The sequence below is a fragment of the Balaenoptera musculus genome, chromosome 15, assembly GCF_009873245.2.
Source record: "Balaenoptera musculus isolate JJ_BM4_2016_0621 chromosome 15, mBalMus1.pri.v3, whole genome shotgun sequence".
In the NCBI taxonomy this organism is placed as follows: Eukaryota; Metazoa; Chordata; class Mammalia; order Artiodactyla; family Balaenopteridae; genus Balaenoptera; species Balaenoptera musculus.
Window position 1 is genome coordinate 34,818,828 of NC_045799.1, and position 132,907 is coordinate 34,951,734.

At 38.0% G+C, this 132,907-nt stretch overlaps 1 protein-coding gene across 1 annotated transcript; it reads right to left on the minus strand.

Annotated features, from left to right (window-relative positions):
- Positions 1–60,710: 60,710 nt before the first annotated feature.
- On the minus strand, positions 60,711–120,867 carry HAO1 (hydroxyacid oxidase 1). Its single transcript, XM_036824559.1, has 8 exons — positions 120,699–120,867; positions 113,607–113,758; positions 95,171–95,426; positions 86,753–86,928; positions 70,227–70,318; positions 63,568–63,726; positions 63,383–63,452; positions 60,711–61,466 (listed from the first exon to the last, which is right to left on the minus strand). Exons 1-8 carry the CDS (start codon positions 120,833–120,835, stop codon positions 61,396–61,398), a joined length of 1,113 nt encoding a protein of 370 aa, XP_036680454.1. The 5' UTR covers positions 120,836–120,867; the 3' UTR covers positions 60,711–61,395.
- Between the last annotated feature and the right edge of the window lie 12,040 nt (positions 120,868–132,907).

The window sequence follows — 132,907 nt, forward strand, 5'->3', positions numbered from 1 at the left end:
GGCATGAGATGCTAAGCCTGCTGCTGCAGCCACCAAGAAGCCTGTGTGCAAGCACAGGTCACTATCCGCACCTCCCCTCCCAGTAGCCTGTGCAGCCCGCCACGGCCAGGGTCCCATGAACCAGGGACAACTTCCCCGGGAGAACACACGGTGTGCCTCAGGCTGTTGCAACATCACGCTGGCCTCTGCCACCACAGACTAGCCCCGCATTCTGTACCCCTCCCTCCCCCTCTGGCCTGAGTGACCCAGAGCCCCGTAATCAGCTGCTACTTTATCTCCATCCTGTCTGGGCAGGGAACAGATGCCCTCAGGTGACCTACATGCAGAGGTGGAGCCAAATCCAAAGCTGAACCCCAGGAGCTGTGCGAACAAAGAAGAGAAAGGGAAATCTCTCCATGCAGCCTCAGGAGCAGTGGATTAAATCTCCACAATGAAATTGATGTACCCTGCATCTGTGGAATACCTGAATAGACAATGAACCATCCCAAAATTGAGGCGGTGGACTTTGGGGTCAACTGTAGACTTGGGATTTGCTTTCTGCATCTAATTTGTTTCTTGTTTTATGTTTATCATAGTTTAGTATTTAGAGCTTATTATCATTGGTAGATTTGTTTATTGATTTGCTTGCTCTCTTCCCTTTTTTAAAAAATATTTTTTTTCCTTTTTCTCCTTTTATGGGTGGGTATGTATATGCTTCTTTGTGTAATTTTGTCTGTATACCTTTGCTTTTACCATTTGTCCTACTCTTCTGTCTGTCCGTTTTTCTTTTTTAGTATAGTTTTTACTGCTTGTTATCATTGGTGGACTTGTTTTTTGGTTTGACTGCTCTCTCTTTCTTTCCCTTTCTTTTATTACTATTTTATTTTTCTATTTTTAATAATTTAAAAAAATTTATTTTAATAACTTTATTTTATTTTATTTATTTATTTTTCTTTTTTTCTCCCTTTTCTTCTGAGCCAGGTGGCTGACAGAGTCTTGGTGCTCCAGCCAGGTGTCAGGCCTGAGCCTCTGAAGTAGGAGAGGCGAGTTCAGGACATTGGCCCACCAGAGACCTCCCAACCCCATGTGATATCAAACAGCGAAAGCTCTTTCAGAGATCTCCATCTCAACGCTAAGACCCAGCTCCACTTAAAGACCAGCAAGCTACAGTGCTGGACACCCTATGCCAAAAAACTAGCCAGACAGGAACACAACCTGACCCATTAGCAGAGAGGATGTCTAAAATCATAAGTTCACAGACACCCCAAAACACACGACCAGACATGGTCCTGCCCACCAGAAAGACAAGATCCAGCCTCATCCACCAGAACACAAGCACCAGTCCCATCCACCAGGAAGGCTACACAACCCACTGAACAAACCTTACCCACTGGAGGCAGAAACCAAAAACAACAGGAACTACGAATGTGCAACCTGCAGAAAGGAGACCCAAACACACAGTCAGTTAAGCTAAATAAGAAGAGAGAGACATACACAGCAGATGAAGGAACAAAGTAAAAACCCACCAGATCAAACAAATGAAGAGGAAATAGGCAGTCTACCTGAAAAATAATTCAGAGTAGTGATAGTAAAGATGATCCAAAATCTTGGAAATAGAATGGAGAAAATACAAAAAATGTTTAACAAGGACCTAGAAGAACTAAGGAGCAAACAAACAATGATGAAAAGCAAAATAAATGAATTTAAAATGCTCAAGAAGGAATCAATTGCAGAATAACTTAGGCAGAAGAGCAGACAAGTGACCTGGAAGATAAAATAGTGGAAATAACTACTGCAGAGCAGAATAAAGGAAAAAGAATGAAAAGAATTGAGGACAGTCTCAGAGACCTCTGGGACAACATTAAATGCACCAACATTCAAACTATAGGGGTCCCAGAAGAAGAGAAAAAGAAAGGGTATGAGAAAATATTTGAAGAGCTTATAATTGAAAACTTCACTAATATGGGAAAGGAAATATTCAATCAAGTCCAGGAAGCACAGAGAGTCCCACACAGGGGAAATCCAAGGAGAAACATGCCAAGACACATATTAATGAAAATATCAAAAATTAAACACAAAGAAAAAATATTAAAAACAGCAAGGGAAGAGCAACAAATAACATACAAGGGAATCCCCATAAGGTTAACAGCTGATCTTTCAGCAGAAACTTTGCAAGCCGGAAGTGAGTGGCAGGACATATTTAAAGGGGTGAAAGGGAAAAACCACAACCAAGATTACTCTACCCAGCAAGGATCTCATTCAGATTTGATGGAGAAATTAAAACCTTTACACACAAGCAAAAGCTAACAGAATTCAGCACCACCAAACCAACTTTACAACAAATCCTAAAGGAACTTCCCTAGGCAGGAAACACAAGAGAAAGAAAAGACCTACAAAACAAACCCAATTCAAATAGGAAAATGGTAATAGGAACACACACATCGATAACTACCTAAAAGATAAATGGATTAAATGCTCCAAGCAAAAGACATAGACTGGCTGAATGGATACAAAAACAAGACCTGTATATATGCTGTCTACAAGAGACCCACCCACTTCAGACATAGGGACACGTACAGACTGAAAGTGAGGGGATGGAAAAAGATATTCCATGCAAATGGAAATCAAAAGAAAGCTGGAGTAGCAATTCTCATATCAGACAAAATAGACTTTAAAATAAAGACTATTACAAGAGACAAAGAAGGACACTACATAATGACCAAAGGATCAATCCAAGAAGAATATATAACAATTATAAATATGTATGCACCCAACATAGGAGTACCTCAATACTTAAGGCAAATGCTAACAGCCATAAAAGGGGAAATCAACAGTAACACAATCATAGGAGGGGACTTTAACAGTCCACTTTCACCAATGGGCAGATCATCCAAAATGAAAATAAATAAAGAAACACAAGCTTTAAATGATACATTAAATGAGATAGAATTAATTGATATTTATAAGACATTCCACCCAAAAACAACAGAATACACTTTCTTCTCAAGTGCTCATGGAACATTCTCCAGGATAGATCATATCTTGGGTCACAAATCAAGCCTTGGTAAATTTAAGAAAATTGAAATCATATCAAGTATCTTTTCTGACCACAATGCTACGAGACTAGATATCAATTACAGGAAATATCTGTAAAAAATACAAACACATGGAGGCTAAACAATACACTATTAAATAACCAAGAGATCACTGAAGAAATCAAAGAGGAAATTAAAAAATACTTAGAAACAAATGACAATGTAAACACGACCTAATACCTATGGGATGCAGCAAAAGCAGTTCTAAGAGGGAATTTTACAGCAATACAATCCTATCTCAAGAAACAAGAAACATCTCAAATAAACAACCTAACATTACACCTAAAGCAATTAGAGAAATAAGAACAAAAAAGCCCCAAAGTTAGCAGAAGGAAAGAAATCATAAAGATCAGGTCAGAAATAAATGAAAAAGAAATGAAGGAAACAATAGCTAAGATCAATAAAACTAAAAGCTGGTTCTTTGAGAAGATAAACAAAATTGATAAACCACTAGCCAGACTCATCAAGAAAAAAAGGGAGAAGATTCAAATCAATAGAATTAGAAATGAAAAGGAAGTAACAACTGACACTACAGAAATAAAAAGGATCATGAGAGATTACTAGAAGCAACTATATGCCAATAAAATGGACAACCTGGAAGAAATGGACAAATTCTTAGAAAAGCACAACCTCTGAGACTGAAAAAGGAAGAAATAGAAATTATAAACAGACCAATCACAAGCACTGAAATTGAAGCTGTGATTTAAAAATCTTCCAAAAAACAGAAGCCCAGGACCAGATGGATCACAGGTGAATTCCATCAAACACTTAGAGAAGAGCTAACACTTATCCATCTCAAACTCTTCCAAAATATAGCAGAGGGAGGAACACTTCCAAACTCATTCTACAAGGCCATCATCACCCTGATACCAAAACCAGACAAAGATGTCACAAAAAAAGAAAACTACAGACCAATATCACTGATGAGCATAGATGCAAAAATCCTCAACAAAATACTAGCAAATGGAATCCAACAGCACATTAAAAGGATCATACACCATGATCAAGTGGCTTTTGTCCCAGGAATGCAAGAATTCTTCAATATATGCAAATGAATCAATGTGATAAACCATATCAACAAATTGAAAGATAATAACCATATGATCATCTCAATAGATGCAGAAAAAGCTTTTGACAAAATTCAACACTGAATTATGATAAAAACCCTCCAGAAAGTGGGCATAGAGGGAACCTACCTCAACATATTAAAGACCACATATGACAAACCCAAAGCCAACATCGTTCTCAATAGTGAAAAACTGAAAGCATTTCCACAAAAATCAGGAAACAGACAAGGTTACCCACTCTCAACACTATTATTCAACATACTTTTGGAAGTTTTAGTCACAGCAATCAGAGAAGAAAAAGAAATAAAAGGAATCCAAATTGGAAAAGAAGAAGTAAAACTGTCACTGTTTGCAGATGACATGATATTATACATAGAGAATCCCAAAGATGCTACCAGAAAACTACCAGAGCTAATCAATGAATTTGGTATAGTAGCAGGATATGAAATTAATACACAGAAATCTCTTGCATTCCTATACACTAATGATGAAAAATCTGAAAGAGAAATTAAGGAAACACTCCCATTTACCATTGCAACAAAATGAATAAAATACCTAGGAAGAAACCTACCTAAGGAGACAAAAGATCTGTATGCAGAAAACTGTAAGACACTGATGAAAGAAATTAAAGATGATACAAACAGATGGAGAGATATACCATGTTCTTGGATTGGAAGAATGAACATTATGAAAATGAGTATACTACCCAAAGCAATCTACAGATTCAATGCAATCCCTATCAAACAACCACTGGCATTTTTCACAGAAGTAGAACAAAAAATTTCACAATTTGTATGGAAACACAAAAGACCCTGACTAGACAAAGCAATCTTGAGAAAGAAAAATGGAGTTGGAGAAATCAGCTCCCTGACTTCAGACTATACTACAAAGCTACACTAATCAAGGCATTATGGTACTGGCACAAAAACAGAAATCTATATCAATGGAAGAGGATAGAAAGCCCAGAGATAAACCCACACACATATGGTCACCTTATCTTTGATAAAGGAGACAAGAATATACAATGGAGAAAAAACAGCCTCTTCAATAAGTGGGGCTGGGAAGCTGGACAGCTACATGTAAAAGAATGAAATTAGAACACTCCCTAACACCATACACAACAATAAACTCAAAATGGATTAAAGACCTAAATATTAGGCCAGACACTATAAAACTCTTAGAGGAAAACATAGGCAAAACACTCTATGACATACATCACAGCAAGATCCTTTTTGACCCACCTCCTAGAGAAATAGAAATAAAAATAAAAATAAACAAATGGGACCTAGTGAAACTTAAAATCTTTTGCACAGCAAAGGAAACCATAAACAAGACCAAAAGACAACCCACAGAATGGGAGAAAATAGTTGCAAATGAAGCAACTGACAAAGGATTAATCTCCAAAATATACAGGCAGCTCATGCACTCAATATCAAAAAAACAAACCAATCCAAAAATGGGTAGAAGATCCAAATAGACATTTCTCCAAAGAAGATAGACAGGTTGCCAACAAACACATGAAAGGATGCTCAATATCACTAATGGTTAGAGCAATGCAAATCAAAACTACAATGTGGTATCACCTCATACCAGTCAGAATGGCCACCATCAAAAAATCTACAAACAATAAATGCTGGAGAAGGTGTGGAGAAAAGGGAACCTTCTTGCACTGTTGGTGGGAGTGTAAATTGATACAGCCACTATGGAGAACAGTATGGAGGTTCCTTAAAAAGTAAAAATAGAACTACCATACGACCCAGCAATCCCACTACTGGGCATATACCCTGAGAAAACTATAATTCAAAAAGAGTCATGTACCACAATGTTCATTGTAGCTCTATTTCCAATAGCCAGGACATGGAAGCAACCTAAGAGTCCATCAACAGATGAATGCATAAAGAAAATGTGGCACAAATATACAATGGAATATTACTCAGCCATAAAAATAAATGAAATTGAGTTATTGGTAGTGAGGTGGATGGACCTAGAGTGTGTCATACAGTTTGAAGTAAGTCAGAAAGAGAAAAACAAATACTGTATGTTAACACATATATATGGACTCTAAAAATAAAAAATAAAAATAAGGTTCTGAAGAACCTAGTGGCAGGACAGGAATAAAGATGCAGACTTGAGGACATGGGGAGGGGGAATGGTAAGCTGGGACAAAGTGAGAGAGTGGCATGGACATATATTCACTACCAAATGTAAAATAGATAGCTAGTGGGAAGCAGCCACATAGAACAGGGAGATCAGCTCTGTTCTTTGTGTCCACCTAGAGGGGTGGGATAGGGAGGGTGGGAGGGAGACACAAGAGGGAGGAGATATGGGGATATATGTTTATGTATAGCTGATTCACTTTGTTATACAACAGAAATGAACACACCACTGTAAAGCAATTATACTCCAATAAAGATTTTTAAAAATATAATAAAGTAAAATAAAATAGGGCCCAAGGCACAATACACCCACTACATATAGACGTGGTGAATGAAGGAATAAGATTGTATCAATTGTGGCCTTAGTTCTCAAATTCAGTCATGTACATACTCACTATTACAATATTCAGTCTACTCCTCTCAGTTAGAAAAACCTTTTCCTCAAAGAAGAAGACGATATACAATCGAAGGTCATTTTTTCACTGTCACTTGTAAGTGTATTTTTAAGAAACACCAAATTTATTCTTATTCTTCTGCCAATATTCTTTCAAACCTGTTTTACAAAAGAATAAAATAAGAATTTGAAGGAAGAAATAAAACTGTTATGTATGGATGACATGACTGAGTCAGTAGAAAAAACAAAGTAATAGAGTTAAAAATTCTTAGAAATTAATAAACGAATTAAAATTTTTAGACTTAAGGTTGAATATTGAAAATAAATTTTTATAAGAAAAAAAGTGATTTAATTTAGGTTCTTCACGAAGCAACATTCCAATGCAAGCAGTTTATTTTGAAGGTGACACCATGAAACCCTGGGAGGGAAGCTGGGGAAGTAAGAGAGGCAAAGGAACGATTGGAGCAGTCATTCAGCTAGACCTCAAAAGTTCAGTGGAGTAACAGTGTTTCAGTAACTTCATATTTCAAGCATTTTCCCCACTTTTCAAATAAAATCCTGCCCTGTCCTTTAGCACTCTGGGGAAGACTGACTTTCCCCAGACATGGCAGCAGGTTGACATAGATTTAAATGGAAAGTCTGCATATATCTGATTTTTACATCTATTATTTTTCCCATTTTGCCTCATGATTTGTTGAAGAAGTAGTAGATATGATTCTGGAATTACTGTATTAAAAATAGGATGTTAATATACACACAAATGTATATCAAAGACTCTTTAAAAAACTTGATAATTATTCATATAACTACCCATTTCAGTAACTATAAGACATATAATGTCATGAAACTATGCTATTCCTTATTGTAAAATGAAAAGCAATATCAAAGCAGTACATATAATATGAACTCATTTTTGTAAAAATGTGTGTATATAAATATAATTCAGAGCATGTTTCTATAAAAATGTGGGTGTATATGTATAAACAATTCAGAGTGGTATAAGTGGTAGGATTTGGGGTGTTTTTGTTTCTTTATTTAATTACCTATATGTCTGATTTTCTTTTTCAAAAATAAAATCACTTTTTAATTTTGTAATAATAGCCAAGCAAAAATATTTGGTAACTGATATAAACAAATATCCAAAATCAGAAAGCAGATAAATTAAATATGTAATTCATAGATACCTATATGACAAAAAAAAATCCTTACTTTATCAAAGAGCATGTCATCGACCACTGATTACTTCAAAAATAAGTTTTCATCATTTTTTTCTGTTAGAACATAATTAGATGATCATAAAATAGAACAATTTCATAGGTATTTTAAATAAAATTCAGGTTGCAAAATTTAGTCTACCCATAATTTTCCATGTATAACATGTTTAAAAATCTTGGATAAAGCAGAGAACCAAAAAGGTTCTAGGAATTTCTATTAATTTATCTCTGGTTCTCCGATTGAATACAAAAAAAACAAAACAAAACAAAACCATACAAGATACTAGGTAAACTTAATAAATTAATTTGATCCAAAACTAATCATTAGTAGTTAATAATCATAACAGTCATCATCATCACACTATCATAAATAAACAACAAAATCTCTAGATATTAGAAACTATAAATAGCTTGTGTTGACCTTACACTGCTTGGAAATCTTCTTGAGCTTACCTTGTAGTGTGTAGTCACCCAATAAGATTCAGCAAAGGAAATAAGATGGGAGCTGGCCAGGGCCAGTACCTTTCTAGAAAGCAGTTCAGCAGGCACCATGCAGAAAACTCTTTGACAAAATCTCAAAATTCCCCTCAAATTCCAGTATAAGCTCCTTCATCAATTACAACTTGGATATACACAATGCCTTATGATCTGCTTCTTTGTGGTTTGTCATCATTTACTCCAAGAGACACATACTTAGGGGTTAAAAGGAAAAAAAAAAAAAAGCATATTAATTGAATATACCACAGATAAACTGCTTCCCTTACTGGGTCTTCCACCTATTCTCAATTCACAACTTACAAACTATGGCAGAATATTTTTGTGATCTCTATATTCTGCCCAGAAATTATATAGAATTCTCTGTCAATATGGTAGCCACAAGTTAAAATTAAATAAAATTTAAGATTCAGCCCCTCAGTTGCAGTAGTCTGACATCAAGTGCTCAATAGCCAACTGTAGCATATTGGACAGTGCAGGTATAGAGCATTTACATAATTGTAGAAAGTTTTATTCAACAATGCTGACTGTATATCAAATTCTGTCTCACTATTTGTTAAGACCTAATGAAAAGCTAAGGCTTTGATGATATCACTAGTTTTGCCACAAACTTTAATATTTGGCTTACATATAAAGTAGTCAGTTTAATTTAAAGTAGAATCGAATACAACTTGTTGCTAAAATATTCAACTCTGTTGCTGTGCTCTAGAATGATCTACAAATATATGCCCAAACTGACTCCTTTACTGGGTAACCAAGGTTTGGATGAGCCCTACTGTGTTAACTATTTATTGCTGTATAATAAATTATTCCAAGATTTAGTAGCCTAAAAACCAATAATCACTTTTTATCTTTCATGGTTTCTGTAGACCAGGATTTGGGGAGGAGCCAAATGATGCAGTTCTGGCTCAGGGTCTCGCATGATGTTGCAGTCAAATGTCAGCTGGGGCTGCAGTAATCTGAAGGCTCATTGTGTTCGGTGATCCATTTCTAAGGCAACTCAGTCAAGTAGCTGGCAAGTTGGTTCATCTCCATGGGACCACTTTAGTGTCCTCAGAACATGGCAGCTGGCTTTTAGTAGAGCTAGAGGTCCAAGATACTAAAGCAAAAGCTGTAATACATTTTACGACCCAGCCTTGGATGTCTCACACCACCACTTCTACCGTTTTCTGTTGGTCACACAGGTTAGCCTTGAGTGATTCAATGTGAGAGGGGACCACACAAGACCATGACTATTAGGAGACAAGGATCAGTGGACCATCTTAGAGGCTGGCTACCACACTCAGCCAGCAGTGAGTGTTTCTTGGTAGATTGTAAGGATTGAGAAAAGGAAGCAGAGAACAGATTTTCCCAAGAGGAATTTAGTCACCCTGTTTCCAGAGCCTGAGCATAGATTTACCCAGTGGTCTCCAAAAGAAGCTTCATATCTCATTTGTTCCTTGATCTTTCCGCCAATATTCAAGATGCTGGAACTCTTCCTGCCTACTAGATTTCCCCACACAAAACATATTTAACACATAAGTGAAGGAAACTCTAGAAATTTAGACCTTCAATGGTTCTGAACCTTAATCACAAAATAGGGTGATCTGGAGATCTTAAAAGAAAGAAAGAAAAAGATAGAGAGAAAGAAAGAGAGAAAGAGAGAAAGAGAGAAAGAAAGAAAGAAAGAAAGAAAGAAAGAAAGAAAGAAAGAAAGAAAGAAAGAAAGAAAGAAAGAAAGAAAGAAAGAAAGAAAGAAAGAAAGAAAGAAAGTAAGGAAGGAAGGAAGGAAGGAAGGAAGGAAGGAAGAAAGGAGGGAGGGAGGGAGGAAGGAAACAAAAACTGATACCTAGGTCCCACTAGAGATTCTAATGTTATTGGTCTGGGTGCAGCCCCCAAAGCAGACATTTTTATAGCTTCCCAGTGATTCTAGCATGCAGCAAAAGTTGAAAACCACCAAATAGAGGAAGATCCTTCTGAATGTTCTCTCTCATGATCTCTCTCCTCCCTTAATCTCTCTATCCTGCTCTCACAACCATTATTTTAAAACTCAGGCTCCTTGTTTCTCAACCCAATCCCTGAAAAGAACTCACCTCTTCCCACAAAAGTTGGGAGAATGTCTTAGTCCCTTTCAGGGTCTGCTTCATGCCATTAAGCCCAAGATGATGGCCCTTACACACCCCTAAAGGGTAGGAATGGGCTCTAGTCTCAGGACCAGAGGAGGAAGGAGAATGTGTGAATCCACTTCCAGCTCTTGACTGTGGATGCCTGCCATTGATTTCCTCACTAATTACCTAAGATGAAAGCACTCGTTGTCAAAGGGAAAATTAGTATTTACCAGAAACAACACAGTCTAATCGACCATGAAAAAACTAGTTCCTCCTATGAACGTGACCTTGATTCTGCTGCTTGTGAAAATAAATAATTAATTAACCTCAGCACGATGGTGTTAATGGCACATCTGACCCCTTCAAGATGTAGCTTATGTTACAAAAGCCTCCACGATAGTAGAGAAGGACTCCGGTGCTACCAGTGCTACCGTGATGATTTTAGTCTCTCTGTCTCTCCTCCTATAGGAAGGAGAGGCATGTCTCACTTTACCACATCATCAAGCAAACTCCATATGTTTACCTCCATAGATAGTTACAGAAAAAAAAAAGCAGCTCTATATCCCAGCAAGTCTGAAATTTTAGCATGCATATGAATTACCTGGGGATCTTGTTAAACTGCAATTCTGAATCTATGGTGGGGACTGAGATTCTGCACTTACTTCTAACAAGTTCCTAGGAGATGTGGATGTTGACAGTTTACGGCCACATAATGAGTATCAGGGATGTAGATATTACAGAAAAATAAGAGTAATGACTGCAAAGCATTTTCATCTCTCCCTTTGATCTCATGCTTCTCTGAAGGACTGAAATAGTTTTATCTCACGTTTACTTTTTATGGGCATATTCTATAATATTCGGAGAATTCTATTATTCTTATATTTTCAATTTCATTTGCTTTTTATATGGAAAAAAGTCTTCTAAACATCGTGTATTATACGATTATAGATCATTTTGTGAAAGAAGAACTGATAGGAAACAAATTTGTATCATATAAAACTTACTCTGTTTCTAACAAGCATCACTATACTTATTGCTGCAGTTACCCATACCAACCCCAAGTCCTTTCTCTTTCTTCTTCAAGAAGGAAAAAAAAGTCCCACAAAATATAATTAAATCTACTTTACCACCCAGACTAAATATTTCACAAATATGTGTTCTCTTAGAATTGTTATCATAAAACACACAGGACATAATACTTACAATACCAAAATGACTCATGCCCGGTGGTATTGTGGTTACATGTTAGTCGGAAGTTCATTGAGCTGTAATTTTTTTTTTTTCTATTTTTACTTTATCCTATTAGCCAATCTACTATTCAGGTCTTTAGGGGAAAAAAATATATTTATTGGAAACATAGTACTTCTTAACTTTGGGAGAAAAAAATCTCTATGTAGTCTAATTAGCTATGGTCACTTAGAATAATTATCCTCATTGTTCTACTATTTCTTTGACAAATGAACCCTTGGCCATTCCGATGTGTTATCTTCAATGATAAAGCTGATTAAAAGATCTTCTTCACCTTCTATAAAATAATGCCAGTTCAAGGTTAAAATTACTAACATACTTTGAATAGTCATTTCCCTGGGTTAATAACAAGAGAGTGAATAAGATTATGGCTCCCTTTTGTCTTTAATAATTATAGAGAAAATGTCCACTGTAAAAAGAAAGAATAAAATATTGAAAACAACTCAAAGGACAAAGAATGTGTCTTTGTAATCCTGGCTACTCACTACAATCAAGCTCAGTTTTTAAAAATCTTACTTTTATCACAAAATTCTTTTAACTGTATAAAGGGTACTAAGTATGACTCAGTATCAAATGAATTCTACTGTTATTGAAACTACTATTTTAACCTTACTCCAACCTCTTTCCAATGAATATTTCTTTAATTGATTCACATTTAGGCACAAAGAGAAAATTTACCCCCAAATAGCTATAAAGATAGTTTGGTGTATATTATATCATTCTGGAAGTAAAAAAGAATGTTTACTTGTGTCCATGGTATCAACCAGTCTAATTATACAGTATTTCTGAACTCTGCCTAAATCAGAAAGAATACATGCACGAGATGACATTGCAACTTGGAAGCCCAACATTCACAATAGCTGACTCCTTCAGAGGAGTCATCCTCACCACAATCTTTACCTTGGAAACTACATCTGAAGTGGCTGGATCAATCCCTTCAAACAGCATTTGTTGAAATCTTAGTCTAACTCCATGGTAACCATAGCAATGTTTATTTCGTTACTAGCTTTCATAATGAACATAAAGAACTTTGGGCATACATATTTGACAGCAATAATAAAATTGCCTAACTCTGGTGACTGTTGTTCTGTCGGCTCCTGGGAGACCACAGTGAAATATAAAGACCAAGTAACTATGTCCTCGATTAGACTCCATAACTAAACTACTCTACAATCACATCATTTCCATTTGCTTAGAATTTAGAAGATGTGCATTCCTGTCCTGCTTCATTACTGACCAGTTGTTTGAATAGGACAGTCAATCTAACTGAGCATTACTTTGTTTATCTATAAAACAAGAAGTGGTTTATTAAGATATCTCTGAAGTGCCATTCATCAATAACAGTATAAATTATTAGTCTAATTCTATTTTATAAGTGAAACAAGAAGTTGACCTAAACACTGAAGCTTCTCGGAAAATTTCAGCCACTAAATCTAAATCACTATTTAAGCACCTGGCTACCCATCCCAGACAAAGGAATATACTATAGCCTACAAAAGTAGCAGACTGATAATATGCCAACAAATATTCACTGAAAAGCCACTAGAGACCAAGTGCTAAGTAAAGCTGATTAGTATTGGAGCCCTATTGAGAACCAACTATGGGGCAAGTGGGTGGTGGTCTTCCCTGTACCTGGGAATATAATTAAAGCGAAGCCCTCAAGTAACAATCAAAACAGAGATAGGTAGAGTCCTCTTAAAGAGGTAGAAGAGCCCTCCATCTGGATAGTAACCAGATGGACAGTGTTAGTATACTTGAAAAAGAAATGTGTCTGAACAGCATGGGTCAGCCTTAGAAGTTCAAACGTATAACCTTGAGAACCTGTCTCTAGGACAATTCAGATCTACAAGCACCCTTTAAGAGGTTTTCAAGAGAAACAACAAGGACCTACTGTATAGCATGGGGAACTATACACAATATCTTATAATAACCTATAATCAAAAATAATCTGAAAAAGAAGAGCTATACACATATATAGAGGTACACAACTGAATCACTTTCGTGTACATCTGAAACTAACACAACATTGCAAATCAACTATACTTCAATAAAAAGAGTATACTATAAAATTAGTAGCGTTTGCCTTACTTAAAAAAAAAAAAAAGAGAGGTCCTCAAGAATAGAAGAGATATAACTCTCGGGCTAAGTTGTAACCAGCATTTAGTTCTTCCAACTACTTCCTCTTTCACTATAGCCATGTCCACTAAACTACCTTTTGACTTCTTCCCACATACCTGTCACTGTTAGACATGAAAAATTTGGTTCCAGAATGAAGGTAATATGTTTTTCTGACTGGGATTGAAAACTCCTGCTGTATTGAAAAACCCCATTTTCTGAGCTTCTTAAAACATTGGCGGGAGGAGGGGGGCACCTATAATGCATTCCTTAGGCTAATGACAGACTTTCCCAAGGAACACCACCCACCACAACCAGGTTTCTTTCCCCTCAGACTTTACTGCATGGATTCTTTCTCTCTGTCCTCCTTATTCTTATCCTCTTCCTTCTCCTCCAATAAAGATAATGGACGGACGTGGGTCTGAGTTTTAAGAATGGTTGAGATTAGACAGAGGTTAGGAGAGGGAATTTCAAAGAGAGGAGTGATTAGATTGGGTTGGGGGATTAAGTCCAACATTCTAGCCAGTTTAAAGAGGAACAGTAATGCCAGGTAAGAAGAGACTAGAAACTGAAGCTGGATCCAGATCAGGAAGATTTCCAAAAGGCATTAAGACATCTGGTCCTATGGAGTTGACTATGAGAGTTTTCAGGGTTCCTTGAAAGATAGTAACATAAAAAAAAGTTGAATATTAAGAACGTTGTACATGCCATATATATAATCATACATGAAGTAGTCACACTATAAACTATATTTAACAGGAAAGTATATAGTTGGTACTTTGAACTTCAAAGATCACACACTTATCATCAGTACATGGAGGTAAGACCCTTGGAGGGAAATGACTAACTCACAAAGAGACAACTGGTGGAGAGGGGTGTGGACCTGTCCATGAGTAATGGAAGGAGGAAGGAAAAGAAAGAATGGAGATGTCTCTAATTCATCTGCTACCTTTCCTCAGGGTAGAGTTCACCTTCCAAATGACCAGCAAGTCAACAGTGGCAGCCGCACAGCCACCAGAGAATATTCAGGAAACTACTGGGACTAGAGGACTTTGAAACACATGCATCTAGGTTTCAGTGTTATTCCCAAGAAATGTCTGTAGCCTTCCCCCCACACACACACCTCCCTCTATGAGGAATGGTAAGTAGGGTGACACACTGCAAGAAGGGACAACTGGAAACACCAGCTGAATCATACCATCTGGTGGGGAATTTTCTGCTATCATGGAACATGAGAGATGCTTAATAATCATTCCAGCTTCCAAAAGTAGCTTTTTTTTTTTTTTTACAGGAAGGTACAATAGCCTCAGATTTCCTGTTTAGAGAGAAATGTGTCTGTGAGAGTGTGAAACAAAGGAAACTTGTGTGAGCATATGTGTGTGTGTTCAAAGCAGGGAATGAACACACAATCACCTAGCTTTCTGGTGTGATGAGTTCTCCTGAGTTGAATGTTTCGGTGATGCAGTTTGGCACTGGAGCCTTCCTCTGAGTTGAGACTCCCTCCCTCTCTTTTTGCTTCAGCTCAGTGTTTTGCTTGAATCTGAGTCATAAGCTCCTTAAGCTGGCAGGAAGTGGATAGTCGGGCTGGCAGCTCCCTCTCCCCCAAAGAGAGGGAGTGTCTTGGCTGACACCTAAGCAACCTTTTTCATCCCAGACTCAGTAATAGAACCAATGAACATTAGCAGAACAGAAGGCTGGGCTACACTCACAGAGTAGTAGAAAAGAGAAAGCATCCTGGAGAAATCCATTAGCTCAAGCTATGGTTTAAAAAAAGAATAGTTTATGGAATTACCTCAGTCGCTCACCAAGTCCTTTGAATATTTTGTTTATTCCCCCAAGCTGGTCTGTGGAGACTCTAACCAGGCCCTGACCTGACCCCACAGGTATTTCTTCTCCATCAAGCTCCTCATTGACTCTTCCACCAGCAATCTCCATCCTTCCTTCTATTTCTCCTAAACCACAGCTAAGCTCACACTCTCAGGGTTGGTCCTCACTCATGGACAAAGCAATAAGTTGTAATCTGAAGGAATCAAGGAAAGGCCTATTTCCTGCTTAATTCTACTGGAATTCCCTCTTTACTGAGTGAGGAAGAGTATGAATGGGATCAGAGAGGGAAGAAACATGGAGACAGCATCAGTCATCATTGACACCACTGACTCCAATCCGTTGTCAAAGTAGCTCCAGCAGGGATCAAGGGCATGAGCACAGAGGGAATCAGATTTGGGGGAAGCAGAAAAACTGGGAAGAAAAGTTTGGAATAAGAAGGTTGTCCAATGATTACTATAATGTGGGTGACCCTGTGTGCTGGAGTTCAGAAGAAGGGAGGGTAGTGGTCTGAACACCTGGGTGGAGAGAACCTGCCAAAAGAGCTTCAGGGTGTTGAAAAGTAATGGCAGAATGTTGGAAACAAACTTTACCACCTTTATAGCTTTTCCTTCAATCAGTCTGATTGCTTCAGTTTAAGACTGAGCCTTAGCAGGCTTTCTGCCTGTAGAGCCCAACAGAAAATGTCTGTCTTGACCCACAGAGTTCCAACATTCCATGTGTCCCTTTCCCACCTCCCTCTGTGTCCCTCAAAACCTCCCACCATCATTTGTCTTTCTCTGACTTCCATTCACCTCATCTTCAGCCTCCTCAAACCTTACTTCTGACATGTGGCAAGACTCCCAGACCCAGGCCTCTGGCCTGTTCCTACCTGATGTTCCTCTGTTTCTTCCTGTCTGCACCATTGCCTGATGCCTTCTGATTGCTCAGACCAGAGCTCCGCACTCAGCTGTCAGTCACGTACTTTGACCTCCAGAAGGCAGTCTTCTACCATCCAACTTAAGGAAAGAAAAACAAAACAGAAAAACAACGACAAAAATCTCTAAAATATTTGAAATAGGTTCTGTTTGGAAAGTTAAAACTGGTGAATGCTGAGTGTGTAAAATAATATCTCCCACTGTCCTAGAGAGAACTTTGCAAAGCAGCTATATTTCCTATATTAGAAATATATGCAATTTTGTTATGAATTGGGCTCTTTCTTTTCAGACACTAGCTCTCTGTTTATTTCAGATATGAGTAGCTACACAGCTGCTCGTCAGCTCAATATTTGCAGCATATTAGTTATGAGAGATAACTGAATTATTAACATAAATAATGTGTTCATACTGCCCCACCTGTATGTGTAAAGGGTCTTGGAAAATAACCTCCATACCTAGTAGAAAATGACTTTCAGGACCAAATTTTCCTAGAAGAGGGCACACTCATGACCAATGGGCTCAAGTAAGTTCATTTTTCCCTTTCCAGTTGGTTCCAATGAGATGTGCCCTTCAGTCTTTCCCTCTGTCCATTCTGAACATCTGAATGCCAACCTTCCTGTAGACAGATCTACCCTAGAGTAACACACCAAACAAAAGAACTCATGGTTCAGTATGTGAGCATTATAGACCTTATCTGACAGCTTTGGTTTAGGAATCTAAAGGGGTGGAAGCAATCAATCACGCAGCAAACAACTTATTAAGAAAATCTGGAAATAAGGAAATAGAAGATAGTTCAAGAAAACTTCATTCATTCAAAGAGTTGTGAAGTATGACTTACAGAAGAAAGAGATAGATGAGACCCTCCTGAGAATCTAGATTCTTATAATTCTGCCTCCGAGATGGGTCACGTGAAGCAGAATTAAATATTTTCTAAAGTCCCATAATCATGGGAACTATAACATAGTCCCAATTAAACCATGAGGACTCAATGTTTTCTGAAGTCCTATAATACACTATTCTATGTTATCTCTCTGAATTCAGGCTAAGAAAATAGTCAAATGGACACAGTTCATGCAAAAATAAGAACTCTCAAATAACCTAAATTCTTTATTTGCATTTTTAAAAATTCCTTGAAGAAGACAGTCTCCAGTAATATTTTAAGAAAAGAACTCATTTTCTGCTCTCATCCACTGACTTAAATGGAGGCCACCAAGGCACTTTCTTCAAAAGAGCAAGAGCATATTCCCCTCTGAACCTCCATACATTCAATCCCTCTTCCCCCCTTCACTGCTTCATCATGTTAATATAATAGTTGATTGATTGATTTTTGCTAATCCTTTCCCTCCTCCTCTCAGCATTCAGGTCCTGGTCCTCCTGTCACGTTCTGGTCCTCCATCACAAATGCCAGAAGGACTGTTCAGACCCTCCTAAGATGGCAGAACTGAAGGAGCCAGAGTCCTGTTCAGCACGTATGTGAGAGACTGAACATGACTTAGCGGAATGGTTCTTATCCATTACATGATGGCTATGTGTGCTCTTAAGTAGATATCAGATGAAGCACATATAGTGTATGCCAAAGCCTCTTCCAGATAGAAGTCCTAAACGTTGATGAATTACTGTGACCAGTTGTACATCGAAGCAGACTATAGAACATTTGATGAAAATTAATTCACTAGAGCTATATGTATCAGTGTGTGTGTTTCTCATGCATATATATCCCTTTCCCCTCCAGTACTATGTCCTTTTAATACCTTGACTTTCTTCTCTGTCTCCCCTAGTCAGATTATCTACCAAGCTCTTCCTGGGTTCTCCCTCCATGCCTCTTTCAAGGCAGTAAACTTGGGACAATCACAGTACTCACCACACTTGTTTTCTGTCTCTCAGGTATCACTGTCCTGCATTGCCTGATGACTAATGTCTTAAAAACTCATCTTTTCATATTTTTGGTCTTATTCTTGTTGTTATTATTTCAGTAAACAGGCAAATAAAATTATTCCCTTTTAGCCAGAAGGAGAGGTCCCACCAGCTATAAATTAAACAGAAACTCAGACTGCATTTGGTGAATTAAATTACTAAAGATCCACAGCTTCAGACTCATAATGTCTCTTCTGTCACAAAAACCAGATCTCAAAAAAGATCCAGTATACCTCATTATGCTTTGTACTTTTAAAACACTGTACGATCTCTCTCAGCGTATTTTAGGTTCCCTAGGGCTGCTATAACAAGTTATCATAAACATGATGTCTTAGAAGAACAGAAATTTATTCTCTCACAGTTCTGGAGGCTAGAATTTCAAAATCAAGGTGTCAATTTGCAATTATCTTGAGAGTTAAAATACAGTCACATTTTATTTTAACTCACAGTACCTAGCTTTGTACTTTGCTCCTAAAATAAGCTCTATAGTGTTTATATAAAGTTTAATTTAATTGTAATGGCCAAAAGGCTTTTCTATGATGGTAATTTTAGGCACTGGTTTTAAATGTAGGGATTCCTAAAAATAGTGCCAGCTATGCAATTCCAATATACTTATAAGTGACACCTGGCTCAGGAACAAACAGTATTTTTTCCACTTGCGCAGAAGTTACTAAAATGTCAAAGTGGAAAGATTTCACTATTTTATATTCCACAGAGAAAGGAAAAAATGCCCTGTATAAAACTATCCTCTAATGCTAAGTAGTATCAATTATACAACTCTGACTTCATAGCTAATTAAAATGTGAAAGATATATGTCTTAGAATCAAATATATACAGTGCGAGTGTGTGATTTATATGTGAGTAAATGTAAACAAACTTATGTTCAAGAGATTCTTCATGGTAGCGGTCTTGCAAATTACCATTTAACTTGTCCAGAAAACTTCCCCAACTACCTACACTTTGAGATTTGTCCATTTCCTAACTCCTCTGCCCCCACACACCCAGTCACATTACAGCTTACTTGCTTAATGTAGTTTGACCAATCAGATTTGAAATTTAAAACAGAAGTATCAGAGGCTGAGAATCTTTGTAGCCAACTCACATTAACAGCAATCCTCTGACATATGGTGCTGGGAAGTCTCGTAACCTTCCTTTAGTCTACCCTTTCCAAAGATTTAGGGGTTTAATTCTGCTTCAGTTCCGCAAAATACCCCAGCATCCTTCCAGTAAATTCTTTTTTGTGGCTTAACTCAACTGGAATTTATTTTTGTGGCCTGAAACCAAAAGAACCTTAACTAATGCAATGCCCTAAGTACATTTATGGAAAGATATACAAGAAATTAACACTAATTATCTCTGAAAAATGAATGGGAGTGAGGATACTGAAGGTACAGAGGGGAACTTCCATTATCACCTTATGACACTGTACAATTGAATGTTGTGTCATTCTGGTTTGCTTTAGTTGGATTTAGGACGTTCATTTTCGCACGATGAGCATGTGTTACTTGCAGACTTTTTTTCAGCTAGATTTCTTTTTTAATTGTCATATTTGAAAAGGAATAATAAAAGAGTGTTCTAATTTTTCATGGCTTACTTTTATCCCTATTCTATTGGAGCCCCTCACTTCAGGGATGTACAAACTGAGCCCAGGAGAGGTATGACCCAGTCAACCATTTCACAGCAATTAGAACCAGGAGGTTAGGGAATTCCCTGATGGTCCAGTGGTTAGGACTCTGTGCTTCCACTGCAGGGTGCCCGGGTTCCATCCCTGGTTGGGGAACTGAGATCCAGCAAGCCCTGGCCACAAAACAAACAAACAAACAAACAAAGAAACCCAGGATGTTATTGTTTCAGACTTGCCCAGAGTTATTCTTATCTTGTCATAGGGTGAATAATGATTTTATTTTTGGAAGTGGTCAATATTAATTGATCAAACATCTTCCTGTTAAGCTGCTTTAAGTTCTTTCCTTCTACTTAATACTCCAAATTGACTCAGATTGAGATTCCTTCTGGTTAATAATCTCTTTTAAAATGAACATCAAGCTTAGATGGGTTGGTTATTGATCATTTCACACTTAAATGTGAATTGTCTTAATCAGGTTAAATTTATCAAGACATTTGGATAAAATCACTTTCACTGAATTTGCTGAGAGTTCTGATGGGACTGTGATAAATTTAGAACATTGGAGGTTACATAAGGATCCTCTTCTTGCTCCCTCCTCCATCTTCCCTCACTACTACTGCTTTTTAAAAGAAATTAATATTGTCAGAAAATTCTCACCCCCTAGAGAGGAAATTACCATGAGTCAATGCAAATGGACCAAATTAGCCATCTGTGGAAATAACCCATCCTGGGAGGTGACCTGTAAATGCTTTTTGATGGGAGTGAAGGGATTCCAGTCCTGAGATGGATCAGGAAACCCAGACTGGTGTGTGATAATTATAAAGCAGAAGACAGCAGTTGCATTTTACCTTGCTTAGGATGATGTCATGGTGCTTTTGCAGTTGATTTACAAATAAGAATCAGAGAGTAGGAATGTGTCAGTGTTTGTCCAGAATTGCCTTGAAAATCAGAACACCTCCCAGCATCACTGATTCTTCAGGAGCGATCACAGTACTTAGACATGTGGCAGGTGTTTCCTAGAGTGCTAACCTACGGAGACACAGGCACAAAGAGAGAGAGAGAAAAGAGAGAGGAAAGGAAACGTGGAGCAAGGGGCAGGGAGAGAAAACGAAAGGATCAGAGGTAAAAAAAAAAAAGTGGCAGAAAGAAGTATGTCAGGCAATTGCCTTCTCCAAAAACAAACAAACGAATCCAATTTGTCTACTCAAAGTGTTAGAATGTTTGGGGGTGGGGGCGGGTTGAATTCTGATCCTCCCCCCCCCAGGTCCACCGTCACAGCATTTTAACTGATTTTCCTGATACAACTTTACATTATTTCAGAGTGAGATCTGCAATGCTAAAGTTATTACTTCTTAATATAGTCTTAATACAGTTTTAGTCCTGCTTAAAATTCAGGATTAGTCTTCTGCTTCCTTTAGCATAATGTGGTTTATCAATTCCTTCTGCCTTTTCTGTCTCAGGGGTCTCACCTCCAGCCACACCACTCCCCAGTCCTGGATTTTTTTTATCAATACTTGCACTTCCCATAAATATGCCTTGCTTTTTCACACCCATGAGCCTTTTTGCATTCTGTCCCCTCCAGGTAGAATGGAAAGCCTGCCTCTTGACCCCCAAACATCACACCTCTTTTTCTTGCTGGTGAGCTTTTCAACCAGTGAGATTCTGCTCAAACAATCTTTCTTCCAGTAGTCCCCAGAATGTTCACTGATTCTGCTGGCTTTTATCAAATGAACTATAGTTATCTGAGTCTACCCCTCTCCTCCCTCTAAATACTGAGCTCCTAAAAAACAGACACCTTCTCTTGTTCATCTGTGTATAACAGTCTCTAATATATGCTCATACTAGACTCTCAAAAATACTTGAATTAGTAAGTGAAGGAATAAAAACTCTTGTCAGGGAAAATTATCCAAGACTTGGAAATGTATTTTTTAAAGATTACATTCTGTAGGGGTGACTGCTAATTTGTAGAAAATGATAAGAAATATGAATGATTACTGCTCACAAAATCACAAATGAATTATATAAGTTCCAGTAAGCCAAATTCTCATGTGGACATGTTTTAACATCTTACTGGTTCCCTCATTTATTGAGTTAAACAAAATCTTTTACATGCACTCATTTTATATTTGCATGAGTCATGATTTTACCTTTTTGAAAATTATGCTTTGACACTATAACTGAATATCTTTGTTTACTGTGTCTGCACATAAACTACCAAATAGTTTAGTGTAGGTTGAGTATGTGTTAATAGAATATAGAGAATGTTTTCTATTGAACAGCCTAATACAATAATTGCAAGGTAATATGAAAGTAAAATTACTATACCTGTTAAAATAATAATACTAAATGAAAACATCAACAGAATAATACAACAGAGCCCTTTAAAGCAGATGATAGCCTGGTATATATACATATTAATATACACATATTCATATACATATGTTAAAATGTCACCAATATATTGTAGCCAATATGTTTTCCATACAGTAATTCTCAGTTTGTAGGTTTCTTTATCACAAGTATGTATCACACTCTATTAAAAATGTGGTCATAAGGGCACAATGTTAACTGTGTTGCTTAATCATTATTACTCACCCTTGCCTGTTATTTGCTTTTCCATCATTCTCCCTAACTAAAGCATATGTATCATTCCCCCACAGATATGGTCCCACTAATTCAAGTAGAAATAGGAGTGTTTCTCCATAAAGGCAGCTGAGCAGATCACATTAAGCAAAAGTTCCAAAGCTAATGGCCCATTAGTCATAGTCAACTGAAGATCCACCGAAATGACTGACCAGGTAACTGGGTCAACTAGCTCAAGGGAATAATTTATGAAGCCAAGGAAGCATTTCATTGGGTCATCAAGGAGCCCTTCCTCACCACATCCCCAAACACATAACCAGAAGACGTGTGCATTTGGTAGGGCTGACTACATCATTCCCTAAGATGGGAACAGCTCTCACTTTCCCAAAGGCAAGTACCCCAGCTTCAGCCTCCAACTACAAACACAAGATGTGGTACCAAGAGCCTTGCAGTGCGAACTTTTCATGGAGATATGCACACTTGAAAGGAATAGGAGGAGTACACCCTCTTCCTAAGACTGAAGTTCAGATTCCTTCTAAGAAAAGATCATTATAATGTCTCCAGTCTACTTCTCAGGTTTTAAAAAAAAAAAAAAAAAAGCACCACATCACTTCTTAAGATATATATTACATATGATTAGAACTTTATTCTATTTTTCTCCCTCTCTTAGCTAGCATTCCTCAGGAGTGGAAAAAAGAAATCAAAGGCATTCCCACACAAAAGTCCACATTGAAGTATGTTTAAGCGTCAGATTAAAACTAACAAAAGACAGGAAACAGGGAGTTAAGACCTTTCTCAGTCCTGAACTCACCCTATTGTGCCTAGGTACCAAGGGGTCAGGAAAGAACGCTTAGGTTCAGAATTAGCCGCTTCTGTTTCCTTTCATTGCTGAGATATTAAACTTCAAAAAATATTAAATGAACAAGAAATCCCCAAGCGCCCATAACCCATACAGGGTGGTAATCTGTGCCTATCTCTAGCTTTGAAAGGCATGTTTCAACCTTATACGTTTTCAAAATTAGAAAAACATCTGCTCCCTTTGGTAAATCCCCTTTCCTACATATCTGTTTTCTGGCAGTTCTGAGTTCTTTCACTTTCATGAAAGAAAGAAAGAAAAGAAAGAAAGAAAGAAAGAAAGAAAGAAAGAAAGAAAGAAAGAAAGAAAGAAAGAAAGAAAGAAAGAAAGAAAGAAAGAAAGAAAGAGAGAGAAAGAAAGAAAGAAAGAGAAAGAGAAAGGAAGGAAAAAAGAAAGAAAGAAAGAAAGAAAGAGAAGAAGAGAAAAAAGAGAAGAGAGAAAAAAGAGAGAAAGAAAGAAAGAAAGAAAGAGAGAAAGAAGATAAGAAAAAGACGAAGGAAAGAGGAAGGAAGAAGCAGAAGAGAGAGAAAAGAAGAGAGCAAGCCCGACACGTCACTAACAAGACGAAAAAGAGAGACCTCTCTCCCAGAAGAGAGAACGAAACAGAAGAAAGAAAAGACTACCATCAAAGTCCCAAAACCTATGCCAAGAAAAGCAAGGATTTCTTATCAGATAATGACCACAACTTATTTATTTTTAGTTTTCTTACATTGGATCTCAATTTTCTAATCTAGGATGACCTCCAATGCCAGGTATGATTCTGATTTTTCCTGGTAATACATCCTATAGTAGTAATTTTTAAATGTCTCCAGTTTAACTGTGGGGGATGGGGGTGTACCACCTCCTCTGCAAAAATAGACTTCTCTTGGAGACTGTCACATCTTTGCCTGAAGTTCCCTCACCCCAGTGCTTGAATAGACACTACTCAGTTATTTGGAACTAGGAATGCATTCTGTGTTTTGTATAATGATAAAACATAGTTAGCCTTCCATGATCTCTAATATTGCTGAAGAAATTGGGGGGTTATTAATACATGCACAAGCACACGTGTAACAACAAGCATACTTGGGGAGAGATGGTCAGGGTTCTAACATCTCAGGGTCCTGAGACTCTTCTCCTTGGGTGCTCTTCATGCTCCTTGAGACAGATGTTCAAGCAGATCTGTCTCTCCAGGGATGAGAAACAGGGTTCATGTTAGTGCAAATCTCTCAGGTGAATTTGCAGAGCAAGCCTGCACCTGCCGCCCAAGAGGGCCCAGGACCGGTTTTCCTTTCCCACCACTTCTATAAATTTGTCTCCTTTTTCAACCCCCAGAAGAAGTGAGAAAATTACCAATCTTCCTTTGGCCAAGAATCACAAAGCCTTTCTTTACATCTAACAACAATAGGAGTAATGTGGGGTGAAAATGGCACACATCGGAACATTCACAGAGTTTAAATAAGAAAGAAGGTAGTGTCCTGTCTTTCTCAGTGGGGTCAAAGTTGAAAATTGTCCCCTGCTTTCTGGTGAACACCTCTCCTGCCCCTCTCTCCACATGCAAACACACACCTTTCATTTTCACTTAAATCTTACAAGAGAGACGCACAGGCATTGAGGAAAATGTCATGCATTAGTCGTTCAAAGAAATAGATTGGGACTTTCAGACCGTGAGAAAGTCCACAAAAAGAAAACAGTTAAAGGTGCAAAGGATGATCATGTAGTTTACCATCCAAACTGGTTCAATTTTGAGAGTGAAAAGGGGCAGGACAAATGCTAAACTGAACTGAGCACTAAGACAAGAGACGTAAAGTGGGACAATCCCAGGCAAAGGTGGATGTGGGGTTTCCCTAAAGCAAAAGTGACAAAGGTGTCTGCAGTCATTTTCAGGCTTTTGTACTTAGAGAAGCGGTGAGGAGCCAGAAGGTCTTAAGCTAGACAATGCCTGGCTGAACTGAGCTTTATAAAGTGCCTACCGAATTTAGATGCAGGACGGATTTGAAGAGCCCCAAGGAAACAGGTACACATTTAAGTTATCACTCCAGACCTTTGAGAGGTAATGGAAGCTTAAAACTGGCTGATATCAGTGGGATAAATGTGAGATATTATTGATGTGAAATGAATAGACTTCTGCAACTTATCTGAAGTGGGAAATCTCACATAGGGTGAACTAGAGGTATTTTTCTGGATACCTGAGTGATGCTGTTAGCAGTATTTTGGGGGAAACTAAGGCCAAAAGGTTAAGTAATGTGTGCAAGTTCATCAACTAATAACAATATGGCCTTCAGGTCTACCCTTTAGTAAAGATTTCAATGTGATAAAAGCCAAAAAGAGGATATGCACAGGAAATTCTGAGATCATAGGAATTGCCTCTATTTTTGCAAGCTGTGGTAAGACGCTGGACTACAAATCTGAAGATGTGCCATTGAGTCCTGCTCAATCAAGCTCTAGCTTTATTACCTTGGCAAATACCCTTCTTCTGGGCTGTGCTCTTTTAAGCATCTGGAGGCACTGGCAGGCCGGCTACTCTGGGAAGGGCTCAGCTAGGACAGCTGTTCTCTGCTTCATGTTCTCTTCCACCCTCCACCTGGCTGTCTCAGACTTTTGTAGATGGCAGCAGCAGAGTTTTGAGAGAATGTGGAGCACACAGCTCTCCACCACATTCTGTTGACCAAAACAAGTCATAAGGCCAGCCCTGATGCAAAGGGAGGAGCAGAGAATTGGAGCCATTACTGCACTAAATCTATCATCCAAACATAGAGTATGAGGTTTAAGGCCTGGGATTGTGAGATTGTTTGTAACTCCTATAGAGGAAGCCATCCCTAAATTTATTTTTAGCTAAATGTTTGCTCTGTTTAATTCACAGAGCTGTTGAAAGAACCTGCTGTTTCTGATTCCACAGTAAATTAAAGGAGAGGATTTGGGGGGCACAAAGAAACAAATACTATACCACAAACTGAGCTGCTGCTGGTATAATTAGATCTTTGGGTGCACACTTGCAGGGCAAGATTTTCACCCATCTCTGGGGACTTTGGAAGGAGAGAAGGAAGGAAATCAATTGACAGAAGAGCTTCAGATCCCAGTTGATGTTTGAAAACTGAGTTAACACAGAGCAGTCCTTATCCTTGCCATCCAATAATGACAACTTATCATGTCCGGGGAGCATGTGCTACTTCAGTCATCTGGTTGGGAGAGTACTTATCTTTACCTGGAAGGAAAGCTTCCCACCTGATCAATGTAGGACCTCCCAGAACAAGCTTAAGCAAAGTATCCCCACCTAGAATTTGTGAGGTGATGTTTTACAAAGGAACATTATTGACCTTGATCAAGTCAGGACTAGACAGCAGTGTGTCCACTGTCTCAAAAAACCAATGAGCACTCCACCCCTGATATGTGATCTGTCAGAGACTGTCTAGTTGCTCATCAAAGTGTTTCCTCTTCCTGGGCACACAAACAAAATACATGGGACTGGTTCTTGCCAATGGAATGTGAAGGGAAGACATCCCTTTTGGTGGAATGTAGGGGTCAGCAAACTATAGCTTACAGGCCAAATTTGGCTTGCCACCTGTCTTTGGAACTCAGCCACCGCCATTCATTTACATACTGTCTATGGCTGTTTTCACATTGTAACAGCAGAATTGAGTAGTTGTAATAGGGGATATGTATCTCCCAGAACCTAAAATATGTACTATCTGTCCCTTTACAGAAAAAGGATGCCAACCTTTGGTTTAAGGCATCTTAAAGTTGAGTGCCTATTCCACTCTCTCTTCTCCTTGTTTGCTGTCTAGAAGTTATCAAGATGATTTTGAAGCCATGATTGCACTTTGCAGAGACTCATCATGAAAAAATGTGTGTCCCTGAATGACTGGATGGAACTGAGGCCTATGTCCAGACAACCAGCCCACCCCCACTCCTTTGAGACCCACACTGGATTATGAGATGGGTAAAAAAATTAAAAATTAGTATGTTAAGATACTGTGACCAGGGGCTTATTTGTCACAGCAGCGAACACTACTTACCTTGGTTAATATAAATGGGAAAAAGATAGTACAAACATGATAATACAAATTTGAGTAACTGCAGCACAGAAAAATTAAGGCATTGGTACAAGGCCTATATCAAAGCTTGGAAGAGACAAGAGTGGTTACCATTTCCCCCTGTATTGCGATGAGATGAATTGGCAGAAAACCACTGGAAACCGATTCTAGTACCAATCTTAAGGTCTTCCTCAGGTAACATGACTTGAGGAAAATTGGAGTGTCAAGTCCAAAAGAGTATTTCCATTCTGGCTTGTCACTAATGCCTGCCTGATTTTTTGTTGTTGTCGCTATTATTATTAAAGGCTGCCTCATTTTTGTTTCAGTGCAAACATTCCAGAAAAGAGTACATCAAAAATCATCAGTTAGGGCTTCCTTGGTGGCGCAGTGGTTGAGAATCTGCCTGCCAATGCAGGGGACATGGGTTCGAGCCCTAGTCTGGGAAGATCCCACATGCCGCGGAGCAACCGGGCCCATGAGCCACAGCTACTGAGCCTGCGCGTCTGGAGCCTGTGCTCCGCAACAAGAGAGGCCGTGATAGTGAGAGGCCCGCGCACCGCGATGAAGAGTGGCTCCCCCTTGCCGCAACTAGAGAAAGCCTTCGCACAGAAATGAAGACCCAACACAGCCAAAAATAAATTAAAAAAAAAAAAAATCATCAGATACTCCATATTAAGAAGGACATTATTATACCCTTTAAAAAAGAAAACTATATAAGCAAGCCAGAAGTATATTTTTATGATCTCAGAAACAATTAGAATCCTAGATACCTGGAAGAGAGGACTATAAAAAGAAATGTAGGTACTTCTTGGAAAAAATGGAAAGCCGCATAACTTTGCCCCCTTTGCTGAGTAAGGTGCAGCTCTGGACTCTGATATAATCTAAACAGGTATCAGAAACAGGTATCAGAAACCTCAATTGCCTTGAACTCAGAGGCCAAACTGTATTCTTGTCCACGGCATCCTTGTCCTTCACCTACCTTTTCACCTTCTCTTTACCAGGAGTCATTTCCTCTGGTAATTCTTCCCTGGCCACTCCTCATGTGTCCTTCTTTTGTCTTCTGCAACCCCTGAAAATAATAAATGTCTTAGGAAAGCATTAATTACACTTCAAGTATCATTTTAAACACCTATCTCTCCTACCAGATGTCAGCCTGGGGCCACTCCCTGGTATAATTTCTGGGATATAGAATATGCTCAATTAATATTTGTTGAATTAATGGGAAACTGTTCTCTAGGACAGTGAGTTTCCAAATCTGTTTAAGAATTAAAATCACTTGGGGAACACATAAAAATATGTATTCTCAGACCTATTGAATCAGAGTATCCAGGAGTAAGACCATGAAACTGTATTTTTCACAAGGTGATTGTGGGGCATTGATTTCCATGCTCCAGTCCTTCTAACCAGGAAATCTTCCAATCCCAGGAAACTAGTCGAGCTGTAGTACTTTCTTTTGGTGGTTCTGCCAGGGCCTCAGACCATAGAAGTGAGTTGGAGAACATCATTCATGCATTCATTCCTTTAGTCACAGTTATTGAGGGTCCCCTATGTGTCAACACTAGTCTAGGCTTTGGGGATACTGTAGAGAATAGAACAGATAAGGATCCCTGCCCTCATAGAGTTTATATTCTAGGAAATTAGGGGGTGATGATAAGCATGATATGTAAGTACAGATTGTAATATGTTTCTAATAAGTGTTGAAAAAAATTAAACCAGGAAAGGAATAGGAAGTGGTTATAGAGGAGTTCAATTTTAAATAGCATTACCAGGGAAGACCACAGTGAGAAGGTGACACTGAGTAAAGATCTGAAGGACAAGAGATTAAGAATGGTATCTGGGCAAGGAGTTTTCAAGGAAAAGAGGAAGTGAACAGACCCCAAGGCAGGAGCATTCCTGTCAGGTTTGAGAAACAGGCAGGAGGCAATGGGTGAGTGAGAGGGTAAGTGACACAAAACAGGGTCCCTGAGGTTAGAAAGGGCCACATCACTTTGCAGGTCACTGTAAGGTGTTTGCCCCTCCTCTATGGGTGATGGGAGCCATGCATGGATGATGGGTGATGGAGTCTGGGAAAAGGTCTCCTCCTCCATGGGTGAGGGGGTTCTAGGCAAAGGTCTGACTTGCCTTTTAATAGCCCCACTATGGCTACTGTGCTGAGATTACACTGAAGTAGGGACAAGAGTTGAAACAGCAAAACCTGTTAGAAAACTGATGTCCTAATTCACACAAGAGATGGTGGGTCAGGCCAGGGTGTATGTAGTAAGGGAGGTGGTGAGATGAAGGCAGATTCTGAACATACTTTAAAGGTAGAGTCAACAGGTTTTGCTTGTAGATCAGGTGTAGGGTAAGAAAGAGGGAGTCAAGAGCGACTCCAAAGTTTGAAGCTGAGAACTGAAATTTCACCAAGACAGAGAAGACAGGAAATTAAGCAGATGGGGGATGGATATCAGAAGCTCAGTTTTGGCTCTGTTAAGCTGAAACACCCAAATGGAGATCTAAATGAGGTTAGAGGTCATTATTAACCTATACATTTCTTCCTCACCGATCTCTCTGGCTTGGGCCTCCAATGCCCTAATCCGAACCTCTATTTTCTAAGAAAAGGGATAATTACATATGTGGGTAAAATTGCTTTGTGAAACCATTAACTACTGTAAGGTGTAAGTTATTACAGTTTATATGTGGAAACTCCAGGAACATGCCATCAGCCCCAAAAAGGGCCTTTTATTTGGCCTTTGGAAAAGCAGGCTTTAGGAAACACGCAAGAGTCCATAGCCCCTCAGGGTTGTGGGGCCAGAGAAGTACAAGCTGGGTTATTTGCAAGCAAATACAGTGCCTTTTCTGGAAACCTTCACAGTTAGCTAAACTTTTGGAAAATTAAACACCCACCATTAAATCATAACCTAAGGGGACCTGAAGTAACAACTGACCATCCACACCCACCTCTTCTTATGTACAGCTAGAGGCAATATGAGTTCAATCAAGAATATCTGAAACCCATGGATTTCCTTTCTAAAGAAACATAGTCCATTCTTTCAATCCATCTCCCACTTCCATCCCATCTTGCAACCACCAGCTCTGCCCTTGCCCCCACCCATCAAATCTTGGTAGAAACAGCTGTCACCACAAAAGTCATAGCTGGGCCAAGGCAGCCAGCTGGCTCTGTGATTCACAAACAAATTAACCTTGGGATTTTATTTTGAGCAAAGGGGCTTCCTATCCTATGTTCTTAGTGGCCATCCATATTTTTGCTCTTGGATAAACAAACACCAACTCAAATGTCACACAAGGCTGAGCCATATTGTGGGTTTTCAGGGCCACTACCCACTACTGCTTTTTAAAAAATATTCTTCTTAATCAAAAGCTTTTATCTCCTGACAACTTTTCCAGTGACAAGTTTAAATGATCTGATCCATGCCCGGGGTTTCATTTCTCAAAGGCAGAAGAGTGTGAACATCATTTTTCCATTAACAATTTAGCAATCAGTTCTCAAAGTGAAGGCGTAGAATTAACAGATGACATCATATGATATTTACAAGTTTTAGGAAATCAGCAAAAACATGTGTTGCAGCACAGCACCATCTATTGACCAGATAGGGAAAGAACATAGGAGAGAGAAAAGAAGACAAGAAGAGACAGGGGCACAGAAAGGGGGTGAGAAAGAATGAGAAGGCTAGAGAGGAAGGGAAAAGGGGAAAGAAGAAGAAGAGAAAAAGGAGGAAAAGTAAGGGAAGAGAAGGGAAAGAAGAAAAAGGACTTTGGATTTCTGCTAATCCACTAAGGCAAATCCTCATTCCATATGTACAGAAACTGACCTCAGAAAGTTTAGCTGAATTCACCAAGGGTGTAAAAGACTCTCAGGTTGTCTGTTTATAAGAAAAATCATTTTCACATCTTCAAGTTTTAAAAAATAATTAGCTTGGTGTGGTATTGGCAAATGAATACATATATAACTCAAAGGAATAGAATAAAGAATCCAGAAGTAAACTCACACATTGAGTCTATTGTTTTTCTACAAAGGTGCAAAGACAATTCAATGGAGAAATGAGAGTCTTTTCAACAAATTGTGCTGAAACAATTATACAAAACATGTGCAACCTCAACCCATACATAGCACCTTATATAAAAATTAACTAAATATGGAGTTTAAGTCTAAATAAAACATTTTCAAATGTTAGACTAAACTTTCATACCCAGAATTTATCCCAGGTATGAAAGGCCAGTTAAACATTTGATAATCATCTAGTGTAATACATCACATCAACAGACTAAAAAAGAAAAGCTACACCATCATATCAATAGATATAGGAAAAGCATTTACAAAATCCAACACTCTTTTATGATAAAAAAAAAAACTCTCAGTAAACTAGGAATAGAGAGGAACTTCCTCAACTTGATAAAGAATATCTACAAAAACCTACAGCTAACATCATGCTTGATGGTGATAAAGCAGAAAGCTTTTCCACTATGGCCAGGAACAAGTTAAGGATGTCCTCTCTCACCACTCATTTTCAACATCATACTGGGAGTTCTAACTAATGTAATAATATAAGAAAAGGAAACAAAAAACTATACAGATTGGGAAAAAAGAAATAAAACTTTGTAGATGAAATGATCATCTATGTAGAAAATCTTAAGGAATCAATAAAAAACTTCTGGAACTAATAAGCAAATATGGCAAGACTGAAGGATACAAGGTTAATATACAAAAGTCAACTACTTTTCTACATACCATCAGAGTAGAATTTGAAATTAAAAACACAATACCATTTACATTAGCACCTCAAAAATGAAATACTTAGGTAAAAATATAACAAAATTTGTACAAGTCTACATGAAGAAAATTATAAAACTCTGATGAACAAAATCAAAGTAGAACTGAATAAATGGGGAGGCATTCCATGTTCATGGGTAGGAAGACTCCGTATTGTCACAATGTCCATTCTTCCAAACTTGATCTACAGATTTAATTCAATTGCAATCCAAATGCCAGCAAGTTGACTTTATAGATATTGACAAACTGATTCTAAAGTCTATATGTAGAGGCAAAAGACTCAGAATAGCCAACAATATTGAAGGAGAACAAAGTTGGAGGATTGACACTACGAGACTTCAAAATTACTATAAAGTAACAATAATCAAGACAGCATGGTGTTGGTGAAAGAACAGAGAAATAGATCAATGGAACAAAATAGAAAGCCCAAAAATAGACTCACAAATATAGTTGACTGATCTTTCACAAAGGTGCAAAGCAATACTGAACTTCGATATTAAAATTTTTTTTAAAAATCTAGAAACAACTCTTACGCCCTTTACAAAAATTAACTCATAATGAACCACAGACATAAATATAAAAAGCAGAGCTATGAAATTCTGAAAAGATAATATAAGAGAAAAATCTAAATGACTTTGGGAATGGTGATGACTTTTTAGATAAAATATCAAAAGCACAATCCATGGAAGAAGTGATTACTAAGTTAGGCTTCCTTAAAATTAAAAACATATGACTTCCAAAAGACAATGTCCAGAAAATGAGAAGACAAGATATGGATTGGGAAAATATATTTGCAAAAGACACATCTGATAAAGAATTCTTATCCAAAATATACAAAGAGTCTTCGAATTCAACTATAAGAAAATTAACAACCAAATAAATAAATAAATAAGAAGAACATGAACAACTATATTAAAAAGTGGGCCAAATACCTTAACAGATGCCTCACCAAAGAAGAATACATATGGCAAAAGGCATATGAAAAGATGGTCCACACCATATGTCACCACAGAAAAACAAATTAAAACAACAAGATACCACTACATACCTAATAGAATGCCAAAATCTGAAACCCGGATGACACCATATGCTGACAAAGATGTGAAGCAACAGGAATTCTCATTCACTGATGGTGGGAAAGAAAAATGGTACAGCCATTTTGGAAGATATCTTAACAGATTTTTACAAAAGACAATAAACATATTCTTACCATATGATACAGCCATCATGTTCCTTGGTATTAACACAAAGAAGTTGATAAAACTTATGTCCACTCAAAACCTTGTACATGGAAGTTTATAGCAGCTTTATTCTTAAGTGCCAAAACTTGAAAGCAACCAAAATGTCGTTCAGAAGGTGAATGAATAAATAAACTGGGGTACATCCAGACAATTGGATTTTACTTAGTACTAAAAAGAAATGATCAAGTAAGCCATCAAAAGACATGGAAGAACTTTAATGTACATTACTAGGTGAAAGGAGCCAATCTGAAAAGGCTACACACTGTGTGATTCCAACTAAATGGCATTATGGAAAAGGAAAAACTATGCCGACAGTAAAAGATCAGTGGTTGCCAAGGGATTAGGTGGGGAGGATGAATAGCTGAGCAGAAAGGATTTTTAGGGCAGTAAAAATACTCTGTATGGTACCACAGTGATGGATACATGTCATTATACATTTGTCAAAGCCCACAGACTATACAACACCAAGGGAGAACCAAAATGTAAACTATGGACTTTGGATGATTATGATGTGTCAGTGTAGGTTCATCAGTTATAACAAATGAACCACTCTAGTGGGGATGTTGATAGTTGGGGAGGCTATGCATATGTTGGGCATGGGGTATATGGGATATCTCTGTGCCTTCCTATTAACTTTGGTATGAACCTAAAAGTTCTCTGAAAATTAAGTCTTTTAAAAATACTAGAAGAAAAATCTTACATAATTATTCACAACACGGGATAGCACTGGGGGAGAAAAACAATGAAGGAAGTACTGATTTACCTAATAACATGTATGAATCTCAAATGCATTATGTTAAGTGAAATAAGCTAGTCTCAAAGGACTACCTACTGCATTATTTCATTTAGTGGCATTCTGGAATAGTGGAAACTCTATGGCCAGAAAATATATCTGTGGTTGCTGGGGTAGGAAGAGAGAGTGACTACGAAGGGCATAGAGGAATTTGGGGGTGAAGAAACTATTTTATATATTGATTGAGCTGATGATTACACTACTGTACTTATTTGTCAAAACTCTCAGAATTGTAAAATAGAAAGAGTGGATTCTACTGTATGTAAATGATACCTTAATAAAAATGTAAAAAGTAATTAACCTTAGTCTAATATGTAACTTATATTGAAAAAAAAAAGGAATTAAAAGTATTTTCTACTCTCATACATTATTTGTTTAAACTCATTAATTTATTCTTAAAAGAAAACACTTGCTAAACAAAAACTAATCCTGGCTCCTGTCTAAAATACCTTACATTTAAAAATAATAGAATATGAATTGGTATGTTTTTAGTGTAACATGAACAGTTACATCATCTACTTTTAATGATCTAAATGTATTATAGAGAGTGGATTATACTGGCATTTAATGCAATCTTTGACTACACTTTTAACCTGAATGTTTTTCCTTCAGAAATTCTTTCTGGTAGCTTACATTATACAAAGAAATCACTACATAGTTCTGAAAGCTGTCCCTTTCTTTTCAAGCTCCAGATTATATCTTATCAGCCTTCCTGGAGTTGTATTTTTGTTCTTACAACCCAGGTGACTTCTCAGCCCCAAAGAGAAGAGTTCAAAGGTAGCCATCTATAGGCAGAACATTTATTGTATTGGATTTATGCTGCCAAAAGTAAGGGTCAACCAAAGGAAGAAGGGGAGGAGGGAGAAAAAACACTAAAACTCTCACAACATCTAAGGCCATTTTGTCAAACTAATATTCACTTCATCAGTGGTTTGATCACTGCTCTTTGGATGTTTCGTCCACTTACATGATTTTGGGGCTATACAAAATTTATTTATTTAACAATTATTTCTCGTAGGTGCCAGAAACAAACTTGGGATATGGTAGCCAACAGAAAGACAAAGGACCTGTCCTAAGACAGGTCACCATCTTTGGGAGGATGTAGATGCATTAAGTCAGAAATGATGGCACAGTAGGATCAGAGTTGTCATGGAATCTGAGGAGTACAGGGGAGGAAGGCAAATGCCTCAAAGCAGGGGTCCAAACCAGGGAGGCATAGTTAGTAATGAAAAACATTATGAGATCAGGAACATTAACCTATTTGATGACTATTAACCAGGTGGATTGGGGAATATAAGCAGTAAGAGGAGACAATCACAGCAAAGCTCTAAAGGCTTACAAGTTTATAACTTTATATAATCATGTAATTAAAGTTTTACCACATGAAAAAATACGCTTATAAAATATAAAGACTCAATAAAACTGTAAAAAAAAAGACAAACTTCTCCTTAATTGATTTGTAGATATCTAATTGAAGTAACCCAACTGATGCTAAGTGGAAACAGAGGGAGCAAATCTAATCTAGAGAAAATTCCATCCCCAAATAATATCATTAATTTGTCTTTAAGTGGGGAAAACATTTTGGCATTAGTGTGGCTTATGCTAGACGACCAAATTCTCATAGAACATTCTCAGTTGCATAAAAAAGCAAAGTGTATTAGTCAGCCTAACCCTTTCTAGTTCTGAAACTCTGTGCACTTGGAGGTAGACTGTGACCAGACTGATTTCTGATAGATTTCATTTTAGAAATAGGTAGTAATCTCTTAATTTTTATGCATTTCCTGCAACACAAATGTCTTGCACATTTACTTTTACTATTTCTTTGCATAGAAGCTTATCATTCATAGAGAAGATGTTCATTCAATCCAACAAATCTTTATCTGGTGCCCACAATATGTCGTGACCGAGAATCCTCATTTGTATTATGCACTTGAGTTCACATCGGTCATATATGTCTGAAAATACACATAAAATTACTTAACCAGTAGCGTAAATGCTTAGGTAAGCTCTCCCTCAAACCTTAAAACCAATAGTAAAATGAGGGCTAACATGTCACAAACCTAGCCATATTTTTGATCTGTACCATTTTTTAGTATAGAGTTTCAATAAACATTATTGTTTTAGCATGCCATAAGTTCACTTCTCTATAGCTTAAAAAGCTTGGTCATAGTTTTATCGTTCTCAGTTTTAGTGAATTTGTCCATACTCAACCATCAGTCTTTACCTTCCCAAAATATTCATAATAAATAATTCAGAAATAGCAGTCCCTTAGTTTTCCTGGATTTTTCCCTCTTCTTTATTTTAGGTCTCATTCTGTCCCCATTATCCAAAGAGCATTCTGATGTTTAATTGTGGTGGTAACTTAGCAAAAGGTAATAATTTTGAAGGGGGCCATGATAGTTGAAACTTAAGACCAAACAGCAACATGGCTGACTTTTTTTATATATATATATTGGAGCATAGTTGATTAACAATGTTGTGTTAGTTTCAGGTATACAGCAAAAGTGATTCAGTTATACATATACATGTATCTATTCTTTTTCAAATTCTTTTCCCATTTAGGTTATTACAGAATATTGAGCAGAGTTCCCTGTGCTACACAGTAGGTCCTTGATGGTTACCTATTTTATACAGCAGTGTTTACATATCAACTTAGAAAGAGTTTAAGAATAACCAAGAAGCCAGCACTTCGATGGTTTTCTCAATGAACTGAGCAATGGAAGAAGATTGCTCTTCTTCACATACCCCTATAATAGTCTGCGAGATACTTTTTCAGCTATTTAGCTGGAAAATATTTCTTTGAATCCCCGTTTCTCCTAAGCAGTGATACAAGGTGTACTGTCTAAGACATGCTTTCATGTGGATATGGTATTGCTGCAGGCAGAAGGAAGCACTCCTATAATAAATCCTCTGGGTGGGACTGCTTTATAAGGGTCTTGAAAAGCGGAGAAAAACAAGCAAAGAACCAAGTGTGAAATTTGAGGCCATTGTCACCGACAACACACTGAGTTAAAAGCACACACCTGCCCAAGGTATGCTTGGTAAATCGACCAACTTCTCACTCACCCTTTTTTATTTTTAGAAACCAAGAGAGGAACACAAGAAAAAAATTCTCACTTTTATTTTTTAACCCAAGAAAGGAAAAAAGTGAATTTTTCAGATCATTTGCTATTACTTTTGGGCAGTCATTATTAACTCTTAGAAGTTAAATAAAAAGAAATACAGGATTCCATCAATCTTGGGCAGTGCTGGAGAATATTCAGTTTGTCTTCACCTCGTACATGCGATGCACTTTCAGAATTAGATGTCACAGCATCATTGGAAGCAACATGTTGAAGGAAACTAACTGACAAAGGGTAATTGCTTATTGTTCCCTACCCACATGGTATCTGCAGATATTTTGTTCAAATTCCCTCTGTTAATGTCTAACACATGGGTTGGTACCTGATTTCATTCAAGTGTTAGTACTCTCTTCATAAAATCTGCTTGTAAGTCTTCACTAGTGCTGAACCTATATGCCATAACCCTGAAGTCTCACTACAACTAAGAGCTTTATAAGGAGGATGAAATAAATACCTTACTTGAAATTCCAGTCCTCAATCTCACATCTAAAATAATCTCTACCAACACCTAGTTATTCCTTAGAGAACTGGTTATAGGAAGTGGCTGCTGTAGGGGACACAGCTGAGCTCCATCCAGAGGGCCTTGAATTCCCTATGCCCTGTCTATGTGCCCATCCACAAGCTTTGGTGTGCCTTGATTCCTACAGTCTGCACCTGTGACTTCCTTCAGAAGGCTGACCTTGGACTACTGGAGCCACTTTGCTGCCCCGAGAGACAGAAGTACCTGGGAATTTGCATCTTCCAACAGTGTCCAACCAGCCCAGTTTGCTGGATACTGAAGTGTTTCCCAAGATGTGGGATTTTCAGTGCTAAAAGCAGGACAGTCCCAGGCAAGCTGAAATGGTTGGTCACCCAAAACACCCCATCACCACTAGTGGGCAGTCCTTAGTTAATATTCTGACTAATGCAGGAGTATGAAAGCCCAATTCCCTTGTCTCAAGTTGGGACAAACATTCAGGTACAATTATGTTCCAGAGCTCCTTGCAAGATACAGCTGAGGCTAAAATTTCCCTTACTTGGCATCTTCCCTTCTGTATCTTGTCTTCCCTCTGTCACTTCCCCATGTCTCCTAGAAGCACTTCCTTCATAAATCATTTGTACCCCATCCTCATCTCAGTGAAGCACTTCTCGATATCCCCACTGAAGTCACCTGCCTTTCTGTGAGTGTGAGAAAATCACAGGATGTATCTGTTGTTGAAATCCACAAGGCGGTCACAAATTTGACTTCAGCCAAATGTTTGAGCTTCTTCTCCTTAATTAAAATTGATAATAGAATTATGAGCAGGTGGAAAGCTTATCTCATCTTGGTGAGTTTCCTTTTCTTGTTTCCACAACTGTGGTCAACTTGAAAGTGGTAAAGATGGCAGAAATGGCAGCAGAGGATAAATGTGGCTCTGATGGGCAAAGAAACAGTTAAAAGGAGAGAGACGGAATTTAAATAATCAACTCCAATTGATTAATTTGATTATTTATTATTTAATGGGGCTCAAGGGACATTTTTTCTGAAATAAAACTAAAACCTCTAGCACATTGTAAGAAAATAATTTTCTCTACTAGGATATTAGTAGAGTTATGTAATTCTATCATTTATGTATACTTACAGATATTTTTCTGAAACTGTAACTCAATAAAATATTAACCTGGCCTGGCACTGTCTGTTTTTGTGTTTAAAAGCTCTTGGTCTCTGACCTGCTCTTTCTTTGAACCATTGAAGTTACTATACGATGAGGAGCAATTTGCAATAATTTACCCCCAAAAAATAAATAAATAAAAAAGAATAATAAGGTAGCTCTATATCCTGTGTGTTTGATTTAAGGAAAAGCGTTTCCCTTTCAGGAGCCTATGAATGGACAAGGTTCAAACAAAGTGCGGGGCGCTAATGAACAGACTCTGTTTTCCTGTGCCGGGCCCCTGAACAGAATGACTTCATTCAGGGCTACTGCTCGTGCATGGAAAGTGCTGGTAAAAAATCCCACAGAGTTCAGACGACCTTTTCCTAACTTTCGGTTTTTTTTCCCCTGTTTGTCTTTCGGGTCTAAGCCAGGGATAACATAAATATTCATCAGCTGATATTTGCAGTAGCTGTGAAGTTATGAATGAGGCCATGCGGCTTCCCTCTTGTCCCATCTACAGAATGGCAGCTTCTCCACTCAGCTTCCAGCCAAAGGACACTTTCCGAAATCCCCAAAGTGTACTAGTAGGTTTTTCAAATTCAGTCTTTTTTTTTTTTTTTCTTTAATGCTCAAAGCAGAAATGCTGTCTGCTTAATATTTACCCTGGGATTATAGAAGAAGAAAAGGAAAAACACTACTTTGCCAAGTTTTAAACTTTCAGATGCCTTGACATAACAGGCAAATGTGTTAATAGCTCAAAATATTGGTGGCATATATCAATGGTTATGATGGTTGCAAGTTTTCTTTTTATATTAAATGCCAGACAGGTAGCTGAGACATTTATTGTGTGACGAACAGGGAAAATAATCACAGCTTTGATCTGTTTCTGTTGCTTTGTTAGTCACCTGGGCAGGTGTTGGAGAGATGTTGGAAAACACTTTTGAATAAGACAACTTCAAATAGGTCCTTGATGTTGAGACATAAAAATATAAAACCTGTGCCTGTCATACAGCCCAGAATGGAGCTGATCTTCTTGTAATCCAGATTTCCCGCAAATCAGCCCTTTAGAATCTGGATTTTTTTTTTTTTTTTAATTTTCCAGGGCCTCTCACTCAAAAAAAACCTAAGTAGAAAGAGAGTTGTAAATGGAACGAGAGACTGTGCGATAGCAAAGAGCCAATTGATGAATCAATCCCCAATGGCTAATAAACATAAGTAAAACATGTTTTTTATAGGTATAGGATAAATGATGTTGATGTTCAATATTATCTTTTTGATTTTGCTTACCAGAGTGTTTTATTAAAAACCCAACATTTGGTCTGCCCTTGTCTCTGTAGAAATGTTCCCTACATGTATGAGTTAGCTGGGTAATTCTAGGACATGAGGATCATTTTTAAGAAGTATTACTCCAAGAGCCATACTTGGAAGAATCTACTTGGGAATGTACTGTATTTCTGAATGTTAAATAACAACTGCAGATCAAAATCTCCTACCATCACTTTTCTGTAGGTTTCCAGGTTCAGCCATCTAGGATAAGATGACATTCTTGACAATGGAAATAATTGTCTAAACCACAAAACCATAGAGATGGAAGATAGAAGAGCAGGAACTCAGGTGTTCCAATAAAGACCAGATCCCCGCCTGGCAAGAAATATGACTGGAACAGATATTCATGACTGGATTCCCATCTCCATCTTCATCCTGGAGTCCAGCCTTGCCAGGACTAGAATGGGAGCCAGAGGCAAGTGCACAACTATATTCTCCCTGGCTTCAGCCCTCACCAGAATAAGACCTGATGAAGAGCTATTGGAGAGAATCAAAGGCAATGACCTTCTGCAGGAAAAACTAGACAGTAGACAGGAACGATGGATTGTCATACATGAGCAGAGACATTTGGGAGGCCAGATGAGTTAGAGCAGGCAAAAAAGCATTTCTTCTCCCTCTCATCCCTTCCCAGTACTGAGCAGTCTGAAGTAGCAGAAGGGACAGTTAGATGTTGATCCCTCTCTATGAAACTCTTTCTCAAAGCACATTGGATTGCAATGTCAGAAAGAATTCCAATTAGAAACTTGTTACTCTTGTCTTATCACAGAAGAAAATACCCTTATACAACAATAGCCTGTAAAATCTTGTGTACAAGTGACTCTATATTTTGATCTTGGGCACAAGCAACCAGGCATATTTGCTCGATTATTTTTCTTTGGTTTTAAAGGACTATTTACATGTTAAAGGCTGCTTCCTGAGTTCTAGCTTTGCTTTCTTCTCCCTGGCCTCTCCAGGAATACTGCATTTTCCCCACCAATACCTCATCTGTTTAAGTACATACTTAGAATTTTCAACAGTACAAGACAATTTCAAGTTAGTCAAGGCACATCAAAGTGCCTTCATCAGTCCATATTGTTTCATCAGAGTGGCCCATATAATTTATATTGCAAATTGGGAGAATTTGGGAGTAAATGGGGGCATTTACACTGGGAGAATGAATATAAAACTGGGACTGCTGTGGGCAAACAGGAGCATATAATCACCCTATACATGGTGACTACTTTTAGCTTCAGTTTCCACTTTTGTTCTCTGGATAATGATTTGTTTTCCTATTAGGAGATTTATTGTCACTTTATTTGGCTGCTATACCAAATTATCACTGGTATACCTTACTCAACCTACATCCTATTGAAGTTGCTTTGGGAGATGTCATCTTCCTTCTTTCTTTCCGTTGATGGTTTTAATGATTTCTAGAGCATATCCCTTAAACAACTGTGCACCTGTCTGTATGTAGGATGAGTACTATCCCAAGAAAAATAAGATTAGATTGCTGATTTCTCTTGTTTCTGAGAGATTACTTGGTGGATACTGGATAGCCAACTGTTGGTTCTCTACACTGAAGTACCCTCAGCTCCTAATAGTAGGATAGAGATAATTAATGTACAAAGGGGCATCAGACTACTTCCATGGGCTCAGTGTCCACGGATGTTAGAGAAGAGCACCTTGGAGGAACAGCAACTTCAACACATTGGTTTTGGCTGAAGGGCTTCATGATGCCTGCTGATTTCCAGCTCCTCTGTGGTGAATTCCTTTTACTCTTGGGTGATCGTGATGAACCACTGTACCTCTTTTGCTTCATAAAGTTCCTTCAGTACGCAATATGGAAAATAAAATTGCACCACTTCAAAGCTCATACTTTTTTGAAGTAATAATTACCTGAAGTCTACAGATGCTATTTAAATGGATGAGGAGTATTCTGACAAGAATTTGCATTAAACAAGTTTTTTTTTTAATTTCTTACCATTAAAGTTTGATTTATTTTGTTATTAAAACTTTATCAATTATCTCCAGGTCTGCCACTATTAGTTGACTGGACTTGGGTAAGTCATAACCTTCTCGGTCTGTTTCCTAAACTAAAGATGAAAAAGTTGGATTTTTAGCATTTCTTACATTGCATTCCATAGAACTTTAGTTCCATATTATATTAATTGTAGACATACATGAAGTATTTATGGAAAATACCTGATTTAACAAAGGTAAGTAGATTTCTTTAATATAAGATTTGAGATACATTAATAAGCAGATGTGTCTTATCAAACCACAAGACAACTTTAAATTACTATGATTAATTTATGCACTTAAATAATAAAGCAATCAAGAAGTTAAATTTGCAAGAATGAACACACTAGCCTTGGAATAACATGTTAAACTTCCATCAAACATTCTGTGGTCTGAAACTGACAGTATGTTTCTGGATCACTGATGTGTGGTCAAGCAAAGAAAGTAAGACACAACTCAGTGGGATTCAAGGCAATTCCCTGGCCAGTTTCAAATTTCCCAGTTGCCAAGCAATGCTGTACCCTTCAGGTGTTATAAGATTAAGGTCAAAGAACTCATACGTTTCCTAAGTTTCTTTTTTAGTAAAAATATCTCCAGAAAACATTAGTTAATTTGTAAGGAGGCCCACAAAATAGCACACACACATACAAAAGAAATATAGAATGCCAAGTTAAATTTGAATATCAGATAAAGAACACATTTTTTTTTAGGATAAGTATGTCCCAAATGTATGGGGTATACTTATAGTAACAACAACAACAACAACAAATGCATTTGTTGTTTCTACAGGGAACACCTATTGTTTTGTTAGCCACCAAAATTCCTGAAAATTTCTTACTCTGGAAGCAGCAGCACTCTTTCCCTTCCCTCTTTTCCACACTACCATATTTAGGATTCACAGTAGCCCCATATTCATATTGTACCTTTTCTCCCTGACTGTGTTCAGTTGATCAAGGGGTGCACAAGTTAGCATTCTGTTTTCCGATAATCTTGAACTGGAGCTGGAACATGAATTCTTGGTGGCAGAGCCAGGGGATGTGAATCCAAGGGGCTGCTGGTAGCCATGTGACCTACCAAGATGAAGTTGCCCATCTGCAGTGAGAAAGTAGTAAAGCCAACATTCTGGGAGAACCAAAGGGAGAAAAAAGCAAAACAAGTCCTTGGAACTTTTAAATCCCTGGAACCAAGTTTCCTAAGTCCCAACTGCATTCATATTCTTCCTGAGGCTTGGCGGTTCAATGCTTCCTGTGATTTAGTGAGATACTTAAAAACCCCTCCTATTGCTTGACTTAATTCAAATTGTGTTTCTTTCCAACAAAGCGTCATGAGCTATAAAATCTCAATGGGACATTGTTTAGGACACTTAAGCAAAAATTAATTTTCTCAAAAAGGCTAAAGAAATATTAATTACCATTTTTAGGGATGAACTATTGTGTAATTGAGATGTGGCATACCCACAACACCCAACTTGTGTGGCCAAGACCGATTATGCAGGGAGTGGATCATAGGGCTTGCCCATAGTACACATGTGATTTGGCCACATGGTCTAAATTATTCCAAGCAACTCTAAAATTCTATGACTTGGTGACATTTCAACAATTTCTCTTACTCAACTTGGTAGATATTTGCTACAAAAACATAATCAAAGAAACAGCGCTGTTTACAAATAGCCAAGACATGGAAGCAACCTAAATGTCCATCGACAGATGAATAGATAAAGAAGATGTGGTACATATATACCATGGAATATTACTCAGCCATTAAAAGGAATGAAATAATGCCATTTGCAGCAACATGGATGGACCTGGAGATTATCGTACTAAGTGAAGTAAGTCAGACAAAGACAAATATCATACGATATCACTTATATGCTGAATCTAAAAAAAAAAAAAAAAAGATACAAATGAACTTACAAAACAAAAACAGACTCATATTCTTAGAGAACAAACTTATGGTTACAGGGGGAAGGGTTGGGGGAGGGATAGACTGGGAGTTTGGGATTGACAAGTAAACACAGTTATATTATTTATTTATTTATTTTAGGATCTTTTTATTTTTTATTTATTTATTTTTTAGAAATTCCATGTAATCTCTGAAACATTTATATTAACATATTTCCATACAAATAACCCAATGATAGTTTAGTATTAGTTTTTTTTTGTTTGTTTTTTCTTTGTTTGTTTATACTGCAGGTTCTTATTAGTCAGCAATTTTATACACATCAGTGTATACATGTCAATCCCAATCGCCCAATTCAGCACACCACCATCCCCACCCCATGGCAGTTTTCCCCCGTTGGTGTCCATACGTTTGTTCTCTACATCTGTGTCTCAACTTCTGCCCTGCAAACCAGTTCATCTGTACCATTTTTCTAGGTTCCACCTACATGCGTTAATATACGATATTTGTTTTTCTCTTTCTGACTTACTTCACTCAGTATGACAGTCTTTAGATCCATCCACATCTCTACAAATGACTCAATTTCGGTCATTTTTATGGCTGAGTAATATTCTATTGTATATATGTACCACTTCTTCTTTATCCATTCGTCTGTAGATGGGCATTTAGGTTGCTTCCATGACCTGGCTATTGTCAATAGTGCTGCAATGAACATTGGGGTGCATGTGTCTTTTTGAATTATGGTTTTCCCTGGGTATATGCCCAGTAGTGGGATTGCTGGATCATATGGTAATTCTATTTTTAGTTTTTTAAGGAACCTCCATACTGTTCTCCATAGTGGCTGTATCAATTTACATTCCCACCAAAAGTGTAAGAGGGTTCCCTTTTCTCCACACTCTCTCCAGCATTTGTTGTTTGTAGATTTTCTGATGATGCCCATTCTAACTGGTGTAAGGTGATACTTCATTGTAGTTTTGATTTACATTTCTCTAATAATTAGTGATGTTGAGCAGCTTTTCATGGGCTTCTCACCCATCTGTATGTCTTCTTTGGAGAAATGTCTATTTAGGTCTTCCACCCATTTTTGGATTAGGTTGTTTGTTTCTTTAATATTGAGCTGCATGAGCTGTGTATATATTTTGGAGATTAATCCTTTGTCTGTTGATTTGTTTGTAAATATTTTCTCCTATTCTGAGGGTTGTCTTTTCGTCTTGTTTATGGCTTCCTTTGCTGTGCAAAAGCTTTGAAGTTTCATTAGGTCCCATTTGTTTATTTTTGTTTTTATTTCCATTACTCTAGGAGGTGGATCAAAAAATATCTTGCTGTGATTGATGTCAGAGAGTGTTCTTTCTATGTTTTCCTCTAAGAGTTTTATAGTGTCCAGTCTTACATTTAGGTCTTGAATCCATTTTGAGTTTATTTTTGTATATGGTGTTAGGGAGTGCTCTAATTTCATTCTTCTACATGTAGCTGTCCAGTTTTCCCAGCACCACTTATTGAACAGACTGTCTTTTCTCCATTGTATATCCTTGCCTCCTTTGTCATAGATTAGTTGACCATAGGAATGTGTGTTTATCTCTGGGCTTTCTATCCTGTTCCATTGATCTATGTTTCTGTTTTTGTGCCAGTACCATATTGTCTTGATTACTGTAGCTTTGTAGTATAGTCTGAAGTCAGGGAGTCTCATTCCTCCAGCTCCGTTTTCGTCCCTCAACACTGCTTTGGCTATTCGGGGTCTTTTGTCTCTCCATACAAATTTTAAGATGATTTGTTCTAGTTCCATAAAAGATGCCATTGGTAATTTGATAGGGATTGCATTGAATCTGTAGATTGCTTTTGGTAGTATAGTCATTTTCACAGTATTCATTCTTCCACTCCAAGAACATGGTATATCTCTCCATCCATTGGTATCCTCTTTAATTTCTTTCATCAGTGTCTTATAGTTTTCTGCATACAGGTCTTTTGTCTCCTTAGGTAGGTTTATTCCTAGGTATTTTATTCTTTTTGTTGCAGTGGTAAATGGGAGTGTTTCCATACATTCTCTTTCAGATTTTTCATCATTAGTGTATAGGAATGCAAGAGATTTCTGTGCATTAATTTTGTATCCTGCAACTTTACCAAATTCATTAATTAGCTCTAGTAGTTTTCTGGTGTCATTTTTAGGATTCTCTATGTATAGTATCATGTCATCTGCAAACAGGGACAGTTTTACTTCTTCTTTTCCAATTTGGATTCCTTTTATTTCTTTTTTCTCTGATTGCCATGGCTAGGACTTCCAAAACTATGTTGAATAATAGTGGTGAGAGTGGACATCCTTGTCTCGCTCCTGATCTTAGAGGAAATGCTTTCAGTTTTTCACCATTGAGAATGATGTTTGCTGTGGGCTTGTCGTATATGGCCTTTATTATGTTTAGGTAGGTTCCCTCTATGCCCACTTTCTGGAGACCTTTTATCATAAATGGGTGATGAATTGTGTCAAAAGCTTTTTCTGCATCTATTGAGATGATCATATGGTTTTTATTCTTCAATTTGTTAATATGGTGTATCACGTTGATTGATTTGCATATATTGAAGAATCCTTGCATCCCTGGGATAAATCCCACTTGATCGTGGTGTATGATTCTTTTAATGTGTTGTTGGACTCTATTTGTTAGTATTTTGTTGAAGATTTTTGCATCTATATTCATCAGTGATAGTGGTCTGTAATTTTCTTTTTTTGTAGTATCTTTGTCTGGTTTTGGTATCAGGGTGATGGTGGCCTCATAGAATGAGTTTGGGAGTCTTACTTCCTCTGCAATTTTTTGGAAGAGTTTGGGAAGGATGGGTGATAGCTCTTCTCTAAATGTTTGATAGAATTCACCTGTGAAGCCATCTGTCCTGGACTTCTGTTTGTTGGAAGATTTTTAATCACAGTTTCAATTTCATTACTTGTGATTGGTCTGTTCATATTTTCTGTTTCTTCCTGGTTCAGTCTTGGAAGGTTAAACTTTTCTAAGAATTTGTCCATTTTTCCAGGTTGTCCATTTTATTGGCATAGAGTTGCTTGTAGTAGTCTCTTAGGATGCTTTGTATTTCTGTGGTGTCTGTTGTAACTTCTCCTTTCTCATTTCTAATTTTATTGATTTGAGACCTCTCCCTCTTTTTCTTGATGAGTCTGGCTAATGGTTTATCAATTTTGTTTATCTTCTCAAAGCACCAGCTTTTAGTTTTATTGATCTTTGCTATTGTTTTCTTTGTTTCTGTTTCATTTATTCCTGCTCTGATCTTTATTATTTCTTTCTTTCTGCTAACTTTGGGTTTTTTTGTTCTTCTTTCTCTAGTTCCTTTAGGTGTAAGGTTAGATTGTTTACTTGAAATTTTTCTTGTTTCTTGAGGTAGGCTTATATAGCTATAAACTTCCCTCTTAGAACTGCTTTTGCTGCATCCCATAGGTTTTGGATCATCTTGTTTTCATTGTCATTTGTCTCTAGGTACTTTTTGATTTCCTCTTTGATTTCTTCAGTGATCTCTTGGTGATTTACTAACGTATTGCTTAACCTCCGTGTGTTTGTGTTTTTTACTTTTTTTTTCCCTGTAATTCATTTCTAATCTCATAGCATTGTGGTCAGAAAAGATGCTTGATATGATTTCAATTTTCTTAAATTTACTGAGGCTCGTTTTGTGAACCAAGATGTGATCTATCATGGAGAATGTTCCGTGCACACTTGAGAAGAAAGTATAATCTGCTGTTTTTGGATGGAATGTCCTATAAATATCAATTAAATCTATCTGATCTATTGTGTCATTTAAATCTTCTGTTTCCTTATTTATTTTCATTTTAGATGATCTTTCCATTGGTGTAAGTGAGGTGTTAAAGTCCCCCACTATTATTGTGTTACTGTCGATTTCCTTTTTTATAGCTGTTAGCAGTTGCCTTATGTATTAAGGTGCTCCTATGTTGGGTGCATATATATTTATAATTGTTATATCTTCTTCTTGGATTGATCCCTTAATCATTATGTAGTGTCCTTCTTTGTCTCTTGTAACATTCTTTATTTTAAAGTCTATTTTATCTGATATGAGTATAGCTACTCAGGCTTTCTTTCGATTTCCATTTGCATGGAATATCTTTTTCCATCCCCTCACTTTCAGTCTGTATGTATCCCTAGGTTTGAAGTGTGTCTCTTGTAGACAGCATATATATGTGTCTTGTTTTTGTATCCATTCAGCAAGCCTGTGTCTTTTGGTTGGAGCATTTAATCCATTCACGTTTAAGGTAATTATCGATATGTATGTTCCTATGACCATTTTCTTAATTGTTTTGGGTTTGTTTTTGTAGCTCCTTTTCTTCTCTTGTGTTTCCCACTTAGAGAAATTCCTTTAGCATTTGTTGTAGAGCTGGTTTGGTGGTGCTGAATTCTCTTAGCTTTTGCTTGCCTGTAAACCTTTTGATTTCCCCATCAAATCTGAATGAGATCCTTGCCGGGTAGAGTAATATTTGTTGTAGGTTCTTCCCTTTCATCACTTTAAGTATATCCTGCCACTCCCTTCTGGCTTGTAGTGTTTCTGCTGAGAAATCAGCTCTTAACCTTATGGGAGTTCCCTCGTATGTTATTTGTCATTTTTCCCTTGCTGCTTTCAATAATTTTTCTTTGTCTTTAATTTTTGCCAATTTGATTACTATGTGTCTCAACATGTTTCTCCTTGGGTTTATCCTGCCTGGAACTTGCTGTGCTTCCTGGACTTGGGTGGCTATTTCCTTTACCATGTTAGGGAAGTTTTTGACTATAATCTCTTCAAATATTTTCTCGGGTCCTTTCTCTCTCTCTTCTCCTGCTTGGACCCCTATAATGTGAATGTTGTTGCATTTAATGTTGTCCCAGAGGTCTCTTAGGCTGTCTTCAATTGTTTTCATTCTTTTTTTTTTAGTCTGTTCTGCAGCAGTGAATTCCACCATTCTGTCTTCCAGGTCACTTATCCATTCTTCTGCCTCAGTTATTCTGCTATTGATTCCTTCTAGTGTAGTTTTCATTTCAGTTATTGTATTATTCATCTCTGTTTGTTTGTTCTTTAATTCTTCTAGGTCTTTGTTAAACATTTCTTGCATATCCTCGATCTTTGCCTCCATTCTTTTTCCGAGGTCCTGGATCATCTTCACTATCATTATTCTGAATTATTTTTCTGGAAGGTTGCCTATCTCCTCTTCATTTAGTTGTTTTTCTGGGGTTTTATCTTTTTCCTTCATCTGGTGTATAGCCCTCTGCCTTTTCATCTTGTCTATCTTTCTGTGAATGTGGTTTTTGTTCCACAGGCTGCAGGATTGTAGTTCTTCTTTCTTCTGCTGTCTGCCCTCTGGTGGATGAGGCTATCTAAGAGGCTTGATGGGAGGGACTGGTGGTGGGTAGAGCTGACTGATGGTCTGGTGGGCAGAGCTCAGTTAAACTTTAATCCACTTGACTGTTGATGAGTGGGGCTGGGTTCCCTCCCTGTTGGTTGTTTAGCCTGAGGCAACCTAACACTGGAGCCTACCTGGGCTCTTTGACTGGGCTAACAACAGACTCTGGGATGGCTCACACCAAGGAGTACTTCCCAGAAATTCCGCTGCCAGTGTCCTTGTCCCCACAGTGAGCCATAGCCCCCCACCCCCCCCTCAGCAGGAGATCCTCCAACAACAGCAGGTAGGTCTGGTTCAGTCTCCCCTGGGGTCACTGCTCCTTCCCCTGGGTCCCGATGCGCACACTACTTTGTGTGTGTCCTCCAAGATTGGAGTCTCTGTTTCTCCCAGTCCTGTCGAAGTCCTGCAATCAATTCCCACTAGGCTTCAAAATCTGATTCTCTAGGAATTCCTCCTCCCGTTGCCGGACCCCCAGGTTGGGAAGCCTGACTTGGGGCTCAGAACCTTCACTCCAGTGGGTGGACTTCTGTGGTATAAGTGTTCACCAGTCTGTGAGTCACCCACCCACCAGTTATGGGATTTGATTTTACTGTGATTTTGCCCCTCCAACCAGCTCATTGTGGCTTCTCCTTTGTCTTTGGATGTGGGGTATCTTTTTTGGTGGGTTTCAGTGTCTTCCTGTCAATGATTGTCCAGCAGCTAGTTGTGATTCTGGTGTTCTCACAAGAGGGAGTGAGAGCACATCCTTCTACTCCACCATCTTGGTTCCTCCTCAGCTATATTTAAAATAGATAACCAGTAATGACCTACTGTATAGCACAGGGAACTCTGCTCAATATTCTGTAATAACCCAAGTGAAAAAAGAATTCAAAAAAGAATAAATACATGTATATGTATAATCGAATCACTTTGCTGTACACCTGAAATGAACACAAAATTGTTAATCAACTATACTCCAATATAAAATAAAAATTAAAAAATATTGATAACCAAGGCCTATTTTATAGTTTCTATAATTAATCATATTAAAATAAACTTTGTAACTCACAAAAAAGAAATTTTTATATGACAAAATCTATCCATGAGAAAATTATACTTCTTAATACTTTAATAATTCCCCTTTTCATTTCTGTTTTGAAAATCAAACCATTTCACAATAGCAATTTATGATCATAAAATACTCATGTGTAAAATCAGTGTTCTCAAAAGACCCTGAATTGTCAAAGCAATCTTGAGAAATAAAAACAGAGCTGGAGGAATCAGGCTCCTGGACTTCAGACTATACTACAAAGCTACAGTAATCAAGACAGTATGATACTGGCCCAAAAACAGAAATATAGATCAATGGAACAGGATAGGAAGCCCAGAGATAAACCCACACATATATGGTCACTTTATCTTTGATAAAGGAGGCAAGAATATACAATGGAGAAAAGACAGCCTCTTCAATAAGTGGTGCTGGGAATATTGGACAGCTGCATGTAAAAGAATGAAATTAGAACACTCCCTAACACCATATACAAAAATAAACTCAAAATGTATTAAAAACCTAAATGTAAGGCCAGACACTATAAAATTCTTAGAGGAAAACATAGACAGAACACTCTATGACATACATCACAGCAAGATCCTTTTTGATCCACCTCCAAGATAAATAGAAATAAAAACAAAAATAAACAAAAGGGACCTAATGAAACTTAAAAGCTTTTGCACAGCAAAGGAAACCATAAACAAGACAACCCTCAGAATGGGAGAAAATATTTGCAAATGAAGCAACTGACAAAGGATGAATGACATGGACTTATATATACTACCAAATGTAAAATAGATAGCTAGTGGGAAGCAGTCACATAGCACAGGGAGATCAGCTCGGTGCTTTGTGACCACCTAGAGAGGTGGGATAGGTAGGGTGGGAGGGAAAAGCAAGAGGGAAGAGATATGGGGGTATATGTATATGTATAGCTGATTCACTTTGTTGTAAAGCAGAAATTAACACCATTGTAAAGCAATGATACTCCAATAAAGATGTTAAAAAATTAAAAAATAAATAAAAATTTTAAAAATCAGTGTTCTTAGAATTTTCCATCAGATATTGTGATTTAAATTTTTTTTAATGGAATGCTTTAAGTATTTGCTATATTTTGATGCCAAGCATAGAATGTTAGAGTTGATTCTTAAAATTTTCTATAATATCCTTGACAAATTTTCATCAACTAATTTAACAAATATTTATTGAATCACTACAATTTTTCATGTAAGGTGCTGGTAATACAGCAAAAAACAGGAGAGATTCTTTGCCTTCATGGACATGACAATCTAGCTTCTAGCTCTCTGCCCTCATAATTTGTCCTTAATGGTGTTTGTTTTGTTCTTAGGTCAAGATGATGTAAGTTTACCCATATATTTACTTAACAGCTTGTAAGAAAGTAAAAGTCATCACTTGTCAACTTTAAGACTGTGGTACATTCTAGGAGCATGACTGGATTTCCAGACATCTTTACCATGTTGTGTGCTCTCCCATGAGTGTACTCAGAATGGCCAGAGCTGGAAGCAATGCTACATGAGTAGATGGAACACAGTTGAGGGAGGCTTTCTGTTGTTCTTGACACTACATTTCTCTTAACATACTAAAGGACTGATAAACATTACAGTTGGTGATAATAGAACTCTGCCCTCTCTGAGATATTCAAAGCACCAAACAGCAGTGCAGGAAGCAGTGTGCCATGACAGAAAGATGTCTCTGTCCAGAGCCCAAAGATCTGGATGGCATACCTTTCTCCAATATCCATCTTGGCATGACCTCAATGCACAGAGAAATATCTAATGGCTTTGAGGCATCCTCTAGGAAATTAGAGGCTATGTCCACAAAAGTGTCACTCCCCTATTCCTTTGCACTCTCCACATGAAACTGGTAGAATTTTTAAAGACCAGTGTATTGTTTTAGTAACCGATGTGTTACTATGTGATAGCTGGTGACAAATGTAATTATTCATTACTGAGCTGCTTCAGTAGTGCAGACAAGGGCTGATTATGAACATTTTCCAACAGGGTCTGATATTTCTCAGTTTCATTATTAACCCTTCGTTTGGTGGAAGCAAAACTAAAATGAATCTAGACTAGGAAATCACCTTGGCTCTTACACCGGATTGGAATACTTAGAATACCTAATTTATGTTTTGTTTCTGAATGAGTGGCAAAAACTCCAAAAGGTCAGCAGTCCATGAAATAAACTGAAATGGATAGGAAAAGATGGATTCTTGCAAGATGTGAGTCTTATCTATCATCTCTCATTTCCTTCTATTGGGAAAGGTAAAAAATTTGGAGGACCACATGAACCTTCATCATCAGGAAGTTTTGGATAAGCAACAAAAATGGAAATTTTTATAAAAGTTATTACAGATGAACATTTTTAATTGTCATCATATATCTTTTCAAATTAACTTTTTTTTTAACTTACCTGAAGCCTTTGAAGAACTTTGGAAGTACAAGTGTTAACAGGGAGGGTATTTGGTAGAGGGGGAAGAGCTTTTCTTTCTTGAACTCCTGGGAGGAGGCATCTCAGATGGGGAGGCAGTTTGGGCATTAACCTCCTGTGCCCTCTTAACCACTCCGTTCCTGAGAAAGATCCAACAACTGTGGGGAGTGTCTTGCTTTCCAAAGACCTTTCTTTCTATGTTTATTTGCTTGCCCTTGCATCATTTTCTCCATCATTTGCCTGCCCAATAAAGGATGGGCAAGAAATGGCAAAATAGTTGAAAGCCAATCAAATCATCTGGATAAATTGTTAACAGACCTGGAATAAGATTAGCCAAGAAGCATTTAGCTAAAATAAGGTTTGGGGGGAAATCTGTGGATTTCATTTAAATTGTGTTTACATGACAACAAAGCATCTGGTCAAGTTGGTGGAAAGTAGGCAAATTGTTTATGCAGTTTTGTAGACAAAACCACCAGTTGATCCAATGATTGCATTTTCAAATTTATGGATTCTGCCTTTCATATACACTTCCATGCCCATAATCATGAATATTTAACAGTTGCATAAATTAATTTTTTTCTTGTTTTGGGTAGATTAACAGTTTACTAAAGTCTCAATCTTCAAATATTTTTGTTGGTTTGTTTCATTGTTGCATTTTTTTTCATAGCTATATGATTGGGAGTGTTGGAAACAGTGAATTTTAACTTTATTCAGTTAGTTTATTGAAGAATTGTTTTAAAGAGTTTCTTCCTGACTACTTTTTAGTGGATTCTTTTTTAAAAATCACTACTTAAGACAGAAATGTTCATGTCATAACACATATTATATTAAATTACTGTTATTCATAAATTCTCCAAAAAATTAGAGTCATATTGCTCATTAATATTTCAACTAGATAGCATGGTTATAACAACTAATATTCAAACCAAAAATATATTCTTGACTTAGGGCAAAACTATTGTCTACTATTATTCAGAAACTTTTTAAAAATCTGAGAGGTGTGTTCATTAATATTAAAACCAGATAACATGGTATCAACGATAAAGGAAAATCTCAACCAAAACTGTGTTCTTGACTTGGGCAATGCTACGTGTTCATTTGGTAAAGAAATCTGTGCTCCTGGATCAAAGACATGCCAAAGTTCCTTAGAGAAAGGCTCCTTATTGGTGCCAGTTGGCTATTTAGGATACAGGATTTTATCTACTCAAAAGGACATTATTTCACTTTGTCTAACAAACTTTGCTTATTCTTTTCAGATTTCCAAGATGTCATTCATTACACTACATGCCAAATATTTTTATTACAAGTATTTATATAATAGCTTATGCATGCATCATTTCTTAGTTTAAAAGAGCATCACTATTCATTAGTACATACTACTGAATAGTGATATGACTATTCCACCTAAAGGATGAAAATTTATGTTCAAGATTATTTTTTAACGATGTTGTGTTCAGTCCATGGCTAGTCTGAGCCATGAACTCAAGACTTCAGACAAAATTTCTGGGATCTTCCTAGTAAACCATAAATGAAAAGATTAACAAGAAACACAAACAAAAACCAAAGCTGCTTTAGATCAATATAGTATTTTTCTTCCAAATAATTGCAAACATTATTACATTTACTACTGTAATTAAAGTGCCTACAATACAGATAAGAGTTGCTATAACATTTTATTCTTTAAATTGGACTACATTGAAAAGACTTTATGTCACTTGCCCAGGGTAACCATGTAGCAAGGTTGGTCTTGAGTCTATTAAATAAAGTTTCTTCTTGGCCTAAGACTGTTCTGCATGTCTACATCTGGGTTACCCAGGACTATACCAAGTGGCCACATGCAACTACTTAAATTTAGAATAATTAGAATTAAATGAAGTGAAGCATTCAATACTGGGCATATTTCAAGTGCCCAATAGCCATATGTAAGTAGTGGCTACTATATCAGATGGCACAGAAATACAACATTTTCATCATCACAAAACATTCATGGGGTAGTGCTGGTCTAGATAATAAGAATCTTTAAATGTTTGTTTTAACAGAACAAATGTCCCAAAATTTATAATAACCACTGATGTTACTATTGTTACAACATTGTTAGTAAGGCTAACGTAGAAAATAGAGGACAATGTTAATAATATATAATAATTCATACGAGACATATGCTAGTTAATTTGGGACCTTTTTCATATTTAAATTAAAATTAAAGCAATGTGCTAAGCATAGTCCTGTTTTTAAATTGTGAGTCATGGGACATTTAGCATTACCTCAGCTGAAGGTGTTGAAATTCAGAGAGAAACAAATCATTTTTCAGGCATCAGATTTTTGTATTTGTTTTTGTTTTTTTGGTGGGTGGTGCTAGCAAGGGGAGGAAAGCACGCCAGTCTGGATTTTGCCAGATGCCAGATGGCAATGCAAAATGTCTGCCAAATGCAAGTGTGACCCCAAAGTATTATACTCATCTCAGCTACCATTCAAATATAAAAGCATCAGGCCAATTTTCAAACACGCAGAAACTCAAGGAATACAGTTAATTTTGAAAATATAATTTACCAATGAAACCAAAGTTAAGAACCAGGGAATAGAGAAGCTCTGAAGACTATTGTAAGTACTAAACTTATTTCAATGAAAGCTAATATTAAATAATTTTGGAAATTATTGTTACAGAGGAGGATGCTTTATACTTTAATAGTAGACAAATGTTATGTTAAGAAAATTGGGAGAGAAAGGGAGAAAAAAGAAAAGAGACTAGTTGTAAGAGGCTAATTTCTTCATTTTTTATAAGTGATGAGTTAATTGATACTGTCTGAAATTGAAATATGTATATGCCAGAAATAACAAATTACTCCAACCTCTTAAGTTTTAATTAACTTTCAAAATGTAATGAACAAGAACTTATATGCTATATTTCTTTTTGGACGATCATTTACCTTAATTTTAAGAATTCCTTCAATTTCTCTTTCCCTTCTACTAAATTCAAGTAACACTAAATTGAATATTTTACTTAAATGTAACATTTATTGTGTAGTTCTATTTCAACAAAACCATTTCTATCTATGTATCCAGCTGCTATTTATTATATATATATAGCAATGTCTGAAATGGTATTCATCTAATATAAATGACAATTATCTCTATGTGGTAAAATATGTGATTTTTTTTTTTACTCTGTTGAATTGCTTGAAATACTTAACATTTTCACAAAAAGTCAAATTTTTGATATAAAAACAAAATACGTATTTGAACCTATCTCTCCTGATAATAATTATTATGAATAAGACTTTGAATCTCAACTTATAATTCACGATACATTCTCACATATTTCACCATGCTGTGTTTTCATTTCACAGCTGAGAATCTGAGGGTGCTAAGGTTAAATAATGTTTGACATGGCTAGTTACTCAGATCTTCAGGATCCTAACCCAGTGCTTTGGGGTGGGTTGGCTTTCAACTTCATTTAGTGAAGTTGGTAATAAAGCTTTAATATATAATGAAAAGTATATTGCTATAAACTACTCCATCAATAAGAAGATCCCCATATTGTTAGACTCAGGAGTTTGACTATAATGGAAAACAAATCAGATTTAAAGATAGATGATCTAACCAGAGGACACAGGTAGGAAACTGAGCCAGAGTCTTTTCCCCAATGAGGCTGAATCAAATGAACAAACAAAATCAAATTTATTGCTCACTCGAATTCCAGCCCTTGTATTGACATTATTCAGGATAACACAATTCTTGGTTTTCAGAAGATCCTGGAAATTTTTCAGTTGAACCTATGCTCATTATCTAAAATGATATTCAGGAAAATATCAGTAGAAAAACAAACAGATAATTGGATAAAAATAAACTTTCTTATTTCCCCCAAACAACTATTAGTGAGGAAAGAAGATACTGATTGCTCAAGTTAGATTTGGATAAGGACAGGAAATTACATCTTTTTAAATAGATAAGATTTCCCATCACACAAACATATAATAATACCCTTCTGTCATTTGTGTTAACATTTGTATTACCTAAAATAAACTCTCATCCTGATGTTCTTCTATAACTGGCATGTGACAGAGCACACATTGAAGCAAATATGAGTTCAGAAAGCATCCTCTACCTTTATGTTATAAGAAATCTTCAGTCTTTCCTAAACAGACAAACTTTATTTTGTTGCTATGCAATGGATATGCAATACAGTTCATCAGACAATAAATAAATTATGGATTTTACAATGAAAGATCTTTTCTCCTTATTTGAGAACAAGCCACCACTTCCTTTCATGCTATACTAATCCACCACAGCCCTCTAAAGCTGTTTCACAAATGTTAATGTTTTGGCAAGATAAACGAATGAATAACACAGCAATGACACAGATGCAGTTTGCAAACTGCAGGCTAAGAAGCATCCATACTACTTGATTTATTCCTACAGGCCTGGGATTCTGGGCTCCCCAAGCGTGGTGGAGACAAGGAAGTTTATTTAGCACCCACATTCTTCCACATAGCAGAATATAAGCAAGCTTAAACAAAAGAGATTCTGATTAATTCTGTTAGCAGGCACCCATTACTGCTACATATCTCAGGCATGATTCTGTGTAGGGGCATAGAGTGATTTTAGCCATGAGGGAAAGATCTGTGAGGCCAAGATGTTACAAGAATTGAGAACCCATGCCTCATGCACCAGACATGGGCCATGCCCATGTTTTACATGACCCGCTCCATGTTTAGATTGTTAAATATTTGCCAGCCTTAAAATCTTCACATAACAATGTTGATATCTAGCTTTTCTTGAAAAATCAGAAAATAACACTGAACTTGCATTTTCACTAAAATCAGTGGGAATGAGCTTCCAGCAGAAAAAACTGCAAACAACCCAAACATGTAACAATAGGAGAATGAATCAATAAATTGCGGCATGTTCATGCATTGGATAAACAGAACTAATTACTGATATACTCAACAACATGAATGGACCTCACATACAAAACAAAAACAATAGTACATACTGTATGATCCCACATACGAAGTTCAAGAACAGCCAGAACTAACCAATGGCAATGGAAGTTAAGATAAGTTTACTTCTTGTAGAGGGGGTCATTTGGGGATGATGGAAAAGTTCCACATCTTGATCTGGGTGCTGATGGTCACATGAGTGTATGCGTAAAATATTTACACCTCTGACAAATTTGAGCACTTAACACACAACACTGTAAGTACTTTGTGCCTCTATAAGAAATAAATTTCAACAAGAAGAATCAATTGGCTGAAGAAAAGGTGGCCTTTTTAGGTGGGGTGTCATACATATGCAACAGCTGGCTCATTACATGATCTGCTTGGCAAATCGGAATTGATGTTTCTTGCTCTAGACGAGACCGGTGGTTCTCAAAGTGTGTGCCTACAAGAGCGGTATCAGCCTCACCTGGGAGCATGTTCAAAATGCAGATTCCCAGGCCACACCCCAGACCTGCTGAATCAGAATCTATGAGTGTGGCCCCAGCAATCTGTTTTACCAAGACCTCCAGCTGATTATAATACACTCTCCAGTTTGAGAAGCACTTCTTTAGGGCACCATATACATTAAACACACAAGAAAAGCAGACTTGGCCTATATTAAACTATCTGTTCTCTATTATCCCCTCCCTCAACATATTTTAAGGAACTCAGGAACAGAAAAATCAGTTGTCTTCCTCAAAGAACTTCTTTCAAGTTCAAGTGAGAAAATCCCCAGCAATGGATGTGCAACAAACATGCCCCCCTTTTTGTCTCAGACATCAGACAGATTTGGTTTTAACGTTGTTACAACTGGACTGGAGACACTCTCAAAACAATGTAAAAACAGCTTTATATCTTCCTGATTATGGAAACAACACACATCATGAAGCATTCAGTTGTATTATGACTCTGAAGAAAAAATGGGTATCTACGTTCAAGGAGGTAGTGTGGATCTGGGGGTCATAAAATAGTCTAGAAATTCACAAATTAAGACCATTCATCACCATTCTCATAAGACTCACTTAAAATGCCATGTGAAGATCTCCATTTGCTGAGAAAGCTATCAAGTTTTTAGCAGCCACAAACTATAATGTAGCCAAAGTGGACATTCTTTGCAAACAGCAAAGGCACTTCTGAATCAGTTGGTGGGATCAAAGAAGTGCTTATTATAGACCTATTAACTGATCAATATTAATTGGAAAAGTACAAAACAATTACGTGATATGACAGTCATATTCTTTCTTAGTATTTGGAGAAAAATTTAATTTCTTTTTATCAGATCAAATGATTCTTTTTTTAACTTTTATTTTTTATTTATTTTTTAAATTTTTATTTTATTTTATTTTATTATTTTTTATTTTTTTGACAGTGCCATGCAGCATGTGGAATCTTAGTTCCCCAACCAGGGATCGAACCCATGGCCCCTGCAGTGAAAGCATGGAATCTTAACCACTGGACCACCAAGGAAGTTGCTAAATGGTTCTTCTTTATCAGACCTAGATATAATTTCAAAAAGAAAGATATATGTTTGTGTCCATCATAGTATTTACAAATATCTTAGCATTTAAAGGAAAAGAGAGAAGGAGGGAAGAAAGGAGAAAGCGACAGACACAGAGAGAGAGACAAAGAGAGAGATCTGAGAATAATCAAACAGTATAATAAAACAAGAAGACATAATATCATGGTCATATTTCAAGGTAGTGATTCTCTCAATTGTTTCATTCAGTACTTCACACTAAATGAACAACCAGAGAGATGGTGAAAAGACAATTTCAGACTCACTTTGGTTACCAAGTTTACCTATAATCTGTCAAATACCTGGCTGGAGAATAAATGTAAAAGTCACATGACAAGGGCTTCCTGGACAGTCCGCCAATACAGTCACACAGGACTCCAGGTTCCAAAGGAGGTCTCAAGCGTAAGTTTAATGTTCTGTTGTTGGCTTGAAATTCTTAATAATCTTATCTTTGAGTTTGCGTTTTATAAGTAAAGGATGACGGGACCATGGAACACGTGCTGGGGCCTGGGAGTCTAGAATCACACATTATCCCACCCACTCCCCACCCAACCACCCTACCACCACCTCCCCACGTTTCCTGAATGAGTCCTTGGCTGCTGGCTGAACCACCGGCCCAGTGGCAGTGCCGCCATCCACCCCCAGCAGGGTCCTGGGCACAGAGGAGTTGGGACAGATCACAGGGTGGTGTTCAGGCACCCGTGAGGATCCCCGTCCCCAAGGAAACATGACATTAAATAGCAAAGAAAAGAGACCTTGACAGGTTAAGAGAAAAACCTTGAAAGAAAGGAAAAGGCCTTTTTCCTGCTTTTTTGAACAGGGGGTCCACATCTTCACTTGGCATGGCCCTCACAAAGCATGTAGCTGGCCCGGCACGTGACTGTGAGTGGAAAGAAGCAAACGAGTAAAGAAGAGGAACTAGGAGGTATAAGAGAATGAATAGGTATTCACAGGGAACAGAGAGGTAGTTCGGGTTCAGAGATTAAAATGGTTGAATTCCACAGTTACAAATTGACCAGATACCTTCTTTTCAAAAAATGCTTTATTTCTCTGTGAATAAGAAGCAATCTATATCATAAAATACTCATATATATTCTGATACTAAGGATGTGAATGGAAATCTACATTCAAAGAAGTAGAATAGCCCAGGGTGTTAAAAAGTATCTAGAAAAATCACAAATTACCACCAACTTATCCAAATTCTCTCAAATGCTATCTCCTTAGTGTTGTGAATTCAAATCTCCTGTTTCTCCAGGCACATCCAGCCTTCTGAACCTGCGCTTAGATTTTAAGAACACGGTTTTAGGGATATCCACACACAATGCGGATTAATAAACAGGGAGATCATTATCTTTTTACCTCTGCACTAGCTACCTCCAATTTCACCCAAGGATATCTTTTGTTTTGTAGCACGTGAGGCTGCCAGGGGATGACGTTGTCTAAATCCATTTTCAATGTTTTCTTTTTAACAGTTAATATATTTCCAGGATGCAAGTCCATTTCTTTCTAAAAGGTTCCTAGGACACTCATTGAAAAGTCAAAAGCAATGAACTTAAAATAGCAAGGGATTTCTATTTTGTTGGAGAAGAACGACACCCTTTGTATCGAAGTGGGGAATTACAGACTGTGGTCACCCTCTGCACAGTGTCTCTTTGTCAAGTAATACACGCCAAAAAAAAATAATACAGATGGGAAAATATTGTGCACTGTCAGATCTTGGAAACGGCCAAAAGATTTTTCCTCACCAATGTCTTGTCGATGACTTTCACATTCTGGCACCCTGAAAAAATAACGCATACATTTAATATGAAATGAATGCAATAATAATCAGGCAGGTAATCGTTTTCCCAAGGAATGTAAAACTTGACAAATGTAAGGTTTATGATTCAAGGTAGGCTTGCCAAATCTTATGTGGCATGAGACCATTTTTATTACCTAAACAGTCCTTAACACAAAATGACTGGCACATATTTTTATTAACACAAAGAGTATATTCTTTTCTGCCACATTTAATAGAGAGTCAGTGACTGAAAGCTCTCTTTTAGGATATGTCTGTAGCAAATTAAAATGCAGAGTGAGGATTCAGAGAATGGCGTTCTTCTCACTGATGCTGTGTCCACACAGCCTCAGCTCAGGAGTGTGTAGACTACTGATCTCCAGAATTCTATCTGTGGGGACAATCTGAGGGATACGAATCACAGAAAAGGAAGCCCTCATTATTTTCAAAAGTGGGGGAGGAGATAATTGACTCAAGGTGATTCTTTGTATCTAGAGGTCCATTCTGAGTCAAATCCAGTCACTAGGAATAATAGTGATTGTTTACTTGTTCGTTCCTTCAGCAAATACTTATTATTTTTGTGCTATGCACTGCTCTAGACACTGGGGATACTGCAGTAAAGATAACAAAGATCCCTGCCTCAGGGCTCTTACTTCCAGAGAGGAAACAGAAAATACATAATACGTGTAATTAAAAAATAAATTATGTGATAGAGTATCTATAGAAGGTGTTAGGTGTTATGGAAAAATAATGAAATAGTAACAGGGATAAAAACTGGAAGTTGAGTGGGTGGAGGACAAATTGCCATTTTAAATATGGTGGTCTGGATGGGACTCTGTGAGAAAGTAGGATGTAAGTGTGACTTGAAGGACATGGGAGAGTTAGCCATGTAGATATCTGGGGAAAGAGCGTCCAGGTAGGAGGTGTGGCCAAGGCCAAAACCCCAAGGCTGAAATATGTCTGACATGGTCAAGGATAATCAAGGAGGCAAATGTGGCCTGGGTGGAATAAGCAAGAGTGAGAGTGGGAGGAGCTGAAGTCAGAGAGGTGACAGAGGTCAACCACATAAGACCTCGTAGACCATCATAAAGAGTTCAGCATTTACTCTGAATAAATTGAGAGCCATTGGAGGGTTCTGATCAGAAGAGTGATATGACCTGAGTTCATGTTTAAAAGAATGGTCCTGATGCTGTGATCAGAATAGACTGGGACAGGGATGGAAGCAACGATAGACAGGCTGACCCAAAATTCCCTAGGAAAGAGAAACAACGATGGGAAGGATACACAGGAAGACCATCACAATATCCAAGATGAAGAAAGATCATGAAGGCTCCAGACAGGCTGGTGGCAGAGGAGGTGGTGAGTAGGTCTCTTTTACAGAAAGCACCTCTGTGAATGTGAGGGTATGAGAGAGAAAAGGAGTCAAGAGTGACTTAAGATTTTTTACCTGAGCAACTGAGACAATAGTATTAACATGAACTGAGACTGGAGAGTTGGCAGTTAGAGCAGGTTTAATGGGGAAAGTTGGCAGTTTAGTTTTGGACTGGTAGACTTTGAGATGCCCCTTAGACATCCAGATGGAGCTGTTGACTAGCCAGTTAGATTTCTCATTCATGTGTTAAGAGAGGAGGAAGTGTTCAATGTAGTGTTCACCCTTAAGGTACTAATAAGACTCACCAAAATATCCCTGAGAAGACTGTCAAATGCTAAGTGACCACTACAGACAGCACACACTGTGGAGTTTCTCCGTCCAAAGGGCACTCTGCACTAGAGCTGTGAGTATGCAGCCAACGTTAAATTGAATTACACTCCAAATGATTCCATCCTCTTCCCTTTCAAATTCACTTCTCTCCACCAAGGAGCCTGGCCTAAAGACACCCAGAAGAAAAGAAGTTGTAAATGAGAGCACCAAGTCTTACCACTCAGAGCCATGGCCAACCAGAATTCTTCCTTCAGTATCTCAAGGACATCCTGAACGCCTTTCTCTCCCTAAGCAAATAGAAGACACAGATCTTTTGAGTAAGTCAGTCTGAATGGTTTCACAGATTTATTTCACAGTTGAGTCATCCTGTTTTATATATTTATTGCTTTGTCCTCCCATTACCTGTGAAGCCAAGCCCCAAATGATCGGTCTCCCCACAAACACAGCCTTGGCTCCCAGGGCCAGAGCTTTCAGAACGTCGGTCCCCTTCCGTACACCCCCATCCAGGAAGACTTCCACCTTCCCTTCCACAGCCTCCACAATTTCTGGCAGAACATCAATCTGTGTAGAGAAAAGGTCAGTAAAGTGATACTATGCATGCTGAATTGTTCTCCAATTCAACTTCCTCAGGCAACCAACCATCTGACTAGGGCTTAAAGTGAAAGAGGCTAGGTTTAGAATCAACAGTAAAACTATTCCCTCCTAAAATAAAAGAGGTGCAAATGCTAGTAACAAAAAACCGACTAAATTTGGAACTGAGTGACTTATTTTTCTATCAAAGTCCAAGGGTTTTATTCTATTCCTGGTATTCAAGTTCAAATATCATGATCCAAAAAATATATAAACACAATTTAAAAGCACGTAATGATCATAAAGATACAGAGCTGTTTTTTCATTAAACACATAAATATAAATGAATTATCTTGCTCATATAAATTATTCTGAACATTATTTACTCATTGAAAAATCAGTTGTTAAAATTCATACTCAGATTGTGGTAGAAGCAATGGTATATAAAAATGCAGACACCACCAGTCACAGAAAATCTTAGTCTCTGATTTTCCCATACAAAATACGGGAATATGTACAATAATATAGCAAATATATATAATAATGTAGCAAACATGCAGCTATACATTAGAGAACTCTCCCTGAAAACATTTTTCTTGCTTTTAAGGAAAATGACCACATGAACCTTGAAGATCCTCATCTTGATTGGCAATTGATGATAGGCTTATATCAGCACTAGAGAATATAAGATCCTCATTGAGGTCAATCTGGTAGATTGCACTATTGTTCTTAATTCTTCACACCACTCCGAACCCACTTTTTCCAAGGCCACTTGGCAGTTTTTCCTACTAAAAGAAACAGAGTGCACTTGCCACTCCTCGACAGTGGCCTTGGCCTTGCAACCTACTCTGGCCAATGACACTTGATCAGAGGTGGCAGAGTGCCGTTTCTGGGCATAGGCCTTAAGAGACCTCATGCATTTCAATTTTCTCCTGCACCTTGCATGAGAGGAGAATCCCCCGGGCAGTGCTTCCCCTTTAGCTGAGACCCAGAGAAAATATTCAGCAAGCAGAGCTGTCCCATCCAAGCCCAGCTGGACCTGAAACTTGGAGCACAGCCATCTAACCAGTACCAAATCTAGATCAGCAGACCCCCAGTTGACACAAAGATTCATGGGAATAAAGACTGTTGATTTAAATCACTGAGTTTGGAATCTTGTTTTCTAGCTCATAAAGTTGGCTGATAGCCAATATTTTTAATAGCTAGTAATGATACAATTGGCTACTTTGATGTGAATCTTTGCACTTGAGGGTGGAAACAATCCTCAAGGTGACCTGTAGATCAAAATCTGTAGAAATTATCCACTTTCATCCCCAAGTATTTAAATATAAAATTAAGTCCATACATTCAAGTGCAGTTTTTCTAGAAATAATTGTGCTGAAATCACTCAAAAGCTTTCCCACTTCTCCCCTAAAATTTTAGAGGCTCAACTTAAAGAGAGTTTTGTGTAAAAGGTTGAAGACCAAACCTGACTACAGATTTGGAGGAAGTGAAGGCAACAGTTGGAGCAGGGCCCCTAAAACGTTTGGCAGGTAGTGTGATTTTCCCCTTTTCCTTTTGGCTTTTCTGCCTGGCCAAACATGCTTTGGATCCATTTACATACGTCCCTTTACCTATACATAGTCCTCTTTTTAGTCAGGCAAGTTACATCAACATATAAATGCTACAATTTCCAAGTGATGATGCAAGCTATAATTAAGCATATTTCCCCATTTGAAACCAAAACCAAAGAAAAATATTAGCTAGCTTGGGTTCAATACACATTTTCACAGTCACGCAAATCAAGTCTGTTTAGGATATTTCCAATGCCCAAACTGGCCTAAAAAATAAACTAATAAGGATACTTAAAATGTGAATCCTGGGTTATAAAATGAAGTCCAGATTGGTGTTTCTTGTGTCCTTGGACAAGGATGTTCTATCCATAGCTGAGCATTTCTATCCTCCCTTTCTTCTTTCTGGAGCTGTAGTTTTACTGTGTATATATTATGCAGAATAATTCTGATCAGAGCAGATTAAATAAGTAAATGTAGTAGACAAATCCACTATTTTAAGACTGTTCTGTTTCCTTTTTTTTCAGCTTGCTACACATCTAAGAGACGATTCATTTCAGCTTTTCTTTCCTTAAAGGTTCTTTAGACAACTAATTTCAGGCTTATCTCCAGCACAGTTAATCTACAGGAAAATATGGTAAGATTCCAATGTACTACTACTCACTCATCCATCCATTCATTGATTTTTTTTAACATCTTTATTGGAGTATAATTGCTTTACAATGGTGTATTATTTTCTGCTTTATAATGAAGTGAATCAGCTATACATATACATATATCCCATTCATTGATTTATCAAACACTTTATTGATTACCTGGCAGATTCCAGGCACTATGCCAGGCAGTTTAAGGAATCCAAAATGAATCCCACAGGGATCTGACTCCCAAAGAACCCCCCTCTTTCCTGTTCCTGCTCAAGGTACGCACTTCCAGGTCCTCCCTGTCCCACAAAACTTCCACTCACAGAGGGCTTCCATCTTTCTACCTTCTTATAGCATCCAGTCCTATGCTGGTTTGATTTCCAAACCAAAGCAGTTGAGCACAAACAAAAGCAGATAAAGCCAGATGTGCTTTAGTTAACAGTGAAGGAGGCAGATTCCAGGCCACTGCCCACAAGTCCTCCTCTGACTCTCTACCCATCACGCTTCACCAGGCAGCCCTGGCTGGGGGTGGGGGTGTGAGTTCTACTAAACACGTTTAGAAAATCACTGGTCCATGTAAGTCTGGCGATTGTTTGCAACTGTAAAAATGGCTACAACTATTTCCTTCCCTATCTCCATTTCCTTGCAATGTGACATTTCCGCTTCTCCCATCAAGAGGGAGAAATGGGGCCAGAAGAGTCTGTTTCTTCACCCCTTGAATCTGAACTAGGCTTGTGACCTGCTTTCACCAATAGAACAAGAGAGAAGTGACAGTGTGCCTGTTCTAAGCCTAGCACTCAAGAGGTTTTGCATATTTCCACTTGCTCTCTAGGAAACCAGGCCACCTAATGTGCTAGACGTTATACGATGCAGAGTCATCCTTGCTGATGTCATCCTACACTAGTCTGCCCTAGTAGACCCAGCAATTGACCACATACGCATATGAGTGAGCCCAGCCAGGACCAGAAAAACCTCCCAGTAGACATCAGTTCAAATTGCCAACACACAAAGTTGTGACATGAATAAATGGCTGTTGGATTTTAGCCAGTAAATTTCAGAGTGGTTTGTTACACAGCAAAAGCTAACTGATATATCAAGTGTTTCTCAAAGGTAGAATTTCATGAATCCCTTTCAGAAGGAAAAATGAAAGATCTCATAGAATATGCCCAAGGACTCAATTTTAGAAACACTGATTTAACAACCCAAAGTTTATTTTCTGAAAAGGTTTTACAGTTGAGAATTTTCACTAGAAAAGAATGTCATATATTTAAGTTTAAGGTAGTTTGGGTCCAGTTAGCATCAAAACAAAGATGAAAAAATGAAAAAAAAAATTCTCCTAGGGTTCAGACTCCAGAGAATCTGTCTTTAGACCCCAGTTTGAGATGTTCCAGTACTGTGGATTTTGGAAATCGATTTGATTCTGCCATATCATTCTCTAATTACTCCAAGACAAGTCTTGGCCACATTATTACCTTCAGGGTAAGGATCTTAACATGAACTTATTTTTAAACTCTTTGCTGTAGCAGGGGTCTGGCAGTGGTTCTTGGTAGCATTGCATTAAGATGGATCTAAGTCAAACTCCTGTTCTAGGACTCTTAGTGATAAGTATTTCTCCATACAAAGAAACTCTGTGATTTATAGAAATGTAGAAATCATATAATCCAGATGTTTTATTTTTGCAACGAACACAACATTATGAAGAGGCTAAGGCTGAAAAGTTTGAGCAACTTGCTCACTCAGCTCTCACCCCTCAGAGGAGGCAAGCCAAGGACTTGAACCCAAAACTCTGGGTTCATTTCAATGCTCTGCCAGTGAAATCATGTTGCCTCTTTGACTCTGACTTATGATGTCACAGAATGTACAGGACAGCAAGTCCTTCTGTGCATCTACTGAAAAGTTCTACACCACAGCATCCTCCAGGCCTTTTGCCACACGCCTCAAAACCACCACACTGAGAGAAAAACACCTTCACTATAACCTCAATCCTGTTTCACATTCCTCTCATTGTCATGCACCTTAAATTTGCTCTAAAGTAGGAGGCAAAACTCAAGCAAGCATCTCATCTCATGCACACATCATGCGAAGAGGAAGATAATTGTTTTTCTTAAAATAGTCTCTGAGACCAAAACTCACAAAGCCCTTTTAGATAAGTTTCCATATCCCCTCAGCCAGAAGGAAATAAATCACACCATTTAGATATTTTTCCCTTAAAATCTAGTTAGATTTGATTTCAGTAGATTTAAATTTTATTTTTAGAAAACAAACTGAATTTGGCCTGCACACTAAGTCTACATCTTCATACAAAAGAGAGTCATAAATCAGCGGAAAAGCCTTGAACTGTGACCAACTTCTCCCTGCCCAAAGGAGCTCTTCACTCTCCACTGCAGGCAATGTTTAATATCACCTAAAAAGATGGGTTTTTATAAGTAATGCTGAATTGGAAAGAGCTGACAACTTTCAATTTTATGAAGTTGTTTTAATTTTAATTTTAATTATTGACTGCATGCAAAGACTTGATTCATTCCTATAATTAGCCCATTAGTGCTTCACGAAAAAGTCTGAGTGCAAATGCGTATACCCAATAGTCCCCTGTCATCATTAAATCTGCCCTAACCTACACAGTATCCATGGCTTTAGCTAAATCAGCCTGTTAGTTTAATGCAACAGTAATCCACTACTACTTTACTAAATTATTTGAATAAATTCAAATATTCATCCCCATTAAAGCCATCCCCTATTAACTATGACTAAATGGTTCTGACAAAAGGGGGAAATGCATATGATGATCCAGCTCAGAAATGATGGCCTAGGAAGTCCATCCACATTATTTTGTAGATACATATTTATTTAAATTTTGTTACATGATGCTAGCTTACTTTGCCTACGATAATTGAGATTATAGAACACTAAAGTTTAAAGGCACCAAAGAAGTAATCTAATTGATTTTTAAACTTTAAAAGATGAAAAAGCTGAAATTTGGAGGGGTTATTGAGTCCTTCTGCTCCATAGCAGGTCAGGCCCTTCTCTCTTTCCTTGGCTCTCATAATTATGTGGGCCACCTCATTGATCTTCTTGCCCCCTGTAATGCCACAGTCCAATTTGTGATACTCATTGCTGCTAACTCAGGGCTTTGCTATTGCATATTCAATGACTCATAATATTAAAGGACCTCATCCCAGACCTCTCCGAGCACATGTATTTCCCAGGACTCCCGACTCCCACCAGGTAATGCAAACGAAATGGATTCCTTGGTATTCCCCAAACACATCTCATTCTTTCCCATTCCACTTTTAGACTCACACTCGTAAAACAGGGGTCCACATGGGAACAGAGCAGAGGTGAAAGGCAACTGCAATCCCATTGCCTCATCTAAAACAATCTTGGTCATGTTCCCACAAGTGGACAGCATGTCCACTCCACCTACAGCTACTGGCCTCCATTCTAGATCACGGATCCATGAAATCCACCCCTAGATATGTGTCTGCCTCCATGACTTTTGATCCATTTCTGGGCCCACCAATCCTTGATCTTAAAATCTACCGCTGGTTGGGCTCCTTGGCTCTTTGCCTTTTTTGGAGCTAATTGCTCTCCTTTACAGTTTTGACTCCATCCCACATCATTTCAGCCAGTTTAGTTTACTTTTATATCTGGATTCTGGACTCTGATTTGCCTAGCACAGTGTGTACAGTGTATACAAAACATAGATTCACATTGGATCTCCTGGGTAGCTGTCAAAAATACTAGTGCCTCTGCCTCCCCTGGTCCTGCAAGATTCTGATGGATGGATCTAGGGTGCAGCTTAGGAATTAGGAGTCTTTACAGTTTCCCAGATGATTCCAGTATGCAGCCAAGGTAGTTCACAGCTCCAACAGAGTAGCTTGTTTGCAGCAGACATCTCCTTACCTGGACCACAGGATTTCTACTTCCTTTCCCCACCTGCCCTCACTCTGCAGTTCTTCAACCCCCACCTTCAGGAAACTCATGGCATAATCTTTTCTTTCATACTCCAATTTATAATATACCTATTGGTATATTTATGAATACAGGAATAATCCCTGCCCACAAATGACTGCGTATTTAACACAGGCTTTTATAAATTTACAACTAAATAGACTGAATAATTATCTGATTTAGGTAGTTACTTGCCACTAAACTTAAAATCTGAGTTCTTACCTATACTCATACATATTTTACCTTGAGTGTTCACACAAAAATATATACACAATGAAAGGCAGTCATAGAGATAGCCAAAAGTGGGATAGAAATGAGAATTCCAGTTGAGGCATTTGCCAGAACTCACAGTGGCTGGCACCCCATCAAGCTGTCGACCCCCATGATTTGACACCAAGATCCCATCCAAACCATGTTTAACTGCCTCCCTGGCATCATCACCTAGAAAGAGAAAGACAACCATTGTATGGAAAAGGCAACTTAATAAAGGCTTGAGTTTTGAGGCTAAAGCATCCCAGTCAAAGGGAGCCTGACCTCATACATACGTATCTTGCTTGGAAATTTTAACACAGAAATACACCCAAGGGTTAAATCTGGAATTATAGTGATGGCTTCTTTGGCCAAAAAAGGTTAACACTTAAAACAATTTAATGATGAAATAAAATTATCAATAGATAGCAAATTGACATGCAGTTAAAATGTATTTATCCTCAAAATTAAATACTCTTGCTAAGTAATTTTTTATTAACAAGATATTATTTAGCATTTAATATAATTATTCCTCTACAATTTGGATAACATAAAAGAACATACAAGTAGCAAGCACTTTCAGTACAACAGGTGATGAACAAGTCTATTTCAAAAACATTCCTTAATATAAAGATATAACTTCAGTAATTATTTTAAGTAACAGTGTTCTATAATTAAACGTATTTTGCCCATTGAAATATACAAAAATGTAATATGAAAATTATATGCTACACCTCTAATCATGCTTCTAATCATGCTAAACCTCTAATCATGCTTCAAAATATATTGGTTTCTGAAAATATAGTTTTAAATAGTAGATTAACATTTCCTTAAATCGGTTTCCAACTTTTTTTATACTTTATATTTTAACTATTATTTTCAAAAGTCTCCCAATAAAAACCATTTTCTAACAGAATTATGAAAATAACACTGGTTCTCCAATTTAACACTCAAAGATAGCCCAAGGTTATAGTGAAATCAGGTTTTGGAAACTTAAGCAGATAGATACAGAACATTGTATATATTTATAAATTCAGCAATGGAGATCAAGAGCAGACCTGACAAGAATAATAAAAAAAGATTCACAAGAGAGTTTATAATTCTGATTGTTTGAAAGTTTTATGCTAAATCACCATCTTCCAAACTGTGTTTCATGGAATACTGCTTTTTAAATATTCCCATTTTTCAAAATAATGTTAGAAATATTTTTCTTCTAAAATTATAGGTACATGGAAATGTGGTATAGACTGAATGTTTGTGTCCTTAAAAATTCACATGTTCGGGCTTCCCTGGTGGTGCAGTGGTTGAGAGTCTACCTGCCAAGGCAGGGGACACGGGTTCGAGCCCTGGTCCAGGAAGATCCCACATGCCGCAGAGCAACTGGGCCAGTGAGCCACAAGTACTGAGCCTGTGTGCCTGGAGCCTGTGCTCCGCAATGAGAGGCCACGATAGTGAGAGGCCCGTGCACCGCGATGAAGAGTGGCCCCTGATTGCCACAACTAGAGAAAGCCCTAGCACAGAAACGAAGACCCAACACAGCCATAAATAAATAAATTTTAAAAAATAAAAAAATAAATAAAATTTTAAAAAAGTTTAAAAAAAAAATTCACATGTTCTAGATTGGTCCAAGATAGCAGAGTAGAAGAATGTGCATTCACTCCCCTTTGTGAGAGCACCAGAATCACAACTAACTGCTGAACAATCATTGACAGGAAGACACTGGAACTCACCAAAAAAGATACCCCACATGCAAGGACAAAGGAGAAGCCACAATAAGATGGTAGGAAGGGTGCAGTCACAATAAAATCAAATCCCATAACTTCTGGGTGGTTGACTCACAAACAGAAAAACAATTATACCATAGAAGTCCACCCACAGGAGTGAAGGTTCTGAGCCCCATGTCAGGCTACCCAACCATGGGAGGAGGAATTCCCAGAGAAACAGGCTTTGAAGTCTACTGTGATTTGATGGCAGGACTTTGACAGGTCTGGGGGAAACAGAGACTCTACTCTTGGAGGGCACACACAAAGTAGTGTGCACATCAGGACACAGGGGGAAGGAGCACTGACCCCATAGGAGACTGAACCAGACCTACCTACTTGTGTTGGAGGGTCTCCTGCAGAGGCAGGGGGTGGCTGTGGCTCACCGTGGGGACAAGGACACTGGCAGCAGAAGTACTGGGAAGTACTCCTTGGTGTGAGCCCTCCCAGAGTCCACCATTAACCCCACCAAAGGGCCTGTAGGCTCCAGTGCTGGGTCATCTCGGACCGAACAACCAACGGGGGGGAACTCAGCCCCACCCATCAGCAGACCAGCAGATTAAAGTTTTATTGAGCTCTGCCCACAAGAGCAATGCCCAGCTGAACCCACCACCAGTTCCTTCCATCAGGAAGCTGGCACAAGCCACTTAGATAGCCTCATCCACTAGAGATCAGACAGCAGAAGCAAGAAGAACTACAATCCTGCAGCCTGTGGAACAAAAACCACATTTACAGAAAGACAGACAAAATGAAAAGGCAGAGGACTATGTAGCACATGAAGGAACAAGATAAAACTCCAGAAAAAAAACTAAATGAAGTGGAGATAGGCAACCTTCCAGAAAAAGAATTGAGAATAATGATAGTGAAGGTGATCCAAAACCTTGGAAAAAGAATGGAGGCAAAGATTCAGAAGATGCCAGAAATGTTTAACAAAGACCTAGAAGAATAAAAAAAACAAAGACCTAGAAGAATTAAAGAACAAACAAACAGAGAGGAACAATACAATAACTGAAATGAAAAATACACTAGAAGGAATCAATAGCAGAATAACTGAAGCAGAAGAACGGATAAGTGGTCTGGAAGACAGAATGGTGGAAATCACTGCCATAGAACAGAATAAAGAAAAAAGAATGAAAAGAAATGAAGACAGCCTAAGAGACCTCTGGGACAGCATTAAACAAACCAACATTCACATTATAGGGGTCCAAGATGCAGAAGAGAGAGAGAAAGGACCCAAGAAAATATTTGAAGAGATTGTAGTTGACAACTTCCCTAACATGGGAAAGGAAATAGTCACCCAAGTCCAGGAGGTGTAGAGGGTCCCAGGCAGGATAAACCCAAGGAGAAACACACTGAGACACATAGTAATCAAATTGACAAAAATTAAAGACAAAGAAAAATTATTAAAGGCAACAAGTGAAAAACGACAAACAAAATACAAGGGAACTCCCATAAGGTTAACAGCTGATTTCTCAGCAGAAACTCTACAAGCCAGAAGGAAGTGGCACAATATATTTAAAGTGATGAAAGGGAAGAATCTACAACCTGCATTACTCTACCCAGCAAGGACCTCATTGCGATTCGACAGAAAAATCAAAAGCTTTACAGACAAGCAAAAGCTAAGAGAATTCAGCACCACAAACCCAGCTCTACAACAAAGGCTAAAGGAACTTCTCTAAGTGGGAAACACAGGAGAAGAAAAGGACCTACAAAAACAAACCCAAAACAATTAAGAAAATGGTAATAGGGACATACATATCGATAATTACTTAAAAGTGAATGGATTAAATGCTCCAACAAAAAGACACAGGCTTGCTGAATGGATACAAAAACAAGACACATATATATGCTGTCTACAAAAGACCCACTTCAGACCCAGGGACACATACAGACTGAAAGTGAGAGGATGGAAAAAGATATTCCATGTAAATGGAAATCAAAACAAAGCTGGAGTAGCAATACTCATAACATATAAAATAGACTTTAAAATAAAGAATGTTACAAGAGACAGGGAAGGACACTACATAATGATTAAGGGATCAATCCAAGAAGAAGTTATAACAATTATAAATATATATGCACCCAACATAGGAGCACCACACTACATAAGGCAACTGCTAACAACTATAAAAGAGGAAATCAGCAGTAACACAATAATAGTGGGGGACGTTAACACCTCACTTACACCAATGGACAGATCTTTCAGACATAAAATTAATAAGGAAACACAGCTTTAAATGACACAATATATCAGATAGATTTAATTGATACTTATAGGACGTACCATCTGAAAACTGCAAGATACAATTTCTTCTCAAATGCACATGGAACATTCTCCAGGATAGATCACATCTTGGGTCATAAATCAAGCCTTGGTAAATTTAAGAAAATTGAAATCATATCAAGCATCTTTTCCGACCACAATGCTATGAGATTAGAAATAAATTACAGGTTAAAAAACGTAAAAAACACAAACACATGGAGGTTAAACAATACATTACTAAATAACCAATGGATCACTGAAGAAATCAAAGAGGAAATCAAAAAATACCTAGAGACAAATGACAATGAAAACAAGATGATTCAAACCTATGGGATGCAGCAAAAGCGGTTCTAAGAGGGAAGTTTATAGCAATACAATCCTACCTCAAGAAACAAGAAAAATCTCAAATAAACAATCAAACTTTACAGCTAAAGGAACTACAGAAAGAAGAACAAGGAAAACCCAAAGTTATTAGAAGGAAAGAAATCACAAAGATCAGAGCAGAAATAAATGAAATAGAAACAAAGAAAATAATAGCAAAGATCAATAAAACTAAAAGCTCGTTCTTTGAGAAGATAAACAAAATTGATAAACCTTTAACAAGACTCAGCAAGAAAAAGAGGGAGAGGACTCAAATCAATAAAATTAGAAAAAGAAGTTACGACCGACACCACAGAAATACAAAGCATCATAAGAGACTACTGCAAGCAACTCTATGCCAATAAAATGGACAACCTGGAAGAAATGGACAAATTCTTAGAAGGATATAACCTTCCAAGACTGAACCAGGAAGAAACAGAAAATATGAACAGACCAATCACAAGTAATGAAATTGAAACTGTGATTAAAAATCTTCCAACAAACAGAAGTCCAGGACCAGATGGATTCACAGGTGAATTCTTTCAAAATTTAGAGAAGAGCTAACACCCAGCCTTCTCAAACTCTTCCAAAAAATTGCAGAGGGAGGACCCCTCCCAAATTCATTCTACGAGGCCACAATCACCCTGACACCAAAACCAGAGAAAGATAATACAAGAAAAGAAAATTACAGAGTAATATCACTGATGAATATAGATGAAAAAATCCTCAACAAAATAACAGCAAACAGAATCCAACAATACATTAAAAGGATCATACATCATGATCAAGTGGGATTTATTGCAGGAATGCAAGGATTCTTCAATATATGCAAATCAAACAATGTGATACACCATATTAACAAACTGAAGAATAAAAACCATATGATCATCTCAATAGATGCAGAAAAGCTTCTGACAAAATTCAACACCGATTTATGATAAAAACTCTCCAGAAAGTGCACATAGAAGGAACCTACTTGAACATAATAAAGGCCGTGTATGGCAAACCCACAGCAAACATCATTCTCAATGGTGAAGAACTGAAAGCATTTCCTCTAAGATCAGAAAAAAGACAAAGTTGTCCATTCTCAACACCATTATTCAACATAGTTCTGGAAGTCCTAGCCACGGCAATGAGAAAAGAAAAAGAAATAAAAGTAATCCAAATCAGAAAAGAAAAAGTAAAACTGTCACTGTTTGCAGATGACATGATACTATACATAGATAATCCTAAAGATGCCACCAGAAAACTACTAGAGCTAATCAATGAATTTGGTAAAGTTGCAGGATACAAAATTAATGCACAGAAATCTCTTGCATTCCTATACACTAACAACAAAAGATCAGAAAGAGAAATTAAGGAAACAATCCATTTCACCATTGCAACAAAAAGAATAAAATACCTAGGAATAAACCTACCTAAGGAGACAAAAGACCTGTATGCAGAAAACTGTAAGACACTGATGAAAGAAATTAAAGATGACACAAAAAGATGGAGAGATATACCATGTTCTTGGATTCGAAGACTCAATATTGTGAAAATACTATACTACCCAAAGCAATCTACAGATTCAATGAAATCCCTATCAAACTACCAATGGCATTTTTCACAGAACAAGAACAAAACATTTCACAATTTTTATGCAAACCCAAAAGACCCCGAAGAGCCAAAGCAATCTTGAGAAAGAAAAACGGAGCTGGAGGAATCAGGCTCCCGGACTTCGGACTATACTACAAAGCTACAGTAATCAAGACAGTATGGTATTGGCACAAAAAAAGAACTATAGATCAGTAGAACAGAATATAAAGCCCAGAGGTAAACCCACACACATATGGTCACCTTATCTTTGATATAGGAGGCAAGAATGTACAATGGAGAAGATACAGGTCTTCAATAAGTGATGCTGGGACAACTGGACAGCTACATGTAAAAGAATGAAATTAGAACACTCCACAACACTGTACACAAAAATAAACTCAAAATGCATTAGAGACCTAAATTTAAGACCAGACACTATAAAACTCTTAGAAGAAAACATAGGCAGAACACTGTATGACATACATCACAGCAAGATCCTTTTTGACCCACCTCCTAGAGTAATGGAAGTAAAAACAAAAAAAAAACCAAATAGGACCTAATGAAACTTAAAAGCTTTGCACAGCACAGGAAACCATAAACAAGATGAAAAGACAAAACTCAGAATGGGAGAAAATATTTGTAAACGAAGTGACTGACAAAGGATTAACCTCCAAAATATACAAACAGCTCATGCAGCTCAATATCAAAAAAGCAAACAACCCAATCCAAAAATGGGCAGAAGACCTAAATAGACATTCTCCAAAGAAGATATACAGATTGCCAACAAGCGTATGAAAGGATGCTCAACATCACTAATCATTAGAGAAATGCAAGTCTAAACTACAATGAGGTATCACATCACACTGGTTAGAATGGCCATCATCAAAAAATCTACAAACAATAAATGCTGGAGAAGTGTGGAGAAAAGGAAACCCTCTTGCACAGTTGATGGGAATGTAAATTGGTACAGCCACTATGGAGAACAGTATGGAGGTTCCTTAAGAAACTAAAAATAGAACTACCATACAACCCAGCAATCCCACTACTGGGCATATACCCTGAGAAAACGATAATTCAAAAAGAGTCATGTATCCCAATGTTCATTGCAGCACTATTTACAATAGCCGGGACATGGAAGCAACCTAAGTGTCCATCAACAGATGAATTGATAAAGAAGATGTGGCACATATATACAATGGAATATTACTCGGCCATAAAAGGAAATGAAAATGAGTTATTTGTAGTGAGGTGGATGGACATAGATTCTGTCATACTGAGTGAAGTAAGTCAGAAAGAGAAAAACAAATACCATATGCTAACACATATATATGGAATCTAAAAAAAAAAATTGTTCCTGATGAACCTAGGGGCAGGACAAGAATAAAGACTCAGATGTAGAGAATGGACTTGAGGACATGGGGAGGGGTAAGGGTAAGCTGGGACTAAGTGAGAGAGTGGCATGGACATATATACACTACCAAATGTAAAATAAGTATCTAGTGGGAAGCAGCTGCATAGCACAGGGACATCAGCTTGGTGCTTTTTGTCCCCCTAGAGAGGTGGGATAGTGAGAGTGGGAGGGAGATGCAAGAGGGAGGAGATGTGGGGATATATGTTTATGTATAGCTGATTCAGTTTGTTATAAAGCAGAGACTAACACACCATTGTAAAGCAATGATACTCCAATAAAGATGTTAAAAAAAAAAAAAAAACAGATCGGGAGATATACCATGTTCTTGGATTGGAAGAATCAATATTGTGAAAATGACTATACTACCCAAAGCAATCTACAGATTCAATGAAATCCCTCTCAAATTACCAATGGCATTTTTTACAGAACTAGAACAAAATCTCTTAAAATTTGTATGGAGACACAAAAGACCCCAAATAGTCAAAGCAATCTTGAGGGGAAAAAACAGAGTTGGAGGAATCAGACTCCCTGAGTCCAAAATAATTACAAAGCTGCAGTCATCAAGACAATATGGTACTGGCACAAAAACTGAAATATAGATCAATGGAACAGGATGGAAAGCCCAGAGATAAACCCACGCACCTATGGTCAACTAATGTATGACAAAGGAGGCAAGGATATACAATGGAGAAAAGACAGTCTCTTCAATAAGTGGTGCTGGGAAAACTGGAGAGCCACATGTAAAAGGATGAATTTAGAACATTCCCTAACACCATACACAAAAATAAACTCAAAATTGATTAAAGACCTAAATATAAGGCCAGACACTATAAAACTCTTAGAGAAAAATGTAGGGAAAACTCTCTTTGACATAAATCACAGCAAGATCTTTTTTGATCCACCTCCTAGAGTAATGGAAATAAAAACAGGGAAAAAAAAATGGAACCTAATGATACCTAAAAGTTTTTGCACAGCAAAGGAAACTATAAACAAGGTGAAAAGACAACCCTCAGATTGGGAGAAAATATTTGCAAACAAATTAATGGACAAAGATTAATCTCCAAAATATACAAGCATTTCATGCAGCTCAATATTAAAAAAACAAACAACCCAATCCAAAAATGGGCAGAAGACCTAAATAGACATTTCTCCAAAGAAAACCTACAGATGGCCAAGAAGCACATTAAAAAGTGCTGAACATCACTAATTATTAGAGAAATGCATATCAAAAGTACAATGTGGTATCACCTCACACCAGTTAGAATGAGCATCATCAGAAAATCTACAAACAACAAATGCTGGAGACGGTGTGGAGAGAAGGGAACCCTCTTGCACTGTTCATGGGAATGTAAATTGATATAACCACTATGGAGAACAGTATGGAGGTTCCTTAAAAAACTAAAAATAGAATTACCATATGACACAGCAATCCCTCTACCCAGCATATACCTAGAGAAAACCATAATTCAAAAATCCACATGCACCCCAATGTTCACTGCAGCACTATTTACAATAGCCAGGTCATGGAAGCAACCTAAATGCCCATTGACAGACAAGTAGATAAAGAAGATGTGGTACGTATATACAATGGAATATTACTCAGCCATAAAAAGGAACGAAATTGGATCATTTGTAGAGACATGGATGGACCTAGAGACTGTCATACTGAGTGAAGTAAGTCAGAAAGATAAAAACAAATATCGTATATTAACTCATATATGTGGAATCTAGAAAAATGGTGCAGATGAACTGGTTTGCAAGGCAGAAATAGAGACACAGATGTAGGGAACAAACATATGGACACCAAGGGGTAAAGTGGCAGCAGGGGTGGGGGTGGTGATGGGATGAATTGGGAGATTGGGATTGACATATATACACTAATATGTATAAAATAGATAACTAATAAAAACCTGCTGTATAAAAATAAATACATAAAATAAAATTCAAAAAAAAATCACATGTTGAATCTTTAACCCCCAATTTTATAGGATGTGCAGATGAATACTTTGAGAAGTAATTAGGGTTAGATGAGGTCCAGAAGGTAGGGCACTCATGGTGGTATTTGTGCCCTTGTAAAAGACACCAGAGAGCTTGCTCTTCTCTCTCTCCGTGCACACAGGGAAGAGGTCATGTTGGTACACAGTGGCAAGGTGGCCATCTGCGACTCAAGGGAAGAGCCTTCACAGAAACCAACCATGTTGGCAACCTAATCTCAGACTTCCAGCTTCCAGAATTTTGAGAAAATAAATTTCTTTTTTTTAAACAGTCTCTCAGGCAGCCTGAGCCAACTAAGACATCATGTCATCATGTTGTTATTATTATTATCACTATTAGGGACTATTATATATATGGAACATATACTATACTATATATATATACTATAAGGAATATATAGTATACATAATTATATAAGGAATGTTATGGCAAACCCTAAAATTCAATAAAATACAGTTGACCATTGAACAACAATGCAGGGGTTGGGGCACCGACCTCCACACAGTCAAAAATCCGCTTATAACTTACAGTTGGTCCTCCACATATGCAGTTCCTCTGCATCTGTGGCTCCGCATCCACAGATTCAACCAACCCGGGATAGCACAGTACTGTGGTACTTGCAACTGCAAAAATCCACTGAGCAGTTCAAACCTATGTTGTTCAGGGGTCAACTGTAGTATGAAAGGTCATCTAATATATGAATTGCCAGTGTTTACCAACTAACTGTTTTTGTATGCTATCTATCCACTTGTAAGCATACCTTGTGTTAGGCATTTTGTTACATACTAAATATATGATTGATATTCTAAATTTATTTTTTATTAAATATAAAATCCAATGTTTCAATGTAACTGTTTTAATCCAAGCATGCATTATATCTTGTTGGCATCTCATTGGCAATTTCGGAGCCATTCATAAGGAAAAGACCCTATAGCCTCAGGATTGAAAGATGACTTTTCCCCTCACTCCATTAGTTCATTAATATTTTATATTTTAATGTTGCTTCATATTTGGACCATACGTGTTTTATCACACAACTTTCTTTTCCTGGATTTCTAATTACCTTTCCTTTTTTTCCCCCTCCATTTATCACGAGACTTTAGAGTATTCTCAATTTTTGAACCTCTCCATGATTCTATCTAACCTATTTAAATCCTTTTGTCTTCCCTCTGGAGTCTACCCCCTGGAGCCCTCTGCCTTCCTGTTCTATCCTGCTCTGGTTACTCTCAAGGCTTTACTCTTCATTCTATAGGAATTCTCCTACTTCTCTAGGTTGAGTCTATTTCTAGTCAAGTTTATGCTTTCATTTGGTAAGTGTTCTTATTTGTTTATAGTATATTCCTTTGTAACTTCCTGAAAAAGCATCCATGGGAGGTACACTTACAGAGCATTTGAATACCTTCTCTTTTGTTTGAATGATAATTGGATTAGGCATAATATTCTAGGTTGAAAAATTATTTTCCTTAGAACCTAAAAAAAACATGACTCCGTTGTCTTCCAGTGCCCATTGTTATTGACAAGAAATTTGAGGCCAGTTTGACTCCCATTACTTTGTAATTACCTGTTTTATGTTTGTTTTCTCTCCTTATACACATTTTCTCCTGAAATTTCATGAGATGTAATATGCTGCAACTTGTTTTCTCGTGTCTACTGATTTATGTCTACAGAATTCAGATAATGTCTCTCTTTAATAATTTCTTCCCTTCCTCTTATCAGTTGAATATTGGACATTTTAAAGAGTCTTCAAGCTTCTCCTTCATTTAATAATATTTTCTTTCTATTTGTCTTTTTGTTTTACATTTTGGGAAATGTCTTTGACTCTCTTCTTCAGTTAATCAATAATTTTATTTTTAATTCCAGAAATCATGTTTTTAATATTTGGGAGCTCTTTTTTATATTCTGATTTTCTTTTCATGGTAGACTTTTCTTATTTAGGCATATTTTCAACTTCTCTATCATTTGCAATTTTTAAAGTTCTTTTCTTACTTTATCTCTTTCCTCTGGGATCAGCTTTTCTGCAGATTTACCTTAGTCTTTTATGGTTTGGTGTTTCTGAAATGCCTTGTGATGTTAATTTTTCACTTATATACAAAGAAGAAAGACTAGGGAGCTAATATAGGCTTCTGGAGCTGTTTTGCAAATCAATTTTATTCCTGCCAAGTCTTTGCCTAGAGAAGAAATTCTTGGAACTCCATGTGGGACAAGACAAGGAAAGTCAACTGAGGGGCTACTGGACTGTGAACTTCAGTGACAGAATGAGGACAGTATCATGGCATGTTGTGAAGGTCATCCACCCATAAGTTGTCCCAGCACCCATTTATTTCATTAAAAAGGAGCAAGCTACTATGCCAAGTTGTCTATTATTGCATGAGGGGGAAAGGATTATTGGCTGGTACGTGAGCTTCACAAACAGAACTCCAATTAATCCCCTTGCTTTTCAGTTTCCACTTTTCATCCCCCATCTCTGTCACACTTACACACTAGACACCCAGAGCCCCCTGAGGCATCCCATGATATGACTTGCTCCTGCCTTCAGGGTTCCTACCAAGACTACCTGCAGAGGCAGTTTTCTTTTCATTTTCCTCCTGTCAACATGATCTCTTACATTTTGTTTCTTTCATAAATTTCTTGAGGTTTCTCTGCTGTTTGTGCCTCTCATTTTCCTTTGCTTTGTTGTCATAAGTGTTATGTATTTTTGGACTTCTATGCTTTAATTTCAGTGGGGTCTTAGTTTTGATAAGAGTGTTTTGAACCAAAAGCCCAATATACCATCATTTAAAACATGTTTGGAAAACGGTTCTCTAAAGACACAGCCTTAATACAGTGCAGTCCAGTAGAACTTTGCTATGATGATAGAAATGTTCCAGATCTGTGTGGTTCCATAAAGTAGCACATGTAGCCATAGAGTAATGGAAGTGTGGCAGTGTAAGTGAGAAACTGGAATTTTACCTTTATTTAATTTTAATTAACTTGAATGGCCACACTTGGCTAGTGGCTGCCATATTGGCTAGCTCAGCTTTAATGTTTGCATGAGTTTACTACTCTGATAAAGAGATGTAGTGTGGTATTTTTCTAAAAGTCTAGATATAACCATAAGTAACCTTAATGAACAATGTAAAATGTATTTGGAATTGCCCTGGTTATCTAGTTGTGTATATGATACCAAACATAAAATCAAAAGTTAAAAAATCAAAATATATGAACTATATATGAACCCCGTGATTGAAGATGTATGAAATCCTCCTATGTATATGCAGATACCTGCCACCATGTAGCTATAACCTGTGTTTTGAGATATTGAATACTGTCAATAAACTGATCCTACCAGTATGAAAAAGAGATTACACCTTAGGCTTAGTAATAAGACCACTTAGATTTGAATCCTGTATCTGCTACTTGCTTGCCACGTAAGTGGCAAGTTATTTAACTTTTTCTTGTGCGTCAGTGTACTAAATTACAAAATGGGGATAAAGATTCACATAAGAGTGGTTTGTGGATTAAAGGAGTTGAATGAATGCTTTGAAAGTGCCTGACACATGTTGAGCACCCAGATGAATATGCACTATTATTATTATTATTTTCATCTGATGGTGCAGGGAGTGTTAACTAAGAAGATGAGTAGGTAGAAGAAGATTCATTTGCTTGATACTTTTGGCAAGTTTGTTTGAGTTTTATTTATAATAATAAATTTTCATCCTAGCGAGGATTATGGTTATTATGAGCCTTTCATTTTGAAGTAAGTGCTACTTAAGTCATAGTTTGTTGTCTTCTATCATTTCAAGTGGTTTTCTGTGTTCTTCCAGGCAGTGCTGGGAATGTAGGGAGAAATGACAGAGTGGTTTGCTCAGAAGATAGGATCATGAGTATCTAGGGAAAACAGAAAGTAATCATTTAGGACCAGATACGAGCCCCTTTCACTACTTGCTTATGAAATCTTGTCCGTAGTTTTACATTTTATTTTAACCCAGAGAGAAAAATGTTTCCTTAATGAGAGAGTGAAAATGGTTTTAGCAAAATGTTGATGAATCTTTGATATTTTCATTAATCCCTAGAGTTTACTGGTATGACATTCCACATTTGTTGATTTGCCAGTTAATACACTAATTGATCGACAAACACAATAGTCAATAGTGAATAGCACTATTTGCTATCTTATTGACATATTATTTCCATACTTAATCTAAAATACCAAAGTGAAATGTAAGTACTCAAGATTTACCCTCAAGCCCTTGGAGTTTCTGACCCAGGACTCTGTGCTATCTCAACAGGAGTTTAGTAACTAAATCCTAGCTCCATAGCAGCAGCTTTGAACACAATCCAGGAACACTGAATATTCTTTGAAAATGTCTTTAAAAATTGTAGATAGGAAAATAATGAGATAGAGAAGTTTCTGAGAGACCAAAAGCCACTACAGAAGTGAGGCAGCCTAGTTTTAAATTTTTTTAATTAAAAAATAACACAACTCTAAAAAGCATATGTCTGCTCAAATGCCATTTGTTAGCGTGAGTTCTGGCAAAGACCTAATCCTGCTTCAAGTACATGTTTGGAGTTTGTGCTAGTTTTCCAAAGTTTAACCACAGCAAGAGATTACATCTTGCAGTCCAATTTTCAGTCATTAGAATGCAATTCTTAAAATGGTGGTAAGGGGTGATGTTTCACTGAGATCTTCTCAGTTGCCCATGATTTCATGTTCCTACAAACATAATCTGTGTCTTTCTGGAAAAATGGAAATGAAAGAGGATAGATGACTCTCAGTCAGTCCATGTGACTTCTGGATGAAGATCTGTGAAATATTGACACCTGAATTTCCCACAACTGGCCTTGACACCCCTGTCTTCCCTCCACCCAGAGTGGGCATGTGTACCACCTGATGTAGCTGTTGTCATAGTGATGATTCTTGTTTGTTAAATAAATGAAATAAATAGTTACAGAGAAGCTAGACAATGTAAACTGTACATGTATAGATAAGTTATTTCCTTTCAAATGCCAAATGCCCTATCTCTCCTTCTCTTGCTTTTGTGCTCTAATTATAAACATTCATGTAGTTTTCACTGAGGATTTTACTTAACAAACATTTGGACTGTCTACTGGGTGCAAAACATAATGAAAATATGACAAGCAAGTCAATAATACATATGGATAAGAAGAAAAAAGAGAGGTGATGGTGGTGGTGGTGGTCCTTGGTAAAATGACCACAGAATGAAGTTCTAGAAGCCAAAGTATTTTTCAACATAACACATGATAGTAAAGTCTAATTCAATAGATTCATGTCATATCCTAGAGGACAAAGTTGTAGAAAATTATATATACTGGGAATCCAAAATTGCAAAGTTGGTTAAAAATTAAATGACCTTGGTGTTTTTAAGCCAACTGCCCTGGGCCACTTCTGTGATGAGAGTGAATTAAATACTTGAAACAGCACTAATTTTGTAAAATAACTACACCCTCTCAGATTCCTCACTGCCATTACTGTAGGTCAGCCATAATCCTCTCTTTTCTGGGCAACAGCAGTTTCCTAAATAGCCTCCCTGACCACAGTTTTGCCACCTCCATTGAGAAGGTCCATTACACAAAGCATGATTTTTCTAAGATGCTAATCTGATGAGGTGGCTTCCCTGATCAATATTCTTAGTGGTCCTCAACAATCTTAAAGTCTACATTCTCGAATATGGCTTATATGTTTTAACATTGTTAACTTGTGACTGCTGTGTTTTGTCATGATTGAAGTCTGAAAAAGAGTCTTTTGACCTGATATCATGGCAAAACTCAAGGATCACCTTTCATTCTGGAATGAAACCTTCCCTAACTCACTTTTATAATTGTCTAAACCCTATTTTCACCCTCACCCTTATACTGCATAGATTTCAATCTCAGCACCTGCTAACGTCTTATTGCACCCAAATTCTTGTTGTTATGTCTGTCTCCTACAAAAATGGGGTGTCCTTTTGGCCAAGGACCTCAAATTATTTTATTTTTTTTATTTTAGCACACAGTAAGCATGATAAATGTTTATGAAATGAATGCATGAGTGAATAATTGAATGGATGAATGAATAAATGGGGCAGATCTTCAGGTTAATACTTTAGTACCTACAGTTGAATATAGCTACAGGAAGTAGCACTAACAATCATGGACTACAATATGGATGCAAGCAAGGTCAATGAAACTGTTGTTTAAAGGTGTCTGTAATATCAGGATATGCTCAATGAAGTATAATCCACAGAAATTTTGAACTAAGACAATGGTCAACAGGAAAGAATGTTACAATTTTGTTTTAAAATCACAGATTAAAACAGATCTGGATTTAAACATATCTCCACTACTTAAAAGCTTCATTAGGCCCATTCTTTTACTTGTATTAGCTTATTTTTGTGTACAGAATATTAAATAAAGTCGAGGGCATGCCTAGAATTTTATAAATAGGGGCTATGGAACTCATACATATTCAAGTAAAGCCTATGAAAAAGTTTTGATTCTATGTTGTTGTTAACCCTGAGATAAGTTAATAGAATCTCTCATCCCAGAGCCACTTACTTAAACATTTCCATTTAAAATAATATGTTTTGGGCAGTTATTCATATAACAGTACTTAAGAAATGTTTTCAAAGGCAAGAAAACATTTTTGTTGGTGAACACATTTACACTCCAAATAATTAGAGTTATTGGCACCTCCCTGTGGGATTTGCATACATGTGGATACTGGGGAAGTGGTCAAGTTCCTTAATACCTACGGCTTGATATTTGAGGATTTTAATGTTTTTGTCAGCCTTTCTATAAAGGGAGGTGATGTGGGATTCACCACACTCAAAAAGTCAGTTCTAGTCATTGGTACTGGGAGGGAACAGGAGAAAAATAGAAAAGCCTCTTTCAACAGGTCTGGCTGTCATAATATCATCCTTGGGGCTTCTTGTTGTCTGAGAGCAGCTGTTGGCAGCTTTCAGCCAAAGCAATGAACTCAAGACCTTCTACCTAGATTTTGCCAAGCTCTGTGATTTGATGACAATTCCAAAATAAGGCAATGGCATCCCAATTCTTTAGAAAAGGTAACTTCTTAATTCATGAGAATCCTGTTCTCCTTCAGAATACTACCTAAGAAGGAGGAAATATTTACTCACTAACACCAAAAGGGAGAATTGAGAGATAAGATGTCTTTATTTCCATACTCATTTTTCCTGATTATTTTCCCTGAAAAAGTATTATGATCATATCCATAAAGAATCATAAAATCATGGTGAACTCAAGTAGAGAAATAAACAAACCTCTCAAAATGCCCTTTGCAACAATGGGCAGGGATGTCAATTTTCTCAGCCATTTAATATCCTCCCAGCTGATAGATGGGTCTATTGCTTTAGCCACATATGCAGCAAGTCCACTGTTGTCTCCAAAATTTTCCTTGGGAGAAAATGCTAAATCATTGGTTTCAAAATTTTTCATTCTGAAATAAAGAATTACATAAAATGAGATATTTCCCAGAGTTAAAGATATCTTTACAATGACTCATTCAATGAAAAAAAAAAAAAAAAAAAAAGGGTTCCCTTTTCAAATCAATGGGCTGTTCACTCTTCAACCATCTACAGATTGATTGCATTTACATTTTCCATGTTTTGGTGCAGGATTCCAGGCTAAATGTGACAATCAAGTGGACTTAATTGGTCACTTAAAGTTTATTTTACATCTTAGGTTATTTACATAAATAAATCAGTTTAAAGGAGAAATGTTTGGCCAAGTTTAAATATCTCTACCTTTTTAAGCCAGTTTATGAATATAAACAATAAGTTTGATGCTATTTTCAGCCAGCAATGCATACTAATCATAAAGATGAACACTCGCTTGGTGCATCACAATTTACAAAGGGCATTCATATAGCCACAATTTTAAAAGCTTTTGGAAAATAAAATTGATACTCTATAATTCCTATTTTATGTAGAAAATAAAACCAGAGCTGCAGAATGAGATGCCCCCAAGTATAAAACTAGCTAAGGCAGCATTTGAGTTTCAAACTAGGTCTCTTGACTCCTAATTACATTTTCTTCACTCAGATCTCAATTGCATTCTGGCAATTGCATTTGACTTCAGAAATCTTTCAAAGTCCTTGTGGAAAATTCTAGAGGAGACTGGAACTGCAGTAACATGTGTTAACAACTTCTGTCTGTTGTCTCTGTAGACTCTTTTCCCTGTCCTACTATTAGCGTGGTGGTGGTGGTGGTGGGCATAGGGAGAATTGGGAAGTGTTTCCCAGCAAATGAGTTGTCAGGTCTTGCTTTTCCCTCCACCATTTAGTTGCTTTCTCTGAGGCTCTCTGCCTACTGACTCAGACTCCCCAATCTTCCAGACAATCCTGACCAAGACATGAGTTTTCCAATTATCAAGACCTTCCTTACTTTGCCTGTGATGTGATGGTTAGTTTTGTCAGCTTGACTGGGCTAAGGGATGCCTAGGTAACTGGGTAGAACATTATTTCTGGGTGTGTCTGTGAAATTAGCATTTAAATCAGTAGATTGAGGAAAGATATGGGTGGGCATCTTCCAATCTGTTGAGGCCCCAAATAGAACAAAAAGGTGGAGCAAGGACAAATTCATTCTCTCAGTTTGAGCTGAGACGTCCATCATCTCCTGCTCTTGCACATTGGAGCTATTGGTTGTCAAACCTTCTGGCTTGGACCAGGACTTACACTATGGGCCCCCAGTTCTTGGGCCTTCACACTCAGACTGGGACTTATACCATTGGGTCCCTTGGTTCTCAGGTCTTTGGATTTGGACTTGAACTACTCTGGCTTTCCTGGGCCTCCAGCTTGTAGATAGTAGACTGTGGGATTTCTTAGCCTCCATAATTGTGTGAGCCAATCCCTCATACTAAATCTTTCTATAGATATAGATACAGATATATAGATATGGATATCCTATTGGTTCTGTTTCTCTGGAGAACCTGACTAATACATATGACTTTTTCTTGCTCTTGGAGCCTGAGTCACCATCTACGCAGAGGACACAACTTGTCAAGGGTGTTGGTATATAAATACCCCAGCTCCTTCACGCATAGGCAGACTAACTCTGAGAAGTATTCTACAAGATCTCCCAGAGTTTCCCAGTAGGGTTAAACTTTAGTTGCCCATAGCTGTAGCTGTCTTGAAAACATGCCCATTGTTCACTACTTCTCCTCCCTTGCACCTCTTCCCTACTCCTTTCATCTTCCAAAAGCACTGCTTGTACTTAAAACAGTGCCTCTCACTCTTCTCCTAAAGGAACCCAAACTGAGACACACCCCATTGAATTGCTGCCTTCTCCTATGTCTAATTTTGTTAACCCAGCTTAGAACAGTATTTTTCTAATTCACCTGTAAGACTCTGCTACTGGCTTACTCTATACCTGAAGTCTTTTCTCTTAGTCTAATATCCTGATATCTTGACTAGATTTTGGCAGTTCTCCAAGCTAGGGATAAAGTCTTTTCTGCCTGCACCTCTGACCACTAACTGGATTGATGGCCATCTGGATACACAATGGCACCATCCATGTGACTTACCTGCCCTACAGACCCAAATCCAATTACCTACTTCATTTCTCTAAAAGGCTGACTTTGAATGATGACAATAATCTGGACTCACCTTGTTCTTCTGCGCATTATAAATTACCATGCTAGCCAATGTCTTCTTTGCATAAAAGTACAGCTGTATCTCTCGCTTAGTCATAGGTTTTTATTCCCTTCCACTGGCTCTGCCACTGAACATAGAAAGGATCTTGGAGCCAAGGCTATAACAATTTTTATATAAACTTAGAAGCACATAGGCACACTATTTTTAATTTTTGTAAGAGAATCATAAGACTTCAGGACTTCCCTGGCGGTCCCGCGGTTAAGACTCCATGCTTCCACTGCAGGAGGCATGGGTTCAATCCCTGGTTGGGAAATTAAGATCCCGCATGCTGTGCTGTGCAGCCAAAAAAAAAAAAGAGAGTGAATCATAAGACTTCAATACAAAATTAGGTTTAATGCTTTTAGTGTGCTTTCAGCTAAAATAGCTGGTTGTGTAGCTTGGGTGACATCTATTATCATAAGGACATGAACATTCACATCCCAAGTAACTCTTTTCAACCACTGGCAATGTTTTCTCAATAAGGATTGAATAGTTGGTCTAATAATTTCATTGACTCAGGTGGCCATTAAATATCACAGAAAATTCCAACTCCATGAGAGTCATACTGGTATCCATGTATTTGCTGAGTTTTGGTTTGGATTTTAGCTGAAATACTTGGGATTTTTTTTTTTAATCAAACCACTTAGGGTTGTACATTTTATCACAGACTTTGGCCTTCTGTTGTCATCCTAACTTTAATTAACCTAACCTTCTGATCAATAAACATACCCTTACTATGGAGACCTATCCATTACTTAGAAATGATATTAAGTGATATTAAATGCTAAACTTCTAAATAATATTGTTAATAAGAAAAAGGTCCAGTCTGTCTATCCCATAGGAAAACTAGGGAGGAAAAAAAAGAATAATATCTGTATGTGTATATTCTCTGCATGGCACCCCACCCCCATCCCAAACAAGCTACAGTGTTTCAGCAGGGGTGGGGTGAAAGGGTGAAATGGATAGGAAAAAACAGAAACATGGATAAAATTATATAAATAACTGTTGTTATTCTTGGATGGTGAAATGCAGATCAACACTTGAATGAATGTTGCCTTACAGAAATTTCAGGGCACAATGAAGCCTTGTTGTTACTCTAAAACGTTGTTCAAAGCCAGAAGCCAAGAAAAAGTTTTCAGATATCTTGACAGAGACCCACGATGGAGTGTTTTACCCATGGCTCTGAAGGAAACCTCCATGAATGCTATTTTTATTAGAATTATGACATATACACAGAAAAACACTTAAAGCGGCTTCTGATAACCAAAGTACTCCATTTCATAAGGAAGGAAAAGGGCAACATCAAAATAATAACATGATTACTTGGGACTTAATTCTCCAAATCCCAATCTGTTTAATGACCCAAAGGCAAGGGATAGGATTTCTTCTTTGTAAGAGACTCATTGTGCCTTGAATGGCCCCCAAATATGCTTTTTAATCTAATATAAAAATGATTTTAGTTTTTAGTAAGTTAGTATTATAAAAAGGTAACAACTACTAAAGAAAGTTAACTTATTAAATAACCAATTGTAACATTGATAAAGATGACTATTACTGAGAAATATACAATATTTTGCATTATAAGTATTGATAATGTGACATTAAAGATAAAGCCATATGTCTCCACTGTGGGAAACAAACTATAAAATAACAAATGGTATAACACACAGTATCAACACAATATGAGAGAGAGACATTCATAATACATTATAGAAATTGGTGCATGGAATACTAGCGTTTAATTCTGTGGTTAGGAAAACATCTCTATTGATTACGTAGCCCTGCTAATTTCTTCTTCAATGTGTCTGGGCAGTTGGAAGAAAGGTTCAGGGCAAGGATTTTAAGTATGAGCCCAAACCCTCGTTCAACTTCTTACTCGTCTTGTTTTATTGGGTAAATCTCTTATGATTTAGCACATTTTTATTGACTGATTCAACATTACTTATTTAGCACCTACTATGTGCCAGTGTTTTAGTAAAATTGTCAAAAATGCCTGGTCACCTAGGGTTGATATTCTAGCAAGGGAGACAGAAACTAAACAAGGAACATAATAAGTAATTTATGGAGCATGTTAGAATATAAGTGCTATACAAAATAAAGAAAAAAGAAGAGCAGAATAAGAGGAATGCGATCTGGTAGATGCTTAACTTGAAAGATTAAATATGGTAAACATGGCCTCAATGAGAAGATACCTTGTAGAGGAAATTGGCAGAAATGTGCTATTGTAGTTGTTTCCTGTTGCTGCTATAACACACACACACACCTAGAGGCTATAAAGTGATACAAATTTATTATATTACAGTTCTGGAGGTCAGAAGTCCAAAATGTATCTCATTGGACTAAACTCAAGGTGTCGATAGGGCTGTTTTCCTTCCAGAAGCTGTAGGGGAGAATCCATTTCCTTTCCTTGTCTAGCTTCTAGAAACCACCTACAGTCCCTGATTCCCGATGCTATCACTCATATCTCTGCTTCTCATCATCGCATTTCCTTCTCTGACTCTGACCCTCCTGCTTTGCTCTTATAAGAATGCTTTTCATTACTGTGATAATCCAGAATAATTATCCCATCTTGAGGTCTTTAACTTAATCACACATGCAAAGTCCATTTTGCCATATAAAGTATTAATAACATATTCACAGGTTCCAGGGATCAAAACATGGACATCTTTGGGAGGTCATTATTCTGTTTAATATTATGTGAATTATACTGTGAATGTTTTCCTAACCAAATAATTTAGAGGCTGTTGGGTCATGTACAAAGTCCTCCTTCAAATCCTTTTCTCCCCTCCACCTCCACAACCCAAGATCCCCACACATATTGTGTCTCTATTCTGATCTCTACTGCTTATTTTTTATTTTTGTTTCCCAACATAAAGACATGTAGAGTCACCCCTGATGTCAAAATGTAAAGGAAGTGAAGTTAGTCATGCACTGATTTGGGGAAAGAACTTTACGGGCAGAGGGAAGAGTCAATTCTGAGGCTCTGCAGGTGTGTTTGGCATGTTGAAAGAACAGTAGGAAAGCCAGAGGTTCTAGGAAGAGTGAATGAAGTTGAGGGTGCTGGGCAATGAGATCAGAGAAACAAGGGGGACACTCACTGGCCACTTTTATCCAGAGAGACCGGGGAAGATAGTGAAGTCTGATCTCTTTTTGTGGGCTGTGCTCTGGCTGTTGTGATGAATACATCATTTCAGGGCATAAGGAAGCATGTCCCTGGGCAAATCATCAAAAGGGTGGGTGTTATGATTTACCTTGATCTTAGTTGATGATTGGAAATTTCTTTTCTTTTAACTGCCTTGGTGCTGCACTGAAGAGCCAAATCTTAACCCGGGGTAAATGAGCCACCTCTGTGGGGCATGGAGATGGATGAAGGTCCCTGCCTCAGAGCCTCAGGAACCAGTCTGGTGAATTGGCTTCAATCCTCTCCTCTGCCGAGAGCAGATGAGAATTTGCTTTACTCCCCCTGAGTTTCGGGGACCTCTGGGCCACTTATAATGCACACATACGTGTGTTTTGCATATGGACCAAGCAGAGATTACCAAACTCCTGAACTCTGGCTGGTCCCAGACGCCAGGAGTCAGGTCCCGCCCCCTCCCCTCCAGGCAGAGGAAGCCGTGAGGGTTGGAAGGAGCCGCCGCTTTACAGACTCATTCTCCTCTGGATTTCCTGCCTCCCTTGCCTGCCAAACCTCATTCTGAACAGCCCGGCTTCACCTTCTATGAGTCAGGTCAGTTGAGGAAAGAAACCTGATTTCATATCAGGCTGTAACAGATGAGCTTTTTGGTAGCATGTGGCCTCCAGCGGAAGCCTGGGCCTCCCATCATGTGCTCTGCCTTCACTGCTGAATGTGGGCCCCAGGGTGCTGCCCCCCCGAAGCCCAAGGGGACAAACAGGGCCAGTGTATGCACTGGGGGCCAGGGCACCAGCAAGGGGTGTTTCCCGTGTTCCCCGTAGCCTGGATGTGTGGCTCATTATTTGATCATCTTCAGACGGGAGATGTGACAAGCTGGGGAGCCTTGGCCACTCCTGTGCACATCGACAGCTGAAAAGGGCCTTTGTCTCCCAGTCCCTCACGTCATCTGGGCAGGAGCCTGGGAGCAAAAAGGGGGAAAAAGCAAAGCAGCCTTCCCATTCCTGGCTAAATGGCCCTGGCACCCAGGAGCAAGAGATACTGGCCAGAATTAACACGTGTCATCCCCCATCTAAGCAGATACCACTCTGAAACACTTTTTTGTTATCCAGAGCAAGAAACTGTTTCCTAAGCTTAAAGAAAACCTACTGTATTATTTATTGTTGTTGTTGCTAGTAGTAGTGGTAAGAGGAGGAGGAAAAGGAATAGTAAATTCCTTTCTAAATGGCCAAAGCGAAACAATGAGGAACACTTCCTGTCAGAAGCCTAAATACTGGGAAACTAATTATTTTAGAAAGTCTAAAAATGAAGGCAACCAAAATAGAGATATAATGTGATACAGATTTCATATTAAGGAAATTTGAAACCATCTACTTTCTGACGAATTTGGCAAGAAGTAGGAATATGTCAGGGACGTTTGTTTTTGTTTTTGTTCTCTTAGAAAGACAGGATGTTTGGGCAACTCAGTGTCTGAGATGCGTGGAGCGGGGTGATTGACAGCTGCCGGGTGAGCACTTTGTCACTGGGCCATTGACGGTATCCCATACAGAAATAATATCTTAAACCTACCTGGAAGTGTCACGGAGATAACATCACACAGCTCATTTACATATGGTTTAACAGCAAGATTTTATGCACAGTAGCTTATACTTAAATAAGTATACACACAGCAGAGCTATATGACAGTTATGTGACACTTACATAAGACTATGGACTTATGTGATGGATGAGAGACATCCCATTCTCTAATACATATGGAATTCCTGGCTTCCAGCAATTTTATTGTCCTTATGTGGAATGCTGATTTGATTTTGAATCTTTTAGATTTTGGATCTTTTAAAAGGATTAACTTTATATGTAGACAAAATAAGCAACAGTCCGTGTGAAGTGAGGTCTAGGATTCCAAAGAAGGCATCCCTCATTTCCTGTACTCTGATGGATGCTTTGAAATCCCATCATCAAAACATCCTCCATTAAAACTAAGATTTGGGTTCCTGGTCAAATAGTTTTAGCCCTATGAAAAACATAAGGGCAGATTTTGGTGGGAACTGAGGGAAGGTAAAAATGAAGGGGAGGGGAGATCTGTAGCTTAAGGAGGTTGGTGGTCTTTCTCAGTAAACTCCATTGAGTTTCTAGTTTTAACTCAAGATGATTCTAATCTTTTACAGGGAAAAGGACAACAATTCCCTGCTGATAGATGGGCTCACAGTTTAGTTTTAGATTACTAGATACATTGTTTTTACTAAGATGAATGAATGAGTAAATGGATGAAAGAATGAATGAATCAGTGAATAAGTTAATGAATCTTGATCCATGGGTGAACCACAACAAAAGAGGAATATTGCTGAAAGAAGTAGTAGATGAAGGAGCAAATGTGTGGCTTCTTTTGTCTCCATTCTTTTAGCTTTCTTCAATCTTCCTTGCCAGAGTTGTTCCAAATACAATAAAAATAAAATTAAAAGGGGGCTTTTTTATTTCAGCAGACAAAAAAATAGGGTATTAGGATCACAATAACAAGCTGTTGTTTAGGTTAAATTAAATATCTTCTGTCTATATGGCAATTCATCTTACTCAAAGCCCTTAATGCACTCTGAGACATAATTTTTTTTGACTTTTACAAGTATATGGCAATTCCTATCTCTGTTTTTATAGCTCAAGTACGTGACACCCATATAAGGGGTGTGATTTGCTGAGGATTATGTGGATATATGACAATGGCACCATCTCTAGAACCCAGACCTTATCATCCCTAGACAAGATCCCAGTCAATCATACTTCAGGACCAACATTTTGTGAAGATGTAATTCCCCAGGGCACCCATGTAGAAACTGGAGAAAGTCTTTGGAGCTGGATCATGACAAGAGCAAAGAGAATTAGAAAACCAGCTCAGGGACCCAGTGATCAGAGACCCATGGTTACCTGAGTTGGGGTGGCAGTTTGAACCTGTTATGCACATCATCGAAGCGGTTGCCCAGGTAAGGTGTGTCCACTGTCACAAATATGGCCTTGTAGCCCATCCACTCAGCCCGCCGCACCAGCTGCTTGGTAACCTCACGGTCCTTGTAGATGTACAGCTGCAGCCAGCGAAGTGCCTCAGGACCAGCTTCTGCCACTTCTTCAATTGAGGAGGTGGCCCAGGAGCTCAGCATCATGCCCGTTCCCAGTGACCTGCAAGCTTAGGAAGAAAGGAGAAGATCAAGGTCAGTCTGGCATTTTACTTACTTCAAAGTCTTCAAGTTGTGGTTCCAGGGGTAAAGCCATCTACAAGGGTAATTTGGAAATAAGAAGCTAAGTCTTTAAAAGTAAGAAATATGCATTCCTTTCCACACTCTGTGAACTGATCTTGAAGACAAAAATGACTCAAATAGCCAAAGATGTGCTATATATTAGGATAAAAAAATTGGGAGCAACTTGAATCTCCAACTTTAGGGGATTAGATAACCTATAGTTCATAAATAAAATGAAATATACACACCCATGAAAAGTAATATTTTTGTGATGGTTAATTTTATATGTCAGCTTGGCTAAGCAATCGTTCCCAGATATTTGCTCAAATATGTCCAGATGTTGCTGTGAAGATATTTTTTTAAAGGTGGTTAGCATTTAAATCAGTGGACTTTAAGTAAAGCAGATTACTCTCCATAATGTGAATGGGCCTCATCTAATAAGTTGAAGGCCTTAAGAAAAAGACTGACTGTTCTTGAGGAAGAAGTAATTCTGTCAGCAGACTGTCTCCAGACTCAACACCAGCTCAGCTCTTTCTGGGGTCTCTAACGTGCCAGCCATAGATTTTGGACTTACCAGTCTATACAATTGTATGAGCCAATTCCTTAAATCAATCTCTCTCTCTCACAATCCCTCTTTCATTTCACCCCTCTTCTTTTTCTGACTATGACAGTAACAAAAGAATGACATTGACAGACATAGAAAGTTTTTCAAGGTATATTAAGAAAGCAGGGAATTCCCTGGCAGTCCAGTGGTTAGTACTCTGTGCTCTCACTGCTGGGGCCCGGGTTCAATCCCTGGTTGGGGAACTAAGATCCACATGGCACAGCCAAAAAAAAAAAAAAAAGAAAACAGAAGAAGAAGAAAGAAAGAAAGGAAAAGAAAGCAAAAAGCCTCCAAAATAACATATATAACATGATTTGTACAAATCTGATTATTGGTGTATGAACCTAAACAACTAATTGTTAATGATAGGTGGGAGAGTTTAATTTTTCTTCCTTTTTAACTTTTTAAATTTTATCTTTTAAGATTTTGTTAAAGGTGCATCTACCATTTACGTTGTCTTTTAAAATTTTAAACAATTCATATGTTAGACATTTCAAACAGACATCAGTTATCTCACAATCTTTTAAACAAGATATCAAAAAATGAGCAAATAAATGAAAAATTAGATAAAATCATGTAACTTATTGTCTTAGAGAACTTGAAAGAACATGGGTGATAGGCTTTTTTCCAAAAAAAGGTAGTCAAATTGGGGTCAGCTTTAGTGCAGGAGAAACTGATAAAATGTTTGTATGCCAAATGCCAAACATGCCAAGAGATAAATAATAAATATATAAAACTGACTGTGTGACCCTGGGTCATTCGACCTACCTGTGTCCCTGCCATATATCAAATGTGAGTAAAAGTCATCCAAGTGACACTTACAGGGTGATGATAAGAATCAAGTGACATGCTGTTTACAAAGCTACTCTGAGAGGTTAAAATGCTTTCATACTTCTCGAACTTTAGCAGGCAACCAAATCCCCTGGAGTATTTGTGAAAACACAGGTTGTGAAAAACACCCCCAGAGTTTCGGATTCAGTCGTTCTGAGATGGGGCCCAAGAACTTGCCTTTCTAACCAGCTTCCACGTGGTACTGATGCTGCCATTCCCTGGACCACACTTTCACATTTAAATAGCATTGTCATTTGATAGTAAAACTCTAAGTTCACCTGGTAATAAAGTGGGTTTTGTTTTTGATAAATGCTACTTTTCCTATGTCATTGAAGGTGTTTTTCATCCCTATTTTTCGGGTCACAGGTCAGATCAAGAAGACTTCAGCTGGAGATTATATGATCTATGGGTAACTAATCCGTTTCCTCCAAGTGTTCCTTTGAGACTTTCTCTCTTAAGGACTCATGATTTGCAAAATATTGTCCAAAAAAACCACATTTTAAGTAAGTAATAATAAGTAGTAATATGTATGAACATCCTGAACCATAGTGTTATTTTCATTGAGTTGTAAATATGGAAAATAGCTCTAGGTCATCCAGTGCTGTTTGGAACAAACACCAGAGGACACTGATTGCTGGGATCAGAATCTCCTAACCATCAATTTACCACAAAGAAAATGTGTCCTGAAGAGGATGTGGCCTAAGTTAAGGTCACAGAGAGATGGGCAGCTGAGTGGAACAAGAACCCAGCATGTCTGACCACTCCTGCAGGGCAATGATTTTCCTAGAATTCCCAGATGCCCAGAAGACTTCCCTGGTATCAAATATGGATAAATGTACTCCCCCAATCCTTCAGGACCATGACACCCAAGGAACACCCACAGTTTTCCATATGCCTGAGGGACAATACCATGGCCAGAGTTCTGTGAAAGCATGGAAATTTGGAATCCAGTGGGTAAGGCCTGCCATTGGTTTCCAGGTACAGACTGTGGCTGCACAAAGTGGTCCAGCTAAGAGGACTAACAAATGATAAGGCACCTTTTTGTAGTTTATGCAAAAGCGTCATGCAGGCAACAGCAGCTCTGCTAATAAGGATCAAAAATCCTCAAACAGATCTCCTTGAATTCATAAGAAATATCTACAGACATTCCACACAGATTGTTAAAATGCTACAAACCAATGCACCAATAATATTTACTTTATTTAAACTATCAAACTAGCAGGAGGCCTCAGCCTTAACAAGCATTTTGCCCACTTCCCTTGGGTAAGCATGTCTGGAGTAAGGTAAGGCCAGTCCGTGCCATCTGGTTCCTGCATCTTCTGGCTTTGATACTAATGGTTCCTGATGTTATTGGTGCTTGAGGTTCATTTTCCAAGATTAAATCATACAGGACTGAAATTTTGAATCAGGGTCCCCCCAGATTCTAAGTTACCATTGTTTCCAGGTATAGGCATTCAATAAATATTTGGTAAATTAACAGGTTTACTCCAAGACAATTTCCTGGATGCAGGGGGAATACCAGAGTCTGTGTTGACATATGATGAGTTGAGGCTAAGATGTTACTCCCAAGAAAGAACAGGAGCAAAACTGAGATGGCTCCATGTTTCTAGAACATATATTACCAATGTGCTATGATCCCCATTAGCTTGTGATTATTTGCTGTGATAAGGAAAAACATTACTCCAAATAGCCAAAGCAATCCTGAGAAAGAAAAACAGAGCTGGAGGAATCAGGCTCCCTGACTTCAGACCATACTACAAAGCTACAGTAATCAAGACATTATGGTACTGGCACAAAAACAGAAATATAGATCAATGGAACAGGATAGAAAGCTCAGAGATAAACCCATGCACATATGGTTACCTTATCTTTGACAAAGGAGGCAAGAATATACAATGGAGAAAAGACAGCCTCTTCAATAAGTGGTGCTGGGAAAACTGGACAGCTACATGTAAAAAACTGAAATTAGAACACTTCTTAACACCATAAACAAAAATAAACTCAAAATGGATTAAAGACCTAAATGTAAGGTCAGACACTATAAAACTCTTAGAGGAAAACATAGGCAGAACACTCTATGACATAAATCACAGCAAGATCCTTTTTGACCCACCTCTAAGAGAAATAGAAATAAAAACAAAAATAAACAAAAGGGACCTAATGAAACTTAAAAGCTTTTGCACAGCAAAGGAAACCATAAACAAGACAACCCTCAGAATGGGAGAAAATATTTGCAAGTGAAGCAACTGACAAAGGATTAATCTCCAAAATTTACAAGCAGCTCATGCAGCTCAATATCAAAAAAACAAACCCAAACCAAAAATGGGCAGAAGACCTAAATAGACATTTCTCCAAACAAGATATACAGATTGCCAACAAACACATGAAAGGATGCTCAACATCACTAATCATTAGAGAAATGCAAATCAAAACTACAATGAGGTATCACCTCACACCAGTCTGAATGGCCATCATCAAAAAATCTACAAACAATAAATGCTGGAGAGGGTGTGGAGAAAAGGGAACCCTCTTGCACTGTTGGTGGGAATGTAAATTGTTTCAGCCACTATGGAGAACAGTATGGAGGTTCCTTAAAAAACTAAAAATGGAACTACTATATGACCCAGCAATCCCACTACTGGGCATATACCCTGAGAAAACCATAATTCAAAAAGAGTCATGTATCCCAATGTTCATTGCAGCTCTATTTACAATAGCCAGGACATGGAAGCAACCTAAGTGTCCATCAACAGATGAATGGTTAAAGAAGATGTGGCACATATATACAATGGAATATTGCTCGGCCATAAAAAGAAATGAAATTGAGTTATTTGTAGTGAGGTGGATGGACCTAGAGTCTGTCATACAGAGTGAAGTCAGAAAGAGAAAAACAAATACCGTATGCTAACACATATACATGGAATCTAAAAAAATAAAGGTTCTGAAGAACCTAAGGGCAGGATAGGAATAAAGACGCAGATGAAGAGAATGGACTTGAGGACATGGGGAGGGGGAAAGGTAAGCTGGGACGAAGTGAGAGAGTGACATGGACATATATACATTACCAAAAGGTAAAACAGATAGCTAGTGGGAAGAAGCTGCATAGTACAGAGACATCAGCTTGGTGCTTTGTGACCACCTATAGGGGTGGGATAGGGAGGGTGGGAGGGAGATGCCAGAGGGAGGGGATATGGGGATATATGTATACATATAGCTGATTCACTTTGTTATACAGCAGAAACTAACACAACATTTAAAGCAACTATACTCCAATAAACATGTTTAAAAAAAGAAAAAAACATTGATGAATTACATCCACTGTTTTCAACACAGTTTTATGTTAGAAGGAGATAAGGGAGCCTGGGATTTGCAAGGACCACTCACAGAGACAGTTGAAAATTTTCCTGCCTCCACTAAGGACAGATCTAAGATTCCATTGGTACATACCAGCATGACAATTCAGCTTGTTAAAATATTGAAATACTTCCATTCCTGTTTGTAAATAACCACGGCTCCAAAGTAAATGACCCCTCTTCCTGAGTCCCTTCAATGTGACATCTCTCTTTTCTCTCACTAAGGAGTCTCTGGATTCCCCAAACCCCACACACCCACACAGCAATTTAAAGGCTGGTGCCTGGCAGGGCTGGGTACGTCCAGACCACCATTAGAGCACTAGAGAAAAACACCTGAGCATCTCTTGCAATTGGTCAAAGTCTTTGCTCTACTGGTTGCTAAATGTTTCAAATATCACCTTGGCCTCAGAAATAAACATGTGTCCTTCCAGCTCATATTGTTCTTTGGGGGGCAAAAATTACAAGCTTTTGAATTTTGTAAACTACCTAGCATAGTCAGATTTTGTTGAGAAATTCTAATTCGAGTTATCCTAGTCTAGCGTCAAAAGCACAAAATTGTTGAAGTCCATTTTCTCTCCCTATTCATTTTCCACAATGAAACTCTCACCTGCTCTCAAAAGTAGCAACTGTCAGATTTCATTTTACAAAGGGCAGGGGTCAACTTTCATAGACCTCCATTCCCAAAATGTGGTGCAGCAACAGAAAACTCCAATGCATGTCGCCTTTTCCCAACTCCTGGCAAAATGCAGATCATTTCTGAGGTGATATTACTATAAAGGCAAGGCCTGGCTCTTGCCCATGATGAGGGTCCCCAGTATTTATCCAAGTCTAAAAATCTTGGCTTTCATAATACTGAAGGTATCCTAGAAACAACGTACCCAAGAGGCTACACCATTAAGTAAACATTGATCCCATATGAATTTCCTTACTTCCACAAGCTCTTTGTTTCTTTGTTTCATCATCCCTAAGATATATCTTCAAGGATAGACACCTAAACTTTAAATGCTCTAGATATATTGAGACTTTGTTTATATTTGACATTTCTTTTTCTTCTTTATTTAGAGGCAACAGTAATACATTATGCCATTGCTATTAAAAAATGCATATCACTCACTCACACACACACACACACCACTAAAAGAGACACTAGTAAGGTTTTGCACCTTGAAACATCAAAGATAAACCCTATAAATGACCTATGTGATAACATCTATCTCTCAGAAAGACAAGATACAATGTATTGAGAGTCAGAAGGCCTGGGCTACAGTCCCAGCCTTGCTAACCATGAGGCACATTTCATCTGCACAGTTTGTCTAATCACATCTGCTGCCCTGCCCATTTCATAGTATTGTCAGATGGTCCACTGAGACAATGTTTGTGGATGTTTTCTGGTAAACTCTAAAGCTAAACAATTGTAAAGGGTTAAGTGAGAGAATGCCTAATACTATTTGGGAAAAGAAGTTCTAGATAGCTTTTTAAATTTTCAGAATTTTGCCGAGGACCTGGATTTCTCCTCATTATTCACAATCTTCTCAACACACAGCTTTCCTCTGCAATGGTTTTGATGCGTAAGGCACCCATTTCTCCTTGCAAATACACGGTCAAATTCTCACTACCCGAAGCAAGAAAGCACTTAAGGGAGAGAGGAAACTTCTCCAGGCCAAGGAATTCTGGGCTAGGGCTGATAATTTCCATTAATACATTCCGAGGGTGTACATCTTTTTGGAAAGTCAGGGACAAAACAAAAGCAAATAATCTAGGAGGTGTAACAAAAACATGCATTTCCCCACTCCTCATGCCTACCCTTTATTTGCCTACAGATTTCCATGGAGAGAAGTGTGAATCTATGCGGCTGTCAGCTTTTGCTAAGCCCAGCCATCAAGCAGTAATACCTAGAAGCAATGGTTTCAAATTCTCCCTACACTATTTGGTTTCTCTCCTCTTTTATTTGCAATACAACTGCAAGTATAATGATATGGAAATAATGAGATCAGTATCATTGTTTATTATCAGCTATAACCCCTCCCCCAACCCCAAAGTGAGCTATGGGCTAGTGGAAAATGTTGGTGCATTGTGTTTAACAGAATAAAAGTTATCCTCAGACCTATCCAAATGAAGTTTCTTATTAGAATTAAATCACATGCCCTAGGCTGGGGAAATGCTTCAGGGTTTGCAATAATCTGGCATAAGATCAAGTTAATTCTTCCTCCCCAGACCACCATTCAATAGAAATAACTCAGTTTCCTACACTATGAAACCTGTAATCAACTACCAAGGTTTACATCACTTCATATTAGATATGAATGCAGCCACCCCTGGGGTTGATGCAAATGCTAAACTCCGATGTTTAGCGATTTGGCTGGGCTAGAACAGGTAAATAGCTTTGCAAAGCAGCATGAGCTGGCAAAATCCTCCCTGTGGCTAAGGAATGCAATTGTACTTCTAAATTTTGCCAGGGTTTCATTTTACATCAAGCCTAATGACAACATTTACTTCTAATCCAGGTAATCTGGATGTGAAGTAGAGAAGACAGGAAACCTATTGTGGCCTTAAATTTTAGGGGATGCTAAGTCTGCCTGTCCCAGTTCTTTAGTTGAAAACTGCTTTGTACACGTCTCTCTTGTGTATCTGAGAGTCTGCTTCGCAGTTCCTGCTCATTGCAGGCAGTCATCATGAAATCAGCAGGCTCTCAGAAGGTCTTAGAGGATCTTCGGATGGAAATGATATTCATGCTACACCCAAAACTGTTTCATCTTTGAGGATTTAAGTTATGCCTTTGGCTGGGAACCACCAGCAACTTTCATTCCAAGTCTTTGTCCAGTGCTTCTCAAGCTTCTACATGCATAGGAATCACATGGGGATGTTGATAAAATTCAGATTCTGACCCAGTAGGTCTGGGATAGGACTTAGGTTCTATATTTCTAACAAGCTCCCGAGTGATGCTGATGCTTGTTTCATGGACTATACTTTAAGAAGAATGAAGTAGATATCTTCTTTCACAAGGACTCATGCAAGTTAATTGGATATATCTGATGGCCTGAGTAGTGATAGGACCTTATAGGAAACAGGAGGGAGAAACTGACCAGTGGTGTTAGCGGGGGTAGCAGCTGGCTCCTGTCTTGTCAGTTGCCAGCCACATACTGCTGAATCTTTCTTCTCCATTGTTGTCCCTCTGGAGAGGGGCACAGGTACCTTTGCAACATTTTCTTATGCATTCATCTTTTGCTAGATTTAAAGTCAAGGAACTAAATTGCATTACAGTAACAACCTCTCAGCACACTTAACCATTATCAGACATATTTTATAACCTTGCTTATCCAGGATTTGCCTAGCTTCCTAGATTTCAAATTCAAGGCAAAAATAAGCAACAGAATAAAAGTAAAATGACAGAAGATGAGGAAGAAGAAGGAGATGTTTCTCAAAGTTAAGAATGCACAATTTACCAATATAAAGTAGCTTCCAAATGTTTAATGTCAGGACCAACAACCTTACACATATAAATAAGCTGCTGAATCATCAAATAAAACTAAAGTTCATCATGCTAGGCTTGACAAGGAAGAGAATTATAATACATTTAAGAATGATGTTTATTCACTACCACAAAAAAAAAAAAACAACAACAACAGAGAAAATGTAAACTATTAGTTATCAATGGGAGTCAATGTCTGTTATTTGGAACATTAATTCATGTGGGATAAATCATATACTCAGATTAGAGCAGAGCAACTAAGCAATGTGCTACTTTGGGTACAAATTATTTCTTTGAAAATAACTCTCCTATATGGGAAAAGTGAGTTAAGCTTCCAAAATTACGTATTTAAAGGAAAGGGGGTAATATGATGAAAGGGCCCAAAGGGGTTTTTTTTAGGTGCATTTGATTAAAAAGCTCCTGCAAAACTTGGTCACCAAAACAGCTGTGCTGAAAATTTTGTTGAGAAAATGCATTTTGTCCTCTGCACAGGAAGTCATTATGTAATGGGGAAAATATGCAATGACAAAGTACCAAGCAGTTGTGTGGTTCTAAACTCAGGGTCTGACACACTGAAGTGTTCTCATACTACCAGTGTACCCTACCAGCCAATGAGTGGGTCAGCCTTTCTTTGCACAGGAACTATTATTACACAGGTTTGTTAAAGACACAATTAACATTATTGTCTTAATGTCTAAAGTTATCATTGACATTACCCAGAAAAAGAATGTTCTGAAGTCAGTCATCTAAGGGAAAAACAAAACTTCTACTATAATTATGAGTGAAATACTTAGAAGTGGTCACACAAATGTTCATGTACAATTTAGAAAATTTAACCAATTTAAATACTGCCCCAAAAGGCCAAGAAACCAGTGTTTTCATGATGGTTCAGTGTCTGAATTTGGAACAGTAACCTTAAGCAGTCATAATGTCACTACACCTCAAGAACTCTTTTTCATTGTATGGAAATATTTTCAAGGAACAGTTAGCCCAATGACATCTTAGCCCTCCCTTCTTTGCTCCTACTTTATCTCTGGGGCAGAATTCTGCAATAGACAAAAACATTAGCTTTACTATAATGATTCCCAGGTTATTATTCTGTCATTTTATTGAGTCATCAGGTCCTGTCATAACTGGCTGATGGCATGGAGATGACACCACAGTGAGATGCCTTTTAGCGATGGTTTCAAGGAGTATCAGGTTTGCACGTGGTGACTTCAATCAACCTCTCTCAATTTAACAACCTCAGTATTGGAATATATATGTCAGCCTCTGACTTCTCACTGTCACATCTTTAATGTCATCAGGCACACTAATAATTTGAGAAGAAGCAATCTCATGCTCTCGAGAAAGCTGATCAATAGTTGAAATTCTGGTGCAAAATACTAGAAATTATTTCACTTGATGTTGGTCTTTAAGATAGCTGGAGTCTAATTTTTTAATAGCTGTTTTGGATTAATGAAGTTTGTCTCGTTGCAAAGTGATTTCAACACTGAATCTATCACTTTTTGAAAAATTTTATATATGAATTATACATTTATATATATGCATATATAAGATGTCCATAATCATTAATATATATTTATATGTATATATGCATGTGTCTGTAGATGTAACATGAGTGAGTGTATGTACAGAAAGAGCCTGTCCACTGACTTTTGATTATTGAAAAAGAAGGTCCAGAACACAAAATTGAGATAAAAGAGTTTGAAAATAAAAGCAAGAAAAGGTATGAATTGATTTTTTTTACTACAATGATGCAAAGAGATATTCCCTTCCAAATGTTTAACTAATGTAATTTGGACAAAGTTTTAGTGAACTATCCTTTCTCCTTTATTCCTCCGTACTTTTGTTTCTTCTCAGTAAAAGTGATAAAATAATGGATGAAGACAAATAACTGGGTCAGACTCTGGAGTGAAACAGATCAACAAACCTCATCTTAACCACTGACCAACACTAGACATTGGCCAAAGGTGTCCTTCTCCTCCACTGTCAACTGAGGAGAATGATAAATAATAATGACCTCACAGGTCTATTGCGAGGATTAATAATAGGGATGTAAAGTCCAAGCACCTGGTGCATAAAGAGCACTCACCTCAGAAAGAGTAAAATTTCATTTAAAGCAAATCTGGTGCTTTTCCTGGATTTAGATAAAATTAAGAATAATGGTGATATTTTCCTTGTAGGTATGCTGAAATGTATATCTACTTGATCACCTAGTACAACACATAAATATATCAATAAAGCTTTCAACAATACATCGTTTGAGTCTGGAGCAAAGGAAATGACAATTTTTCCTGCTGAATGGTCTTTCACTCAGTGTTAAGGTTGATCACTTAATCTCGGAAAATCCAGAAAATTCAACAGCTAAAGCTCTTGCCTACACCCTAATTCAGTTCTTTGGGGTCTTTGTGTTACTCTGCAATCTGTTCCACCTGCACCTTAATAGGTGGCCAAGTCATAGCTGAGTCCCAAAACTTCACTTTGGAATGTTCTGGCTTTTTAGACTCAAAAAGAAAGTGTTTAGATTTAATGGTTTTATGACCCATCAGATCCTGTGTGGTAGCCTCTAATTGCATCCAGGGGCAGGAATTTCTTTTTTAAATCTTTTTTTTTTTTTTTTTTGACAGTTTAATAAGAATTTACTAATATGCCGAGCATTCCTGGAATGCATTAGGTGGGTTTTAATCTTTCTCTATTTGAGGTCCCAGCACTCCCTCATGTGGCATTTGTCCACATAACAAGTCAGAAGCAAAAGGATAAGTAAATATTTAATCTCTTTTTTCTCTTTCTTTTTGATTTCCCATGATTAAATGGAACAAAAGAGCTAATGTGTACCTCCACGGAGAACAAAATAAAATTTTATTACAGCTACTGGGCATAAAACCAGAGAGATTTTCACCATAATGTCCTAAAAGCCTCAATGCTATAGTAAGCATTTTGTTAATTGGTTCTCTGAGAAATCAGAAATGTTCTACTTATTTTGCAAGATGGAAATTTAACCTAATGAGACCACCTCCCTTATGTGCTACTAGCATTTATGTTTATTATTGCTATTTTCTTCAATATGTTAAATATTTTGGAGAAATGATTCTGTATTCATCCCTGAGGCTTATGTGAAGGATAAAACTTAAAAAATCAAAAAACAATCTAGTAGAGTTTCAAACGATATGCCATTATAAGTAGAGGCATTTATATGACTGCTTAAATATTATAATAATGGTCAATTATTAAAATGTTGACTAAATCATCCACTGCAATAAATCTCTTATTCATAAAACAATGCATAGCAAACTGCTCTCCACTGAGTGTTTTCTGGTTATTTTCCTTCCATCTTAAAAGAGTTTTAATTTTCATTTGTTTAAAATTCAAGCCCCTTTATTTATGCTCCTGAATTTTGCATAAGGCTCTTATTTCCTAATAAGTTTCATATTCTGTGGCTTATTCCATAGTCTCAAAACTAAAAGGGTAAAACTGTAAAAACATAGAACATTTATAGTAAATATTCCAAGACTATAGCATACAGTTTGCCTTAGGGGTCTTGCTGCAGTTAATGACATTTGGAAATATCAGTAACTGACCAGGGTATTATAGACAGCATTGTGTAAGTAATTAATAACCTTGAGCAAGGTATTTAATCTCTACAAGCCTCAGTTTCCACATGCACAGGAGTCAGAGAAAGATCCTCAGGGCTTTGGGCTCACACATTTTAAGACAGTGGTCAGGGATAGCTGAGTTAATAAATTCAAATTGCCTGGCACACATTAATTGCTAAATAAATGTTCGCTATCATCATTTTCCACAAGACTTTGAAGTATCACTTTTAAAATTTATGTAAGCATTTATTAAACACCTATTTGTTTTCAGCAAGATCTAGAGATCAGTAATTATCTGATCGTTCTCTTCTATCCCAAGAATGCAGTTTTGATAAATGAAAATCCAATGTAGGTGGATGCTCACGCCACAGTCTATATCCTCCAGGGCTGGCATAGAGTAGAAAGTAAGGGAGAGAGGGGGGATTTCAGAAATGTCAAGAGGGGCAGGTCTTGACTTTGGTCCCTTTTTTTGTATTTGATGACATCTTAAAAGGGCACAAAACAATTCATTTATATGCTGAAAAAAATTGTAAAGATCATCTACTCCTGTTGGGAGTTTTATGTTTTTGTGTATTCTCTTTGTTTTGGTCTTAGCAGCAGAACTTTTTCTTTAAAGCGCTGTTCTTTTCAGTCCCAACAAGCAACACAAGTAGCTGCGTGCTCAGTGACACACTTAACTTCTTTGAGATCCTTGGAAACAACTCCAGCCTCCTTGGGACACCGGAAGTGAACCACTGATCTCATGTAAGCAGCTCACTTTATCAGTGAGGAAACATAATCCTAGAGAGTGAAAGTAGTTAGTGGTGAATTTCCACATAAATCAGATGCCCCAGCTGGACAGCCCAGGGGACAGTTGTAGCCCACAAAAGTATTTGCCTTGGCCCACACATTGTTGCTCCAAACAGTGTTTTAAAGAATTTTGATTTATTTGCCAACATTTAAAAACCAGGACATTGCACATAAAAATCAAGATTTCTGGCTTCTCTTAAAATTTTTGAAGATTTGGCAACCACCCTTCATCCTCACTCCCATGAGGCATCAGTTAGCTAGTGCCAAGGTGTGGCTGCCCTCCTTCAATGGAACCTGCAATCTAGGTTTGGTACCCTCTCCACCACTGAGCCTGCATTATTGTTTTCTTAACTTCATCCCTCCTTGGACATTTACATTACCAGCCTGGCCCTTAAAGTCATTTTTTGAGGTTCCTGCATAAAGCGTAAAACAAAATAGCTTTAACAAAGTAAAAAGAGCAATTTTTTACTCCCACTAAGGTATTATAAACGGAGTATACTTTTCTGAAAGTGAGTTTTTTTTTGTTTTTTGTTTTTAAATGGAATGAGTTTTTTTGTTTTGTTTTGTTTTTTAAAATTTTATTTATTTATTTATTTATTTATGGCTGTGTTGGGTCTTCGTTTCTGTGCGAGGGCTTTCTCTAGTTGCGGCAAGTGGGGGCCACTCTTCATCGCAGTGCGCGGGCCTCTCATTACCGTGGCCTCTCTTGTTGCGGAGCACAGGCTCCAGACGCGCAGGCTCAGTAATTGTGGCTCACTGCCGTAGTCGCTCCGCAGCATGTGGGATCTTCCGAGACCAGGGCTCGAACCCGTGTCCCCTGCTTTGGCAGGCAGATTCTCAACCACTGCGCGAGCATGAAAGTGAGTTTTTAATGTATGGGAGAGAAATATTTTAGGGACTTGGAATCTCAGGGGCAAATAAAAATTGAGCCCCATTTTGGAAAGCTTTTCCTAGTATTTATCTTATGTGACCCTCACAAGAGCCTCTAGAGGTAAGATCTCTCATTTAACTAGGGTTGCCGGCTGTAGCAAATAAACATAGGATACCCAGTTACAAATGATTTGGTTTTTATCTGAAATGCAACTATAACTAGTTCCCTGTATTTTATTTGGCAACCCTATACTCGTTGCCATTTAGAAAATGAAGAAAGAGTAGCTCCATTGGTCACTCTACGACCACACAGTCATGTAAAGAAGAAAGCTCTGTTCTTGGGCTTAGTTCAAAACAGGGACGTGTCCTACAGTGGTGAGGAGAAAGGCCAAAGGACCCCTGAAGCAAGGCTCTGTGAAGAAGTCTAGAGAACCAGCTGGGAAGGCAAGACCATGGTACCGTGGCAACTTCCAGAACTTTCTAGATGCTCATTCTAATTATTCAGGCCAGACCATTCCCTGGGGATTTGATTTCACCTACTCTTACTGACCAGGCTAACAGGAACACTTTCTCCAGAGATGGCGTCTAACTAACCCGTATCCCCTGAACGTGGCCCCAATTTCTCCTTCTAGCTAGGGACCAAGACTCTGGAAAAAAGAAAACTTGATTAGGGTCCAGATAATTAGGAAGGTGGGAAAAAAATCCTCCACAACAGCATCCATAGATCTCACAGTCTCCCCAAGGATCAGGCTAGCTTGAGAGAGTTTCCATATTTGGAAATGATAGAGTAAATCAAATATCAGCTGCATAATTCCATGTTGATTTTCTGAGTTTTGAGAAAAGAAAGCAGTGTCTACCAAATACGTAGGTTCCTCCACTCTTCCTTAAATTTGCCTGTGGCTGTACAAATATTCAGTTAGTCATTGTCTTGGTTTGCATTCTTCCAGAAGCTGACAATGAGACAACGCTATGAGCCTGAGTCTTTTATTTGAGAATGATGGCAGGGCGAGCTGACGGAGTAGGAAAGTGAAAGAGGGATGGGAGGCAGCCAATGAAGGGTGTGCTAATGAGCAGGTAACTTCTGAAGGCAACTGGGGCTCAGTCTTATTAGGGAAACCCTGGGTGATGGGATTAGAAGATGCTTCAGTTACCCTGATCAAAGAGAGCTGAGGTATTTATCCACCAGCCAGAGGGATGCCCTTCCACTCACCTGCTTCCAACCACCACCCCCATTCATCAGCTCCTGCTGCCAGAGAAAATGTTAGGCAAAGAGTTGCAGGTTCTGATAGAAATGGGAAGTAATAAGGGAATATATCCTGGGCACCAATAGCATCTGTTCCAGGCACACATTCTTTCCTTCCAAGTAACCTATCCATCCCACCACCAAAATGTACCAGCCAAGGAATACTCTTTGTTATGAGCTGATCACCACCTGTTTGGGGGATTAATCTTAATATTAAAAAGACCATCAATCCATAGACAGTAATTGGAAGGTCGAAGAAAACCTTAAGAATGTTGAAATCCTTGAGGGATGATTCTACCACAAATCTGGAACATAAACAGTCATGTCACTGCCCTGACAGGAATGTGTTCAGGATCTTGGCTTCTCCAAGCTAGGTGTGTATAACATTCCGTTGCCAGTTCCTCTGTGTCCTCAGTGTCACCACATCCTCTTTGTTCTGCCTGTTCTACCTTATGCTAATGTCTATCAAGTATTTCAGTCTCCTGCACTCCCCCGGGGGGGTCTGCTCTGCATGCACCTTAAATGACAAATTAATTACTTTTAGGGAATGTGATTTACAGATAAATGGGCTTCCCCTTGTGATACTTATGGGATTTTCTGGAAATTAAAAGCAGCACAAGGCGGTTAAGAGCCCAGACTCTGGAGCCAGACTGCCTAGGTCTGAATCCCATCTCTATCATTTATGAGCTGTGTGACCCTGGGCATCTGCTGTGTGCCTCTGTTTCTCCTGTATAAAATGGGCTTAATAATAGTACCTACTTCTTTGGGCTGTTCAGAGGATGTGATGTTTTAATACTTGTAATGTGCTTAGAAAAGTGCCTGGAACATGGTAATCATTTTATAAATAAATAAATCTAAAGGGATAAGACTCCAATAGGCATTTAATAATGTTTCATGGTTAGTGCTAGAAGGAAATAATGTTAGATAAAATAGTCCTGCCTAGGCTGTCAAATTATAGTTTCTAAGTAAACTTTCTTCTCATTTTTCTTTCCACCCCACCCCCAGCAAAAGTAAGGAGCAGTGACCTTGGAACCATCAGAAGTGATTTGGAGAATAAGTCCTATCATTTACTTAATTATGAAAACCTGCTTTCTATGGAACTAGCTCTTTGCCCATAAAATGGGGACAGTGACACCTGTCAAATAGCAAATAAAATGATATATGTAAAAATACTTTACAGGCTCCAGGGCATTTTACCAAGTGAGCTTTGCTTATTGCCTTCTTCACTTCCTTTTGTTCACTTCCACTCTCTCCATGGTTCCTTCTCCAGTTTTCTCTCTTCTTTTAAATTTAGCTTTTATTGGTCTCGCAAAATAATTCAAAAAAAAATTGTATACATATGGACCAAAAATAAGAAGACTATAGAGTCAGGAATAGTCCCATCACTCATAAATAAAAATTTGTAAAATGTGGTCTACATTCTTGGTCTTCAAAAATAAATATATTATATGACCTTATTATTGTTTGTAACTGCTTTTTAAAAATTATTATATTGTAACATATTTCCATGCCACTCAACTCTTTCTATAATATGATTTTTAAATGTTTATCCCATATTTATGCATATTATTTTTTTGCAACCAATCTCCAAATATGGGACATTCGAGTGTTTTTCCTAACTTTTTTCTTATTAAAAATAACAGGCATGAAAATCCCTGAAAAGATGTCATTCTTCAAAATCATAATTATTTCCTTGGCATTCCTAGAAGAGAATTCATAGCATCACTTGGAATTCATATTTTCAAAGCTTTGATACACAGTGCCAAATTATTTTCTAAAAAGATTATTCTATTTTTCACTCTTCCTACTAGTATTTGAAAATGCACATTTTCAACATGCGTATAACCTAATCACCCTATCTAATCTTAAAATAATAATTTGATATTCAGAAAATAAAATTATCAATAATTTTATATTTGACAATTATGGATGGGATAAAAATTGAATACTTTTCATACGTTTATTTGTTATTTTTATGCCTCCATGTGTGACTGTCTTATTTGTCTTTTTTCAATTACATCTTTTCCTCCATTTTTGGGTTATATGTTATTTTGTTATTCAAATAAAAGAGCTCTTTACACAGGAAGGACATTAACTCTTTGCCGTCTCATTTTTCAATTCTTTTTAGTTGGCCATTTGTTTTAAATTTTTATAGATATTTGAGAGCGTGGAAATTTCCATTTTTGTGTGTGTGCTGATTTGTTTGCTTTTGTTTCACTGGTTGTTGTCTATAACATTCTTGGAAAGTCCTCTCTTATCCTAACTTTAAATAGACCGATTCATTTCCCTTTTTTCCCTTCTCCTTCTCGATATTTCAGGATTACTGTAGACAAATGGCTGGGGCCACACTTATCTGTGTGTGGTCCTAGAATTAAAGGGACTCCAGACTCTGACCTAAGTCTCTCTAGCACAACCTCACTGTGTCATGCTGACAGTCTAGGCAGTATTTTGTGGAAGACATTTCAAGGAGGGAAGTGAATCCACAAGATCCTTAATTCTTAAAATTAAAATGTTTTAAAATAGTATTTAGTTCCTGCTCTTTGGTCCTGAATTTCCTGCCTTGCTCAGCATCAAAAAAAAAAAAAAAAAAAAAAAAAATCAGATAGACTTCATTACCAACTTTTATATGTGTTTCTGAAGCAGAATGTGGGGAGATTTATCACTGCACATATCCTTTCAAACGTTCATAGTTGCTAGGGGACTGGGAAGTTAATAAATTAGCCTTAATTAGGAATTTCTGCATATCATATTTGAATTTCTCATCATTCCCTCCTAAGGCAGTTGGAAATGCTCTACTGGGAATATAACCTATCAGTAAATGAATCATGGTCCAAAACCATGGCAGAAAACACAACCAACCAAGTCACTGAATTTGCTCTTTGATGGTGAGAATCATGTGGTTTGGGGGAAGTGGCAAGGGCTTTGAAATTAGGTAGCCATGAAGTTGAGTCCATCTCTGTACTGCCTAGCTGTGTGACCATGGGTGAGGCCATTTCTCAGACCTTGATATTTTGAGTTATTGATATTGATACTCATAATACAACTAAAAGTCATTGAGCCACTACTCTGTGCCAGGCACTGTTTTAGATACTTCATATATGTGAACTCAGTTAATCCTCATAGTAACCCAAGGAGGTAGGTACTATTTTTATCTCTATTTTACAGCTGATAAAACTGAGTATCTTGCTAGAGTCGTACAGCTAGAAGGTAGAAGAGCAGGACGTGCAAGAACAGGCATTCTGATGTCAGTCAATGAGCTTCACTTTTGTGAGTATAAAGACATCCAGGGAAGTGTTTGCTTGATGCATACAGAGAAGGGAGTCGCTAAATGTTAGCCCATTTCTATCCCTTTGAGTGAGAACCTTGTTCCTACCTCGCACAGTTGCAAGCTCCCCATCCACGTGAGCCATGCACTGCATGGCAGTAGCCCCAACGCAGATTGGCATGCTGACTCTCTGCCCTAAAACAGAAGTCGACAGGTCTATTTCAGCAACGTTCCGGAGCATTCGTGGATAAAGCCTCCACCTAGAATTTTTGAAAAAAAAAAAAAAAAAAGTTTTTAGAATTTCAAAAGCATAACCAAAGCTTTGACATTACATTTGAGTTAGAAAGAGAAAATATTCTTCTATTTTTCCCAGCAAGCAAAGTCCGTTACAAAGCTCAAGGAAATGCGGTAAACTTTAATGGTTGCTAAGATGGAAAGTTAACAATAAGATGAATAATAAACTTCTCAAGCCATTGTTCTTAGTAAAGTATAATTAACACTTTATAGAATTAACCCATTTGAGTGTACAGTTTTTTGCCCTTTGAGAAATGCATGAAGTTGTGTAACCAGACAATCAGGATCTAGAACAGTTCAGTCATCCTGAAAATTTGCCCCATTTCCTTTTGTAGTGAAACTCTCCCCCATCCAATCCCCTAACAACCACTGATCATTTTTTTTTTGTCCCTATTGTTTTACTTTGCAAGAATATCATACAAATGGAATTATATATAGTCGACCCTTGAACAAGGCGGGGGGCGGGGTGGGGGACGAGGGTCAGCCCTTTGCGCAGTGGAAAATCTGGGTATAACTTTACAGTTGGACCCTCCAGATCTCCAGTTTCACATTCACGGATTCAAGCAACCATGGATCGTGTAGCACCTATTCAGCGAAAAAAATCTGTGTATAAGTGCACCTGCTCAGTTCAAACCCACTTTCAAAGGTCAGCTCTAGTATGTGGACTTTTGAGTCTGGCTTCTTTCACTTAGCCTAATGCTTCTGAGATTCATCCATATTGCTGCATGCATCAATAATTGTTCTCTTTGGTTGATGACTAGTATTCCATTGTAAGAAGGTAGCACAGTTTGTTTATCCATTCTCAAGATAAGAGACATTCGGAATCTTTCAACTTGGGGTGATTATAAATAATGCCACTATAAACATTCACTTAAAGGTTTTTGTGTGAATATAGCTTTCATTTCACTTCTTCCAAGCCATTTTCAAGATGGTATAGAATGGCATGGAGGTTAGATTAGAGTTTAAGAAGATATCCTATGTCTACTTCATCAGTTTTGTTTTTTGTTTTTTTTTTATTACAGACAGTAGCTTCAGGGAACTACTTTTAAAATTTGATGTGGTTTCTTCAAAATCCTTGATCTGAATTCAGTATCCATTGAAGTATGATGATAAGGGAAGTTTTTATTTTAGTTTAATTGAGCATTTTCATCAACAATGTTATTTGGCAAAGACTGGAGTTTTTGGCTTGAATTTTTGACCCCTGAACATTATCTTAAATTACTTTTTCTGTAATACTTTTGTGTAGCAATAAAAGTTACTAACAAACCAAGAATCAAACTAGTAAATTTTACAGGAAAACTAGTTCTCTTTTCTCTCAGCAGAATTTGTATCTCCCATTTGTTCAGGATTATTTTCTCCTCATTAGTAACTGATTAAAACTGAAAAAAATACAGCCCCATTTCTAATGAGCACTAAGGCAATAAACATGTGAGTACACACACACACATACCTAACTAGCACTCACCTTTCAGGACCTAGATTTAACTCTGCTTCCAGAGAGATCAAGATTTTTTATTATTTTTATTTTATTATTTTTTATTAATACAGTGAAGTGTGATTTAGTAAGGGAGTCACCAAAATAAATCGAACCTCCCAAGTCTTAATTGAAGCCTACTTCCTGTAGTAGAAGAAGAAATTCTGTCTTCGTGTTGCCTTGAGGAATAGCTAAGGGTCTGTAATATAACCTTTCCTCACATAATAAAGTAAAAACATCCAGCCCTTGTAAGCATAATAAAGAAGTTTAACTGTGATTTCTCTGCAATTCCTTTGAACATCATAATTGTCATGATTTTCTGTCACACCACATGCTCTGCTGCTGGAAGTCTTTTCTTCTCGACTGACCCTCACAGCATAATTCTTTGATCTTCATTCTGATGGGGGAGAGGAAGAAGCCTTGAAGAGAGTTTTTTACTACCAATCATCTCTAAGTGTATTATTAGAATGAGAGAAAAAAGATTTAATAGCAGCCATTGGCACGCTGGCCTTGGAAGGCATTAATATTTACTTAGAGCTGAGGAAACAATGAAAGCTTTTATGAAGCATACACACAGAGCTGCGGGGCATCAGCCGTGTGTGTGTGTGTGTGTGTGTGTGTGTGTGTCAGAAAGAACATTTTCAAATATCCAGTTCCCCTTTTTAAGGCAAGGCAAAACCCTTCCATCTCCAGGCAGTAGCTTTAGGCTGGTCCACGAGGTGGCGCAGTTACTTAAATAACTGTTCTTGTTTCCCACACACGTTATTTCCCGCCTTGAGAATGGCATTACAGACGCTCGTCAATCAATGCACAAAATGCAATTCCTAGGCCAAATTAGATGAGATCAATGGAGTGGGAAATGTAGGTTCTCTAGAAAGTCCTCCATATTTTGAAATTTTCCAAAGAGCAATTACAACTAACCTTGTCAGGTAATTCCAATAGCTCTCCAAGCCCCACCCAATCCCATCCCCCAATTTAAGTGATTTTTTTCCCCACAGTCTTACATAAAACAGTAGCTGACTATAACCTTGGACTCTGCTCTTATGGGACCTCCACTTTGGAAAAAGTTATGAAGATTGACAAAAGAATCGAGTCAATTGAATAATAAACCTCTTTCATAGGTTTCCTGAGTTAAAATAAGTGGGGCAAAAGTTGGGATCCATTTTGTTAGGGAAACCACTGACTGAAACAGTCTGCCCTGGCCAGGCCCAATAGTAAACACTTGCATGAGTTTTATTAAACAGGAGGCCCTGGTAAGGAACGCGAAACTAACAAGCCACCACCAACCAGAAAAATTCAGGAAAAGTCTAAAGGAGAGGAGACTCCAGTGATATGTCCTACCAACTTTCCAGAATCCTCACTGGAATCCATCTTGTCTGAGCGATGCGTGCGCCACCAGGAAGGACCCTGAGTCAGAATGATTGGCCAGAGACAACCCGGAAACTAATTCCATCACCATAAAACCCAAGACTGGGAGCCACGTGGCAGAAAAGTCCTCCTGGTTTCCTTTACCCTGCTGCTCTCCGTCCGGGCGCCCCTTCCCAATAAAGTCTCTTGCTTTGTTAGCATGATTGTCTCCTCAGACAATTCTTTTCCAAGTGTTAGACAAGAGCCCACTCTCAGGCCCTGGAAGGGGTCCCCCTTCCTGCAACATTTTCACATCCAACAAGGACCTTGATTTTAATTTATCATAAATCAGGTGATATGCACAGTCCTCAAGAGGAGGTTCACTGACGACAGAAGACACCTGTTCATCGCCTAGCTTTGAAGTCCTGTGCTGTTATTGAATCCCACCAACTCAACACACTGAATTAATAAGTCCGGTAAGATGATCATATTGCATCTTAATTTCTCCACATTAATTATTCTAAGCATTAAAAACACATAAAATATATGTACAAACCTACAGAATGTGTGTATATATGTATATAAAATATACCACAGTATCTGTAATCATACTTTTTAACCATTCATTTGTAATATCGAGAGATCTTTAAAAAATTTAACTGAATTATTATCAACCTCTGAGGCACCCTGGTAAAGGAAGAAGGAGGGCAGGAATTTAAGTCTGAAGAAAACACAGCATGGTAAACATATTTAAATAGTCAAGCCATTTTTGGAAAGGCTCCGTGTGTAGTTAAGTTTCAGAAGGCCTGTGAATCTCCTGAAATGGCGTGTGTGTGTGTGTGTGTGTGTGTGTGTGTGTGTGTGTGTGTGTGTGTGTGTATGCTTGTCAACACTTCTCTAGATAAAGAAGCCACAGCTTTGAGGTCCAAAGTGGGGAGGGGGAGTGGTTTTCAGGGAAGAGGGGGAAGAAAAAGAGGCGTGGAGGGAGGAGGAGGAGAAGGAGGAGCTGAGGGTGGAGCTGGGATAGAGATCTCTTAGCATGTGACTCTTCAAAAAACAAGAGACAATTAGCTGCTTTTCATAATGCAAGAGAAAAAGCAGCTTACTTACCTGTTGTGCAAATGAGCTGAATGATTCTGTGACATTTACACCTATGAGAAGAACACTGACAGTGCCACTGGTAAGTGTAGATTGCTTCTCAAATATTAAGGAGAGGGAATGATTTCACTTTTACCATCTGTTATTTGAAAGAAAACCACACAATTTTCCGGGTCGCTAAGTGATCCGCGAGGGATGAGGAGAGCTTCTTTTTCTAATATTACAGGACTTCTAAATACCCAAATCAGAGAATTATATTCCACCAATGATAATTTCACAAGAAGCCACAAAATATGTGCAGATCACGGTTTAGAAAGATATCCTGAGTTAATGTGTAAGAGAAACAAAGTACTGTTCTTTTGAAAATTAACTCCAATCAAGTCAGGCCCCACAAAACCTAGCAAGCTGACGTTTTTCTCTGTTCCTGTTATAATTGCAATAGGGAACTGTTCTTCTGGGTGGTTCTATCTATTTGACTTTATTTGTCCTTTTTTATGTGGGGAGTGGACACAGTAGTATTAGAGCCCCAAGTCTTAGCCAGAAATATCTACAAGCAACCATTTGGTCACATAAGTGGCCCGTGTCTCCAGAACTCCAAATTGTGGTTGTCAGAGCTGGGTACAGAGATAAAAGGTGTCATTGTGAATGACCGTTTGCTACACTTGTGGCATGGGGAGGGGTATAAATGTCATAACTGTCTTTAAAATACTCTGTCATTGTGTCACAAGGGGTTATCTGAAGTTTGTTTATTTTGCCATCTTCATTTGAATCAGAATGAGAGGTTTCAGACTGATTGCCTTCATCCCATCAAGCCAAAGCCACCACCACCTCGGCAGAACATCTATTTTTAGTTCCATGTGATCAGCTTGATGACACAGGGTGAGGACTGAAAGGTCACCCAGCAAGTTACACAGCAAAAGAGGAACTGGGATGTTAGATAGGCAATGTGTGCTGCAATAAAAACTCCTCAGGTGGTTGATAATAATCCTCTCTCCTCCAGAGAAAGTTGATTAATACATTTTTCCCTTCTTTAAAGCTGAACAAAATTGAATGATCAAGGTTCATGGAGAAGGTGGCATTGAAACCTCATTCTCATTATCTGTGTCTTCACCCTAAATTACTCAGTACTTAGGCTAAGTAAGCTGAGAATACTCACTGCAGAACCACGTAATTCACAGAAGTTGTGAGGTACTTTTCCAGTCCACATCTTGGAAGTCACCACAGTCTTCTGTGTCTCACCAGGTTTCGAGAATTTCTAGGGTTGAAGAGGTGTTCTGTCTTCTTTGCTACACCCCTTTGCTTCCTCTTAAAGGCCTCCAATGGGCCAATTGTTTTGGGTCCAGTTTGCATCAATTCAACCCACCAGCACTACGGAGGCCCAAGGTCAATGTGCATCCACTGGAATGTAAGCTCCTGTGGACAAGAACTTTCTTCATCTGGCTTACTGCTCTATCCTCATCATGTAGTACTGAATCGAGCCCACTGAGAGTCTTAATGTGTGAGGTAATTAATCAACTAGCATGGGGTGAAGGGCGGTAAGGGGTGAGGAAGGCTGTGTACAAGTGGAGTAGGTGGTCACCTGAGCATTGTGCCCCGAGGAATGCTGAGGGACACCAACTCCATCATCCTGTCAAGGCCCTGAAATTTCCTTGGTTAAAATTACCTATTTGGGTTCAAGTGTTGCTTTCAGGAGACTACTAATAGGCAAACCACATCACCTGGTGAACAGAGTTGAGATGGGCCCAAGAAGGGGCATCTTTCAAGAGCAGAACATGTTGAAGGGACCCCAAAATATTACATAACAGTTGGAAAAAATCATGCAGAATTTTAAGCCACTCCACTCTTTGCCAACTTTTCCCTTTCCATGGCTCCCCCAGCATTTATTAAATCTCACTTGTGTCCCAGAAAAGATCTGAGACAAAGTCAAGGCTTGAAGGAGTTTTGGGAAGCCCCGCACCCCCTTTCACCCCACTCTCAGGCTCCTGCACTGATTTGCAGATGAATCGGTGCTGCTTGCCAGGAACCACCTTGGTTAGAATGATTTCATTTCTCCTAACTTACACATAGAAAAATGATTTTGATTGATTTTGCTCTAGGCTAAAGAAGAAATGAGGAAGGCAGGCAGATTCTTTCCCCTGGGTACTTTTTGCCTGTTTTCTTTAATTTTTCACCTTCCATGAGTGCCCGCAACATTCGCTGGCTTCACTAAAAGCTATAATATAAGATGAATGAGCCCCAAAGACTATAGTATCTGGAGGGCTCGCCTCCCCTGCTCCAGCAAATAAACCATTTCCTAATTGCTGAGAGAAAAAGGGTTTTCCTCCTTTAAAGTTATTTTGTTTCTAGTTTTTATTACAAATAGAAAACATAAACCATGACATCTACCATCTTGGGCTTTGAAATATGAAAGTCAAGGGAAAACTAATTTGGGAAGAGAGATGAAGCACTTTGAAGGAGAGATGAAACAGCAAAGTTGAAAGAGTAATGCTATATGGACAAACTGGAATCTAAGGTGAAAATTTAGACAATGGTAATCGAAATGAATTATAATGGAAAGCCAGCAGGATGGGAACATTTGAGGCAACCATCCGATCTAGTGTGACCAGATAAGACAGCTATCTTGTGTTTAATATTAATGGTTTCCTACACCATAAAATAGACCATCACTGTCATACTCAGAGGAAAAGAAAATGGAGTTATCAGAATTTATCACCATTTTTATACAGAGTTAAGTGTATAAAAATGTATGTATCCACATAATTCCAAGTGAGGAAACTTAGGGTTAGCTTTTTTCAAGATTCCCAGGCTTGGAATATGTTCAAACAAGTTTAAAGCCCAACATTTCTCACAGCCCTATGAATATCGCCTCTCTACTAAGCATACTATCTAGACAAATAATTCCATACCATCAACATTAAAGCTGAAAGATCTTGTTTTGATAGAATGTCTTCGCGTAATTTTTAAATATGATTTTAAAAAATTCTTACCTGGAAAATGCTGCAATATTATCAGCCAAGGTTTCCTGATCATTTGCCCCAGATTTATAATAGTCAAATATAGACTTTGGAAGTATGGATTTAGCATGTTGTTCATAATCACTGATGCAAACAAGCCGGGTGAACATTTTCCTGTTGCGAACCCTGGGATGTTTTTCTTTTTTTTCCCTGTGTTACTTTCTACATCCTGACAATTCTGTTATTTGTCAATTATTAATAGACTTTTTCCAAAGTTCAGATTTAGTTGTCTGTTGTGTACATTAAGAGAGCAAACATATGCTTAGACTTTGAAATTTTATTTTCAGCTGTCTGCCAAAGAACAGGTAGTACACCTAAGCCACAAGAAGTTGGGTTGGGGAGGCAACAGGAGGGGATTAGGTGTTTGTCACATGAAAAAGGCAGAAGAATGAGTAAAAATTAAAAACCTAGAGAAATACTTGCCTAAAGCTGCTCTTGGCTCAGTTCTGCCTAAGGCTGCTTCTTCCCCGGGGCATGTGACTTTGCTGCCTAACAGGTACTGGAATGGGCTGCCCACTCATTTTCATTCCATATTTGGATCATGCACATATATGAAAAAGAGCTTATGAAATGAATGGGGCATCTGTTACTGGAAGGGGGACCCCTTCCAGGGCCCGAGAGTGGACCCTTGTCTAACACTTGGAAATGAATTGTCTGAGGAGACACACATACTGACAAAGCAAAAGACTTTATTGCGAAGAGGCGCCCAGGCGGGAAGCAACAAGGTAAGGGAACCCAGGAGAACTGCTCTGCCACGTGGCTCGCAGTCTCATTTTATGATAATGATAATCTTGTTAGCTTTCCAGATAGTCTCTGGCCAGTCATCTTGCTCGTACCCATATTTGATCTGACTCAGCATCCTTCTTAACGCTCCTCTTGCCTTCTTGGCTCGCACCTCTCAGCCAAGATGGATTCCAGTGCAAGGTTTCTGGGAGTTTGGCAGAACATATTATGGGCTGACGTCTCCTCCTTCCTTTTGGCCCCTCTCAAATTCTCCTGGTTTGTGTTCAGCAACAGCACTGTGTTCCTTATCAGGACCTCCTGTTGAGACAACTCATGCAAGCCATTTATCATCATGCCTGGCCAAGGCAGGCAGTTTCAGTCCGTGGTTCCCTAACACATCCAGTAAATGCAGGGTGTCTACACAATATGAAACTCAGCCGATTATAAACATTTGGCTTTAACAAGGAACATTAAGGCCAAATTTACAGTTAATTCTTAGAATCTTATCTTGCTCTGGAGAGGATGCAAGCAAGTGCCAGTCCAAAAGACCACATGATCTCAATCCAAATTTCACTCAGTCATGGACTGAACACCTGGGGAAGATTCATATTAGTAAGAAATGACTCGGAAAGCAATGGCTTTGACATCAGTTAGACCTGGTTTTCAATCTGGGAGCCCCCACTTAAAACTGCTCACGTGCTGTCCAGCAGCTGAATTCCAACTGCCTACACCTCTATGAGAATGCTCTTTTAAATCTGGAGCCTGCTTTTCCATCCACATGGCATGCTAAAGTGCTATGGAATCAATGCCCCCTGGAATAATCCTCCACCGAGGGTTTAGTGGAATTGGTATATAAATACCAAATCCCTCACTCCTCTGGGTTAACTCATAGGTGAGTGTTCTACAGTGCAGGCTTCAGTTGCCCGCAAGTGTTAGTAGGCTGCTAAGCCACCATGTGTCGGCTGCCTTCCCTTCCAATCTCACTCCCCAACCCTTTAATTTAATCAAAGAGCTTTTCGCTGTTAGGATTAGCATTGAATTATAGATAGGTTTATTCCTAAAGTTCACAAATGCTTACTTTTTGCTTCAGGGTAGTGATAACTAAATTGACCCTAAAAATAGTATTGGAATGTGAAATTCTGTTAATATGTTAAGGGAGTTCTAAAAGAAATAACTCCATTGCACAGTTAACAAAATCATTATGAAAATTGATCTGAGATCTTACTTGCTGCGAGAACTGATTCAAAAGTTGCATATTAAAGCAAGACCTTTTATTTACATATTCATTTATTTGCAACTTCGACACTTATTAAAACTTTTAGCACCTTGCAATTAAAGTAATTTTGATGCAGAGGCAATTTAGCATTCTGGAATGAACCTTAAACAGGCCAAGTGCTTGAGAAACTAAAGGAGATAAGGGCCAGTGCTTCCCAAAGGGTGGCCCTGGACCAGCAGTGTCAGCCTCACCTGGAAATTTTTGTTAGAAATGCAAGTTCTCAGGCCCCACCCCTGTCCTGCTGAATCAGAAACTCTACAGCCTTTTGTGCTGTAACAAGCTTTCCAGGTGACTCTGATGTACAGTATGGTTTGAGAACCACTGCTCTGGCTCGACTGAGAGTAAAGGAGGATTTATTTTAAGAAGCTCAAATTAAAAGAAAAAGAAAAAATTCCACTCTCATCTGTACTAATGCAGCCGACAGCTGATTTGGTGCACAAACCATCTTTGCAGATAAACTAAATATGGTCCCCACATCATTTCATGAACCTCTTGGTGGAGAGAACTAAAAGAAGTGGGTGGAGTTTAGAACCGCTTCTGTTAATTTGTGATAATTACGTTGTTTAAATATCTCACATTTTTTCAGAGACAGTACATTCTGTAAAACTCCGCTCTAGCCCTCTGTGAAGTGAGAAGCTGAGGACAAAACAGGACAAGTTCAGGCTTTGTTCAAGTTGCTAAAGGTTGAGCTTGCCCACACCGCCACCAACTGCCCAATTTGGGAATCAGTATGGTAAATGGCCAGGAGATGGCCTCTGCTGCTGGATTTGAGCTAAAAGATAGAGGGGTTTTTTGCTTTTTTATTTTTTTTTTTACACTGGACTTTCTTTATTCATGTCAACCCTTCTTAACATCCCAATAAAGTGTTGAACAGAATAATGCCTCACTGTCTCCGCAGCTCTTGGGTATTTTCCAAACCATGGGGAACTCTCCTCTTGCCTTCATCACAAGGAAAACTCAAGCATGAGCTCTAAGAGAACTCCACATCCTCAGTTGGATCTTCCCTCACTTGTCTCAAGATGTGATGGAGACCATTGCTTGAAGGATGTCTTATTTCCTGCTTTTAGCCTTTCAGAGGCTTTTCATTTTCAATGAGATGTAGCGTAGGTAGAATCTTAGTCATCTTCACTGTTCTAAGCACTAGAAGGGGCTAGAAGGGGCTGTTCACAATGTCACAAACACTAATACCTAGGAAGACACCAGGCCATCCAGGATAGCTGAAGGGATTGCCTCTTACAAGGGTAAAAAATATTTCATTGTGAGTTTGTTAGCCGGAAACTGGGTTTGCCTCTTGGTGGGTGTTGAGACAATAGACAAAATCAAGCCAACGATCGGGAGAAGGAAGGATTAATTATTACTTGCGGAAAGTAACGAGGTCTTTCCCAAAGCAGTGTCTCCTCTAACAGCAAAATTGGGGAAGGTTTTTTTTTTGGAATTTTATTTTATTTACTTTTTTATACAGAAAGTTCTTATTAGTTATCCATTTTATACATATTGGTGTATATATGTCAATCCCAATCTCCCAAAACTTGGGGAAGTTTTAAGCAAAGGGTAAATGCATATTCATGAAGGAGCTGGAGCAGAGGAGAATTTAGCATAGAATTAGGGCAAAAGTCGACAGAGTCCAAGTTTTAGTTGATTGAAGTTAGGAGGGTCAACTTCATCATTCCATCCTTCACCGGGGTGGGGGGTGGGGCCTTAGTTCCTACAGAACTCAAAGGTACATTATTATATATATCCCTTGAGGAGGAACTAGGACTCTGCTTTATCACTGCACTACTGTTTGACTGTCTTTTCTCTGTTCCTGAATTCCTTTGTTCCCTTGAGATCATTAATTACCGAGACCTTTTCAAGGGCAAGCATTGCAGCCAGGCTTAGATCACTAAATGGCTCAGGCCAAAATGGTTTCTTTTATGTCAGAAAAAGAGAAGCCAAATATGGTCTTTTCCTCTGGGGACCCTCCTACCCTATCTGCCTACAGTTTTACTTTGCATTTTCCTGATTATTAATGAGTTTGATAATCTTTTTTATGTTTGTTTAATTGGCTTTTTATGTTTTCCAACTTGTGAAATGCTTGCTCATGTCTTTGGTGAATTTTTATATTAGATTTGTTGTTGTTGATAGTTAGAATATCTTTATATACTTTGGATACATCTTTTGTGGTTATACATATATAAGGTACATTTTTACTAAGTTCTTGACGTTTTTCACACACACAAAATGCCAATGTCAGTCTCAAAGCTGCCTGATTGAGGGCATGTGATTAGATAGTCCCCATTTTCTTTCGCTTCCTTCCTTCCTCCTTTTCTTTCTCCCTCTCCTCCTCCTTCTCTTTGACTTCATCTTTAACTTCATTTTCTTTCTCTTCTTTTTCTTCTTCTTCTTCCCCTTCCTCTTCTTCCTCCCCCTCATTCTCTTACTTTTGTTCCTCTTTTATCCCCCTCCTTATTCTAATTAGAGTCAAGTTCTAAACGGGCAAGTTGCCTCTAACCAGGTGAATTTTTTTTTTCTGGTTCATCCGCTAAATGTGTTGCCCTTTGAGGTCCTGGCTTTGAGCTGCAATGAAAGCGTGCACAACTGTTACGAGCTTCTGGAAAGGTTCCCTCTTTCATTCTGTGCAAAAAGGCAGGACTTTGCAAGCAGTCTCTGGCAGTGGTCTGAAGATGGAGATGAGGTGCAAAGAATTGTCTTGTGCTTCTCCACTACACTGGTTAACATCTTTTTGAGTATCCACCTTGAAAGTGATATGGTTTATCTTCTGTTCCCCAAGATCCATGAAGCAATTAAAATAGAAATCCAATTCAAGGGTTCAGCACATGCCCTTGGAGGAAAAGTGGCTCTGCTTACCTCTCTGGGCTCTTGCTCTCATTCAACTTTGGTCTGTTTATTCCTTACTATTTTATGAAGATACCAATGCCTTGTGCACTGTGCTAGTCATTATTGCTCTTCAGCAAATAGATCTCTTGTCTTCCAGGCTCATCCTAGGATTGAATGTCCTGATTTACATGTGATATGGTAGGGTCATAAGACCTGTTGGCCAAAGAATCATGGGTGGAAATGTAGTGTGTCAATTCTGGGATAGAGAATTTAATTGGAACTGAAACCTTCTGGGCCTGTTGTTTCCTCTGCCATGATAACTAACAGTATTGATACCAGACAGGGCCCTGTGGGGCTCCTGGGCACAAAGGCTTTCTGTGTCCCTCCTTTCTTTGAGTACAGGAAATAGCTTTCATTCCGCCTCCGTGACCTTCCCTGAGTTCCAAGGGGCAGATTCAAGCAGTTGTTATTTCGGGAAGGGAGGGGATGCAAGACAAGGGAGAAACAAACAGTCAAGAGAAACAATAGTACAGCCTTGGGGCAAGGTCCTTGTTCCCCATCAAAGGACATACACAACAATATCTTTGAGCTGTTTTGCAGATACTGAAACCCCCTCCAGGTGGGAAAAGTTAATGATTAACAATGGTATGCTGCCCACAAGCAAGTAGACCCCAGACCAGTTGGAACCTGAAGGTTGATGATGCTGACTCCTACTTACCTCACCACGAGCCCATCAGAAGAATGTCCATGAGCTGATCACGCCCTCTTTGAACCATTACTGTAAAACTTCTCACTATCCTCTCCAAGTGGGGACACATAGTTTTTTGAGGCAGGAGGTCGCTGTGTCACCCTTTGCCTGGCAAAGTAATAAAGTTATCCTTTTCTACTTCACCCCAAACTCTGTTTCCAAGATTCGATTCGGCACTGGTGTACAGAGAAGCTGAGCTTTCAGCATCAATTTTCCAAATAGTGGCTGCTCCAGCAACCCGAGTTCCCAAATGTGGGCATCATGGAGCACAGCCTCTAGCCAGTACAAAATGGTTATGGAGTGTGAGCAAGAATAAACTTCTGTTGTTTTAAGACACCGACATTTTGAAGTTTTTTACTGCTGCAGTACACCCTCAGTGACTTAAAAAATAGTATTAGAGAAAGAGTAACAAAAAAGAAAAAATGTTGGGTATTTGGTTAGGGTGTGAGTAGTAGGAAAACTATTAAAGTTAAGAAGGATTAAAATTCATGTCATGCAGTGGCAAAACCATTATTATTCATATCACTAGCAATAACTTGGAAGGCAGATCACGTACTTAATGAACCCCTTAAGGGAAAGAGTTGGAAAGCAAATATATAGCATGAGTTGGCTACTATTTAGCTGAGTTGGGTGCATTACTACAAGAAAAAATAAACAAGCTCACAGAGACTTGGCTGATTTATACACAGGGAAAAAAAAGATTCCCCAAAAAGAGAGTCCAGAAATGTGGAGATTTGAAAGGCTTGCAGATGTTACTTGTTCCCAAACCCTGTCAATAAAATAAAAAATTTAAAAGATGTTTGGGTGATAAAGGTCTTTTCAAACTCAGTTCTGTGCAAGGATCAAATCTAGGGCACATCCCTCACACTCATTGTTAACACAACTGAATGAAGTAAGCCATCTCAGAGCAAGACCCAGATAAGAATATGATGCTCAAGGGCTTTCCTGGTGGCACAGTGGTTGAGAATCTGCCTACCGATGCAGGGGACATGGGTTCGAGCCCTGGTCTGGGAAGATTCCACATGCCGCGGAGCAACTAGGCCCATGAGCCACAACTACTGAGCCTGAGCGTCTGGAGCTTGTGCTCCGCAACAAGAGAGGCTGCGACAGTGAGAGGCCCGCGCACCGTGATGAAGAGTGGCCCCTGCTCACCGCAACTAGAGAAAGCCCTCTCACAGAAACGAAGACCCAACAAAGGCAAAAATTAATTAATTAATTAATTAATTTAAAAAAAAAGAATATGATGCTCAATAAATCCTTTCAGCAGGACAGCATGACAGGGAAAAGAGTATAAAGGAGTGGCTGAGATATCCAAGTTATGACCCAGTCCTGCATCATCCCAAATTTAGTGACACAAAGCAAGATCTGTTTTGATATGCTCACAGAGTCTGTACATCAGGAATCTGGACAAGGCAAACAGGGATGGCTTTATGCTCTTCCATGATGTGTTACCTCAGATGATATGACATGAATATATGGGGGCTAGAATAATCTAGGGGCTAATCACTCACATATCTGGCACCTTGGCTGGGACGTCTCAAAGGCTAGAGTCAGCTGGGACAGTCAATCAGAGAACTTACAACATGAAGCTTCTTCATGTCACTAGGATTTCTTCACAGCAAGGTAGCTCAGGTGATTGAACTTCATACATGATGGTTTAGCACTCAAAGAGTGAATGTTCTAGCAAACAATGCATAAGCTACATGGCTCTCTACAACCCAGACTCAGAAGTCACATAGCACCACTTCCTCTGCTTTTGGTCAAAGCCATCTCAAATTCAAAGGAAAGGAGACACAGACTTCAACTCTTTTTTTTTCTTTTTTAATGGACCTACAATTATATTTCAGGTGTACAAGATAGTGATTCAATATATTTTTCTTTTTAACATCACTGACAGTTATTTATTTATTTATTTAAATTGAAGCAGAGTTGGCATACAAAATTGGTTTCAGGTGTATAACATAGTGGTTCCACATTTATGTACATTATGAAATGATCTCCATAATAAGTCCAGTAACCATCTGTCACAATACAGTTATTACAATATTATTGATTGTATTCCCTATGCTGTACATTACATTGCCATGACTTATTTATTGTATGGCTGAAAGTTTGTACCTTTTAAATCCCCTTTACTTATTTTGTCCATTTCCCTACCCCCCTTCCCTTTAGCACCACCAGTTTTTCTATATCTATGAGTCTGTCTCTGTTTTCTTCTGTTGGTATATGTGTTTTTTTTTTAGATTCCACAAATAAGTGAAATCATGTAATAGTTGTCCTTCTGTCTGACTTATTTCACTTAGCATAATACCTTCTAGATCTATTTATGTTGTCCCAAAGGCAAGATTCCATTCATTTTTTTAATGACTGAGTAGTATTCCATGGTGTGTTTGTACACACACACCCCACATCTTCCTTCCTTATCCATCCATTGATGGGCACTTAGGTTGCTTCCGTACCTTGGCTATTGTAAGTCATGCTGCAATGAACATAGAGGTGCATATATCTTTTTGAATTAGCATTTTCATTCTCTTTGGATAAATACCCAGCTGTGAATTTGCTGGACCTTCTGGTAGTTCTATTTTAAATTTTTTGAGGAACCGCCATATTGTTTTCTATAGTGGCTGTAGCAATCTGCATTCCTACCAACAGTGCACAAGTGTTCCCTTTTCTCCATATCCTCATCAAAACTTGTTATTTGTTGTCTTTTTGATAACAGGCATTCTGACAGGTGTGAGGTGGTATCTCATTGTTATTTTGATTTGCATTTCCCCATGATTAGTGATGTTGAGCATCTTTTCATGTGACTGTTGGCCATCTGCATGTCCTCTTTGGAAAAATGTCCATCCAGGTCCTCTGCCTATTTTTCAATCAGATTTTTTTTGATATTGAGTTATATGAGTTCCTTGTATATTTTGGGATGTCAATGCCTTATTAGATATGTGATTTGCAAATATTTTCTCCCATTCAGTAGGTTGCCATTTTGTTTTGTCAATGGTTTCCTTCACTGTGCAAAAGCTTTTTAGTTCGATGTGTTCCCATCTGTTTATTTTTCTTTTGTTTTTCTTGCCTGAGGAGACATAACCAAAAAAATTGCTAAGACTGATGTCAGAGAGCTTATGTCCCATGTTACCTTCTAGGAGTTTAATGGTTTTAAGCTTACATTTAAGTCTTTAATCCATTTTGTGTTCATTGTTTTATTTTATTATTATTACTTTTTTGGCTGCCTTGGGTCTTAGTTGCGGAACGCAGTATCTTCATTGAGGCATGTGGAATCTTTCATTGCAGCGCATGGTCTTCTCTCTAGTTGTGGCGTGCAGGTTTTCTCTTTCTACTTGTGGCACACAGGCTCCAGGGAATGGGAGCTCTGTAGTTGTGGCACGCGGGATCCAGAGTGTGTGGGCTCTGAAGTTTTGTGGCACACAGGCTCTCTCATTGAGGTGTGTGAGCTCAGTACTTGTGGCATGTGGGCTTAGTTGCCCTGCAGGGTGTAGGATCTTGGTTCCCCAGCCAGGGATCAAATCCATGTCTCCTGCATTGGAAGGCAGATTCTTTACCACTGTACCACGAGGGAAGTCCCTGGGTTCATTTTTTTATATATGGTATAAGACAGAGACTCAAACTTATTTTTTTGTTGTTGTTGTTCATGGCTACATTTTCTTTTTTGAAAAACATCTTTATTGGAGTATAATTGCTTTACACTGTTGTGCTAGTTTCTGCTGTATAACAAAGTGAATCAGTTATTTGTATACATATATCTCCATATCCACTCCTTCTTGCACCTGCCTCCCACCCTCCCTATCCTGCCCCTCTAGGTGGTCACAGAGCACCAAGCTGATCTCCCTGTGCTATGCGGCTGCTTTCCACTAGCTATCTATTTTACATATGGTAATGTATATATGTAAATGTTACACTTTCACTTCATCCCAGCTTATCCTTTCACATCCCCGTGTCCTCAAGTCCATTCTCTACCTCTGCATCTTTATTCCTATCCTGACCCTAGGTTCATCAGAACCATTTTTCTTTTTTAGATTCCATATATATGTGTTAGCATATGGTATTTATTTTTCTCTTTCTGACTTACTTCATTCTGTATGACAGACTCTAGGTCTACTCACCTCAAAACAAATAGGCCAATTTCATTTCTTTTTATGGCCGAGTAATATTCCATAGTATATATGTGCCACATTTTCTTTCCCATTCATCTGTTGATGGACACTTTAGACACTTCCAAGTCCTGGCTATTGTAAATAGTGCTGCAATAAATATTGTGGCACATGTCTCTTTTTGAATTATGGTTTCCTCAGGGTATATGCCCAGTAGTGGGATTGCTGGGTTATATGGTAGTTCTATTTTTAGTTCTTAAGGAACCTCCATATTGTTCTCCACGGTGGCTTTATCAATTTACATTCCCACCAACAGTACAAGAGGGTTCCCTTTTCTCCACACCCTCTCCAGCATTTCTTGTTTGCAGATATTTTGATGATGGCCATTCTGACCAGTGTGAGGTGATACCTCATTGTAGTTTTGATTTGCATTTCTCTAATGATTAGTGATGTTGAGCATCCTTTCATGTGTTTGTTGGCAACGTGTATATCTTCTTTGGAGAAATGTCTATTTAGGTCTTCTGCCCATTTTTGGATTGGGTTGTTTGTTTTTTTAATATTGAGCGGCATGAGCTGCTTGTAAATTTTGGAGAATAATCCTTTGTCAGTTGCTTCATTTGCAAATATTTTCTCCCATTGTGAGGGTTGTCTTTTTGTCTTGTTTATGGTTTCCTTTGCTGTGCAAAAGCTTTTATGTTTCATTAGGTACCATTTGTTTATATTTCTATTTCTCTAGGAGGTGGGCCAAAAAGGATCTTGCTGTGATTTATCTCATAGAGTGTTCTGCCTATGTTTTTCTCTAAGAGTTTTATAGGGTCTGGCCTTACATTTAGGTCTTTAATCCATTTTGTGTTTATTTCTGTGTATGGTGTTAAGTGTTCTAACTTCACTCTTTAACATTTAGCTGCCCAGTTTTCCCAGCACCACTTATTGAAGAGGCTGTCTTTTCTCCATTGTATATTCTTGCCTACTTTGTCAAAGATAAGGTGACCATATATGAGTGGGTTTATCTCTGGGCTTTCTATCTTGTTCGATTGATCTAAATTTCTGTTTTTGTACCAATACCATACTGTCTTGATTACTGTAGCTTTGTAGTATAGTCTGAAGTCAGGGAGCCTGATTCCTCCATCCCCGTTTTTCTTTCTCAAGTTTACTTTGGCTACTCGGAGTCATTTGTGTTTCCATAAAATTTGTAAAATTTTTTGTTCTAGTTCTGGGAAAAATGCCATTGGGAGCTTGATAGGGATTGCATTGAATCTGCAGATTGCTTTGGGTAGTATAGTCATTTTCAAAATGTTGATTTGTCCAATCCAAGAACATGGTATATCTCTCCATCTGTTTGTATCATCTTTAATTTCATTCTTCAGTGTCTTACAGTTTTCTGCATACAGGTCTTTTGTCGCCTTAGGTAGGTTTATTCCTAGGTATTTTATTCTTTTTGTTGCAATGGTGAATGGGATTATTTCCTTAATTTCTCTTTCAGATTTTTAGTCATTAGTGTATAGGAATGCAAGACATTTCTGTGCATTACTTTTGTATTCTGCTAATTTACAAAATTCATTGATTAGCTCTAGTAGTTTTCTGGTGGCATCTTTAGGATTATCTATGTATAGAATCATGTCATGTGCAAACAGTGACAGTTTTACTTCTTCTTTTCCTATTTGGATTCCTTTTATTTCTTTTTCTTCTCTGATTGCTGTGGGTAAAACTTCCAAAACTAGGTTGAATAATAGCAGTAAGAGTGGGCTGCCTTGACTTGTTCTTGATCTTAGAGGAAATGGTTTCAGTTTTCACCATTGAGAATGATGTTGGCTGTCAGTTTGTCATCTATGGCCTTTATTATGTTGAGGTAGGTTCCCTCTATGCCCACTTTCTGGAGAGTTTTTATCATAAATGGGTGTTGAATTTTGTCAAAAGTTTTTTCTGCATCTATTGAGATTATTATATGGTTTTTATCCTTCAATTGTTAATATGGGGTATCACATTGATTGATTTGCATATATTGAAGAATTCTTGCATTCCTGGGATAAAATTCACTTGATCATGGTGTATGATCCTTTTAATGTGCTGTTAGATTCTGTTTGCTAGTATTTTGTTGAGGATTTTTGCATGTATGTTCATCAGTGATCTTTGCCTGGTTTTGGAATCAGGGTGATCGTGGCCTCATAGAATGAGTTTAGAAGTGTTCCTCCCTCTGTTAGATTTTGGAAGAGTTTGAGAAGGACAGGTGTTAGCTCTTCTCTAAATATTTGGTAGAATTCACTTGTGAAGCCATCTGGTCCTAGGTTTTTGTTTGTTGGAAGATTTTTAGTTACAGTTTCAATTTCAGTGCTTGTGATTGGTCTGTTCATTTTTTCTTTTTCTTCCTGGTTCAGTCTTGGAAGTTTGTACTTTTCTAAGAATTTGTCTATTTCTTCCAGGTTGTCCATTTTACTGGCATATAGTTGCTTGTAATAGTCTCTCATGATCCTTTGAATTTCTGCAGTGTCAGTTGTTACTTCCCCTTTTTCAT

Coding starts and splice junctions, on each gene's coding strand:
- HAO1 (XM_036824559.1), bottom strand. CDS start 120,835: ATGTTCACCCGGCTTGTTTGCATCAGTGATTATGAACAACATGCTAAA. Junction 70,319..86,752: donor TGCAAAGGGCATTTTGAGAG/GTTTGTTTATTT, acceptor TTCTCTTTCTAG/GTGATGATGCCAGGGAGGCA. Junction 63,727..70,226: donor TTGATGGGGTGCCAGCCACT/GTGAGTTCTGGC, acceptor TTCTCTACACAG/ATTGATGTTCTGCCAGAAAT.